Source organism: Pipistrellus hanaki, assembly GCF_964339955.1.
Source record: "Pipistrellus hanaki genome assembly, chromosome: 9".
Lineage (NCBI taxonomy): Eukaryota > Metazoa > Chordata > Mammalia > Chiroptera > Vespertilionidae > Pipistrellus > Pipistrellus hanaki.
The window spans coordinates 75,905,477-76,031,293 of record NC_140511.1 but is presented as its reverse complement, the minus strand read 5'-3'; the positions used below and the strand labels follow the sequence as shown (position 1 = coordinate 76,031,293).

At 59.4% G+C, this 125,817-nt stretch overlaps 3 protein-coding genes across 6 annotated transcripts; 2 read left to right on the top strand and 1 right to left on the bottom strand.

Annotated features, from left to right (window-relative positions):
- The first annotated feature begins 1,764 nt into the window (after positions 1-1,764).
- LOC311627876 (tumor necrosis factor receptor superfamily member 6-like) lies at positions 1,765-18,332 on the top strand. Of its 2 annotated transcripts, none has more exons than XM_084894587.1 (8): positions 1,765-1,907; positions 3,603-3,684; positions 5,862-5,987; positions 12,306-12,420; positions 14,114-14,178; positions 15,316-15,417; positions 17,364-17,404; positions 17,701-18,332. In XM_084894587.1, the coding sequence occupies exons 1-8, from the start codon at positions 1,827-1,829 to the stop codon at positions 17,956-17,958; spliced, it is 870 nt and encodes a 289-aa protein (XP_084750713.1). In that variant the 5' UTR covers positions 1,765-1,826; the 3' UTR covers positions 17,959-18,332. The 2 variants fall into 2 exon arrangements, with proteins under 2 accessions (XP_084750713.1, XP_084750714.1); XM_084894588.1 differs by lacking the exon at positions 1,765-1,907 and adding an exon at positions 1,926-2,807.
- Positions 18,333-26,270: 7,938 nt separating this feature from the next.
- On the bottom strand, positions 26,271-35,524 carry LOC311627834 (uncharacterized protein C11orf24 homolog). Its single transcript, XM_084894469.1, has 4 exons — positions 35,382-35,524; positions 30,746-30,925; positions 28,637-28,802; positions 26,271-27,691 (listed from the first exon to the last, which is right to left on the bottom strand). Exons 3-4 carry the CDS (start codon positions 28,710-28,712, stop codon positions 26,457-26,459), a joined length of 1,311 nt encoding a protein of 436 aa, XP_084750595.1. The 5' UTR covers positions 28,713-28,802; positions 30,746-30,925; positions 35,382-35,524; the 3' UTR covers positions 26,271-26,456.
- Positions 35,525-49,795: 14,271 nt separating this feature from the next.
- LRP5 (LDL receptor related protein 5) lies at positions 49,796-125,156 on the top strand. Of its 3 annotated transcripts, none has more exons than XM_084894527.1 (23): positions 49,796-50,004; positions 74,826-75,222; positions 80,609-80,806; positions 81,519-81,715; positions 82,305-82,436; positions 93,394-93,790; positions 95,146-95,317; positions 96,258-96,474; positions 98,281-98,570; positions 101,106-101,332; positions 102,795-102,979; positions 104,178-104,501; positions 105,793-105,992; positions 110,174-110,382; positions 110,981-111,171; positions 111,728-111,937; positions 114,281-114,406; positions 115,999-116,190; positions 118,285-118,395; positions 119,672-119,908; positions 121,623-121,762; positions 123,036-123,133; positions 124,786-125,156. In XM_084894527.1, the coding sequence occupies exons 1-23, from the start codon at positions 49,923-49,925 to the stop codon at positions 125,045-125,047; spliced, it is 4,794 nt and encodes a 1,597-aa protein (XP_084750653.1). In that variant the 5' UTR covers positions 49,796-49,922; the 3' UTR covers positions 125,048-125,156. The 3 variants fall into 3 exon arrangements, with proteins under 3 accessions (XP_084750653.1, XP_084750652.1, XP_084750654.1); XM_084894526.1 differs by having other exon boundaries at positions 115,999-116,235; XM_084894528.1 differs by lacking the exons at positions 49,796-50,004; positions 74,826-75,222 and adding an exon at positions 77,751-77,878 and having other exon boundaries at positions 115,999-116,235.
- The last annotated feature ends 661 nt before the right edge of the window (positions 125,157-125,817 follow it).

The window sequence follows — 125,817 nt, the reverse complement described above, 5'->3', positions numbered from 1 at the left end:
AGTTCATTATTCTCCAGTGTGACGGTTGTGTGTGTGTGTGTGTGTGTGTGCATGCCTGTATCTGCCACGTTCCAGTCTGACTGCACCAGCTCAGGCAGATCCCATGTGCATGCCCATCACAGGCCCGGGGTGCCCGGGGGCGGGGGCAGGTTCTGGGGCTGAGCGGGGGCCGAGGCGCCGGGACGACTTGGCCTGGGGGCCGAGGGGAGGCCCCGAGCAGGAATGGTGGCCCAGGACGCGATGGTGTCACTAGTGACGGAGCTTGGGGAGCTGGAGCGGAAGCGCAGGGCCAACCTTGACAAACACTTTCCCCCGCCCTGCCCCAGGGCTGCCGGCTCCCGGATCCTGGGTCCCCTCTGCCAGCCTCATGGGCTCCAGGACCAGCGGCTGCGGGCAGGCAGGTGGGGGGCTGCGCCATGCGCACCTTCCGAGTGTGGGTCCCGTCTTCCTTCCGATTTCCCTTTTCAGCCGCCGACAGGCTCCCTGGTGAAATTGGACCCGAGGCCGCAGGCCGGGACCAGAGCCTCATGATGGCAGACGGGCTGGAAGGAAATGGCTTCGGGACGCGAGACCACGCGTTCGGGCTGTCGGGTGGCACACCGCGGGAGCCATCCCAGACGTATTGGTGGGAGGAACGCTCTTACGCGGGCATGCGGGGCCACGCTGGGGAAGGTCCGGTCCTGCCGTGGCCTCGGCGGGTGTCTGGGGCCACAGCATCCACGTTTCTCCCGCGGCTCCATCCCTTTGGCGCCTCCGTGAATCCCAGACGGGCCGAGCGCCTCCTGCTCTGAGGAGAGTCTGGGCAAAGCTCCCCCGGGGGCGGGGTCCGGGCGGGCAGGAGGGTCACTGCCTGTGGGTCCCAGGGGCCCTGAGCTGGTGGGCGGGACCGGCTGAGAGTGCAGCAACCGGAAGGCTCAGAAGGCTGGAGGGTTGTCTTTCCGTCCCCAGCCCCTCCCCGGGCTCCTTGGTTCTCTGAGGCACTGGGATGCCAACGGGGTGACTAGTGAGCTGTCACTTCGCCAACTGGGAGGAGGCTTTTCATGTCCCGCACATCTCGCGTGGTTCAGGGTTCAGGTTCAGGGTTCGGGTGCTGGAGAAGGCCGCACACAAATGCAAGAGACTAGGAAAGTGTTCATTTGGGAACATTGGGGGCCAGGCGGGAGCCCACCTCTAGGGGGAGGACTACGGCCTTGCTTTCCCTTTCAGTCAGGTTTGGGATCCACCCGTTGCCCTTACGCAGGTAATTCCAGTAACAGTATTGTTTGGGTTTGTTTGGGTTTGTGATTGTTTGGGTTTACCTCAGCTACCATTGTTTTAGATGAGGAGTGCCTGGCTCTGACCTTGCAGAGCTTCTAGGTTGACCAGCCTTCCGGGTTCCTTGTCCACGCCGTTCTAATTAGTGAGACCATGATCGGTTTCCGGCCCAGGCCTTTCCTTTCCTTTTTCCTTTTTGTGGTTCATCTTCACCTGAGGATGGATTTTTGGCGAAAGCAAGAGGGAGGAAGGGAGGGAGGGAGGGAGGGAGGGAGAGAGGGAGAAAAGAACATGGCTGGGCTGCCACTTACATGTGCCCAAACTGGTTCTGGCTGTATATTCCACGCCGTCTCCTCACTCTGGGGGCAGCCTCGCCTGCAGCCTGGCGCTCCTGCCGGACACCAGCATGGTCCTGAGGGCGCCACTCCAGGGGCTCTCAGAGGGGGTGGGGGGTCTCTGGCTGGATGGTGTCCCTTCCCCTGAGGAGCTCTGACCCTGCAGCCACAGCAGCCAATAGGAGGCGGGAGGGGCGGGGCCGATGGGGCCCGAAGAGACGGAGAGCGCAGCCGGCGATGGAGGAGCGCAGGTCGCCCAGGTCTCCTGTTCCGTTTGCCTGGCTGCTGTGGCCGCTGCTGCTCCTCCTCGGGGCGCAGGTGGGTGCGCGGGGAAGGGAAGACCCCACAGCCGGCGGGGGGCCGGGGCCGGGGCCGGGCCGGGCGGGATGGAGTCTGGCCTTGGGCGTCGCGCCCAGCTCCCCAGCCCGGGCACTCGGGAGGGTCGCCGCCCCAGGCTGGGCGCGGGGGCGTGCCCTCTGTCCGCGGGGGCGCGCGGGGCTGTGGCACGTCCGGGGGCCGCCGGCCCGGGCTCTGCGGTGACCGGATGGGGACCCCGGGGGCCGGGAGGGCGGGGCCAGACCCGTCTTCCTCTCATCCCGCGGGGCTGTTGTAATTTCTTGTTAGCTGGAGGCCGAGATTGTGACACCTTTATGGGCGTGTAATTGGCATACACCTAACGCCCCAGGTGTGCAGTTCGGTGTTCTGACATGTGTTCTCCGGAATGAAACCATCCCCGCCCGAGAGTGGGTGCAGCCCTCACCCCCAAAAGTGCGCCCCTCGCCCTTACCCACCCCACTGGCCGGTCCTCAGGGAGCTGGCTCCCAGAGGCGCCTCACCAAAGCTTGAGAGCAGGGTCCCTAGTCTTTTAAAATGGATACAAACCACCAGATTCTCCCTGTTGGTCTGTGTCCGCTGCTGAGCACTCGAGTTTGGAACAGCTGCATGAACTCTGCGCCGTGTCTGATGGGGCTCCCGGCCTGTGGCTGTGGAGGGGCTCAGTCCTAAGGTTAGAACAGTTGTGTTTAGCTGTGTCTGCTTTGGAGGGAGCTGATTAAATATTTCATTTGAACATCAGCATCTGGCATCACACCACTTACAGGGAGATGACCACCCGCTGAAACGGTCATTTTTTAAAGCACTCGCAGGAGAATTCACGATGGCCGTTTGTTTAAACGTGGCTTCCATGTGCCTGTAAAGAGTAGATCACGCCTGGTCCCGGTAAGGTTTCAGAGGGAGCTGATCTGAACCTCTAATGCCATTATTTTATTATTATTAATCCTCACCTGGGGATATGTTCCCATTGATATTTAGGGAGAGTGGAAGAGAGAGGGAAAGACAGAAACATGGATATGAGAGAAACACATCGATGGGTTGCCTCCCTGGGAGTCCTTGACCAGAATGGAACCGCAGGCCTGTGCTCTATCCACTGAGCCACACCGTCCAGGGCTTTAATGCAATTTTAAAAGAGGAGACACAGTGCTGGAGGGTTTCTAAAAGCTGGGACGCTCCCAGCGCACCCCGGAGAGGAAACACAGTCATCCGAGAGGCACTGCTCTGCCTCAGGCCACGCAGAGGTGGCATCGTGGGACTGTCCAGGGCCCGTAGCCAGCTCCCGAGCAGGAAGGCAGTGGTTCTGAGCGGGACCAGAGCTCCGTGTGACTCAGGCAGGGGAGGCGTGTCTGTCCGGGAAGGAGGGCTTGTGATTCTGGTGGAAAATAGCAGGCCTCCTGGTGTGCAGAGGTGGGCATGAAAGGCCCACGCCAGGCGCTGGCATGCAGTGGCCTTCCTTTTTCTTCAAATAGTTTTTATTGATCTGAGAGAGGAAGGGAGGGGGAGAGAGAAACATCCATGAGGAGAGGGGATCGGAGAGAGGATCATCGGTCGGCTGCCTCCTGCACGCCACACTGGGGATGGAGCCCACAACACCAGCCTGTGGCCTGACGGGGAATCGAACCCTGATCTCCTGGTTCAGAGGCCGATGCTCAGCCACTGAGACATGTTGGCTGATTTCAGGCGGCCATGGCAGCCGGCGCGGAACCAGATGACCCCAACCAGCGTGCAGTGAGGAGCCTCTCCGGCCACCTCTGTGAGGCTGGTGAGTGAGCATCTGCGTCCACCGAGCCTTCGCCTTCCGCTGCCCTGCCCGGGGGGGGGGGGGGGGGGGGCTCAGCCCCTGGCCCGGAGCTGCAGCGCCCAGGCCCTGGGTGGGTGGGGGGAGCCTGGTGGGTGGGCCTCTCCCAGCACTTACCCCGGTAGCACCCGCTGCTTACCGCCCTCCCCTGGGGCTCTCCCCTGACAGAGGGACTCTCCCTGACAGAGGGACTCTCCCTGACAGAGGGACTCTCCCCTGACAGAGGGGCTCTGCTTACTCAGACGGAAGTGGGGGTGTGCCCAGGCTCCATGCTCCCAGAAACCCCTGTCAGGAGCCCGTCCCGTCGGGGCAGTGAAGTCAGGGCAGTGATGGGCACCCAGGCCTACCCAGGCTCATTCCGTCTCAGGAAGAGGCTCTGAACAAGCCCCCAGAGCAGCTGGGAGTCCCAGCTTCCAGGGCCTGCTCTGCCCGCCCTCCAGCCGCGCCCCCTCCTGGCCAGTCAAGGCGAGATCCCGGGCCCCGTGGAGCCTGGTCACACCCTGCGGCCCCCATGCCCGGACCCCACTGCACACAGACAGAGGACCACATGGTCAGTGAGCCTGCCTTCAGGGGTCTCCTCTTTGTAGGGGCCGACCACACCCCTGCTCCCCTAACCCTCCACCCCCACTCAACCCACCCCCAGCCCCCCCCTCCTCCTGTCAGCCAGGAGCTTCTTGGGGCTCCCCAGCTCAGGGACTGAACCCCCAGCCCCGGACCACTCACCTAACTCCCACGCACACACACGCCATGCACACTCTGCACCGCCCGCACACACATCTGAGCGGGCACACCCACAGGCGTGAGGGAGATAGCCGGACCCACACCAGCCGGAGGGTCTGTGTGCGAGGCATGGCTCTGGCTCCAGGACAGCCTGGCCGGGCGGTGCCCGGCTTCGGGCTCCTGTGGGCGTGGCCCGGGCTGCCCTGGGAGGTGGCCCCGAGGTGTCAGTGTGGGGTAGATGCGGGGTCTTGGCGGGCTCCACTGTGCACACCCACATCCCTCTTAGCCGAGCTGCGGAATATCGTAAAGGCCGAGGGGTGAGGCAGGTCCCGGTTCCTGGGACACATGTAGCCGAGGCTCAGTCCAGAACATTCCAAGGTGAGAAGTGAGGGTTGGTGCTGGGTGAGGGGTCTGGCCTCAGGGACCAGGAGGGGCCGGTGCCTTTCCCACCTCACCTCTGTGCCTCCCCCACCTCACCTCTGTGCTCCCCTGCCTCACCTCTGTGCTGTGCCTCCCCCGCCTCACCTCTGTGCCTCCCCCACCTCACCTCTGTGCTCCCCCACCTCACCTCTGTGCTGTGCCTCCCCCGCCTCACCTCTGTGCTCTCCCGCCTCACCTCTGTGCCTCCCCCGCCTCACCTCTGTGCTGTGCCTCCCCCGCCTCACCTCTGTGCTGTGCCTCCCCCACCTCACCTCTGTGCCTCCCCCACCTCACCTCTGTGCTGTGCCTCCCCCGCCTCACCTCTGTGCCTCCCCCACCTCACCTCTGTGCTGTGCCTCCCCCACCTCACCTCTGTGCCTCCCCCACCTCACCTCTGTGCCTCCCCCGCCTCACCTCTGTGCTGTGCCTCCCCCGCCTCACCTCTGTGCTGTGCCTCCCCCGCCTCACCTCTGTGCTGTGCCTCCCCCGCCTCACCTCTGTGCCTCCCCCGCCTCACCTCTGTGCTGTGCCTCCCCCGCCTCACCTCTGTGCTGTGCCTCCCCCGCCTCACCTCTGTGCTCCCCCGCCTCACCTCTGTGCTCCCCCACCTCACCTCTGTGCCTCCCCCGCCTCACCTCTGTGCTCCCCCGCCTCACCTCTGTGCTCCCCCGCCTCACCTCTGTGCTGCCCCGCCTCACCTCTGTGCTCCCCGCCTCACCTCTGTGCTCCCCCGCCTCACCTCTGTGCTGCCCCGCCTCACCTCTGTGCTCCCCCGCCTCACCTCTGTGCCTCCCCCACCTCACCTCTGTGCCTCCCCCACCTCACCTCTGTGCCTCCCCCACCTCACCTCTGTGCTCCCCGCCTCACCTCTGTGCTCCCCCGCCTCACCTCTGTGCTCCCCCGCCTCACCTCTGTGCTCCCCCGCCTCACCTCTGTGCTGTGCCTCCCCCGCCTCACCTCTGTGCCTCCCCCGCCTCACCTCTGTGCCTCCCCTGCCTCAGGCCACTACCTCACCGAGGACTGCTACATGGGCCAGGCCAGAGGGTGCTGTCCGTGCCCCCCTGGGTCCTTCCTGAGCCACCCCAACAGGGAAGAGTCCTGCTTGCTGTGTACCCGGTGCCGGGAAGGTAAGTGGGCGCTGTCAGGCGTGGGGGTCTGTGTCGGGTAGGGCACCCGCCCCCTGGACCTGGCGTGGGGGCGTCGGCCACAGGCGGAGATGAGGGTGCAGGGGCGCTGGGTGCCATCGGGGCAGTTGGCCGAGCGAGGGGAGCGAAGCCGCGATGGAGAGTGAGGACGCGGCCTGATGGGTGTGCGTACCAGGAGCCCTGAGGTCTAGGTTGCTGGTACATTCCCCAGTGGAGAGCGTGCAGGAAGCAGCCGGTCCATGTTTCTCTCTCTCTCCCTCTGCCGTCTCTCGGAAAATCAGCACGGACAGTCCTGGTTGGTCGGGCTCGGTGGGTGAGGGTCAGCCGAGGACGGAGGGTGCGGCTGCACACACCTCAGTGGTGGGCTCCATCCCTGGCCGCAGTTGGGTTGTGGGTGGGTGGCATCTCATCACTGTGTCTCTCTCACACATCACCATTTCTCTCTCTGTCTCTCCCCTCCCTTCCACTCTCTCTAAAAAAACAGCGGTGCCCGGCCAGCGTGGCTCAGTGGTTGAGCATCAACCATTGAACCAGGAGGTCATGGTTCCTCCTGGTCAGGGCAGATGCAGGTTTGAATCTCCAGTCAGGGGCGTGTAGGAGACAGCCGGTCAAAGATTCTCTGTCCTCATTGATGTTTCTCTCTCCCCTCTCTCTTCCTCTCTAAAATCAATAAGGTTATATAATACACACACACACACACACACACACACACACACACATACATACACTAGAGGCCCGATGCACAAAATTTGTGCATGGGGGGGCATGTCCCTCAGCCCAGCCTGCACCCTCTCCAATCTGGAACAGCCCTTTCACAATCCAAGACTGCTAGGTCCCAACTGCTCACCTGCCTGCCTTCCTGATTGCCCCTAACTGCTTCTGCCTGCCAGCCTGATCACCCCCTAACCACTCCCATGCCAACCTGATTGATGTCTAACTGCTCCCCTGCCAGCCTATTTGCCCCCAACTTCCCTCCTCTGCTAGCCTGGTCACCTCTAACTGCCCTCCCCTGCAGGGTTGATCATCTCCAACTTCCCTTCCTTACAGGCCTGATCTCTCTCAATTGCCCTGCCCTGCAGGCCTGATCACCCACAACTGCCCTCCCTTGCAGACCTGGTGCCTCCCAGTTGCCCTCGCTTGCTGGCCATCTTGTGGTCGCCACCAAGTGTCCACATAGGGGGAGGATCTTTGACCTCATGTGGGCAGCCATCTTGTGTGTTGGAGTGATGGTCAATCTGCATGTTACTCTTTTATTAGATAGATTAGAGGCCTGGTGCACGAGTGGGTTTGCCCTAAAGGGTGTCTGAGATCAGGGTGGGAGTTCCTTTGGGGCGTGGGGCAGCCTGAGTGAGGGGCTTATGGTGGTTTGCAGGCCGGTCACACCCCCTGGTGACCCAAGCAGAGGCCTTGGTATCTGGAATTTATTTACCTTCTACAATTGAAACTTTGTAGCCTTGAGTGGAGGCTTAGGCCGGGAAGGGCAGGTGGAAAGCTTGGCTTCTTCTGTTGTCAGGGAAACCCAAGCCTTCCTCCTGCTCTCTGTGGCTGTAGCCATCTTGGTTGGGTTTATTTGCATACTTGCTCTGATTGGCTGGTGGGCATGGCTTGTGGTTGTAGCACAGTGATGGTTAATTTACATATTACTCTTTTTTTTTAAATAAGTTTTTATTCTTCATATTATTACAAATGTTCCTTCCCCCCCCACCATTGCTCTCCTCCACCAGGTTCCCACCCCACCCTCTGCCCTTTCTCCACCCCCCATTGTCCTCATCCATAGGTGCACAGTTTATGTTCAGTCTCTTCCCACATCCCCCTCTCCCCTTTTCTCCAAGAATCGTCAGTTCACTCCCCTTCCATACCTTTGATTCTATTATATTCAACAGTTAATATTGTTCATCAGATTTTTTTAATTTCCTTGGTTTTTAGATTCACTTGTTGATAGTTACATATTTGTTGTTCATAATTTTTATCTTTATTTACTTTCTCTTCAGCAATTCATATAATTCTGGTTTGGTGTTGATGAACTTCTTTAGCTTTTTTTTATTAGTGAAGCTCTTTATCTGACCTTGGACTGAGTGATAGCTTTGCTGGATAGATTATCTTTGGCTGTAGGTTCTTACTATTCATCAATTTGAATATTTCTTGCCATTCCCGTCTGGCCTGCATGGTTTCTGTTGAGAAATCAGCTGACAATTGTATAGGTGCTCCTTTATAGGTAACTACCTTCTTTGCTCTTGCTGCTTTTAATATTCTCTCTTTGTCTTTTGCTCTTGGAATTTTAATTATGATGTGTCTTGGTGTGGTCCTCTTTGGATTCCTTTTGTTTGGAGTTCTGCGCGCTTCCTGGACTTGTAAGTCTAATTCTTTCACCAGGTAGGGGAAGTTTTCTGTCACTATTTCTTTCAGTATGTTTTCGATATCTTGCTCTCTCTCATCTTCTGGGACCCCCATAATTCTGATGTTGGTTTGCTTGAAGTTGTCCCAGAGGTTTCTTACATTATCTTCAATTTTCTGGATTCTCTTGCCTTCTAGCTTCTGTGGAGGAGTGTCTTCTGGCTCTTTATGTTCCAAATCTTTGACTTGATTCTTGCGATCTTCCATTCTGTTTTTAGGACTCTGTAAAATATTTTTTATTTCAGACAATGTATTCTTTATTTCTTGTTGATCCCTTATCATTTCTTGTTGACTCCTTATTAATTCTAGTTGATCTCTTTTCATATCCTCATAAGTCTTATCCATCTTTTCTAGGAAATTCTTGAAAAACTTTATAAGCGTAGATTTGAACTCTATATCCAGACGCTTTTTGTCCTCCATTTCTTTCGTTTGTGATCTATTTTTTTGTCGCATTTCGCAGTTACAGGTGGGACGGGGTTTCAGGGTGGAGCCTACAGCCTTGGTTTCCATCAGCCCCGCCCTATTCGGTCTCAGTAATCCCCAGGGTCCTTCAGTACCTGCAAGCGCCTCTGAGAGAAAGGTGCCCTCGATTTTCGCCTGCTGCCAAACAGTCTAGGCTTTCCCCCAATGAGCCCGGTATTGGGGTTCAGTTCAGTTGGAAGTGGAGTTGGAGGTGGTGTTCAGAGCAGACTGGAGCTCCAGTCTCCTTCCGGCCAGGGCAATCCCGTGGCACAGCCGACCGTCCCTTCTCTGCGTGCAATGTTAGCGCCGCCGGGACCTCCTCTTGCCGCTCCCCCGGGGTTCCACCTTACAGCCCAGCTCCCTATGGATGAGCCTGGGTCCCCGGGGTCTGGCCTAGAACTGGGGTTCAGAGCAGTTGGAACTGGGGCCCAGCACAGTCGGAGTTTTATCTCCTTCCCGCTAGGGAACGCCAGCCAGGCGCTCGGCCTCCCTCCTCTCCGGCTCTGTCCTCTCTGCGCTCCGCGTGTCTCTGTACCTTGGGCTTTTACAGCTCCTCCACGCTTCCTTCTGGTTTTCTCCTTGCTTCTCGTTGTAGAATTTCCAGTCAGTCGACTTTCCTGTAGTTCTGGGTAATGTTCATTTTATATTTTAGTTGTATTTTATTGAAATTGTTGTGTGCGGCTGCGACTAGGTGTTTACCTGGGTGCAGCCATCTTGGATCTCGATTTACATATTACTCTTTTATTAGGTAGGATTATTAGGTAGGGTATATGTTTTTAATTAAAAAAATATATTTTATTGATTTTTTTACAGAGAGAAAGGGAGGAGGATAGAAAGTTAAATATCAATCAGCTGCCTCCTGCACACCCTCTACTGGATATGTGCCTATAACCAAGGTACATGCCCTTGACTGGAATCGAACCTGGGACCCTTCATTCCACAGGCTGATGCTCTATCCACTGAGCTAAACTGGTTAGGGAATATATGTGTGTGTGTGTATTTTTTTTTTATTTCAAAAAGCATTTTCTAGAGTTCTAAATTTGAAGATTAAAAAAAGATATCAGCCGAAGCCGGTTTGGCTCAGTGGTAGAGCATCGGTCTGCAAACTGAAAGGTCCCAGGTTCGATTCTGGTCAAGGGCATGTACCTTGGTTGTGGGCACATTTTCGGTAGGAGGTGTGTAAGAGGCAGCTGGTCAATGTTTCTCTCTCATTGACATTTCCAGCTCTCTATCTCTCTCCCTTCCTCTCTGTAAAAAAATCAATAAAATATATTGGGTCGGCAACTAAGTAATTGCGGATTTAAAAAAAAATCAAAGACAATTTTTTCATGGAACTAAATAACTTTATTCTGTAATGTATTGCCCATTTTGATCAATGACCCTTTGCTATCTTTCAGGCAGCATCATAATCCCACGTTCAAAAAACTTCTGGTTTTTATTAGCAAAAAACTGAATCAGGTACGATTTGACATCATCATCATTATTGAAATTTTTACCATTCAAGGAGTTTTGTAAAGATCGAAACAAAAAGTAATCAGATGGTGCAAGATCAGGACTATATGGTGGATGTGGCAAAACATCCCAACCAAGCTCCATTAATTTTTGCCGAGTGACCAAAGATGTGTGTGGCCTTGCATTGTCATGATGGAATACAACACCTTTTCGATTTGTCAATTCGGGCCGCTTTTCTTCAACTGCATTGTTTAATTTCATTAGTTGTTCAATGTAGACATCAGAATTGATCGTTCGGTTGGGTGGTAAGAGTTCAAAGTAGACAATTCCTTTGTAATCCAACCAAACTGATAACAAAACCTTCTTTTGATGAATATCAGCTTTTGATGTTGTTTGAGTTGGTTCACCTGGCCTGCTCCACGATCTTTTCCGCTTGATATTGTTGTAAACAACCCATTTTTCATCGCCAGTTATCAGTCGTTTTAAAAATGGATCATTTTCATTACGTTTCTTTAGCAAATCTCAGCTGCTAATGCGTTGCGTTAACTGTGATTCTTTCAGTTCATGAGGAACCCATGTATCGAGTTTTTTAACATAGCCAAGTTGTTTTAAGTGATTTTCAATGCATGTATGTGATACATGAAGCTTCTCTGCAATCTCACGTGTTGTACTGTGACAGTCCGAATTGATTATTGCTTTGATTAGGGCGTCATCAACTTCAACTGGACGACCAGAGCGTTTTTCATCTTTGAGTGAAAAATCACCAGAACGAAATTTGGCAAACCAATTTTGACACTGCTGTTCTTTTAAGGCTTCGTCACCATAAACAGCACATAACTTTTTATGAGCTTGCGATGCGTTTTTCCCTTTGCGAAAATAAAAAAGCAAAATATGATGAAAATGTTCCTTTTGATTTTCCATTTTTCAACGAACGCCAAACGAAAACTACAAAACAGATCAAAAAACTTTTTTTACTGATTAACAGCTGAATAGCCAACTATCAAATAACAAAATGTGTTTTACATTTGTACTACGTCTGCAAACCTAAAAATTCAACTGAAGCCATATATGTGTGAAACCCGCAATAACTTAGCTGCCGACCCAATATTTTTGTAAAAAAAGATATCAATGGGGGAAAATATCCTTGGGTTAAATGAATAAATAAATAAATCCTATCTAATAAAAAAGTAATATGCAAATTGACCATCACTCCAACACACAAGATGGCTGCCCCCGTGTAGGCACAAGATGGCTGCCACAAGATGGCCAGCAGGGTAGGGCAGTTGGGGGTGACCAGGCCTGCAGGGCAGGGCAGTTGGGGGCGACCAGGCCTGCAGGGGAGGGCAGTTGGGGGAGACTAGGCCAGCAGGGAGAGCAGTTACAGGCAATCAGGCCATCAGAGGAGCAGTTAGGCGTTGATCAGGCTGGCAGGGGAGTGGTTAGGGGGTGATCAGTCTGGCAGGGAGGCAAGTGTTTGAGAGCCAGCAGTCCTGGATTGTGAGAGGGATGTCCCAAATTGGAGAGGGTATGAGCTGGGCTGAGGGACACCTCCCCATCCCCTGCAGGAATTTAGTGCACTGGGCCTTAGTAAAAATGTAATTAAGAGAGAAAAAGAAAGCGTCTCTGAGGAGTGGAGAGGTGGACGGTCTCACATCCACCAGAGCCAGTGCCGCAAGTGGGGGCAGGGTGGCGGGGACTCCTGCCCAATGGGAGACGTGGGATCAGGGCCGGCCCTCGGGAGAAACGTTGGGGTGTAGTGGGTGAGGTTCCCACGGGCCCACACCACTCCCCACCCGCCCTCCCACCTCTGTGTGTCAGAGCCGTCCGTGTGCACCCGTGTCCACTGGCAGGGAAGGCAGGTAAAGCGACACGTGACTTCGCACAGTGCCCCCAGGGAGACCAGCCCTGGTCCCTGACCCAGCGGCCGGAAGGGGCCGGTATGGGCGGACAGTCCCAGCCCCGGTGCCTGACCCGCCTTCCCCTCCCCCGCAGATCAGGAGATGGTGCGTGACTGCACCCCGACACGGGACCGGCAGTGCCAGTGCAAGCCCGGGGAGTACTACTGCGACTCGGAGCGCTGCCTGGAGGGCTGCCACCCCTGCACCAGGTACCGCCTCGGGCGCGGGCAGCCCTGCTGCCTGGGTCCCCGCCCACCCGGGGCCTGTCTGCCTCGGGCTGTGCAGCGGCCCCCTCGGTGCTCCCGCCTGGAGCCTGGCAGCACCTGCCGTGGAGGCGCCTGCAGATGAAGGCGAACCCCTGGCCTGGCTGTGTCCCCCGGGGCCGCCCTGGGCCAGGGCTCCGTCCACCCACAGGGCCACCGCCCGCTCACCCCTCCAAAGCCCCCGAGGAGTCGGGCACAGAAGCCAAAGCTCAGGGGCCCGACGGGGCCTCGAGGGGTGGAGGGCGGGGCTGTGGGAGAAGCAGAGGCCCGAGGAGGGAGGGAGGTGGGAGCCATGGACGGTTCGGAGGGGCAGCTCCGGGCAGGGGAAGGGCAGTGCGCACTGCCCCTGTCCCAGCTGAACGGCCGTCCCGCAGCAGGGCCCTGGTTCGGTCACAAGCGCCAGGCCTGGGGCGTTACAAACCTCGGGAATAATCTCTCCCAGCCCCGCAGCCCGGAAGCCCGGCACCCGGTGAGGCCGGACCGGGTCCTCACAGGCTCTGGGGGCCCTTCCTGCCTCTCGGCTCTGGAGGCAGCGGCCCCTGGCGCTCCTCCTAGACCTGCTGCTGCGACCTCTCCTGTCTGCCTCCATCTGCACTGCGCTGCCCCCTGCTCACGGCCCCTCAGGAGGGCGCTGCCCTCTGCTCACGGCCCCTCAGGAGGGCGCTGCTCACGGAGGCCGGCTCTCCAGGAGGCCGCACTGAACGCACAGGTTTCCAGAGCAGGTTCATCCTGAGCTTCCGGGTGGGCCTATATGGGGGGCCTTCTGGGGAGAAGTGACAGTGGGAAAACCACTAGCAGAATGGCTCCCTTTTAAAAATAAATGGGTTTTGCTGGGACCAGTTTGGCTCAGTGGATAGTGCATTGGCCTGCGGACTGAAGGGTCCCACGTTCAATTCTGGTCAAGGGCATGTACCTTGGTAGTGGGCACATCCCCAGTAGGAGTTGTGCAAGAGGCAGCTCATTGATGATTCTCTCTCATCGATGTTTCTGACTCTATCCCTCTCTCTTCCTCTCTGTGAAAAGCCAATAAAATATATTAAAAAAATAAAAAATAATAAAAATAAATGGATTTTAATTCATGTCAGAGAGGAAGGGAGAGGGAGAGAGAGAAACGTCAATGATGAGAGAACCGTGGGCCGGCTGCCTCCTGCACGCCCCTCCCCGCCTCCAGGGATGGAGCCTGTAACCCGGGCCTGTGCCCTGACGGAGAACCCTGACCTCCTGGGTCCTAGGCCGACGCTCAGCCCCTGAGCCCCACCGGCGGGCAGAGCAGCCCACTTTTGTGAGGCGCGTTGTAGGCCATTCAGTGCGACTCAGACCGCATAGAGCCATGGCCCTGGGACCTGGCAAGTCCAAAGCAGGGGCCGCCTGCAGGTCCGGTTCGATCAGGGCTCGGCTTCTCTCCACTCGTTTGCCTGTCTGGTTTCCATGGGCTTCCTCTTGGGGCTGCTCCCTCTCGGTGGGGCTGCTCCCTCTCGGTGGGGCTGCTCCCTCTCGGTGGAGCTGCGGCTCTCAGAGCCACACCCCGGGGGCCCCGAACTCCCCGCTGTGCTCTCAACGGTCCCCGAGCTGGTGGGCCCTCCGGGTGGGGCCGGCCTGGCCCGGAAGTGATGCTGGGTCCTTCGCTCCTTCCTCTCAGCTGTCCCGGAGCCACCCTGCAGGCCTGCACCGCCGCGAGGGACACCGTGTGTGCTGCACAGCCAGGTGAGCGACCCCTCTTCCACGGGGGCCCGGCCGGCTCTGGGCCTGGGGTCAGTGCTCAGCTCTGCCCCTGAGGAAAGAGGCTGCAGGTGGGAAGTGGTGGGTGTTCGGGGCTTTATTTATTTATTTACTTATTATTGTTTTTTTCTAATATATTTTTATTGATTACAGAGAGGAAGGGAGAGGGAGGGAGAGAGAGAAACATCAATGATGCTTCATGGACTCATGGAGAGAGAGTCATGGACCAGCTGCCTCCTGCACGCCCCCCACTGGGGATCGAGCCCACAAGCCGGGCATGTGCCTTCACCGGGAATGAAGCTCTGGTGCAGCGTCACGGACTCCTGGGCCGGAGGGCAGCCACCCTTCCTGGGTTATAGGTCAACGCTCAACCCCTGAGCCAGGCCAGCCAGGCTTAAAGCACCTTCAGTGCCCATCCCCCACAAAAAGAACACAGGAGCTAATCTTTGACTAAACAAAATTGGTCAGAGCGCTGGCTGGGTTGGCTCGGGGGTTATAGCCCCACCCCGTGGACCGAAGTGTCGTGGGTTCAATTCCTAGTCAAGGGCTGCAGGCTCAATCCCCAGCCCCAGTGGAGGGATGGGGGGTGCCTGCGGCAGCCCATTGGTGTGTCCCTCACACTTTCACATTGACGTTTCTCTGTCTCTCCCTCTCCTTCCTCCCCTCCACTCTCCAAAAAAAAAAAATCAATTGGAAAAATGAAAAATAAATACACTTCAAAAAAGCCCCCGTGGCAGCGTCACTGCTGTCCCTCCACCTCCTGGGCTGGCCCCGCGCCCCGGCCACAGCTCCGATGGGCCTGCCCGCGCCCGTGACCGTGTGGCCGGCTCCGCTTGGTGCTGTAACGTCACCAGGGGAGACCAGGCCCCTGAGCTGGCTCCTGGGCTGGCCCCGCCCTGTCCCTCGGGCCGCTGTGGCCAGGCCTTCCCACGGTCACCATGGGGTCCTCTCCTCGTCCCCACCTTCGGGGGTGGCTGCCCTCCGGCCCAGGAGTCCGTGACGCTGCACCAGAGCCCCACCTGGCCACCGGGCCTTCGCCCCTCTTCTGGGAGGGCGGCCCCTGCGGGGGGTGACCTTCCGAGAGGGACACCTTACCCGCCACAGCGCTCTCTGTGCCCCCAGGACCCGCAGCCGGTCCCCTTGCTGATAGAGCCTGGGTCATGTTTGCGGTGACCCTTTTCATCCTCGTCGTCGTCGTCCTCATTACCTGTTGGTGGAGCAGAGGTAAGCGGAGGAGAGCGCTCCAGGAAGAAGGAGCAGCAGCCCGGCTGGGAGCCCTGGGAGGTTCCTGACCGGCCTTTTCCACTTAGAATACCGCTGTGCTCACTTTCTTTATTTTTTAAATGTATTTTTACCAGAATTTTCGTGCACTCGGAGGCGGGGGCGGGGCCGGGGAGGTCCCTCAGCCCGGCCTGAGCCCTCTCGCAGTCCCAGACCCCTCAGGGGATGTCCACCTGCCAGCTTAGGCCGTTCCCCCAGGGAGCGGGTCCAGGCCGCAGTCAGACGTCCTTAGCTCCGGGGAGCAGGCAGGGGACGCTCCGCCGCCACCACTGCGCTTGCAGCCATCAGCCCAGCTTGTGGCTGAGCGGGGCCGCCCCCTCCCTCCTCCCCCGTGGGAGCACACTGACCACACTGAAGCCCCTGCCTTCAGCGTCTGCCCCCTCCACCCCCCATGGTCAGTGCACAACATAGTGGGTATTTCCCAGTCGTTCTGCCCTTGGGGTCAGTTTACGTATTACCCTTTTATCATGTGGGATTGATGTCAGAGAGGAAGGGAGAGGGGAGAGCAACAGACACATCCATGATGATAGGGAATCATGGACCAGCTGCCATCTGCCAGCCCCCCACTGGGGATGGAGCCTACATCCCGGGCCTGTGCACACCCTACTGGGGATCGAGCCCACAACCTGGGCATGTGCCCTTGATCAGAATTGAACCCGAGACCCTTCATTCCACAGGCCAACACTCTACCCTCTGAGCCAAACCAACCAGGGTCAGAAACCATTTTTAAGTGCCTTGCTAAGACGTTCTTTTAGCCGAAGGTTGTGTGACTTAATACACCTGATACCCGAAACTCAAATGAGAAATGTTAACGTAAAAAAACCACTGAAACCTGTGAAGAATCTGTGTGAGTTTATTTGAGCCAAACTTTCAACATATGCCGGGAAGCAGAACCTCAAGGAATTGAGATGATGCTCCGGAGAATGGCGGGTTACATTTCTTTTTATACATGGCAATCAAAGGAGGGACATAGGTGGGTTGCATGAACTCATTGGTGATGGATTAAGGAGGCGGGAGAAAGCAAAGCTGGGAACCCCCTGGATTGGATAAAAAGTGAAATGATGGACACATACTTAGGTGGGTGCAGGAACAATTAACATGATAATGAAGAAATCTGAGGCATTTGTTCTGGCGCCTACCACATTTGGTTGTGCCCCAAGGGCTCCAGAAAAAGGGAAGTTACAAGTTACCCAGATATCTCATAGATATGTTATCTTAGAGGCTTGAAGGTAAATGGGCTCAGTAAAGATCTAAGTCGATCTTTGTCAGGGAAAATATCGGCCTAGGACATGACTGCCCACCATAACCTGTTTGCAGTTAAATATTTAATTTTCAGACCACCTTTTGTGGTTATTTTAGGGCTTTGAGTTTGCAAGACGGCCACGCAGGCCTCCCCTGAGCATGTGGCTCCTTTCGTCCACACTTCCCCCTTTTGGTCAGAAGTCAGTCCAAAGGATGCATTGATGACCAACCTCTTGTTTGGATAACTGAGTCCCACAGGTGCTAGGAAGGCTCATTCCTAGGATGTCTCAGTGTCAGCATGTCTTGAACAGGTGGATCACTGGGGATGGGGCAAGATCAAATTATTATTCAAAAAGGGCAGGTAAGTGGGATTGGGGGTCCCTCCTATGCCATGGATGGGTACCAGTGCCATCTCCCAGGTGGCAGTCCTGGCCGAGATCAGGGTGTGCGCAGGTCTGAGGGGCAGAGCCAGGGGCAGCTGAGCTCCGGCGCTGGGCTCCTGGCAGGTCTGCAAGCAGAAAGCAGGGGTGAGGCGCAGTGGCCCTTCCTGTGGCTTCCCTGGGGAGAGGGGTGATCGCTTCTGGGTTGACCTCAGCTCAGAGGAACCTCCCGGCACCTCCGTGACCACCCGCCGTCTGTCTCCCCAGGATGTGTCTCCACCAGACGTCCTGACAGAACCGAGAGCCTGGTGAGTGGCGCCCAGGCCAGGCCGGCCCCGGAGGGGAGGTGGCGGGACCCACTCCAGCTCCATTGAGGCCCTCTCTGCCCGAGTGTCAGCCGAACGAGAGCCGAGGGCCTGAGCCGGATGTGCCTTAGACTCTGGAGGGCCCAATGCACATGGAGAAACTGAGGCACCGAGGCCCGCAGAGCCAGCCGTGAGGGCAGAGCTGAGACCAGAGGCGGCCGGGCCCCACTTAGCTGTGGGCCCCTATCCTCTTGTGGGGGCGCCCGGGCTGACCCCTGACCCTCGTCTTGCCTTTCCAGGTGCCTGAGAGCTCAGGGCCCTTCGTGTCATCGCCTGAGACCCGAGATGCAGACGCTCCGGTCCCCGCGATGGGGGCCCGCCTCCTGCCTGAAGACAGCCTGGACGTGGCGTCCGAGTCCCTGATCCTCCCCGGGACCCCGGAGAGCCCGGCGGGGGTGGACGGCCTGTGGCCGGAGGCGGAGGCCCGTGATGAGGCCGGGCCCCACGCTGGTCACCATGGCCTGACACTTCTTCACTTCCTCGCAGCCCTGGCCTAAGGGTAATGGTTAAGGTCCTGGTGGATCTTGTGGGCGCAGAGGGGCCACGGGCTGCAGCTGAGGAGCTCAGGAGGCCCTCAAGGCCCACCATCCCGCCTCAGAGACCAGGTGACCACACAGGACCACAGGACCACAGGATGGTCTGAAATCAAAACTTTCCCACCCTGGTCGAAACCAGTTTGGCTCAGTGGTAGAGCGTCGGTCTGCAAACTGAAACGTCCCAGGTTCGATTCCGACCAAGGGCAGGTACCTTGGTTGCGGGCACATCCCCAGTAGGGGGTGTGCAAGAGGCAATTGATCGATGATTCTCTCTCACTGATGTTTCTAACTATCTATCCCTCTCTCTTCCACTCTGTAAAAAATCAGTAATATATATATATATATATATATATATATATATATATATATATATATATATAAATTTTAAGAATGAAACTGCCATTTGACCCAGTAATCCCACTTCTAGGAATTTATCCTAAGAAACTAGAAACATGAATCAGGAAGGATATATGCACCCCTATGTTCATAGCAGCACAATTCACCATAGCTAAGATTTGGGATCAGCCTAAGTGCCCATCAGCAGATGAATGAATTCGGAAACTGTGGTACATGTATACAAGGAATACTGCGCTGTGGTAAAAAAGAAGGAATTCTTATAATTTACAACAGCATGGATGGAGCTGGAGAGCATTATGCTAAGCGAAATCAGCCAGTCAAAGATAAATATCACATGATCTCACTCATTTGTGGATTATAATGAAAAACATAAACTAATGAACAAAAACAGATCCAGAGAAGCATCAATCAGACCTTCAATCCTCAGAGAGAAGGTAGGGGAGGGTGGCAATAAGATCAACCAAAGGACTTGTATGCATGCATATAAGCCTAACCAATGGACACAGACACCAGGGGGGTGAGGGCATGAATGGGGGGTTAGGGGGGACATTGGGGGGACAAGGCCACATAGGTAATACCTTAACCAATGAAGAAATTAAAAAACAACAACAACAAAAAATCCTCAAATGACGGAGTTTGTGGCCTGGGCCCCAGGTTGGCCTCACAGCCCTGCCGTGAAGGTCTGGGCCCCGGATGTAGGTCTGAGGCCCGGATAGATGTCTAGGTTCTGGGTGGATGGCTCCGGGCTGGGAGGGAGGTCTGGGCCCCGGGGGACGGTCTGGTACTTCACCTGGACATCTGGTCTGGATTATGGATGGAGATCTTGTCCTCTGATAGAAGATAGGATTCTGTGTTTGAGGCCTGGGCCCAGGGATAAATTTCTCCGCTCTGCCATGATGGTCTGGGACCCCGATGTAGGTCTGGGTGCTGGGAGAGAAGTGTGGTCAATAGGGGGCGCTATGGGCCCAGGTGGGAGATTTGAGTCAAGGGCAGGGCCTCAGGATGCTGAAATGGTGGTCTGGACTAGCCTGGATATTTAGACTCCGATAAAGGATAGGCAGTGGGCCGAAGCCGGTTTGGCTCAGTGGTAGAGCGTCGGTCTGCGGACTGAAAGGTCCCAGGTTCGATTCCGGTCAAGGGCATGTACATTGGTTGCGGGCATATCCCCAGTAGGGGGTGTGCAAGAGGCAGCTGGTCGATGTTTCTCTCTCATCGAAGTTTCTAACTATCTCTCTCCCTTCCTCTCTGTAAAAAATCAATAAAATATATTTAAAAAAAAAAAAAAAAGGATAGGCAGTGGGTTGTAGTCTGGGTCCCAGGAAGGGCCTTCTGGTCCTCCCATAAAGGTCTGGAACCCGGATGTCGGTCTGAGATTCAGAAGGAGGTCTGGGTCCTGAGATGGCAGTTCAGGCCAGGGAGGGAGTTTCTGTGCCTTAGGGGCAGTCTGGTACCTCCCCTGGACATCTGGGTTATGAAATGGTGGTCTGGGTTACAGAGGCAAACTACACTCCTGACACAAGACTGGATTCAGTGTTGAGGCCTGGCCCTGGAATAATTTTCTTGGTCCCACTATGATGGTCTGGGACCCAGATGTAGGTCTGAGCCCCGGATGTAGGTCTGGTTGCTCAGGCATAGTGTGGTCACTAGGGAGCGCTACGGGCCCAGGTGGGATGTTTGGATCAAGGACAGAGCCCCAGAATGAAGAAATGATGATGGTCTGGACAAGCCCGAATATTTAGATTTTAGAAAAAAAATTGGGAATAGATTCTAGTCTGGGTCATCCCATAAACGTCTGGTGCACAGAAGTAGGTATGAGCCCCGGATGTAGGTCTGGGTGTTGGAGGGAGGTGTGGTCACTAGGGGGCACTAGGGGCCCAGTTGGGAGGTTTGGGTCAAGGGCAGGACCTTGGGATGATGAAATGGTGGTCTGGATTAGCTGGATATTTAGACTCCAATAAACAGATAGGCAATGGGTTCTAGTCTGGGTCCCCTGAATGACCATCTGGTCCAAGCCATAAAGGTCTGGGATTTGGACACAACCAGTTTGGCTCAGTGGATACAGTGTCTGTGTGCGGAATGAAGGGTCCCGGGTCGATTCTGGTCAGGGGCACACTTTGGATGCTGACACATCCTCAGTGGTAGGTGTGCAAGAGGCAGCTGATTAATGTTTCTCATTGATGTTTCTAACTCTCTATCCCACTCTCTTCCTCTCTGTGAAAAATCAAAACAAAACTAAAAAAAAAAAAAAAAAAAGGTCTGGGACCAGGAGCTAGGTCTGAGCCCTGGGTGGAGGTCTGGGTCCTGGGAGGGCCTTTGGGGACAGGGTCTGGGCCCTTGGGGCCGTCTGGCACCTCACCTGGATATCTGGGTTATGGAAATGGTGATCTTGGTTATAAACTGAGAAGTACACCCGGGATACAAGTCTGGATTCTGCGTGTGAGGCCTGGGCCCCGGGATAATCTTCTCGGCCCCATCATGATAGTCTGGGTCCCAGATGTAGATGTGAGCCCCAGGTGGAGGTCTGGGTCCTGTGAGGGCAGGTAAGGCCCGGAGGAAAGTCTGATACCTCACCTCCCCATATGGGGTATGGAATAGTTGTTTGGGTAAAGCATAGAGATCTAGTCCCCTGGTACAACTCTGTGTCCCAGGTTTGTGGCCTGGGCCCCCGTTGGGCCAACTAGGATCCTCCATGAAGGTCTGGGACCCTGATGGAGGTCTGGGTGCTCAGGCATGGTGCGGTCAATAGGGGGCGCTATGGGCCCAGGTGGGAGGTTTGGGGCAAGGGCAGGACCTCGGGATGATGAAATGGTGGTCAGGACTAGCCTGGTTATTTGGCCTCCAATTAAGTTATAGGCACTGGCTTCCACTATGGTTGCCTGAAAAGGCCTTCTGGTCTGCGACCAGGAGTAGGTCTGGGTTGCTGATGGAGGTCTGGGTCCGGGGAGAACCTTTCTGGCCGTGGAGGGACTTTTGGGTTCCTGGGGGCTGTCTGGTACCTCACCTGGACCTCTGGGTTGTGGAAATGGTGGTCTTGGTTACAACTGAGAAGTACACTCAGGATATAAGTCTGGACTCTGTGTTTGAGGCCTGGGCCCCGGGATAATCTTCTTGGTCCCTCCGTGATAGTCTGGGTCCCAGATGTAGGAGTGCCCCATGTTTAAAGTGCAGTCTCTGGGATCCAGGCGCAGGTGTGGGACCGGAAGGTTCTCACTCCTCCCTCCGGGCCCTGTCAGTTCTACCTGGAGGAGGAGGACAGCCTGCTCCTGCCTCTAACAGCCTGATGGAAGCTTCCACCACAGTCAGTGCCCCTGCTGCTGTCCTGCTGCAGCCGCCTGGCAGCCCCCACCCAGTTTTCCGCTGACCTCGGTCTTGGCCCAATCTGCATGCTTCCCTGGGGCGGTAGCTTTTTGCTCCCTCTCATCCCCCTGAACCTCCTGGTCATGCCTCACAGATGCCCTGGGCTGCTGGCTTGTCCCTTGGTAAATTGCCAGGGTGGTGCTTCCTGAGCCAAAAGTGGAGACAATTTCCTCTGGAGCATTCTGGCCTCGGCTGGCCGTGGCATTCTGGGTGGAGGCCCTGGTTTCAGGGGTGGGGCCCCGAGAGGCTCAACAAGAAGACCTTCCGGTTGAGGAGGGAGCTGGCTTCCCCAGGGGGGGCAGAAGGCATTCCAGACTTGCCCCTTAATCAGAGCAGAAGAGTGGACAAGCCCCAGCCAAAGGATAAGCTCCCAGGAGTTGGAATCTTTGTTCCTTGTCCCCACCATCCACAGGCACGAAATCCACTCCGCGGTCCCAGGCCTCCCCCACTGCGGAGGCCCGGCCTCGGTGGGGGCCCTCAGGAGACTGGACCTCCGCTCAGCGTGGGGCGGGGGGTTGTCAGCGAGAACTTGCTGGAGAGATGGAGGCCTCCGAGAACCAGGCCCGGTGGACATGTGGACGGATCCTGAGGGTGAAAGCGGGTAAAGGCATTCCCTGAGTGTGGAGCTGGGCGTGCAGGGCTCCCGGGCCAGGCACAGGCCCCTCCCACACTCCCAGTGCCACGGGCAGCGTGCACGCTGGTCGGAGCCCCCGGCATCTGTGTCTGAGCCTCGGAGGGCAGAACTGGTTGTACCGGATCTCATGCCAGCCTCACCCCAGGCACAGGCTCCCACAGGGTCTGTATCCCTCGTTCCCGGAGAACGCTGTCTCAGGAGAGCCCTGGCCTGGGAGCCCTGAGAGGTTCCGGAAGCTTGGGAACCTCGGGGGGAAGGGAGGGAGGCCTTCCGGTGCCAGGGGAGCTGGGCTGGAGGGAGTCCCCCAGGAACTGGCTCTGGCTCTGGCAGTACCCACGGTGAGAGGATGCTGGAAGGAGCCTCGGCCACCAGGTGGAGCCCTTGCACTTTGCTGGAGGGAGTGGGCTGCGGAGGGGCGCTGCTGGCCGTCCCAGGGGAAACGGCCCTGCCTGCTGGGCACCCAGTGTGGGTGTGGCCCCAGAAAAGGCATCTTCACGTCTGCAGGCTGTCTGTGCCACCGTGGAGACAGACTGACAGACAGACCTGGAGTGCATCCTGTCCTGCCAAGTGGAGGATGACCCTGGGCAGCGACTTGGCCTTCCCCTGCCTCAGTTTCCTCACTGTGAAGGGAAGAGCGCCCCCTTGGGGCCACGCCTGCCTCTCACTCCCACCGTGGCCTTTGTGTGGACTGGGATGCATCCAGTAGACCCCCACCTCCCGGGTGCCAGTCTCGCTCTGGGCACTGAAGCGGCATGGCAACAGGCCGGGAAGAGGGGCTCTGAGTCCGCTCTGCCCGGCGGCCCGCCTGAGCTCCCAGGAGGGCCTGGTGCCTCCTCTGTGCGCCCACCTCTTCTCCCCATCTTCCTGGTGCCCCACCCGTTACTCCGTGTGCTCCGGGGCAGGGTGGGCAGCTTCCTCTCCCAATCCCCTCTGGGGTAGCAAACAGTGGGCGCTCAATAAGTGCCCGATGAGCTAATGCTAAACAGGACTTTCCCGCAGGCCAGGAAGGGCTGCTTGGTCACCACAGTCTGGTGGCCTCCAAGGCAGGGGCCAGCCCCGGGCTTGGACCTGTGGCCCCCAGGTTTGGACAGCCTGGTGGAGGGGCTCTGTGGCTGTCAGAGCCCAGCGCCGGCCCTCCTGCTCCACTCACAGGGACCCCCTGGAAGGCAGCTGACCAATGATTGGGCAGCTAATCTGCCCTGGCCTGGCCTGTGGGCACAGCTTGACTCGTATCCCGGGAAGGGCTACTGGCCAGGAAAGTCGCAGGTTTGCGTGTGGAGGGGTCCCTGGCTGCCGGTGGAGGGCTCTGGGTCGGGCTGGCCCCAGCGGGCAGCAGCAGGTCCCAGCAGGAGGATGCCTTGCTCGTAGGAATGTTTAGGATGGTCCGTCGGACTCAGGGACGAAGCACAGGTTTCCACTCAGGTGAGCAATGATGCACCGGGAGTCCCTGTGGGGCTGAGGGACAGGCAGGCCTTGTGCCATCCCGTACCCCGATTCCTAGGACGTAGGGGTACCAGGCAGAGGCCCTGACCACAAGCTGAGCCAGTCTGGTGGGGCCCCTTGTCCTACCTGCCCGAAAGGAACAGGGCACCTGGTGTGTGAGAACACCCTCTGCGCCCCGCCCTGGCTCATGTGGGTTCAAGGCTCTGGTGGGTTCGGGGCTCTGGTGGGTACAGGGCTCACGTGGGTTCGGGGCTCACGTGGGTTCGGGGCTCATGTGGGTTCGGGGCTCACGTGGGGTCAGAGCTCACGTGGGTTCGGGGCTCACGTGGGTTCGGGGCTCACGTGGGTTCGGGGCTCATGTGGGGGTCAGAGCTCACGTGGGTTCAGGGCTCACGTGGGGGTCAGAGCTCACGTGGGTTCGGGGCTCACGTGGGTTCGGGGCTCACGTGGGTTCAGAGCTCACGTGGGTTCGGGGCTCACGTGGGTTCGGGGCTCACGTGGGTTCGGGGCTCACGTGGGTTCGGGGCTCACGTGGGGTCGGGGCTCACGTGGGTTCGGGGCTCACGTGGGGTCGGGGCTCACGTGGGTTCGGGGCTCACGTGGGGTCGGGGCTCACGTGGGGTCGGGGCTCACGTGGGGTCGGGGCTCACGTGGGTTTAGGGCTCACGTGGGGTCGGGGCTCACGTGGGGTCGGGGCTCACGTGGGTTCAGGCTCCAGCTCCAGGTGAAACTCAACAGCGAGGGGGGGAGCCAGCCCTTCACTGAGCAGCCTGTGGGGAGCGATGCCAGCGGGCCTGGACACAGGATGACCAGGGCGGCCGGGAACACCGCCTTCCCGGCCAGGCCAGTGCGAACGCAGCACCCGCCATCCCCGGTGCAGATGGCTCAGGTGCGCGGGGAAGGGAGAAGCAGGGGGCGCGGGCTGCTGGGCTCAGCCGCTGCTCACAGCTCGGCTCCGTCGGCGGAGGCCGGAGAGCGGGGAGGGCCCGGGCCTGTGGGCCAGCCAGTGGGGACAGGCGGGCCGAGGACGGGCGAGGGCGGCGTGGAAGTTCTGACCACTCCTCCCCACCTGTGTCCTCTCCATCCCGGGCTCTCACATCACCTCAATCCATATGGGAGTTCCTCTCCTGGTCTCCATCCTGGGCCTCCTGAAACCCCTTTGTGGAGGAGGGAGATCTTAAATGAGAGGAACTGTTACCAGGCCTGGCTCAGGGGGCCTCTGCGAGGGGACCCGGGGTCAGACGGAATCCGTCTCGTCCTCGGGCTTCTGGGTAGAGAGCAGGAGTGGCCGCCCCGCCCCCGCCCCCAGGGCCATGGCGGATGCTATTCCGTTTCCCGGTGTCAGTGAGGCAGCCGAGCTCCAGCACACGCCACGCTTGCTCTGGGCGGGGAGCAGCAGCTGCAGGCCCGGCCTGGGTGCCCGGCCTGCGTGCTGCCCGTCCGCTCTCGCCGCCTCGGGCAGAGAAAGGCCCGCTCACTGAGCGACGGCGACCGAGCTGTGCGGTCCGAGCGCACTCGCCCTGGGAGTCTGCTCGTGGAGGGCCTGGTGCCTTCACCCTCCCGGCGTTGTCCAAGGGTCAACTCCGGTTAGAGAGCCGGGCTTACCGGCTGCGGCCCCAGTGGTGGGTTGTCCCCTCTGTGCCGCAGTGGACATGTCTTTAAAATGGGAGGGAAGCCCTAGCCAGTTTGGCTCAAAGGATAGAGTGTTGGCCTGTGGACTGAGGGATTATGGGTTCAATTCCAGTCAAGGGCATACGCCCGGGTTTCAGGCTCAGTCCCCAGTAGGGGGTGTGTAAGAGGCAGCCCATCAATGATTCTCTCACCACTGATGTTTCTCTCTCTCTCTCTCTTCCTCTCTGAAATCAATAAAAATAATTTTTTAAAAAATAAAGCGGGGAGGGAAGCTGATCTCCCGGGCTCGGGGAGTGCAGTGCATTCCCTGCTCTAAGCAGGACGGCAGCCGGTGCACAAGGACACCGTGCGGCTCTGAGGGCCACTGGGGTTGGGAAGGAGGAGCCAGGAACCCGGGCAACTGTCCTGCCGAGGGGAGCGGGCCTGCACTCTCTGGGGCCCGGGGCTCCCAGGATCCAGGTGACCCGGGTTGAGGTGCTAATGACCACCTGAGGGGAGTGCGCACAGTGCAGGGCCACTGCGCCTGGGGGCTCAGCAGGTCCCCACTGACATGGCTACAGCGTGTGACGCAGGTGTGGTCCACACGGTGGTGCAATTTCATGCCCAAATCAAACTCCACACGGCTCGGCTCACCACCTGATGGTCCAGGGGGAGGGGGATTAAAAGGGCAGATTCCACATGGCACCAGAGACCCCTCCGCTGAGTGTGGGCAGGACTGGGCCCAATGGGGAGACACCATCTGAATGAGAAGCTGATTACCAGCACCACCCTCCCGCCCCACCCTGCCTCATGTCACCCACCCCAATCACTGCCTGTTCCATCGACACGATCGATCATTTACAAAAATAAATATGAAAAGAAAGCAGCAGCCTTTTAGTGACGTGACCGTAAGTGAATGTGTTTGAACGTCTGGCGGATCTCCTGAATTGCACCAAAGGGTTTGGAAGCACTTGGTTTGGTCTCAGAGGGAACAGGGAAGGAGGGGAGGGCCCAGCCCCCGAGGGTCCCGCTGGAGCCGAAGGCCGGCCTCGGCCGCTCACATTTCGGAGTCCGCGTACATCCCGTTGATCAGGTAGTCCACCTGCGTGTAGTCCTTCTTCTTGTAGTTCTCATAGGCCTGCAGCGCAAACTGGACCATGACCGCGAAGAGCAGGGCCACCCCCAGCAGGAGCATGGCCAGCAGGGCCCCTCTGTTCACCGGGGACAGGGGCAGGACCCTGGTGGTGACCGCCACGTACTGGCCCTGGGTGCTGAGCTGGCATGAGTCCGTGGTTGGCACCTTAGGGTCCCCTGAGCTCCCGGGGGCGGGCCCGGTGGAAGCAGTGCCCCCTGTGGCCTCAGGCCGCACCTGCTCTGGTGTGGAGGGTGTGGCGGCCCCTGTGGCCCCCCACGTGGATGAAACAGTGCTTGGCAGTGTAGTGGGGGATGTGGCCTCCACCCCAGGTGTGGGGCTGGCATGTGGCACAGGAGCTGGCACCGTGCTGGCAGCTGGCCCCTCAGTGGTCACCGCGGTGGTGGACACGGAAGCCATGGAGGGGGTGGGCTCTGGGGTTGTGTTCTCCAGGGGCGGGGTGGGGCTACTTGCTGTGTCTGCCACGGGTTGGGCAGTCGATGGCTGGGTGGTGGGACTTTGTGTGGATGTGTTAAGTGAGTGGGGACTGGTGGGGAGTGTGGGGCTGGCGGTGGGGAGCGTGGGGCCGGCAGTGGGGAGCGCAGGGCTGGTGGTGGGGAGCGCAGGGCTGGTGGTGGGGAGCGCAGGGCTGGTTGTGGGGAGCACGGAGCTGGCTGTGGGGAGCATGGGGCCGGCGGTGGGGCTGGCTGTGGAGTGGCGGGAGGTGTGCTCAGTGGGTCTCTGTGAGCCCCGGGCGCCGCCTGCACTTGCTGTGGTGGTGGCAGCAGTCTGCGTGCTGGTGGCCAGCGTGGTCCGAGGTGCTGCGGTTGGCAACGTACCGTTGCTGGGTGCCTGGGTGTGGGGCGTGCTGGGAGCGGCCGTGGACGCCGGGGGTGGCCGTGTGGAGGTCGGCGTGGGCACCCTGGAGTCCGTGAGGTTGGCGGGACCCGCGGCAGCTGCTGAGGTGCCGTCGGTCCCGGGGGTCCTCCCTGCTGTGGCTGCAGGGGAGCTGTGGTTGGCTCCCGAAGTCTCTCTGGCCACCGTGACAGGAGAGGGCGTCGCCATGGCCTCTGAGGTTTTGTTCAAGATGCTGCCAGTCGTTTCCCTGGATGTGTTTTTTGTGACCAAGTCAGCCTGCGTCTGGTTGAAGACCACGGACACTTCAGGTGAGAAAGGAGAGAGAAAGGCACGGTCAGGGGCGGCTGGCGGCCTCGCTGGCCTGTGTCCTGGGCCCAGAGAGACCGGGGAGGGGTGTGCACAGCGCCCCCAGCGCCTCGCTGCCACACCTGGCCCGCGGCCCACCCCAGGGGCGGCTGGCACGTTGGTCTTAAAGCTGCTCTGCAGTCCTAACCGGTTTGGCTCAGTGGATAGAGCATCAGCCTGCAGACTGAAGGGTCCCAGGTTCGATTCCAGTCAAGGGCATGTACCTTGGTTGCGGGTACATCCCTGGTAGGGGGTGTGCAGGAGGCAGCTGATTGATGTTTCTCTCTCATCGATGTTTCTAACTCTATCCCTCTCCCTTCCTCTCTGTAAAAATCAATAAAATATTTTTAAAAACCCAACAACAACAAAAAAAACTGCTCTGCCCTCTCTGAACTCCAAGCCCATCGAAGGCTTAAGAGCTGCACTCTTGGATCCAATCCCCAAAACAGCAGACAGGGAGCGTCTCACAGCACAGGGGTGACTCCTCATTAAACTCAAACACACCGCGTGGCTTACAGAGCAGATAACCCGCCGCCCGGTGTTCCCACCAGGGACCTCTCGGCTTCCTGAAGGCTCTGCAGCGGGATGCCGGGGGGCAGGGGGAGGGCTGTCAGAGCGGCAGCCACCAAGTGTCTGAGGTCTGAGTGGACAAACTCCCAGCAAAGGCAGGCTTCTGAAGTAAGGAGGTTTGGCAGGGTCAAGCCAGAGACCCGCTCAGGGCCCCGAGGCCCAGCCCCCCGGGGGCTCCTTCCCTCGCGGGGCCTGGAGAAGCTCCGTCCAACAGCCCCGCCCAGCCTGGCCCCCTGGAGCTGGGGGTCCCCGCTCTCCGCCGGGCGTGCAGACACCCCTCGGGCTCAGGGTGCGCTGGGCCTGGGCAGCAATCTCCCAGCGTCCTCACCCACCTGGACCCCGGGGTGCCACCCGGCTCTCGGAGAAGGACAGGGAGGAAATGCAGGCGAGCACCAGGGCTGTCCACATCTTGTGGGCGAGCCGGGAGCAGGGCTGGCGTCTCGAGGCTCCCCGCCGGCTCTCAGGCTGCTAGCGATGCTGACGACGTGGCCGAGGGATCTGCGATCGAGAGAAAGGCGTCTGGTCGGTAACGCGCAGCCTGGCCTGGGTACAGCGCTGCGCCGTGTGCAGGGCTCTGCCCCGGTCTGGTGTGCCAACCGAGCCACGTGCCTCGACCAGACTGGCACCCAGGAAGAGCACGCCGTGTCTCCACCACGGTGGTTAGTGATCTGACCAGGGCCCCTGTGTGATGGCTTAAAGCACTTCCTGTCCCCGTTCCCTAGGCCTTCGGTCTCCCCCCGGGGCCCTCACCGTGCGGGTCCTGAGTTCCACGGAGCCGAGTCCCAGGAGGGAGCCGAGGGCACGGAATGAGCATCCCGACGGCCCTGCAGCCAGGCCGCTCAGTGACGGCAAGGCTGTGTCCCCCCATCGGCACGAAGCGTCACAAATGAATCCCAGCTGCCCTGGTCCACTTGCCCCGCCCCCACCCCACAGCTGCCCCAAAGATCCTGGTAACCCACAAAGTGGACCCTGCCTCCATGGCTCAAACCCCTCCCTCCCCAGACGACCCCTAAGCTCCTTAACACGGCCCAGGCGGCCTCCAAAGTCTGGCCCCACTGGCCTCTCCGCTACCCTCGCCCCTGCCCCGGGCACAGGACTACCTGCTGTGCCCAGTGCAGAGCCTGGCTCGGCCGGCAGCCCACAGGCAGCCCGAGCAGCAAAGAGGGATGTTTGTGGGGCCGCCACGTGGTGGCTTTCTGCCCGCTGTGATCAGTGGGGACTGTTGTAGGCTGAGCCCAGGACCGCAAACCCCATCTGAGCACAAACTCTCGTGGAAGCCGCACATCCCCTGGTGCTCCTGACCCCTCCCCAGGAGTGGCAGACTTCCTCTCACTCGTCCTACACTCGCCCTCCAGAACCGTCTGCGAGGGCTCCTGGCTCACAGGTTCGAAGGTTCCTCGGCCCTCCGACCCGCAGGTCCGCATCTGTCTTCTGGAGAGCAAGGGCATGCTTTGTTTGGACAGCCCAGTGGGGGCGGGGAGAGGAGAGAAGAGACAGACGCTGCCATGAGAGGGAAGAATCGGAGTGAAGGTCCCGGGCAGGAAGAACTCGCTCATCCACCCCCATCCGCCGAGGCCGTGCAGCTGGGCTCTCGGTAAATGAGTGCATTTAGACGGCTCTCCCCGGCCAGTCCCATCTGGGCATGCGTGGCCCTGCGCCTGAGCCCGGGGCTGGGTCCCCTGGGGTGCGATGAGGTGCCAGGGCTTCCTGGATGCACCCCAGGCCTCAGGCTCGATGTGCCCTCGCTACAAACCTGTAGAGCAGAGCTGGCAAACAGCTCCTGTGACGAGCTGGACAGCAAATGTTTGAGGCTCTGTGGGCCGCGCGGGCGCGGAGGCTCTGTGCCCGATGGGCGCGGCCGGGCCCCACTAAAACGTTGTTTGCAGAGCCAGATGGCAGGCAGCCCGCTCGCGCAGTGAACGTCAGGTTCTTAGGTGCAGGGAGAGGCTGATCGATGTGCCGAACGGATTTCCTCCTCCCTGCCTCGCCCTGGGCCAGGCGGGGACCGTCTCCCTCCCGTCCTGGGACGGGTGTCCTCCCAGAGCCGCTCCTGTCAGGAGGCACCGCCCCCCCTCACCGCGGCGTCAGCCAGGCGCTGTGCACGGGAGCTCCCACACCGTTACGGCACGGCGACACAGCCGAGAGCCCTTTGTGGAGACTGGCGTTCGTGTCCCAGAAACAGACAAAGGCCGCGGACGACCACACGGCGCCCACCTGTCCCCGCCTCTGGACCACCCTCCTGGAGGACCTCAGAAGGCAGAACCTCACAGGGCAGAACCTCTGACGTGAGGAGCCACAGTCCGGGCCCCTCCTGGATCCCGGGAGGCTCGGGCCTCTGGGCCTGCCTGTCTTTCCTTCCCCTGGAGGCTCCCTGAGCTTGCACAGTCCCCTCCCAGCTCCCTGTGCGTCCCCAGCAGGGGACCCGGCCCTCGGACACTCACCAGGGGCGGGCGCTCAGGGCCATCGTCCCGCTCGGAGGGCTGCGGGCTGGCGCGGCGTGCTGGCCAGGCGCGGTCCGGCTCTGCAGGCGAGCGCAGCTGCGGGGGGCGCTCCCGGGCCGCGGCATGCTTTGCGGAACGGGCGGGACACGGGCCGAGGCTCCGGCCTGGTAACTGTCGCATCTAGGGTTTGGAGAAGAGAAAACACTTCTTAGGAAACGCAGGAGAACAGTCGGTGAGGAGGGAGGCACCCAATGGGCAGCATTCGGCAAGTCAGCTGGGAAAAGGAGACTGTGTATCAAAAACTTTTTCTGGCTCGGCTTGGGGGCAGCACTGTCTCCTGCCCGAACTCCTTCTCAGGAAGCGATCGGACAGGTGTACAACGTGGAGATCGTGAAGATGTTCATCACGGCGCTATTTATAATGGTAAAAAATCAGGATGGTTACGTAAAACACGGCCCCATCCACATATAAAATGCTATGGCAGCCATTAACACACACACAAATGTCTGCTTATTGCCATGGGAAGGTGCCCAGCGTGGAACGTGAAGTGAAACAAGCAGGTCACACACAGAACACACCACGATCCTGTTTTTGTCTAAGCAGGAAAAATCCAGTGGTCTGGGAAGATTTATACCAGAAAGTTCATAACGGTTATCCCTAGGGACCAGATTTACAGGTGATTTTCATTTTATACTCAGGTTTTATTTATTTATTTATTTTTTAACAAGCTTGTATCACTTCTGGGAAACACTCTGAAAGGCTCCAGTGAAAGAAAGCTATGTCTGGCCCTAGCTGGTTTGGCTCAATAGACAGAGCGTCCGCCTGCCGACTGAAGGGTACATGCCTGGGGGCGTGCAGGAGGCAGCCAATCAATGATTCTTTTATCATTGACGTTTCTGTCTCTCCCTCTCCCTTCCTCTCTAAAATCAATTATATATATATGTATGTATGTATATATATGTATATATATGTATATGTGTGTGTGTGTGTGTGTATATATATATATATACGGCCTACAGATTGCTATATATATGTAATGTCTGATTTTCTTCAAGTACTTTGAGCTTCCAGGCCCATCTGATATAGTTTCCACGGGGACACAGCCTTGGACCACAGGACAATGTCTATCTACACAAAACCACACGCCCGTGTCCGTTGGGTTCTGTTGTCAAAGTTCAGCCAGATGGCATGTCAAGATAGGTGTCCTCGGTCTGCCCTGTGTCTGCTCTCACAGCCCCTACTCCTTGGTCTGTATAGTTTTCCCAGCTTGGAATAGGGACTGGAGTCCCTCGGATTTTATAATTTAGAGAAACTTTATCATTTACATGACAGGAGATGAATATTTTTTTTTAAGAGCCAACCAAAACGTTAGAGGAACCCAGGGATATGACAGCAGTGCAAAGATACTGATCAGCACAAATGACCCTCCCATCGCCGAGTAGTTCATGCAAGCTCAGGACATGAATTCATCACCTCCTACCGTGGCTGCCATTAGCAGGTAGGGATGCCTGAGGACCATCATGGGCCCACTCACTCACACAAATGCCCACCTATGCACACACACATACATGCATAGGCACACACATGTGAGCACGCAGTCACTCATGCGTGCACATAGCTGCTTGCATATCCATTCACACACAGCTACACAAAAGCACACACTGCTACAGGCATACATAGGCAGTCATACCCATGCATGTGTACAATCACTCACGCAATTACACACACAAGGCCAATGCACACACGGAGCATGTCTATCAGGCAATTCCACAAGATTCTCCGTAACTTCTGCCGGGCACCATCGCTGCCCCTCCCTCCCAGCCGGTGGGACTTCGGGTCCCTCCCACGGAACCGGGAACTGGCCGAGGCGCAGAGTCCAGAACAGGCCCTTGTGCCGTGACTTCATCCCTCTGGTATGGTCCTGCCTCCGCTTTCCAGCGGCCTACTCGCAGTGTCAGGATTAATTTGTGGGGTCCTGCGCTAATCTGACTCAGAGTAGACAAGCCATTCATAAGATTGAAAACAGCAGTTTCCCCTGCAAAGGCTTCCGTGAACCTTAAAAGAGGGTCAGGCCGGTTATTCTCCTTTACTAGAGACTCGACAGATCAAGCTCTCAGACTCCGTAAAGAGACCCCTGGGCCAGAGGGAAATAAGCAAGAAGGAATGAAGTTAGGACTGAGTGGGAGGGAGACCAGGGCAGACGGAAAGACAGGTGAGGCTGGTGCTGGGAGTTCCCCCCTTTCAGGGGTCAGCTCCCACAAGTTCCGCAGAGAAGAGGCAGTACCCCCACGAGCCAGGCGTCACTCCATCGAAAAGGCAGCCCATGCCTGGCCGGCCTGGCTCAGTGGTTGAACATTGACCTAGGAACCAGGAGGTCACAGACTCCCAGTCAGGGCACATGCCTGAGTTGCGGACTTGATTCCTAGTAGGGGCATGTAGGAGGCAGCCCACCAGTGATTTTTCTCTTTCTCCCTTCCTCTTGAAAATCAATAAACACAGTTTTATTTTGTTCTTAAAAACGGAGCCCCAGACGGCTCTTGATGTCAACTTCCTGATCCTGCTCTGGCCCTTGACCTTGTGACGCCTCTTGACACCTCCTGTCTCTGATGACCTGTGCTCCCAACCTCGGCTTGGTTTTAAACTCTTTTACGAACCTATTTGTTAGATGCAGGGTGCTGCGTGCAAGTCACGTGAAATCGGACCGCAACACGCTTGATTCCTTTTTCTGGCTTACACAGGCTCCTAAGACCCAACACAGCAATCCTCAGGCTTGGCAAGGGTCTACACCTGTTACCCCACATTCCATGGCTCTGGCAATACTGACCTAGCAGCAGTGACATGACCCCAGTCCCTACTCCAAGCTGGGAAAACTATACAGACCAAGGAGTAGGGGCTGTGAGAGCAAACACAGGGCAGCCCTATCTTTTTATTTTTATTTATTTTATTGATTTTTTACAGAGAGGAAGAGAGAGTTAGAAACATCGATGAGAGAGAATCATCGATCAGCTGCTTCCCGCACACCCCCTACTGGGGATTTGCCCACAACCAAGGCACATGCCCTTGACCGGAATCGAACCCGGGACCCTTCAGTCCACAGACCTCTATCCACTGAGCCACAGGGCAGCCCTATCTTGACACGCCACCTGGCTGGACTTTGATAACAGAACCCAGCGGACACAGGCGTGTGGTGTTGTGTGTGCAGACATTGTCCTGTGGTCCAGAGGCTGTGTCCCCGTGGCACTCGGGGACCCGGAGCAGTGGATATTGTCTTAATCACCTCGATTGCTTCCGGGTTTCTGAAAGTTTTGATATCACAATGAAATGCTGATCGGCAGCCTAGTTTTTGTTCCCAAGGTGCCTGCTTGGCAAGTTTGGCACATAAGCAGAAGAATCGGTATTTTAAGTACTTTCCTTGCCGATTTATTGAAATTTTAGAGATGTTTCCTTTGGGGAGAAAACAGATTATAGGCAGAACTGTAAGTGCCACATCTATGTTTGATGGCAAACGTGGTGGATGCTGACTCCTCACTTCAGCCTAACAGTTAAACGCACACACTTTAAGCAGCCACCAGCCCCACACGGAGGAGGGAGGTAAGTAGATGGAAAAGAACAACCCCTCCCAGGTAGGACCTTTCCGTGCCCCGCCTACACGGGAGTGTCCCAACGTTCCCGTCTGCTGCTCCCCAACGGAACAGCCTGGGCCTCTTCTCTGGTTTGGGATCCCCTGCCTCCTGCCTCTCTGGGGGGCCCCCATCCATGCTCCTTCTGGGGTCTTAGCTCCCAACCGATTCCTTCTGTTCCTTCCTCTCCCCCATTCCTTGTCAGTGTGGCGGAAAAGGGGACCCCCCCCCCCATACTGAAACTGACAAGCTCAGGGGAGGCCAGCACCTGCAGGCCCCACAAACCCAGAAACTGAAAGTAACCACACAGGATGGTCTGAACGTATTGTAAAAATCCCCAACCAGAAGTGGGTTATGGCGGCGGCATGTGCTAGGCCTGTAGTTTCCTTGACCAGTTGCTTTAAGTGAGCCGGTCTGCTCTTTTTACATCCAAGCTACACACCTACGGAGTGTCAGAGCCATTTCCTTTCCCAGACAGCTCAGGGCACACCCGCCCGCCAGAACACAGAACCCTCCTTGTGATCTTGCTGCCCGAACACGGTCTGTGTGAATGGGAACTGGCTAGCCTGCGCCCACCGGTGTACAAGTACGTCTGTGTCTGTCCCGAGTACTTTTCCTTCGGTCCCAGACGTTCCCCCCGCTTTGCTTTCTCCTGCCCCCTTCACCTACCCCCGATGAATTCCATGTGACCCTCCTCGAGTCTCCTCCTTTCAGCTGCAAACTGCCCTCCTCCAGAGCATGTTCTCAACTCCGGGGGATTTTGCTTCCCAGCAATTGTCATCAGTTTGGCTCGCGTAAAACTCAGAAAATCCCTTATAGGTTTGGACGTTTCTTAGTGGACACCTCCCATCCTCATCCCCTGGTACCCTGTGCCCCCATTCACGTTTTCTCTTCCTGCCCTGCTCTGCCTCTCGTGCCCCATTCATTCTCCAGCCCCTCACCTCCCTCCCTCCGCCCCAAGCCCCCGTCCCGGCGGCCGCGGCCACAGCATCCCGACGGCAGCGCAGGCCTCTTACCCGGGCGCGGCGGGCCTGCGGCGGCCGGGCGACCCTCGGACGGCGTGCGGCGCCCGCGGTCCCGGTCCGGCGTGGGGACGTGGCGGGCAGCGGAGCAGAACCACCCGGAGCCCGAGCGCTCCCGACAGCCGCCCGGGCCCGCCCCGCCCGCCAGGAAGTGACGTCACCAAGAGGCGTGCCCTGGTGGGCGTGGCCGCCTGGGCAGGCACTGGGATCCGCTAGGTGGTGCCTGGCGCCGCGAAGTGCGAGTCAAGAAAGGGGCGTGGTTTCCACAAGCCCCGCCCGCCACGTCTCCCGCGGACCGGAAGTCGCTGCTCCAGACTGGTCTTTGGCGGAAGTGGTTGGTGCGGGTCGCTTCCCGCTTGGATGTGAGTACTACGCTGCAGCGTTCGGCGTGCAGGTCCCGGGGCAGGGGCAGATCAGATGCACCCCAGTGGTTTGCAGAGAACCGAGGGGGTGACCCTGCCATGTCCTGCCCTCCTCTCGCAAACTTGATCCAAACCCGGGGTGCCTGCGTTGGGGAGGGAAGGTTCTTGCCAAGCCTTGTGCTTGGTTCACTGACTTCCCTGCAGGTTCGGCGGTTTAATCGCTGCTGTGGCACTGTGAGCTGCTTCGCTCCATTTTACAGGCACTGAAGCTGGGGTGACAATGGGGAAGTGGAGTGTGGGGTTATGCTTATGTCAAAAGTATGTTAGCCTCGATGCACAGGAACAATGGACAGCCTGCTTAAGCCAAAGATAAGCCGTTTGCTAAAGAAGTTGTATGCCTGGGGTGTGACTGTGGACCTGCCCAGTTCGAAATTCATGATCAGGTCTCACCCAGTGAAGTTACTTTCCATAGAAGCTCGTCTTCCTGCACTCATGGGAGTACTCCAAAGGCTTTATTTTCAGACAGTTTTATAACCTGTCTGGTGTTCCTGCACTAGGACACTAAACCTGACAGAAAATTAAGGTGTACAAAGACAGGATGAGCCCTAACCTGTTTGGCTCAGTGTCGGCCTGCAGACTGAAGGGTCCCAGGTTCAATTCCGGTCAAGGGCATGCACCTTGGTTGCGGGCATATCCCCAGTGGGGGGTGTGCAGAAGGCAGTTGATCGATGTTTCTAACTCTCTATCCCTCTCTCTTCCTCTCTGTAAAAAAATCAATAAAATAAAATAAACAAATAAAAAAGACAGGATGAACTCACCAGCTCTGAGCTCTGGGAACACCTGAAAAGCACTTCAGAGCCATCACCACCCTGTTCAACCTCAGAGTTTTAAATTGTGTAGAACTTACCCTGTATAGGAATTTGCTGAGACCCAGGCCAGGTGGTAGGGTTTGTGAAGACAATATTTTTTGCTTTCTGTTAGCTTTCATTTTCCCAAGTAGCTCAGATCTAACGTGAGAAGTGCCTTATCTGCATTCACTTCACCCGAGAAAATACACCAAAACATCCAGTTATAGTTCTACTCCTGCCTTCTTCCAAAATCGATGTCTCTGTGACTGTGTTTCCATTTCCTTCTTTTTTTAAAAAAAAAAAATATATTTTATTGATTTTGTACAGAGAGGAAGGGAGAGAGATAGAGAGTTAGAAACATCGATGAGAGAGAGTCATCGATCAGCTGCCTCTTGCACACCCCCTACTGGGGATATGCCCGCAACCAAGGTACATGCCCTTGACTGGAATCAAACCTGGGACCTTTCAGTCCCCAAGCCGATGCTCTATCCATTGAGCCAAACCGGTTTTGGCTCCATTTCCTTCTTGGCAAAGTCGAGGCTATTGTACTCCTAGTCTGAGCCTTCCTTCTCAAGGAGCTCACAGTCTAGAGTGGGGGTCTGCTAGCCATTTGCTTCTGTAAATAAAGTTATATTGGGAACGCAGTTATGCCACCTGGTTTTTATTATCTGGCTGCTTTTGCACAAGGGCCGAGTTGAGTAGCTGAGTAGTTAGATTATGGCTCACAAAGTCTAAAATATTTACTGCCTGGTCCTTTTCAGAAAAATGTTTGCCAACCTCAGTCCAGGATGTTACTAGAAAGATGAGAGAGAATCATTGATCGGCTGCCTCCCACACACCCCACACTGGGGATCGAGCCCACAATCTGGGCATTGAACTGGGTTCACAGGTGCATGCTCAACCACTGAGCCATGCTGGCCAGGCTGGTTCCTTCACTTTTTATCTGAGTGACAGCAGGCACGAGTCTTAGAATAAACCCTCTGTGCCTCCGTTTCACCATACAGTCAATTCTCATTGTGGTAGTTTTGTTTAGTAATAAAGTCTGGGTGAGCACTGATCTATAGAATACTGAACCGATACTCCTGTGTGGGATAAACAAAGCCAGCACTTCCCTGCACCCTCTACCCTTTACTGATATTATTAACTGAAGGTCCATTTTATGCTCTGAACACAAAACGAAGGGCATTTAGTTGGAATGGGGATTGACAAACACTTTCTATAAAGGACCAGACAGTAAATATTTTAGGGTTTGTAAGCCACACGGTGTGTCTCAGTTGTTGAACGTTGACCTACGAACCAGGAGATCATGGTTTGATTTCCCAGTCAGGGTGTTCAGGAGGCAGCCGATGGATGATGTTTCTTTCTTATTGATGTTTCTACCTCTCTATCCCTCTCCCTCTGTCTCTAAAAAGTCAATAAAAACATTTTAAAACAAAATTTCTTGGTTTTAATTTCTGAAATGGCACATATCAATAGATCAAACCCTTGGAGATCCTCAAGTCAATTTTATGCTCAAAAGCCAAGCATTAGCACCAGGGTGTGTGTGTGTGTGTGTGTGTGTGTGTGTGTATGTCTGTGTGTGTGTCTGTGTGTGCATGTCTCTGTGTGTGCATGTCTCTCTGTGTGTATGGCATGTCTCTCTGTGTGTATGTCTGTGTGTGAGCGTGTCTGTGAGTGTGTCTGTGTGCATGTCTGTGTGTATGTCTGTGTGTGTCTGACATGTCTCTCTGTGTGTATGTCTGTGTCTCTGTGTGTGCATGTGTGCGTGTCCACCTGTGCTGGGATTAGCTTGGACACTTCCCTCACTACAGCCCTCAGGTCATGGTTCCCCTGGGGCATGAGCCCCGGGGCCAGAGCGCCATGTGGGAAGGAGAGTTATGGCTGCGTTACTTTGGGAGGGGGCGGGGGGAGAGGAACATGAGGCTCACCTGTTCTTCACGGAGTTCAGAAAACAGTTTTGTGACATTTGATGGGATGGGGAAATGCTCTTGAAGTTATTATCATTATGATTATCATTATTACAAAGCAGGCAGGCACATTCTGGGCCCGTGAGCTTTGCATTGGCTGCTCTTCTGTCTGCAGGTTCTCCCTCCAGACCCCACCTCCCTTCCTGCTCTCCTGGTTTTGTTTGAAGAGCGTTCCTGACGCTCGTTTTTCCGGGTTGAACGCCAGGTGGAGGGCATTTTCTGCACTTTGACCATCTGTCTCACCGTCGGCATTCTGTCATGTCCCTCTGGCTGGCTGGAAGCGCTTTCTTGTTGGTGTGCTGTTATTCACTTCCGTGTCCGCGGCTGAGGGTCCCGAGCCACTGGGGACGGGGTGGGGCAGGCTGGCAATGGAAACCCACCTAGAGCTCTTCCTCCCGGGATCCAGCTAACCTGGGGGTGGGTGGGGGCGGGGAGCACAACTGTCACAGCCTCCTCAGCAGCCCCCACCTTGGTTGAGGGGTTAGGGAGGGGTTGCTATCCCTGGCTGCGCACAGGCGCCCGGGCAGCAGTGTGTGGGGGTTTGTGCAGGACGTAGAAGGCAGAACCTTTGGTGCAAACCCCGGGCCCCGGTTCTGAGGTGGGCGTAGGCTGTGGCCCGTGGCCCAGGGCACCAGCTCAGCCTCTCCGCGCCCGTTTCCTTCTCATAAAATGGAGGTGACAACAGTCTCCCTGTGGATGCTCAGTGGCCCGCGGGGACCTGCGGCTGTGCAAGGCCCGCATGTGAGAGTCAAGGGCAGACCCTACCCTTCCTCCGGGTCTCAGCGGGTGACTCAGCCTGGGGCCCTCTGCACCCTGGGGCGATAGTTTATACTAATCACCTGGTTATTGTAATTCCCAGCACTACCAAGCTGAGCAACTATTTTCCCCATTGGCACAGGCTAGACTCTAGCCGCTAGAGAATAGGTCTCCAGCTCGACCGTGTGGCTCAGTGGTTAAGCATCGACCCATGAACCAGGAGGTCACAGTTCGATTCTCAGTCAGGGCACATGCCCAGGTTGCAGGCTTGATCCCTTGTTGGGGTGGGGTGGGGGGGAGGTACAGGAGGCAGCCGATCAATGATTCTTTCATCATTGATGTTTCTATCTCTCTCTCTCTCTCCCTCTTTCTTCCTTTCTCTGAAATCACTAAAAAACGTTATTTCATAAAAAAGAAAGAAAACCAGTCTCCCGAGGTTCCACAACTTGGCCAAAGGCATGCAGTGGGCATTTGGCATCCCCCGGAGCCCACGTCCTTCCCTTTTCTCTGACGTGGACAGCATCAGGCGTGTGCGGGTCCTGGCGAGGTCCATCTTCAGGGATGCCCACCCCCTCCCTATTTCCACAGCTGCTGCTTCTCCGAAAGCAGCGCTGCGGGCAGAGCCTGGCGGGACTAGATGCTGCTGCCCCCTCGTGGCCGCACGGCTCACTGCAGGACCCGGCCGGGAGCCACTCCGCCCTCCCCCCTCCACAAAGACACGGCGCGTTCGTCGTAGGAAATACAATAACGGGGTCTGCAGCTCCCCGCTCTGCTCGCTGAGGGGTCTTGGTCAAGCCCGAGATCCAGCCTGCCCGGGGCCTCAGTTTCCCCCTCTGTGGAATGGGCGTTCCCGGGGAACCTAGGACACAGACTTTGGAGGGACACGCCCGGCGGCCTCTGGCCCAGATGGCGCGGCGGGAGGCAGGGCTTCGCCCCTTCCCGGCCCGGAGGACACGAGGTCTGGGTCCAGAGCTGCAGGAGCTGCGGGCTGGGAGGCCGGGCGGCCTTCAAAGGCGCCGCGGGCTCGGCCCCTGCCCGCCTCGATCTTGATCTTTGGCCGGAGATTTATCGACTCCCAGGGAGGAGGCGCCGTGACCGGCTGGCCCGGAGGGAGGGGCGCGGGCAGGAGGCGCCCCGGCCCCGGCTCCCAGCCCCGCTGCGCCCCGGATGGGGCTGAGGGCCGAGGCCACGGGAGGTGCCAGTGACCCTGAGGGCCCAGCCTGGGCTCTGGGAGGGTTCGCCCTCTCCCTGCAGACCCCACCCCGGGGCAGAGGCGCTGCAGATCCTGGGCTGGGTCTCCCCGCGCCCCGCGCTCCCACAGGGACTCAGAGGCGCCCCCAGAGCTCCAGGAGGCACAGCGACCCACAGTCTGTGGGCCGGTTTAGAACCTTTTATTTTTTTTACCCTGACCACCCATCCTTTTATTAGCTGGCTTTATCATTTGTTAAGGCTTGGCCACACTTGCCAAACATATAAATATTGAAAGTACCACGCAGACTGTTATGACGGGGCCCCATCCGATGGCTCAGAAGAGACCTCCAGAGAGCACACGCTTGCGTAAACAGGGCGGCCTCGTCCCGTCTTTAAAACAACATCCACCGTGCTCCCTATCAGCAGAGCTATTTTTAAAACATTTTTTTTAAAAAAAAGATCAGTCAGGATATCTCCTGTCTGTTTTTATCTAGAAAAATCCCTCCTCTTTTTTTTTTTTTTTTTTTTTTGTTAATGGCATTGATGTGTGGCAGAGCGGTTTTTCCTTGTAAGTGCAGGCACAGAGTGGTGTCCCGGCTGCTCTTCTGTGCCCACATCCTCGAGTGGGCACGGCCCAGCAGGGAGATTGTTTGCCAGGGACGTTCCCAGTTTTCGCCCTGGCAGTCCCATGTCCTGGGAGCCCCTGAGTCCAGGCCGGCCTGGACGGTGGTCACCCCTGTGAGCCCTCTGCCCACCTTGAGGGTACAAAAGGGAGTGGGTGGAGTGAGAGAGAGGGGGGCCCTGAGGTGGGTCCCCTCCATCTCAGCACTGAGAAGAGGGGCTTCAGGAAACCGGGGGGCCCTCTGTCCCCTGGAGCTCTGGTCTGGGTGGGGGGAGGGGCGGGAGGGGAGGGACGGTGCGTGTGGCTGGTGCTTGCTCCATGCCTCAGAAGCTAAAGGCCAAGGCTGTTGCTGCCCACCCCTTGGCCAGCCTCTGCCCCAGACAGGTGGCTGTGTTTCCAGGGCGACTGCTCAAAGGTGTGTGTGTCCCGGGATCAGAGGCCATGTCCACACGGAGCCCGCGGGAGGGAGAATCAACACTGTCAATCCCCCAAAGCTGCAGGGCCCAGGCCGGGCCCCAGGGGCTGCCTCCCACCCCACACTTCCTGTCCTTAGGTCGCCCCCGCTCTGGTCCAGCCGCCGGGGGAAGAGCAGAGGCGGCAGCAGCGCTGGGACCGCACAGCCATGAGTTTTGATCCTTAAACGGGAACGGGAACTGCAGCCCCTGAGCTGAGGCTGTTCTGGGATCAGATCCTGCCCCATTTCCAGGTGGAGAGCAGAGTGGCCAGGGCCTGGGGTTTAGGGGAGAGGCCTGGGCTGGGCGTAGAATGTGGGTCCTCAGTTTTGGAGGCCTTGACCCGGGAGGAGCAGCTTCGAAGAACGAGGCTGCACAATGGGGCTCTCTGGGCGCCCGGGTGAGCAGGGCCAGGAGAGAGTGGGTTCCAGGAGCCAGGAAGGAGGGGCCCCCCCCCGAAGTGTGAGCTGCTCCAGGCCGGCGGGACGGGCTGGAGCCTCATGTACTGGCCCTCGCAGGCGGCCGCTGGCCGTGAGCAGTGTCCCAGGCACCGGGCGTTTCCGTGGACCAGGCGTGAGGTGCACACGGAGTGGACACGCAGGGCTCCGCGGGGACCAGGCAGACAGCGCCTTCCCCACACGCGACTGGGGCCCGGGCCGCCACCAGACCTCTCCGATCGGACTCAGGAGCAGTGAAGTTCCCAGGTCCCCGGGCTAGACAAGGTGAAGGTGGACTCCGCCCCCGCCCCGGTCTCTCTTCCTCTCACACCGGCTCTCCGGTCTCCGTCTCAGTGAGTTCAGCCCGGCCTGACTCCTGTCAAACACTTGGACATCATCCTGGACACCGTCTCTTCTCAGCCTCGACGTTCCTCTCCACGTCCTCTCTGCCCTCAGGGAGGCCCAGAACCCAACCTCTTCTCGCCATCGCTGCTGCGGCTGCCGTCTCGGTCACTGCCATCTTGAACCTGGACCGCTGCCATAGCCACTTCAGCCTGTTCCTTCACAGGAGCAGAGACGTTCTGTGCAATGGAAGCCCACACTCACGCCTCCTCTGCTCCGGGCCCCAGGTGGTCCTCCCATCTCCCTCCGAGGAGTGTCCTCCATGGCCCCGGGGAGCCAGCCCGCTACTCTCTGACCACGTCTCTCTCTGCTCGGACCCTACAGCCCTCCCCGAGCCCCAGGGCCTTTGCACTGGCCTCTCCCGCTGGCTGCAAAGCTCCCTCCCCCCTTCCTCCGGGTCCCAGCACTAATGCCGCTTCCCTAGCGCGTCCTTTCTCACCCCCCGACCTTCTTACTTGCTTTTTTTTCTCTAGAACAGGCCTCGCCACCGGACGTGGCCCCCGAGGACGGGGTGGGCAAACATCTCAGGGAAGGGCCAGATTATAATAATAATAATAATTATTATTTTTTTAAAACTATATTTTATTCATATTTTACAGAGAGGAAGAGAGAGGGATAGAGAGTTAGAAACATCGATGAGAGAGAATCATCCATCAGCTGCCTCCTGCACACCCCCCACTGGGGATGTGCCTGCAACCAAGCTGCATGCCCTTGACTGGAATTGAACCTGGGACCTTTCAGTCCGCAGGCCGATGCTCTACCCACTGAGCCAAACCGGTTTCGGCCAGAGAATAATTATTTCAGGCTTCAGGGCCCACACCGGCTCTGCTGCAACCACTCACTTCTGCCAGCTGGAGGCGACGTCCTGGACTAGGCCTTCCCTCTCTGACCTCACTTCCCTTCCCTGTGCTGGAATGGGGAGTGGGGGTGGCCGGTGGGGGGGGGGGGGAGCGGGGAAGGTGGTCTGTGACGACTGGGGACTGCAACAGTGGCCTGGGGCTGCTAGAACAGATCACCCCGGCTGGCCTGCGTACCACCGCAGAACACTGCTCTCTCACGGTTCTGGGGGCCAGGGTTTGAGATGAGGCTGTCTGTGGGGCCGGGCTCCCTCTCAGGGCTCCCAGGAAGGGTCCCTCCTGCCTCTTCCAGCCTCCGGGGGTGCCAGGCCACCCTGGGCTTGTGGCCGCATCAGTCCAATCTCTGCCTCTGTCTTCTGTCTCCTCCTCCTCCTCCTCCTCCTCCTCCTCCTCCTCCTCCTCCTCCTCTATCTCCAATCTCCCTGCCTTTCTGTCTGAAGGATCATTGTCACTGGATTTAGGGTCCACTGGGATAATCCAGGATGATCTCTTCATTTTCAGATCCTTCACTGAATTACCCTTGCAAAGACCCTTTGTCCAAACAGGTTAACATGCACAGGTTCCCGGGATTAGGACGTGGACGTCACTGCTCCGGGGCCACTGTTCCGCCCGCGGCAGGTGTCTTTACGGCGTGTGAGAAGGGAAACCCTCCAACTGCATGGAAAACAGCACTGCCCGGTGGGTTCTCCCCCAGGGTGAGCCACGGGGCAGGCCGTGTGACCAGGAGCGGGCAGCTCAGGGCCACAAACTCAGGGCTGATGGCAGCTCTGGGAAGGAGAGGAGCTTGTGGGGAGGGGTGCCTACGCCGAGGGCGTGCTGGCACACCCACCCTCGGGCCAGTCATTTTCTCAGATCTTCTCTTGTCTGAGGTTCCCATCAGCACCCAGAGAGATACCATCACACCCATGTTACACACGAGGAGCCTGCGGCTCAGAGGGGAAGTCCCGCCTGTGTCCCTCACACCCCTGCCATCTCCATGGAAACCAACGAAGCTCCCAGAGTAAGGTGACCAGATTCACATTGGTAAAGTGGGACCGGCGGGGGCGGGGGGGGGGGGGGAGTGTTCTTGATTAATAATTTGGTCTATATGGAGCCATTCCCTAGCTTGTCGTGCATTCTTTCCAAAAACCGGGACTTTTTTAAAGCGCCGCGGAACGCGGGACAAATTGTTAAAAGTCGGGACTATCCCGCCAAAAGCGGGACGTCTGGTCGCCTTATCCCGGAGAGATCCCACATCCAGCCCACGCCGCATGGCGGCCGCCCTCCCCTGCCTGCTCCGGGCACAGGCTGCTTGGAGGTGGTGCTGCTGCAGGGGCCAGGCCCATGGGGCCCAGGGATGGACAGGCTGGTCTGCGGACACCCCTCTGCCCTCCCTCCGAGCTGCCCTGTGGAGGGTGCTCGCAGCTCAGAGCGTTGGGATGCCAGGAGCCCAAGGCACACTCTGCCCACAGGCCGGGCCGGGCCGGGCGGGAGGGCCCTCGCGCTCAGAATAACTGTCCGGAGTCAGCATGTTCCGGCCCGGGAGGCAAACCAAAGAGGCGCTTTCCCCCGTGTCCGGGCTGAGGTGGCACCTCTGACGGGCCCTGCACGGACCCTCCGGGAGCCCTTGTCCCCGGGAATGATTCCTTCCGACAGCGGCTGAGCCCGGCACCTCGCTGAGGAGGGACCTGAGAGGGAGCATTTCCAAGGGGACCGGAGAGAGGTCCTGGGCCTGAGGCGCCGTGGCCAGCAGCCTTCGGGGAAGTGGGAGCTTAGCAGGTTCTCCGGTTGCTTCTGACATCAGGGAAGAGTCTAAAAATCCCTGCCCTTGTGGTGTCAGGACGAAACGGCGACTACTGCTCATCTGGGCTCTGCAAACGGCTTTGTCAAAGTCCTGCATGGAGTCGTCAGGCCAGCTGGGACCATGTTCTGTGCCTGGGGACCTGGGGCACAGTCCCTCCCTCTGGGGGGGGGGTCTCCGGGGGTCCCTCCACAGTGGACATCACAAGGGCTGGCACAGGAAACCCCAGGAGCTGCCGCCGGCCTCTGTCAGCCCTGACTCACACGGCCTCTTCTCGATCTACTGAATTCTCCCGTTCTGAGCTTCCAGATCGCCGTCTCCCTCTCTGGAAAGAGAGTCCCAGTATCTGTTTTGTCCGTTCTTGGTTCATTTTGCTTTTAACCATCTGCGTACCTGGGTGGAGGGCCTTCAGCGTCTCAGGTTTAGAGCCTTGGCCGGCTTGAACTCTGGCCCAGCTGTGTAAGGTGCCCACTAGCAGAGCTCCCATGAGCCCCTGGGGCCCCTTCCCCTCATCCCCACCATCAGTGCCCTTCCCCAGCCCCATCTGCTCTTCCTAAAGCCGCGGTTGGCAAAGTGCGGCTCGCGAGCCACATGCGGCTCTTTGGCCCCTGGAGTGTGGCTCTTCCACAAAATACCACGGCCTGGGCGAGTCTATTTTGAAGAAGTGGCATTAGAAGAAGTTTGAGTTTGAAAAATTTGGCTCTCCAAAGAAATTTCAATCATTGTCCTGTTGATATCTGGCTCTGTTGACTAATGAGTTTGCCGACCACTGTCCTAAAGCATCCTGATCCCAGCCTCCTCTGTTCATTCCTGAGCCACCCCAACTCCCATGCCTCCAGTCCAGTACGCCATCTCCCCTGGCTGTTACCATGGTATCCACCCACTAACCAGTCACCTGCATCCCTCTTTCCTCCTGGGAGCGTTGTCCCCGCCCCCGCCCCCACCCCCCATAGCCAGAGTGCTCTTTTGATACATGTAAGTTAGATCATTTCACTTCATTCATTCACTCAACAGACATTTATTGAGCACCTACTATGTGCTGGGCCTTGGTCTAGGCTCAGGGGACACACAGGGAACAAAACAAATGAACGTCTCCGTTCCCCTGGAGCTTCCATTCCAGTGGAGGGAAGAAAGTTAGGGGAACAGTTTGTCAGATGTCAGTCGGTGCAAAGGGAGAAAGTGAAGCAGAGAAATGGAGCAGGCAGTGCTGGGAACGGTGGGTGTAGGAAGGGGCCTGGTTTGCAGTTTTCAAAGGGGCTTAGGGCAGACCTGGCTGAGGAAATGAGATGTAAAGAAGTGCACCCTGTGGATAATTAGGGGTAAGAGAGCTCCAGGAGAGAGGCCAGCAAGTGCAAAGGCCCCGAGGCAGGAATGTGAACAGCCAGGAGGCCACAGAGTCTGGAACAGGGTGAGGGGGCTGGAGAGATAACGGGAGAGGTATGGCCAGATCAGGCATGGCTTTTGACGTCTGTTCTGACTGATACGGCAGCTTTAGAAAGTTCTTGAGCAGAGGAGGGATGCGATCTGACTTGTTTTAACCTGCTCACTCTGGCTGCTGTGAGATTAGACTGAAGGGGTCAAGGTGGAAAGCAGGAGACCCAGGGGGGTGAGACGGGACCCAAACCGGGGTGGTGTTGTGAGAAGAGCAGGGAGTCTGCATCTGTTTTGAAAATAGAGCCGACAGGAAGTGCTACTGAGGTTGGGCACTCAGAGAGAAATCAGTAAGGATTTTATTGCTTAAACTAGAGGCCCGATGCATGAAATTCGTGCAAGAGTAGGCCTTCACAGCCCCGCTGCCTTGGCCCCCACAGCTGAGGCTTTGTCCGGAAGGTCGACCGGATGGTCATTACACTGTTCCGCCGTTCGGTCGACTTGCATATTATGCTTTTATTATCATAGATGCCTACTATTTGCTCCCACTGCTCTTTGGATACATCTCGATTCCTTGTCTGATCCATACCAGCCCAGCTGGCTGTCCTTCCTGCACCGTTTGCCAGTGCTCACACCTCTGTCCATGTCCCCACCTCCCAAGTCACAATTCCCCAGACACTGCAGCCCAATAACCTTCACTTTTCACGGCCTTCCTCCCGTCTGTTAACGGTGCTTTGGGACTTTTTGTTTGTTTGTTGTAATTGATCTGTCTTCTTATTGTTTTTTTTAAAAAAACATATTTTATTGATTTTTTACAGAGGAAGGGAGAGAGATAGAGAGCTAGAAACATCGATGAGAGAGTAACACCGACCAGCTGCCTCTTGGCACAACCCCCACCGGGGATGTGCCCGCAACCAAGGCACATGCCCTTGACCGGAATCGAACCCGGGACCTTTCAGTCGGCAGACCAACGCTCTATTACTGAGCCAAACCGGTTTCGGCTGTCTTCTTGTTTTTTGCTTGTCTCCCTCTCTCCCTAGAATATAAACTCCGTAGGACAGAGACATTCTGCCTCGCTTGTGCAGTTGTCACAAACACATGAAGAATGCTGGCATTGTGAGCGGGCTGTTGGTGGCATTGTGAGCAGGCTGTTAGTTCACGCTTACCTGCAGGGCACGCTGGCCCTGTTCTGTAAGGAAGGGAAGTGGCGGGGAAGGTTATATTTAAACCTGCCCGAGGGCACACAGCTGGTTCTGGAGCCAGAGTCTGAACTGGGGCCTGCGGGTTCCAGAGCCTGTGCCGTGGCCCTCCCAGCCCCTCCTGTCCCCTCAGGGTCCAGGCGGAGCTCCATGGTCAGGAGGGGACAGAGCCAGGGAGATGGGGAGGTCAGTGCCTGCTTGTTGAATGCGGTGAAGGCGGGCTCTGCCACCCTAGGGCCTTTCCTGCTCTGCCCGCCTGGGAGCGTGATGGGAAGACCTGGATAAGGAGTCATAACGCAGTCTCTGTATCATAACGCGAGGAGAGGTCATTTAGTTAAACAATAAAACCTTGAGCTGAAACCGGTTTGGCTCAGCGGATAGAGTGTTGGCCTGCGGACTGAAGGGTCCCAGGTTCGATTCCCGTCAAAGGCATGTACATTGGTTGCGGGCACATCCCCAGTAGGGGGTGTGCAGGAGGCAGCTGGTCGATGTTTCCCTCTCATCAATGTTTCTAGCTCTCTATCCCTCTCTCTTCCTCTCTGTAAAAAAAATCAATAAAATATATATATTAAAAAAAATAAAATAAAACCTCAGGCCCTAGCAGGTGTGGCTCAGTGGATGTGGACGGAAGGGTCCCAGGTTCGATTCCGGTCAAAGGCACACGCTTGGATCGCGGGATCGGTCCAACGTGCAGAAGGCAGCCAATCAATGATTCCCTCTCATCATTGATGTTTCTACCGCTCTATTCCTCTCCCTTTCTCTCTGAGATCAAAATATATATATTTATATATATATATATATATATATATATATATATATAATAAAAATAAAAATAAAACGTCAAGCCCACTCCAATCGCAGCCACTGCAGCTCCTGCCTCTCTCTGCCAGCTCCTCCTGTTCCTCTGCCCTCCCGGGCGCCCGCCCCAGTGCCAACAGGTGGGAAAGCACACAGACCACGTTCCAGGAGCCCCTGGCTCACAGCCCCTGTTCCAACTCACCCTCCGGTGGGAACTTCTGCACAGGTGCCTGGGGTCCCTCAGCCAGAGACCTGGACTTACACGGGTTGCCCACAGTACTTAACTAAAATTGACCGAGCATAAACTAAACACAGACACAAGAGTTAAAATGCATGAATCCCAAGGTTTATTTACCAGAGTCTGGTGGTTTCCAGAAGCCTAGGCAGGTCACCTGGAGATCCGCGCCGACAGACACACACACTGGACAGGAGCATGCTGCTGTCAGGAACGAGGCCTCAGAGGTTTGGCTCACAGGCAGAGTGACAGCTTCACTCCGGCAGAGTCTCACGCAGAATTTCGAACAGGGAGAAGAGAGTGGGAGAGCACGTTGGGTGTAGGAGCCCTTCCTGGTCTCTGCCCAGTGCCTCTAGGTCCCTTCTTTTATGGCCATTTCTAGGTGTTTCTTAATTCCTTCTGGGTGCAACCAATAGATCTTCAGTGTGCTTAACTGGGCGCTCTCAAGGTACCTTTTGCCTCAGTTTCCAACTTTTCAGATAAACACTCCTTAGGGCGTTCACACAGTTAGGGGCTCAAAGTCAGTTTTAAAACTCAAGTTTTTACAAAATGGATTCAAGTCACATTATATGGAGTTACTTATACTAAGCCTAAAACACATTTCAAATAATTTCTTTTACTTAAAATCAGAATAAGATAAAAAATACAATTCACACTTAAACTATAAATCACTCATAAAAGTAAATGCTTTCGTTCCTATTTTAAATCACACAAATAATTATTCTTACACCGTTTTAAATCCTTAAATCATCACACTAATGTAACAGCCCCCAAACTGCCTCACCGCGTGCCTCGGACAACGCCCCTCCCCGCGCCCCGCCCCCATGCCTCGGTTTACCCATCCGCAAAGGCCCGGTCTTTGCCACCCTACAGGTGACACACCTGTTTCCGGGGCTTGGTGGGCCCCCGGCCCCCACGGGGTGGAAGCCCGGAGTCCAACCCACAGCCCCCGAGGAGCCCGCGCAGCCCCAGGGGCGGCGGGGGGCGCGGGGCGGCCCCGGGGACGGCGCGCAGCGGCTGCAGCCTCGCGGGGGCCGGCTCCGGGGGCGCCCGCGGGGGGGCGCGGCGCGCGGGGGGCGGGGACGCGCCGCGGCTTCCGCTCCCGCTCCTCCCCCTCCGCCCTCCGCCCTCCTCCCCCGCCGTCCTGGCCCGCGGCGCCCGAGGGGGAGGCGGCAGGCGCCGGGAGCCGCGCGAGGAGCCGCCGCGCCGCGCCATGGAGCCCGAGTGAGCGCGGCGCGGGCCGCCGGCCCCGGACGACATGGAGGCGGCGCCGCCCCGGCCGCCGCCGCCGCCGCCGCTGCTGCTGCTCGCGCTGTGCTGCAGCCTGGCCCCCGCCGCGGGTAGGTGGGCGCGGGCGGGGCCGGGGACAATGGCCCGGGAGCCGGGGAGCCCGGGCGGCCCGCGGCCAAGTGCGCGGCGCGGCGGCGGCGACTTTGCAAGTTGGGGACGGAGTTGGGGCGCGCGCGCCGCGGTCCCCCCCGCCGCCCGGGAGCCGCGCGCGCGGCCCTTTGTCTCCGCCGCCCGGGCCGCTCCGGGGGCGCGGGGCCCGGTGCCGGGCGTCCCGGGGCGGCCAGCGGGGCGCGGGCGGCGCCGGCCCGGCCTGCCAGGTGCGGGCGGGCGGGCCCTCACCTGCCCGGGCCCCGGCGCGCTGGGCAGGGCGCCCGCGCGGAGCCGGCGGGCGAGGCCGCGCGGGGACCCGGGGACCCCGGCCCCGCGGATGGGACCCGGGAGGACGCGGCCGGAGCCAGTCCAGGCCGCCGCGCCGGGAGCTCGGGCGAGCCTGTGTCCGATGGCCGCGCGGCCCGCGAGCTCCGAGCTCCGGGGACGGACTGAAGTTGCAGAGAAAGTTCCGAGCCCCGCGCGGGCGGCCTGGCCTGTCGCGCCGGCCTTGCCTCTCGGTGTTGCTGTCGGTTTTCCAACCGACTGACACCTGCCAGGGGCCGCCAGGACCTGCCTGGCCTCCGGGGGGCCCCGATCGGGGGCATCCGAGGGGCCGGCTGCGCGGGGCCGCCGCGGGGGACGGGACTCCGGGGCGTGGGGTGGCGGGGCCGCGAGCTCCAGCCTCAGTTGTGGACTGAGCGCACCCGTGGGGAGACCGGGGGCTGGGATCCCCCTCGACGACGCTCGGTGTGTCCCAGGGGTGGAGCTGAGGTCGGGAGGGCTCAGGAAACCCAAGCGCCTGCAAAGCGCTACACATGTTCTTTTAATTTGGAGATTGCCATGTGGTTTTTTGAAGCAAGTCTCTCGCTACCTAAATCATCCTCCTCAGACGTGAGAGTTGTTTTTCTGGAGTGCGGCAGGGCCCGTGGGCATGGCCAGCGAGGCCCGTGTTGCTGGTGGCAGCTTGTTTTATTTTATTTTATTATTATTTATTATTATTATTTTTTTTTGGGGGGGGGACCTTGGGTTCCTTTGTCTGGGCCTCTTGAAGGCAAACAGCTGTCTCCCTGAGTGTTTCCAGGGTGGACATGGCAGGGAGGTGTCCCGGCCTGGCTCTCTGGGGTCACATTCCCAGAGCTGCGGCCCCTCCATGGAGGTTTGGGGGGACCGAGAAGGGATGGTTTCCTCAAGTCCTCCTGCCCCCTCCAGTCCAAGCCTACGGACAGTCTGCGGTTTCACCCCCAGTTGGTCTCTCTCAGGAGGGCTTTTACGTTTCTCGGCCGTGTCTGAGCCTAGCAAAACAAGGTGACGACCAAACACGACAGTATCTGGAGTTCAGGCCAGCACTGCTCCCTTTCTTTCCGGAAATGCCTGGATCGCGGAGGCAAAAGGATTTTTTTTTTTTTTTGGGGGGGGTGTTTGTTTTAAAGGTGGGGTTTCTCAGCCCGGCTCTGCTGCGTTGCACTTGGCTGCAGTTTTGGATTTCCTGTAGCTTTTGGGGTGACGTTGCTGGAATGCCTGCCCACCGTTGTCCGCCGTTGTCCTGTTCCAGCCCCCGAGGAGAGGAATCACATCTGTGGCGCCCGGTTGTATGGGAGGCAGACACAGAGCTGATTATTTTGCCACTAGGGAGTCCACAAGCATGGGGTTTCCAGTGCGTGGCCGGGGGGTGACCCGGGCCCAACATGGAAGGGCCGGGAGGCATCGGCAGAGCCTCGGGGACGGCCTTCCACGGGGTATGCCCCCGATTCCTGGGCTCGATGCGCGCCTCCGCCCGGAGGGAAGCCTGTGAGTTGGTGGCTTATTATTTTTCCTGATTGCTTCCTGTTGCCATTGGAAGCTCTGAGCCCACTGAAGTGCCTTTGTTCTCCTGGTTCCCTTGCTGGGAATGGCCCAAGGCAGCTCCCCTCTGGCCCCATAGCGCTCACTCCAGGCCAGGGCCTGTCTCCAGCCCCCTCCAGGGAGGTTCCTGCAGACGCCCCGGCCTGGCCACCGGGAGGGACAGGCTGGTGGGTGTTCACTAAACGGTGCGTGGAGTCGACAGAGAGAAGCTTCCTGGCACACGTCCTTCCCAGGTCAGGGCCCGCGCGCCTGCCGCCCTCTCTCCTGTTTGGATCCAAGAATGCACCCAGCTCGTCCGTCCATATGGCCCAGCACTTGCCGCGGAGATCCTGTCCTATTTGGAAGCCGTCTAATTTCAGCCGCGCTGTCTCACTGCTCAGGCATGTAGCGCAGTGTGCACACTGGCCGGGGCAGGGGGCGCAGTTAGGTGAGGACTCGGCCCGCAGGACTCCTGCTGGCAGGGGCGGCTCGCCAGGGCTGAGCGGGGGCCTGGGGTCAGACCCACCCGGTGTGTGTGCTCAGCGGCTGGTTGACTTTGGACGACTCGCTTAGCTTCTGTGTGTTCGGTGTCCTCATCTGGTCCGTCCTGTCCCGTCCCTCACCCCCCCCCCCCCCCCCCGATTCTGCGCATTTGGGAGCATTCAGTGCCATATGTGACACTGCTGGCATCATCCCTGTCCCACACGAGGGACGGGTGGAGGCAGAGCCGCAGGCAGTTCCTGCTGTATAGCGGGGGCCTCGATCTGCCTGGGAGGTTGAGAGGTTGTTGTTAATATGCACTCTGGATTTTTCTTCGGCGTGTGACCTCGGGTGTCTTGTCTGCTGTCTGACGTGTTTATCGCTGACACCATGTGGGATGTCTCGGAGCGGTTCATAGCAAGGACGTGCACCCTGAGTGGTCCAGGGGCTTGCTCCTTGCTTTTGGGGGGTGGGGGTGAGGGAAAGCTTCGTGTGACTCAGTTTCCTTTTCTGTAAAATAGGGCATAATAATAACTTCCTACCACGGACTCAGTGGAGCAGCAGCCTGGCATTGGGCCAGCTTCTCCTGCGGAGGGTGTTCCTCTGGGGCCTTGGTGTGCCGGGTTGGGACAGAATAGGACAGAAGGGTGGTGAGGCCCGGTCTTTGCTGCCAGCTGTTCCTGACTGTGGAGCTAGGAGAGACCTGGGCCGGGGCCTCCCCCTCACGGACCAGGGGTTCTTCGTTGAGAGAGGCCGGATCACACTGCAGAGTCTGGATGGGTGCCAGAAGGCGATGGAAGCTTCTGGAAGGCTTTGGTGGTGAGAGGGTGGGAGGAGGGGAGGGAGGAGACAGGAAACGCTGGCTGGAGTCAGATCTGTCCTAGGTGAAAGGTGTTGAATGGACCTTTTTTTTTTTTTTTTTTTTAAGTTGAGATGAAGTACACGTAACAGTAATTATTTTAAATTTGGAGGCATTTAGCCGAAACCGGTTTGGCTCACGTCGGTCTGCGGACTGAAAGGTCCCAGGTTTGATTCCGGTCAAGGGCATGTACATTGGTTGCGGGCACATCCCCAGTGGGGGGTGTGCAAGAGGCAGCTGGTCAATGTTTCTCTCTCATCGACGTTTCTAGCTCTCTATCCCTCTCTCCTCCTCTCTGTAAAAAAATCAATAAAATATATTTAAAAAAATAAAAAATAAATTTGGAGGCATTTAGTGTAATCACAGTGTGGTATGAGTAACCACCATTCCTATCAAGTCACAAGGCATTTCAGCGCCCCGAAATAAGGCTGGTACCATCAGACAGCACCTCCCGTTCCCTCGGCGGCCAGTCCGCGCCCTGTCTCCATGGAGTGGCCTGGCCTGGCCTTTCCACGTCCACGGAACCATACGTTGTGGTCTTTCCTGCCGGCTTTTCCTCTTTAGTGTCTGGGTTTCGAGGTCCAGCCACGTGGTAGCCTGTGTCAGCGCCTCATTCCTTGTCATGGCCGAGCGACCTCCCGTTGTGTGGGACGGGCACGTCTTGCTGTCTGTCCCTCGCCCACCGACGGGGTGCGGGTTGGGGGCCGTGGGGTCCGCATGGGGCGGGGATGGTGAAAGCTGCTGTAAGCGGCCGATTCCTCCTGGGATCCTCCTGCCGTGATGCAGAGACGTGACAGCTGCTGGTGAAGGGGACCGAGGGGACAAGCCGAGGCCGGTGCTGGCCTCCGGGCGGGGGTGGGGTGGGGGAGGGCGGGTCCTCTGGTCGGTGTGACAGGAGCCCTGAGAGAAACAGGGCCTGGAGGCCTCTCCTGCCGCCACGAATGCTCCCAAGTGGGAGGCTGTGCTGGGAGCGAGGGGCTGTGTCCAGCCTCACCTGCAGGCCCGCGGACAGGCCGGCTGGGTGCGTGGTGCTGTGTCGGCTGCAGACGGGTCCCGGGGGGAGGGGGTCCTGGGGCGACGCGGCCCGGTGCTGACACGCCGAGGCAGCTGCTTCGCAGGGATCGCCCGGGGTCCCGCCTCCGGGCCTGGCTGCTCACAGCGGCTTTCACTTCAGCTTTGGAAAGCCGTTTGCTGGCTCTCAGCTTCCGTTTCCTCATTTGCAAAACGGGGACCCTGGCTCTGCCTTGCAGGGCGCTGGTAGGGTCCAGGGAGCCAGTGCCAGTGGGAAGCTGTTCCCTCATGACGGCCTCCGTGGGGAAGATCGGAGAGCCCTGCCCTCGGTCTCCACATTCCCTTCCAGAAGTGCCCCAGGTCCTGACACCCCTGCCCAGGTGGGGGCCGGGAGGTAGTGGAAAGCGATGGGGGTCAGTTTCTGGGGCCGGTTTGCCCCTGCGGGGCAGCTGGGAGCTCCAATCCAGGCCAAGCGCAGCTGGGAGCAGGCCTGGCTGTTGGTCCTTCCCCCGGTTAAGTGGGGGACCCTGTGCCCCAAAGCTGTGTGGAGCGTGAGCCAATCAGGGCACATCCTTGCCCACTTCGGTTCTGCCTGGACTTGAGCCTGAAGCAGCCCCATGATCTGTGCAGCCCCCCCGGCTGGCCTCCGGTTTCCGGTTTGTCCCTGATTGACGGCTGTTGCTCGGTGGGGGACTTCGCTGTCTGCTGGCACCTTGGGCTCGCCCTGCCCAGGGGGCGTGGGCCTGGAGCTCACCAAGTGCCGGCAGCCGGCAGCCAAGAGGCTCTGGAACCTCAGGGTGTGGTCAGACTGTGCCCAGATCAGGAGTCCTCTGTCCCTCTGTCCTCTCGCGCCTGGACCCCCTGGGAGGTTGCTATGGTGACATCCCTTTCCTGTGTCTTTGAAGGAGCCTGTTGTAGGTACCACACCTTCGTGGAGTCACACGCTGTCTGTCCCTTGTGTCCGGCTTGTTTCCGTGAGCGATGCTGTCGAGGTTCACCCGAGTGGCAGCCGGGGCGGGATGAACACTCCATCGTGTGGGGAGGGCGTGCGTGGTGTGGCCGTTTGTAGGCGGACATTTGCGTCGATCCCGTCTTTGGCTATTGTGACGAACGCTGCTGTGAACGTGGGTGTGCCAGGGTCTGCGGAGTCCCTGCTCGCACGGTCGCATTTGCTGGACCCTCTGGCTGTGGTCGGCAAACCGCGGCTCACGAGCCCCATGCGGCTCTTTGGCCCCTTGAGTGCGGCTCTTTCACAGAATACCACGTGCGGGCGTCCACGTACAGTGCGGTGGAAACCTCGTGGCCCATGCGCAGACATCGGTTTTCGGCCTGGGAGGTCTATTCTGAAGAAGCGGTTCTAACACCGAGCCACACTCCCGGGGCCAAAGAGCCGCATGTGGCTCGCGAGCCGCGGTTTGCCGACCGCTGTCCTATGGTGATTCTGTGTCTGCTATCTTGAGGAATGACCAGGCTGCCGTCCACAGCAGCCGCACCGGTTTACTTCCCGCCAGCAAGGCCCCGGAGCTCCGGCTCCTCCGTGTCCCGGCCGCACTTCCTGCCCCTGTGCTAGCTTCAGGCCCTCGCAGCAGGGTGGGATGGCGCCTCACGGTGGTTTCATGTTGCATGCTCCTGGTGAGCAGTCACGCTGAACATCTTTCCATGTGCTTGTTGGCCATTGTCTTTTATAAAAACATACGTCTGTTTAATGCGAGACCAGCTGGTGTGGCTCAGTTGGTTGAACATCGACCCATGAGGTCACTGGTCCCGTTCCCAGTCAGGGCACATGCCCAGGTTGCAGGCTCCATCCCCTGTACGGGGTGTACAGGAGACTGGTGATCCATGCTTCTTTCACATTGACGTTTCTATGTCCCTCTCCCTTTCTCTTTTTCAAATCAATAAAAATATATTTAAAAAAATGAATGCAAGGCATACATGAGTACATATAAACAGCTTAAACGTTTACCATGGCACTTCTTTCTGCAAAGGTGAATGTCCTTTTTTTAAAAAAAAAATATTTTTTCATTGACTTCAGAGAGGAAAGGAGAATGAGAGAGAGAGAAATATTAATGATAACAGAGAATCATTGATTGGCTGCCTCCTGCACGCCCCACACTGCAGATCGAGCCCACAACCTGGGCATGTGCCCTTGACTGGAATTGAGCCAGGACCCTTCAGTCCACAGGCCGACACTCTATCCATTGAGCCAAACTGGCCAGGGCTGAGTGTCCTTTTTTATTGCCTGTTTTAATTCTCTTCTCAGAGATGACCAGACCTTTAACACATGTTAACATGTTACATTGCTTTGGACTCATGTTTTTTACCTACATCCAGTCACTCTCTACCTGTCATTTCATAGCCTGTCTTTTTTACTTACATATTGTAAACATTTTCTGTATCTTATAGATCTTCATTCTTGTTTTTTGTTTTTTTAGAGAGAGAGAGAGAGTGGAAGGGAGGGAGATGGAGAGAGAAAGAGAGAGAGAGAAACATTGATTGGTTGCCTCCTGCATGTGCCCCTGACTGGGGCTGCAACTGAGGAGCCCTTTACCTAGAATTGAACCCATGATCCTACAGTCTGTGGGCCAATGCTCTAACCACTGAGCAACCACCAGAGTTTGTTTTTTAAAATCACTTTGGTTAGAAATTATAAACACATTTTGATTTTCACTTCCTTTATGACTGACTATTCAGCCATTTGTATTTGTTTTTCTTCATACTGCCTACTCTTATTTGTTAGCCCATTTTTCTGTTGAGTTGTTTATCTTTTTTTATTGATTTGTAGGAGCTATTTAGTCTGGATATTAATTCTTTATTTTATATGTATATATAAATATACATACATATATTTTCATTGACTTTGGAGAGAGAGTGAGAGGTAGAAACATCGATGATGAGAGAGAATCATTGATTGGCTGTCTCCTGTACATCCCACACTGGGGATTGAGCCTGGATATGGGCCCTGACTGAGAATTGAGCCCTGACCTCCTGTTTATAGGTCCACACTCAACCACTGTGCCATGCTGGCTGGGATATATATGTATGTATGTATGTATGTATGTTTTTGTTTTGTTTTTTCAGTTTTTCCTTCCAGTCTGTAGCGAGTCCATCCGTGTTTTGGGTGGTTTATTATCATAAAGACGTGAAAAAATGTTATAAAAACTCCCATTCTTGCCCGGCTGGTGTGGCTCAGTGATTGAGCACCAACCTATGAACTAGGAGGTCACGGTTTGATTCCCCATCAGGGCACATGCCCTGGTTTCGGGCTTGACCCCCAGTTGGCGGCGTGCAGGAGGCAACTGATCAGTGATTCTCTTTCATTTTTGATGCTTCTCTCTCTCCCTCTTCCTTCCTCTCTGAAATCAATAAAAATATAAAAAGATAACAACACAAATTCCCATTCTTTTTCCTTATGGCTTCTGGGATTTGTGCCTGGCTTCTCTACCCCCAGGTTATAAATACATCTTCCTTTTTCCTCTCCAAGGACTGTTACTGTTTTGTACTTTATAGTCAGACATTCTCTCTGGTTTTTGAGGGGATGAGTGGTGTGAGGCAGGGATCTGAACTGTCCCTGTTACCTGTACGTGGGTATGGAGTGGTCCCGGCACCTCGACAGAATGGCCGTCTTATCCCCACTCGTTTAAAATGTCACCCTTTCGCTTCGACAGGATCATGCTAAGTGAAATAAAGACAAGTATCACATGATCTCACTCATATGTGGAATCTAAGTAACAAAATAAACTGACAAACAGAGTGGATTCAGAGACACTGAAGCATGGAACAGAGTGCGGATCTCAGGGAGGGCAGCGGAGGGTGGGTGGGTGGGTGGGAGGTAATCAACCAAAGACCTTATATGCACCCTATCTAATAAAGAGGGAATATGCTAATTGACCCTCACACTGTCACAAAAATGTTGGTGCCCACAGCCAATAAGGAGGGACCATGCTAATTGACTGCCATGCCCTCAAAGAAGGCGGCACCCACAGCTACAAGATGGCAGCTCCCAGCCCCCTCAGCCCTGCCAGGATGGCAGGCACATGGCAAGGCTCTACATGCTTGCCTCTGAAGTTCTCCAGTCCCCTCAGCCCCCCATCCGCCCAGGGCCTCCGAGGCTCAGGTAACCAGGGCCGGCCGAGGCTTGCGCTGCCGGCAGTGGCAGCAGCAGAGGCGTGATGGGGCGTTGCCTTCCCCTGATGGCCGGGTCACCTCCCATCCCTGAGGGCTTCTGGACTGGGAGAGGGAGCAGGCCTGGCTTAGGGACACCCCCCCCCCCCCCGCCCTCCAGTGCATGAATTTTCATGCACCGGGCCTCTAGTATGCATATATGCATAATTCCGGACACAGACAATAGGGTGGTGAAGGCCTGGAGTAGGGGGCAGTGGTGAGCTGGAAGGGTTCCATAGGGGGAAAATGGGACATAAGCAATACTTTCAACAAAAAGATTTTAAAAAAGAGAAGAAGAAAAAAAGTAATAAAATTACCCTTTCATGTGCCGCGTCCGTAAGTGCTCGGCTGTTGATTCTGGAACCTTCTCCTTGATTCCGGATCTGTGGCAGCAGCAGGCTGTTCTAATCTACGTAGCATCGCAGTGTATTTTGAGACGGGTTGTGCAATTCCCCCGTATTGTTCTTCCCAGAGAAGATTTGTGTTGACTCTTAGGGTACGGTTACCCTTTCGTGATAAACTTCAGAGCCGCCGGCCTATCGCGTTCCACCCTTTGATCTTTGGATCGGGGGACGGTCCGTGGGGACACGGAGCAGGTGTCCGAGGCCGGGCATTAGCTGTGCTCTCGGACCCGCGCGCTGGTCTCTGGCTGCGGACAGACACCCCGCGGCCCCGACGGGCGGGTCTTCACGTGCCCGGGGCTGCGGGACCCGGAGGAATCGAGGTGACGGTGGTGCTCGGAGCCACGTCTACTCAGGAAGCAAGCGCGAATGCAGCAAATGCCGGCGCTCCCCGGAGGCAGATGTAATTACTGTGTGAATGACCGCCCCCCATCCCCTCGTTCATCCCACCCCTTCCCCAGCCTGCGCCCCTCCGTGAGCCCAGTCGGGAGGCGGTACCCACCTTGCAAAACTCTCAGGAAGTTGCTCAATGGGGCGTTCAGAGCCGCCTGAGCTCGTGGCCAGGCCAGAGCTGGAGCCGGAGCCGGGCCTGGAGCCTTCCGGACTCCATGGCTCTCCTGGTACCAGGCGAGCTGGTGATGGGAGCCGGGAGTCCTCACTGCACGGTGGCTTGGGAGTAGGACCTGACACCCGGAGCGTGGGGGACAGCCAGCTCTCCAAATCCCCCCTCCCGTGTGAACTTGAACTTGGTTCTCCAAAGGAGGCTGGGGGGGAGGGGTCCAGGTGTGGGGGCGCTGTGCTGGCCTCCCACGGTCCTCCTGACCGAGCTGACTCTTCCCCCGGGCGCAGGCCCCGTGTCTGGTCTGTCCCTGTTGGGGAGCCTGCCACGCTGACCCCTCCCCACCAGCCCGGCTCAGAGGCGCCCCCCCCCCATACTTGCCGTGGAAGACAAGCTCGGAGTGGAGGACACAAGCTTCTGTGTGGTCTCCTTCTTTCTAGAACCTTCCCCTTGTCCGTTTATGTGACTTTCCGGCCAGATTCATGTTTCCACGAATACGGTTTTTCACCATATTCTTCCCTCTCCCGGAAAACGGCGCTCGTTGGAGCTTTCCCGCCCGCCGCCCCCCGCCGCCCCTGGGCTGGCCTGAGCCCCCCTCCCCGCTCCCCAACGTGAGCGTTGCTCCAGCCAGATTCATCTCGGAGCCCGGAACCTTCCATGGCCCACCCAGCCTGCGAGGGCCTCGGGGGCCGAGGCTCCATCCCGGTCCTTCCGCCTCTGGCACGGTGTCCGCGGCGGGCGGACGCGCAGTAGCTGTCCTGAGGGTTCTGGAGGCCTTGTCTGTCTCCTCCTCCCTTCCTCTGGCCCCAAATCCGCTGTGTCGTGAGCTCCCGCCCCCTCCTCCCAGCCCCAAACCCAGCCCAGCTGTGTCCCAGATTGAGGAACATCTGTCCTGTGTGGGGCCGAGCGGGGGACCCGCCCCCGGGGGAGCCGTGTTTCCGGGGCCCGGACTCTGCGGGGGCCGCTCCCAATGGAGCTGGTCTTCGTTTCGCTTCGAGGAACCGGGGCATCCCAGACTCACTGGACCCCGAGGTCCTGTGTCCCCTTCATCCCGACCCACCTTCCCTCCTCTGGGCTCCCATTCCTAGTTTTTATTTTTTATTTTTTAAAATATAATTTATTGATTTTTTACAGAGAGGAAGGGAGAGGGATAGAGAGCTAGAAACATCGATGAGAGAGAATCATCAACCAGCTGCCTCCTGCACTCCCCCCACTGGGGATGTGCCTGCAACCAAGGTACATGCCCTTGACCGGAATCGAACCTGGGACCTTTCAGTCCGAAGATCGACACTCTATCCACTGAGCCAAACCAGTTTCGGCCCATTTCAGGTTTTTTTTAAAAAAAGTCCCTTCTGTTTGGAAGATTTTATTCTTTTCCAGGGAAGCGTATGAAGTAGTAACCTTTCCTGCCGTGGACCCCAGACACACGCAGTGGCCCGCGGAGCCGGTGGGAGTGCTGCCTCGGGGTTCCCGGCAGCCCCTCCCCGCGTTCCCATCGACCTCTCAGGGCCTGGAGGAGCCGGTCGTAACTGGGTGGAGGGTGAGGCCGGTCTGCTCCGGGGGGTGGTGTGTGTGTGTGTGTGTGTGTGTGTGTGTGCGTGTGCGCAGGGTGTTGGGAGGCCCTGCTCTGCTCCCTCTGTGGGGGGCAGGGGGGCCGCTCAGAGCTCTCCCCAGGCCGGCCTCCCCACCGGCCCCAGCGCCCCCGCGTGGCCCAGGTCCCGGGCCCCCGGGCGGACCTTCCTGACTCTTCCTCTCTGTGTGCCCAGGCCTCCTGGTGCCACCGGCCAGGACAGGATGTGGCTGAAGGCGGGACCCCTGTGCCTACAGGATCATATGAGGGGACCCCTCCCCTGCCTGTGGGCCTGGGAGGGTCCAGTGTTCCGGGTCCTGGGCCGGAGTCTAACTGGAGATAGGAATGTAAGGTCTCTCCCGCCGGCTGGGATCTCTGGGAGCTGTGTTTCCGCCGGGGACACGGGGAGGCTCAGGGTTTCTCCCAGCTTCGCCGGGGGAGTCAGCAGAGCCGGGTGCTGATGTGGGCGGGCGCTTGTCCTGATCTGTGACCCCTGAGGTCCTCGGGTGAAGGCAATTTCGGGCAAAGTGCCCCCTCCTGCTGCCTGTAGTACAAGGCCAGCGTGGTCCCAGGGGACCCTCGGAGGCTGCCCCGCCGGGGCGCCCGTGGCCCGTGCGTGCTTCCCTCGGCGGCCACCCCCGGCACCGGCCTCAGAGCAGAGCGGCTGTCTCGGGGACCCTCGGCGTGAGGCCACCCTCGGCCCCGCGTCTCCTTCCCTCCTGCACCCGCTCTCCCCCCGCCCCCCGCAGGTTTGTGTGAACAGCTGAGGGGGCTGCAGAGGAATCCCAGCAGCCAGCCTGGGCCCCCCCCAGCCTCCGGCCTGGAATCCCGGGGCCCCGCCACCTGTTGTGGCCTGGCTCGCATTCCTGGCTCCGCTCAGCTCTGCAGCGGCCAGGCCAGCTACCCCTCCGGACCTCCATCTCCTCACCTGTTGGGTGTAATCACAGCCCGCACCTCCACGGAGACACGCAGGAGAGGCGGTAAAGGGCTCAGCGCAGGGCAGCCGCCCGCCCGGTGAGCACGTGGTGGTGATGAACCGTTAGGATCCTTACGCAGTCAGTCGTGATTGTTATTCTCCGGGGAGAGCCGTGGGGGCGCTGGCATCAGGTTTAGCCCAGCTGACAGTGGTCTGGTGGGCCCCTCTCCAATGAGGAGAAGCAGTGAGACGCGTTAATTGCCTGGTTTCTGTGACGAGCCTGACGGCTCCTGGAGCGAATTTTTAAAAATACATATTTTATTGATTTTTTTACCGAGAGGAAGGGAGAGGGAGAGAGCGTTAGAAACATCGATGAGAGAGAAACATCAATCAGCTGCCTCCTGCACACCCCCCACTGGGGATGTGCCCGCAACCGAGGTACATGCCCTTGACTGGAATCGAACCTGGGACCCCTCAGTCCGCAGGCCAACACTGAACCAAACCGGTTAGGCCCGAGTGAACCTTCACCCTTGTGCAGTAAAGCGGTGTTTGTGCTGTAGCTGGAGGCCAGGGGGCGGCTGGGGGAGCAGGTGCAGGTGTCTGAGGGCATTTCTCGTCAGGCCTCCGCCGGCAGAGGTGTGGGCAGCGGGCGTTTCTGTTTTGCGCCTTCATCCGGAGTGTACCCCTGCCCCTCCTCTCAGAGGCCTTCGTCAGGGATCCTGCTTCCTCCTCTCCCTGTTGTCTTTCTCCTAACAGCCTGACTGACTCACAGGGCCTCCTCTCAGGAGAGCTGACCAGCAGCCCCCTCCAGTCCCCTTGCCTCCGGCAGCCTGCCTCTCCCTTGCCACCCGGTCAGCCTCTCCCCTGCAGGCAGAGGAGGGTGCTGGGCATCCCCAGGACTGCCGGCGGGGCTCTGCACCCAGTAGGTGCTCAGGGAGGGCCGCTGCCCTCCAGGCCGGGTGCCAGGCCTCGCTGTAGCGTGGAGGACGCAGCCCTGAGCTCCCGGCCTTCCTGCCACACCTGCCCTCTGGCCATGAGTCCAGGTGGGGCCTGCCTCTGCTCGGGGGCAGGATTTCCTGTGTTGCCTCCAGTCTGGGAGTAATTTAAGCCTGGAGCAGGTTTGTGCTGACTCCGCTAGTGGAACCAGCTCTGAACTAGGCCCCTGGGAACAGGCAGGCACAGGCCTGTCCGGGGCAGCACGCACTGACCCTCGGCCGGCGGTGCGCGCCGAAGGTGAGGGTGCGATGGGGGCGCCCTGCCTGCTGCTGGCCCCTGCGCCTCTGCCCCCTGGACCCTCCTGCTGCTGCCTGCCTGTCACTCTCCCACTGTTTAACCTTCCCATCAGCCCCGGAGGCAGGGAGGCCGGCGGCGTCTCTATGGCCACCGAGGTGCCGGCACTCCTGGGTTCGAGCCCCCGTGCGGGTTTGGGGGCTGCTGTGAGGGTCAGCACCCAGGACCAGCTCCGGTTTTCCCGGGAGCCGTGCTCAGCGTGGGGGCCGGAGCCGCTCCCGCACTGGATCCCAGGCCGCATCCCCAGGGGCTTGTGGGGGTTTCTCTGTGGAGGATTCTGTTCCGTCGTCTTCTCAGGCCTGCCTGCAGCCAACGCTGGTCCCTGACCGAGGGGAGGTCCCGGCCCTGGAGAAGCTCCCCTCGGGCCCTGCAGACCCCAGTTATGGTGTCTCCTCACTCTTATAGTCCTCCAGACCTGACATGGGGCTTGGCTCCCGGGGTAGTGGGAGCGGCAGCCCTAACCCCGCACGGGGTCGCGGAACCGAGACGTGCCGGTGCCTCCAGGAGCGCCAGCCCCTGCGAGGCCTCCGCAGGCACACGAGGCAGGAGGTTACGAGCAGACCGCAGAGAGGACATTGGAATTCTGTCTGATGGTTTCCATCTGTCCCCACGCCGGGCAGACACGCCCTGCGGCCCAGGCCTGGTGCTGGGCTCGGCGGCGGCCTGGGGGCCTCGGCACCCAGGTAGCTGCCTTTTTCCAGGAACAGGGATCGTTTGAAAGCAGCGCCTCCCTGTTTTCCCATAAAAAGGAGGTTTTGCAGCAGGATGGTGGGTTTGGCACGTCTTCATTATTATGGTTTTTGTGCAGCACTTAAAGAAAATAAAAGCTGGTACAAAGGTATGTTTGTTTCTGAAATGTGTTTCCTTTCCCAGATGTCCTTTCTGCCCGTTCCAAACGCTCTGAGCTCAGCTCTCCGGTTTCCTCCGCGGCAGAACAATGAGGGCTCTGTGCGCCTGGGGGGCTCCCTCGCCGGTGGAAACCGCCCGCCGCTGCCAGGCGGACGGGGAGCCGCTGGCCGGCGGGGCCCGGCGGCCTGCGGGCCGCGGGGGTGACTTGCGGGGTGGTGGCTCCGAGGCCCCGCAGCCTGCACCTCGGTTCAATCCTTGGGTTTGCTGCGTGGCCTCGGGGCACACGCTTGCATCTGCGTGGCGTGTGTGGACCCCGGGACTTGGTCCTGGACCTGCGACCTGCCTCTGGTCGGGCCCCTTCCTTCTGGTTGTTGTCTTTCTGGCAGCAGACACTGGTCCCTGCCCAGGGGGAGGCCTCCGGGACGCGGTGTGGGTGCGGAGTGGGCCGGAGAGCCGGGTAGAACCCAGTGGGCGTTCCCAGAGTTGGCGTCCCTCGGGCCTCCTTGGCTGCATGGTCTGACTCTGCTTTCTGGACACCAAGTGTGTGTGTGTGTGCGCGCTACGTGGGAGAGCTGTGAGCCACACACATGCACACTGGCGGGCTCACACGATCACACACGAAGGCATGTGCACGCACACACGTGAAGGCATGCGCGCACACGTACACACACATAGGCATGGGTATACACAGGAAGGCATGTGCACGTACACACAAAGGCATGTACTCTCACACACACACAAAGCCATGTGCACACACACGCAAAGGCATGTGCACACACACATACAGGCATGTGTATGCACACACAGGAAGGCATGTGCACGTACACACAAAGGCATGTGCTCACACACACACACACACACACAGGGCCCTCAGGAGTGCCTCCCTGGTTGACTTCCAAGGACAGCTAGTGGACCCTACAAGCCTCCCCTCGGCGGTTTTGATTCCGGTCACATTGAGCACAGTCTCTAAGGAGTGACTTTGTTTGGGGCGCACCTTTAGCGAAGCCCTTACTTTTTCCGAAGTGCCTCCTGCCTCAGCCTCTGAGATTCGAGCGTCTAGCCCTAATCGGTAAAAGTAGCTAGTGCGCGTTGACATTGGCAGTGGACTCAGCAGCTTCTGAGAGGCATGTGTCGACTGTCTCCTGTCTCCTTCCAGCCGCCCTGGGGGCAGGTGCCTCCGCTCCCCCACTTCCCAGGTGAGGAAACTGAGGCAGGCAGAGCCCGTGGAACTCGCTCATGGTCACGGGGCACTGATGGCAGCAGACGGAAGCTCCAGTGCCCGTCTCTGAATGTCTATTGGAATTATAAAGTGTATTCTTTCCTCTTTTTAAAAAATATATTTTTATTGATATTTTACAGAGAGGAAGGGAGAGAGAGAGAGAGCTAGAAAGGTCAATGAGAGAGAAACATCGACCAGCTGCCTCTTGCACACCCCCTACCGGGGATATGCCCGCAACCAATGTACATGCCCTGGCCGGAATCGAACCTGGGACCTTTCAGTCCGCAGACTGACGCTCTACCGCTGAGCCAAACCAGTTTCGGCTCTTTCCTCTTTAAAGGAAATTGGCCAAGGAGTCCCCAGTGCATTTAGATAAGTGAGCTGCGGGGCCCAGGCCCCCGTCGCCTCATTGAACAGACGTGGAAACTGAGGCCTGGAGCGGGGGTGCCGCCTCCTGTAGGAACCGAATGCCTGCTCCCGTGGGGCCTCAGGGTTTGGGGTGAAAGCGACTGGCTTGCCTTCCGCCAGGATGGACGGCCAGCGCCTTCTCCCCCTCCGAGGGCCCCCGGCGCTGGGTCCCAGGCCGGCTTCTCTCGGTCTTTGCCGTGGTCTCCGGCCACTTCCGGGAGCCTGGCAGGCGGGGAGCCATTGAGCCGAAATGCTATGTAATCAGAATGCTATATTTTGTCGAAAATAAGAATGTTAGGAACAGGCCTGGTTTCTGGCAAGTCCAGCTGGGACTCTGAAATACATATTTTCCCCCTGCTCTGCCCTAAACCTTCTAATTAGAGGAAACGCACACTTGCGGGTATAAATCAAACGTCACATTCCCTGCAAACTGGTCCTAGGCACCACCGAGTCGTAACATTCCATAGCTGCTAAATGAGGGCTTGCAGCGCGCGTGCGCGCGTGCGCGCGCGCGCGCGCGCGCGAGAGAGAGAGAGAGAGAGAGAGAGAGAGAGAGAGAGAGAGAGAGAGAGAGAGAGACAGACAGAGACAGAGACAGACAGGTGCCCTTTGGTGAGCTCTGGCCGCCCGTTTCCTTCCCTCTCAGGCCCCCGGGCTCCCGTTTCCCTGCTCCCCTCCCCTCTGTCAGCACCTGCCCGGCCCGTTGAAATACACATTTGCTCAATTAAAAGGTACTTAGCGGGAAATGGCTGGGGGGGGGTCTCCCTCACAGGAAAGGCTCTGCAGAGCGGTGGCCAGACTCCCATGTCCGCCCCCGGGAGTGGTCTGGGTTTGGGAGCGGTGATTTGGCTCTGGTCGCGGCCTCGTGTGGGCTGCCCTCCCGCGCTGGAGTCCGGGCAGGCTGCACCGGCTCGGGGGCTCCGGGCCTGGGGCCTGGTCAGCGGGGGTCCCCCTGGCTCTGCGCTGTGTTGGGGGACGGGACCCGTGTCCTGGAGACTCAGGGTCATTATGGGCTGGCTTGTTGCACTCGGTTTCCCTGGTAACCAGATGAGAAGCCTGGCCGTGGCCGGAAGGTGGCCCGTGGTGTGGGGGGAGGGGGACACATGGGGCGGAGCCCCTGGCGGCCCCCAGCCTCCAAGGACGTCTGTCATGTTTGTGAAAAGGCGTGGAGGTGCTGGGGGCGCAGGTGGCCGTCGCCGGCGTGCCGGCTTCCCGGTGCCCGCGCCCGGGCTCTGCGGACGCACCCTATTCCGTGTTACTTTCGTGTTTTCCGTTCACGCCGCCTCCGGGCCCGTGTGCTTTGAGATGTGTCACCTGGGTCAGCACGACACGGTGTTTTTCGCAGACTCACGTGGGAAATCCTGGGGTTTGGGAAGTGAACCGGCTTCCTCGCTGCGTGCAGGCCTTCTCAGAGCCTTTACCGTGGTCAGGACACGCCAGACGTGGTTCTCTGTGTCTAGGCTCAGGGTCCAGAGTGGAAAGGGCAGTAGGTGGCATTGTGAGGGGTTGAGGAGGAGAAGCCCAGCTTAGGGTGGGGGGCCCACGGCCGGCCCTGCCCGTCCGCCGCCGGCGTGGCCTCCGTGAGCAGCGTCCCCTGTCAGAGCTGGACCTCCACCTGCTGGACATGAGATCAGACCGCTGCTCCCGGGGGGCTGCCGGGGTCCACTGGGGCAGCCGGAGGCTGGCTTCTCCCTCTGTCCACCCCAGGGTGTGCTGTCCCGTGTGGGTGCGGGGCTGGGGGCCAGGAGCTGGTGGCTGGGACGTGCAAGGTGGGCAGACTCAGTGACCCTCTGATGGTCATCCCCTGGGCTAGAGGTGACCCTCTGCTGGGTGGGGATGAGGGCCACACGGTCACTCCTGGAAGGGGCCCAGGTCACTGGGGCCAGGGTCAGACCTCAGAGTGACCTCCGGGAGCATTGGGCTGCCTCGCCGGACAGCAGGGGTCCCTCTGGCTGGCACAGAGTGGGCCTGTCCCCCAGGACTTCCCAGAGCCGCTGACCAGGCTCCTCCTGGAGCAGAGGCCGGGCCTGTCGGCCTGTCGTCCTGTCGTCCACGCGGTCAGAGTCCCTCCCACCTGCCCCGGGCCCAGCCCCCTCTGCGGGCAGCACACCTCCCTGTAATGGAGGCCCGGAGGCCCATGTCCTGCCCTTTGTGCTCGAAGGTTTTCTTTTAGCTTTTGCAACTGATTTCTTCTTTCCTGCCCCAACCCCCAGACTGACCTTGGCTGCTTCCTGCTCGCCTGCTTCCCTGACCTTTGCAATGTGGTCCCTGCTCGGGAAGCCTGCCTGGGCCTCGGGGTTAATTGCTGCCTTCCTATGGAGCCGCGTGTGCCGTGTGTGTGTGTGTGTGTGTGTGTGTGTGTGTTAGAGAGACTGAGATGGGGGACGGGGGGTGGGGGCAGCAGGAATGGGGTGACTGAGCCGGGAGCGGGAGAAGGAGCCGGGGTGGCTGAGGGGCCTGGGGCAGGTGTGTGGATGGAGGAGAGGAGGGTGGGGAGCAGGAAGGAGGCACGGGGAGCAGGTAAGAGGCAGGTGTGAGGGAGGGAAGGTGCCAGGTGAATGGGGAGCAGGGAGCCACCCCTGTGCTGGGCCGGGCATCCTGGGGAGCTGGGGAGAGAGTTGGTGGCCTTTGTTCTGCAGCCCTTGACGTTCACAGACGGCGGGAGAGCAGCGCCCCCAGCGCACTGCCTTAGCCCAGATTGAGAGAAGAACTTCCGGTGTTTCAGAAGGTTCCCCCAACTGCTTCTCAGCCCTCCCCTGCCCGCCCCACCCAGGAGGGGCTGGTCCAGGCGTCTGCTCTGAACTCCCATCCGGTGATACCAGCTCTTTCTGCCTGAGCAGCCTTGGTTTGGGAAGCGGGGGGCCGTCCCTGGGGCCGGGGAGCTGTCCTGTGCCCCCTCCAAACACCCCCCTCCCGTGGCTGCCCCCGCCCTGATCTGACGCAGACTGTGGTCTGTAGTCAGTGTGTTTACACAGCAGCTTACCGATCGATCAGTATCGCCATGACCCCTGGGATGGGCGGGAGGTCTCACTCGAGGACCCCTGGGATGGGTTGGGGGGAGAGATGGGGAGGAGAGGGGCGGAAGCAGGGCCCTCCCCCAGAAGCCCCTTGGCAGTCGGGCCTCTCTGCATGGGCCCGGGGGCGGCTCAGCCATCCCTGCCCGGAGCTGCGGGCTGCGGGTCCTGTCTGGGGAAGTTCGGACGGCGCATTCTGGGAGGTGTGCGAGCTGGTGGGCTCATGGTGGCCCCGGCTGTCCCCTGGGCCCGGGGTGGCCCCCGTGGAGGGTTTGTGGGGGTGGGAGCAGCAAACAGCATGGAGATGGGAAGGTTGGGGTCTGCTGGGGTCTTGGTGGGATCCATGTAGGGGAGCCCGGGGGGCCGAGGCCACGTTGGGGAGCCAGAAGCATTTGGGGGTGTTCCCTGGCTTCGTGGGCCCTTAGGTGTGTGGCCAGATGGGGGGCCGTGACAGCTCAGCTGAAGGGGCGAGGGGAGCTGTCCGGCGTCGGAGATGTGGTCGGGGTCCCGCCCGGCGCGGCCCCTCGGGCCTGCAGGTTGGAGTGTGCTGAGCTTTCCATAAAAGGCAGGACATCTGTTCGGTTCAAGGAAACCTAAGGTTTTATTGTCGTCGTAAATGTCAAGTCTGCTGTAGCACATGCGGACAAGTGCGGGGCCGTGTCCCGGGCGCCGGCTGAGCCGGGGAGAAGCGAGATAAACGCGGGTTCTGTTGCTGGAATGGGGGCCGTCCTGGCTGCCCGGGGCTCACGTGGCCGCTGCTGAGCAGGTGCGGGGGCAGAATGTGTGTGTGTGTGTGTGTGTGGGGGGGGGGGGGGCCGGCCTCAGGGACTGGCCAGGTAAAAAGTGAGTGTGGTGTATGCTGCTCCCGCCTTCCTTACCATGAGGAGTTTAGGCCTGATTTTCCGAGAAGGTTGGCCGCAGTTCCCAGCCGTTGTGAGGCCCCTGAGCCAAACTCGTGGCTCTCGCGTTGCACGTGGGGCCGAGGGCCGAGCCGAGGGCTGAGGGGGCGCTGGCCCTCCCAGCGAGCCGGGCGGCCGCCCCGCACACACCCGCGGGGCCCCACAGATGTCTCCGCGTGAGCCAGAGCTGTGCTGTCCACGCGTTTCCTCTTCGGCGGGAAATGGGACCTTCCTGCCGGGCCCGGAGCCTTGGACGCGCCCCGCCCCGCCCAGGCTCTTTGCAGGGTCCACGTTTTACCCTAAGATTCGTGAGAATGTTTCCGTCTCCTGGATAGTCATGCTAGTCTTTATAAAACGACGATGAGCTTGATTTAGAGCACCCAGAAGTATGTCTGCGTCATGGTGTAAGGTGACCAGGCGTCCCACTTTTGGCGGGACAGTCCCGGTTTTTAGCCATTTGTCCCGCGTCGCTTTAAAAAAGCGTTTGGAAAAAAAATCGGGACTTTTTTTAAAACGCCGAGGGACGCGGGACAAATTGTTAAAAATCGGGACGTCTGGTCACCTTATCGTAGTGGCCAAGAGGATCAGCCAAAAATAACACACCAATACGGAGAGACACGGAGGAAGACCTGCATCAGTGATCGTGGGCGGGAGGACCGTGTCCCAGAGCTGCCACTTCCCAAGGGATCTATGGATTCCCCAGGATTCCCCACAGCGCCCTCCCCCGCGCCCTGCCCCTCCCTGTAGACATGCTAGGCACATGTGTCAAACACAAGGCCCGCGGGCCAAATCCAGCCCGCCAGGCCTTGCAATGTGGCCCGCACCGCGCTGTCATCACTGCACTCCGCTGTCAGTTTATGACATTGTCAGTTTATGACTGTTCAGTAAACCATTCGGCCCGCGATTTAAGCTGGATTTTAGATTTTGGCCCCTTCTCTGATTGAGTTCGACACCCCTATGCTAGTGCCTGGCGTTGGATGAGGTGGGTGGCGAGGGGTGCGTGTAGAGGGGCCAGTGGGGACGTGGCCGGGGGTGTCTGCGTCTGGGAAGTGAGGTGGGATGGGTGAGAGGCGGCAAGCCCGCAGAGGCTGCAGGAGTGGCTGGGCGTTGGTTATATTGAGCAGAAGTAAATATATAGACAGTCACAGAAGCCAGGCATCTGCCTGGAAGGTACTGACAAGCGCAGAAAGCAGGAAGGTTAGAAGGTACCCGGAGGACATGTTTAAAATCAGCAGGACAGCCTCAAACACAGGGATGTTACCACATGCCATCATGCACACACACACGGAGGAATAGTATAGGTCAGTGGTCGGCAAACCATGGCTCGCGAGCCACATGCGGCTCTTTGGCCCCTTGAGTGTGGCTTTTCCACAAAATACCACCTGTGGGCGCGCACGTACAGTGCGATTGAAACTTTGTGGCCCATGCTCAGAAGTCGATTTTCGGCTCTCAAAAGAAATGTCAATCCTTGTACTGTTGATGTGCCTGCAACCAAAGTACATGCCTTAACCAGAATCCAACCCGGGACCTTTCAGTCCGCAGGCGGACGCTCTATCCACTGAGCCACACCGGCTAGGGCCAGTTCAGGAGTTTTAAGTAATTTGCATTGTTGGGCTCCCACCATAATTTAATTACCGATGGAAGCCGCTTTCACACAATAAAGCAACAGTGTATATCTCTCTGCTCCCTGCCCCCAGCTAAGCTGTGACATTGTTGCTTTTTTACACCGTAAGCATAATGGGAAATGCCATAAAAAATGGCAGCAGGGGCTTTGTAGGATTTGGGAAGCTGGCTGTAAAATGGAAGGGGGTGTAGTGGGCTCAGGGCAGCCTCGCGGAGTGGTCAGGAGGGACCGGCTGGGAGACGGCAGAGCCCTGGTACCTGGGCTCCTGGCTTTGGCGCAGGGCTGGGCCGGCAGACGGAAGGACAGCGGGGGGACAGTGGGAGCACCCTGGCATTCCTGGAGGGTGGCCCCGGGCAGAGGTGGTGAGCAGGAACTCCTGCCCCTCGGGATGGGGGCTCGAGGGGGTGCGGAGGGCGGGTAGCGGGCTGGCGGGAATAACCAGTTGGAGAAAGTCAAGCTAGGAGGCACTTGAAGCTGTTCGGCGTCAAGGAAATTGTTTACGAGCCTCTGCGAGTGGAATTAATTAGCCCGAGTGCGTAGCTGCGTCTTGGTGTCAGGCCAGGGCATGCTCAGCATTTGCTGAGGCTTGTTCATCTTTGAAGGCTCCAGTCTCCCCTCCTCCAGGAAGCCTGCCAGGGCCACCCATAGCTCGCTCTGCCTCCTCCCTCTGATGGCGCCCCCCCCTCCCCTCGGCTCCAAGCACCGCCTGTCCGTGTCACTCATCTGCCTGTTCTTCTTGCTTGGGTGGTTAACTGCATGTGTGCGTATGTGTGTGCATGCGTGCGTGCGTGTGTGTGTGTGTGTGTGTGTGTGTGTGCGCGTGCGCGCGAGTGATGTCCTGGCACTGGGCAGATTACAAAGCCCCTGTAGGCCCTTGAATGTGGCCCCACGCTGTCTCCCATCCCTTGGCCTCCCCCACGGGGCTGGCACGGGACCAAGGGCCGTTCCTGACGGGTGAGCCCATGGTGTGCGTCCAGGCCCCGGCCTGCTCCAGCGCGCAATGTAACGCTCGGTGAATGTCAATAAGGCGTGTTCCTCAGACGTGGCTGGTTCCGGGGCAGTAGCGGGGGATTGGGTTACCTCGCGTGGGGCTGTGTGGAGGGTAACCATGTGAACGGTGTAAAACAGGTCGTGGGGAGGGGAGCCCGCACATCTGTTACGCATTCTGTATATAAGGGCCGGGTCGGCTTACACGGGGTAAAGCGGGGCTGCTGGCACCGGACGCACGTTCAGACTCCCGGCCCCGCCTGGCTGGGCCTGGCAGTCAGTCAGTCAGTCAGTCACGGGTCCTGGCACCTGAGGCGGGGGTGGGGGTGGGGTGTGGTGGGGAGGCAAGCCTTTTCCCTGGTACCGACTGGCCGAGGGTCTTGGGCAGTCAGACCCACCTTCCTCTGCCCCTGCCGCCCTGCCAGGGAGGCACAGGGAACCCCGGGCCTGGAGGGGGTGTCTGAGGGTCGGGCCGAGCCGGGGTTGTGTACATCCGGCGTCACGGAAACGGATCTGTGGCTCGGGAAACAGCCTGGGAGGCCAGGAGGGGGGGAGAGGGGGTCCCGGGGAAATCAGTGGGCTCAGGGCAGCCATGCCTTTAAAAAACTATTTATCGAGGTGAGGTTCACGGGCCCGAAAACCATTTTTACAGTGAACGCGTGGGCGGCCCGTGGCACAGGCACCCACCGTGTGGCGTGGCTACCGCCTCTGCCTGATTCCAGGACATTCCAGTCACCCCCAGAAAACGCCCGCCACCCTCACTCCCCCTCCCCCTGCCCCCGGCGGCCACGGACCCGCCACCTGTCTGCACGGATTGGCCGGTCTGACCCGGGATCGCGTCATTCTTGGCGTCTCTGTTGGAGGGTGTCCGTGCTGCGTTCCTGAGTGTGATGTTCCATAAAGCACGCCTGTGTCCCCGTCCCTCTGTCACGGGCACCCGGCGATGGGGAATCGTGCCGCTGTGAACCGGGGCGTTGGTGTGTCCGAGCCCCTGCCCTCAGGGACCTCTTGGGGGCAGACCGTGGCTCGGGCCGGCCGGGTGACCTCCCTGCTTTGTACGTGAGGAAACGGGCTCCGAGCGGAGAGGCGGGGTCTTGCTCCGGACCTCACCGCTGGGGCCCAGGCTGGGATTCGAACCCGGGTCTGAAGGGATGGAACATCGTGTTAATCACAGCTGCCTCCCCCCAGCCCGGCTGGCGTTCCCCCGGCGCTTACCGTGTGCTGTGGCCGGACGGAGCGTCCGTGTGAATCGTCCTGTCTGAGCCCCGTGGTTCCCGGTGTGGGGGTGCGGTGATGGCCCCCGTTTCACAGGCCGGACTCGAGGTCCGAGGGCCCAGGGCTGAGCCGGTCCTGCCCTGAGCCGGCTCCCAGCTCACACCGGGAGGGAGGCTGGCCCCGTCCGTTCCCCTCTTGATATATGGCCCTGGGGAAGAAGAAAGTGTGCAGATCACGTCATAGAGACACAGAGGGGATGATACGGGCTCAGACATTCAGAGTATATCTGCCCGGAGGCTGCAAGGCCATCTTCCCCGCCCGTCTCCTTGTCGGACCGTCCACACCTCTGCGTTCTCGTAATGACGCCCGCGTGCGTCCCGGGGAGAACCGCGGGTGCTGTGCGCTCCCGGTGCCCGGCTCCTCCCTCTGTCTATCCTCCCTTTGTCCGTCCCCCTCTGTCCGCCCTCCTTCTGTCCGCCCTCCCTCTTAACCGTCCCCCTCTGTCCGCCCTCCCTCTGTCCGTCCCGTCCTCTCCTTTCTCTGCTGGTGGGAGAGGAGGACCCGTCTCCCGGCGAGCTGGGGCACCGGGCCCCCCGTTGGCACGGGGCCACGCTAGCTGGGGTGGCCCAGGCCCCGAGGAGGGGGCTGCGGGAAGGTGCGGTGGTGCCAGCTGGGGAGGGCGGGCAGCCACCCAGGCAGAGGCCCCTCCGGTGAGTTCCCAGGTGACGGGCGTGCGGGCGCTCCGAACCCCGAGGAAGTGTGTTCTAACCGTCTCCGCCCGCCGAGTCTCCCTCCGCCGGGAAAGCACAGGAAAGGAAAGCACCGGCCGGGCCTTTGAAGGCCGCACCTGCACGGCCCAGGGTGCCCCTGCGGGGAAAGGCGGTCTTTCCGGTTCAGGGAGGCAGCCCTGAGCGGAGCGAGGATCTCGGAGGCTTCGGGCAGCTTCTGAGAGCTCCTTCCCCTCCTGCCAGCAGCCTGCCAGCAGCCCGCCCGCCTGGCAGGGCCCCGCTCCGTCACCCTGTCCCCAGCCTGGGCCTGGCGACCCGCCCCCTGGGCACTGCCCTCCGCCGCTTCCTTTCCGGCTGGCAAGCAGCCGGCGGCGGCGACTCCTGGTCTGTTGTCCACCCCCTGGTGATGTCACAGCTGGGGCACCTCTGGCGTCAGGAGCCGCTCCCTCCTGGGACGAGAGGTGCTGGTTTAGAGTAGGAGGCGTTGACGACCCTCTCCCTGTGTGCCAGGGGGTTCCCGGTCGGGGGACGTTCCTGGGCCTGCGACCGCACCCTGTGGGCACCGGCATCGGGAGGGCCTCTGAGTGGCCAGGCCAGGGCCTTCGCCCCTTCCCAGCAGCGCCTTAGGGAGCACGGGGAGGATGGAGGGCCCTGGGCTCGGGCGGGTGGGTGCCGGGGGGAGGAGGGGGGCGGTCCGGGCCCTAGCGCCCGCCCCAGGCTGTGCCCCCGGCCCGGCCAGGGGTCCTCACGGGCTGCTTCTGTCCCCACAGCCTCGCCGCTGCTGCTGTTTGCCAACCGCCGGGACGTGCGGCTGGTGGACGCGGGCGGAGTCAAGCTGGAGTCCACCGTGGTGGTGAGCGGCCTGGAGGACGCGGCCGCCGTGGACTTCCAGTTCTCCCAGGGCACCGTGTACTGGACGGACGTGAGCGAGGAGGCCATCAAGCAGACCTGCCTGAACCAGACGGGCGCCGCCGTGCAGAACGTGGTCATCTCCGGCCTGGTGTCGCCCGACGGCCTGGCCTGCGACTGGGTCGGCAAGAAGCTCTACTGGACTGACTCGGAGACCAACCGCATCGAGGTGGCCAACCTCAACGGCACGTCCCGCAAGGTCCTCTTCTGGCAGGACCTGGACCAGCCGCGGGCCATCGCCCTGGACCCCGCCCACGGGTAAACCCCGCGCCTCCCCGGAGGGGGCGGTGAGGTCATGATTTCCCTTAGAGTTTACTGGAGCCCAAGTTGCTTTTTCTTTTTCCTTTTCTTTTCTTTTCTTTTCTTTTCTTTTCTTTTCTTTTCTTTTCTTTTCTTTTCTTTTCTTTTCTTTTCTTTTCTTTTCTTTTCTTTCTTTCTTCTTCTTCTTCTTCTTCTTCTTCTTCTTCTTCTTCTTTTTTTTTTTAAATATTAGCAGTTGTCTTTTCTTTTTTAAAATATGTTTTATTAATTTTTTTACAGAGAGGAAGGGAGAGGGAGAGCTAGAAACATCAATGAGAGACATCAACCAGCTGCCTCCTGCACACCCCCTGCTGGGGATGTCCCGGCAACCAAGGTACATGCCCTTGACCGGAATCTAACCTGGGACCCTTCAGTCCTCGGGCCAAATGCCTATCCACTGAGCCAAACCGGTTTCGGCTCTTTTTTTAAAAAAATATATATTTTCTATTGATTTCAGAGAAGAAGGGAAAAGGAGAGAGAGGGAGAGACACCAGTAGTGAGAGAATCCTCAACCAGCTGCCTCCTGCACGCCCCCTTCCGGCAGGACCGGCGGGATTGGCTGGCACTTTGCCTGAGGGCTGGAGGGAGAGACAGGAAGCAGGGGTGAGAGGGCGCTGCTCCGTGCCTCCGGGTCCCGTCTGTGCAGGCGAGTGACTCGGTCACACGTCACGCAGAAAACACGGGGAACGCTGAGTGGTTCCATCAGTGTTCGCTGCTGTGACACGGAACACGCTCCCCGCCCGACACCCAGTCCCGCGTCCCCGGGGGGGGCTCCCTCCTCCTCCTGGCGGCCCTGGGCGCTGCTGGGAGGCGCTTGGCCCTGGTTAGAGGCACGTGGTGCCGGGCTGGGAGCGGTCTCCACGCTCCCGGCCAGGCAGGCTGTGCCTGTTCCACCGCTGGGAGCCGGCCAGCCTCTACTCTGGCTTTTCTCATTAAACATTCGAAACCCTTCCTGATCCCGCCTCAGAATTCTCCCCCAGCTCTCCCCCAGGTCCCATCCCGGCCCCGAGGGGCAGGGTGACCGCGTGGGGGTCCTGGGCCGGGCTGTGAGGCCCCGCCCCCCCGCCCCCCTACGCCTGCCCTGCCCCAGGGGTGGTCTGATGCACAGTTGGTCTCCCCCACTCGCCAGGAAGTGCAGGGGAGAGGCTGGGCCTCGGGCCCGCACCCCTCTGTGCGGTGCTGGAGGTTGAGTGGCTGCTCTGTCCCCCTAGGCACCGCGTCGCCCCAGAGGGAGGAGGCCAGGCCAGGCCCTGGGAGCCGTGGCCAGCTCTGCTGCCCTCGCTGGTCCTGGCCTCTGAGCCCTGGGCGGGACGCTGCCTGCGGGTGGGGACGGCGGGTTTGTCCTCCGTCCTGGCCTCAGGCACAAGGAGGCAGGAGCAGCGCTGCCTCCTCCCAGTCCTGTTGGAGCTCCTGCCATCTCCCCATGCCCTCCCGTCCCCCACGAGGGTCCTCCCTCCGATAGGGGGGCACCCCTGGCTGCCATCAGGAAGGAAGGTCCCCAGGTCCAGTGTGCCCCTTGGTGTGTGTGTAACCAAGAGCCCACTGCGGGGGGGCCCGGGACCCCACAAGCAGGACCTGGTGCGGTGCCTGGGAGGAGCCTCTGGCCCTGAGTCCCCGGAGGACAGCAGCCCAGGCCAGGGGAGGCCCGGCCAGTGCCACTGCGAGGGGCTGCCGTGGCTCCGGGTCCCGGTTAGAGCCGGCCTGACGCCCAGCCCCCTCCTTACAGTGCAGAGCGGCCCTTCCCTAAAATAACAGCCACAACAGCAGCTGCTGCGTGGCGCCCAGGCCGCGCTGCTTTCCATCGGAAGTCCGTTTTCCTCCGTGGAATTGGGCTGGGACACTGTGAGAGCACGTCCACGCCAGCCCGGCTCCGGCCATCGGGCGGCTCGCAGATTCCCCATTTAAGGAAACCGGCGCCTCTGTTATGAAACCGGGGAAGGAATGTGAGTTATGCTCCTCCCGGAGGTCCGAGCCTTCCCGTTTTCTGGCCTGTCCCGCCGGCCGCCGCAGAGCGCAGGGAGGCCCAGTGGGGAGCGCCCGGAGGTTCATCCCCTGCTCCCTCCTCGGAGGGCGGGTGGCGGGAGAGCTGGCTCCTGAGCTGGGCCGGCGGGAGCCTCTGGCGAGCTGGCTGCCAGCACCTGAGGGCCCTGGGCCGCCAGGAACAGTGCACCCGCCCCCGGGCCGCTGGCAGGGGCTGAGTCACATGATGGCCAGATCTGGCCTTCACCGGAGCACCGCCCTGCCCCCGGAGCCGCCGCGGGCACATGACCCAGGGCGGGCGGCCGTGCAGAGCCTGGGCTTTCTCATTGGCCCCCTGGGGACGGGATTCCCGCTCCCGTGTCCTTGGTTCTCACCAGATGCAAAGGAGACAGAGAAGAGGTGCCCTCCCCGTCCATGCCCACCGGGCTGGGGAGCGCGGGGCCTGCCGCTGGGTGCCCGCCGCTGGGTGCCCTTGGCCACCGGGCAGGGAGGAGGGGGTGCATTCTGTACGAAGCACCTGCTCATTTGCAAGCTCCTCACAGGAAGGCGGTGATGGTCCCGGCTCGGAGATGGCCCATCGGAAGGGGGCGCTCAGGCCACCGCAGGGCTCCCCTGGGGGGTACGTGGCAGCTGAGTGGGCACCATTTCCCTCTCCCCAATGACCACGCTGGGCGTGAGGGATGGCCGCTCGGGTGTTGCTGAAATGGGATGCGGTTTGACCTCTGAGGAAGTGGAGGCCGGCAGCGGCGGGGGTGCTGAGTCGGCACGGAGGGAAGCCCCTCACCCGGAAGAGAGCCGTGGGCCCACGAGTGACTCCGTCCTCAGACTCACACGGTGTCTGTCGAGGGCACCGCCGCCTCCGCCTGGGCAGGCCCTCGTGGGCGACGGCACAGGTGGCTCCGGGCAGCCCCTGCCTTCCCAGCTGGGGCTCCCACTCACCCCCTGGCCTGTGTGAATGAGCTGCTGTCTCTGTAGCCGTCACTGAGGCCTGGGGTTGTGGAAACCCCTTGCACGTCCCGAGTGGTTCAGGGTTCGGGTTCTGGAGAAGGCCGCACACAAATGAAAAGAGACTAGGAAAGCATTAATTTGGGAAATGGGGGCCAGGTGGAAGCCCAAGAGAGGACTCCTCCTCACTCCGGCCTTGCCATTCAGTTTATTAAGATTAAAATTATGGGGTACACTCATATTCCCCAGGCAGGAAACTCCAAAAATAGCCAATCAGCGAATTGACTTAAGTCTAACAGGTGGAGGCTGCTTCAGTTACCAGTGTCTAGTGATTAGCTCTGACCCTTCAGAGCAAATGATGTTGATCAGCCTCCAGACTCCCTGTCCACACCTCTCCGTTAATAAAACAACGAACTGCTCCCGGCATGGCGTGGTGGGATTGCTGACGGCCAGGATCCGGGCCCACCCCAGGGGAGGGGCTGGGGAGACCATGCCACCTGGGGACCGAGCCTCAGGAGAGCCTCAGGCATGAGTGGGTGAGGGCTCCGCACATCCAGCTCCGTCCCCCCTTTTCTGCATGGAGACTCGGGTGCACGAGATGGGTGGGGGTGGGGGTGGGGGTGGGGGTGGGCCCTCCCCCTCCCCCCGCCCCTGCGGCGTCTGGAAACCTGGGATGGTCTCTAGGCGCCGGTGGGTTGGAAACCGTCACCTTGGCTGCCTGGGGTCACACGTAGGATCTCGGTTCACTGGCTGGGACATCGGACGAGGAAGCCTGTGAGGAGGTGGAGGTTTTGTGTGGGTGGGTGCCCCTCGCTGGAAATGTGAGAGCGTGCATGAACAAAACCATGTACCTCCCCTACCCCAAGCCCACCCAGGAGTCTTAATAGACTTCGATTTTTATTTCATTTATTTAATTGTTTGTTTATTTTTTTTTTAAAATATATATCTATCTTGGCCGAAACTGGTTTGGCTCAGTGGGTAGAGCATCGGCCTGTGGACTGAAAGGTCCCAGGTTCAATTCCAGTCAAGGGCATGTACCTTAGTTGCGGGCACAATTCCAGTAGGGGGTGTGCAAAAGGCAACTGATCAATGATTCTCTCTCATGGATGTTTCTCTCTATCCCTCTCTCTTCCTCTCTGTAAAAAAAATCAATAAAATATATTAAAAAATATATAGGTATATATATCTTTATTGATTTCAGAGAGGAAGGGAGAGGGAAAGAGAGACAGATACATCAATGATGAGAGAGAATCATCGATTGGCTGCCTCCTGCATGTCCCCTAATGGGGATCAAGCCCGCAACCCAGGCACGTGCCCCTGACCGGAATCAAACCCAGGACCCTTCAGTCCGCAGGCTGACGCTCTACCCACTGAGCCAAACCAGCCAGGGAAAGACTTTACTTTTTAAAGTAGTTTTCAGTTCACGGAAAAATTGAGGGGAAAGTGGAGGGTTCCTGTACTCCCATGTGGATGCTGTGAGCTTGACAGGTTTAATCGAGGCGTCAGGCAGAGGAGTGTCCCTGCCCTGCAAGTCCTCTGTGTTCCACCTGGTTTACCCCCCCCCCCCCCAGCACCCTCTCCCCTCATCCCGGTGCCCTGATCTTTGCACTGTCTCCGTCCTTCTGCCTCTTCCCTAATGTCATGTGGTCGGGAAGCCATTTGGTCATGGGGGATAGCCATTTCCGATTGGCTTCTTTCGCTTCATGTGCTTGTGAGGTTCTTCCGGGGTGTTTTGTTTTAGTGCTAAATCACATTCCATCTCACACGTCTTTGTCGTCGTTCAGAGGTTCGTTTACAGCGATGTCATAGTTGCAAAATATCGGCCACAATTCAAACACCCTTTGCGAAGTTATTTAAATAACTTTAGTTGCCATTAAAAGAATAAGGAGGATTTCTGTAAGTAAAACGATTTGGGTGCCCGGAATACATTGCTAATGAGAGTGATAGGAAATAGTATGTTTTGATTATCCAACTTGGTTAAAAATTAGTATATGACTCATTGCTTAGAACACCAGTCGGAAGTAATAATAGGCCAGGCCCTAAGCTGTGGTTGTCCCTGCCGGCTGAGTCTTTGGGGCACACTCATGCTCCGTCTCCCGTTTGCATTTGTGGAGGCAGGAAACAAAAACGAAGAGCAGCCGGGACCGGTTTGGCTCAATGGATAGAGCGTCGGCTTGGGGACTGAAGGGTCCCGGGTTCGATTCCGGTCAAGGGCATGTACCTTGGTTGCGGGCATATCCCCGGTGGGGGGTGTGCAAGAGGCAGCTGATCGATGACTCTCTCTCATCGATGTTTCTAACTCTCTCTCTCTCTCCCTTCCTCTCTGTATAAAAATCAATAAAAATATAAAAAAACAAAAAACAAAAACAAAACGAAGAGCAGGTCTCTCACCTCTGTCCCCTCCCCTCCCCCCCCGTAGGTACATGTACTGGACAGACTGGGGAGAGACACCCCGCATCGAGCGGGCGGGCATGGACGGCAGCACCCGGAAGGTCATCGTGGACTCGGACATCTACTGGCCCAACGGGCTCACCATCGACCTGGAGGAGCAGAAGCTGTACTGGGCTGACGCCAAGCTCAGCTTCATCCACCGCGCCAACCTGGACGGCTCCTTCCGGTGAGAGGCTGCCGGCTGGGAGCCCCCTGCCCCCCGCTGCCCCCAGGGCCTCGCTCGGCCAGGCCATGCTGGAGGTTGGCAGGCGTCCTTAGCTCAGGCCCGTGGTCTTGTGTCTGAATCCTGAGGGCTTGAGGGCGTCAGAACTCTTACTCAGAACCGCGATGGAGCGCACACAGCTCCTCGCACATCACCCCCCGAGCCGGGTGTGGGGTGGCATCTGCCTTCGACCATGTGAATGTTTTTATTTTTATTTAAAAAATATATTTTATTGATTTTTTACAGAGAGGAAGGGAGAGAGAGAGAGAGAGAGAGCGCTAGAAACTTCGATGAGAGAGAAACATCAATGAGCCGCCTCCTGCACATCCCCCCACTGGGGATGTGCCCGCAACCAAGGCACATGCCCTTGACCGGAATTGAACCTGGGACCCTTGAGTCCGCAGGCCGATGCTCCATCCACTGAGTCAAACCGGTTTTGGCGACCAAGTGAATGTTTTTTTATATTATAGAAAGATGTAAAGCGCTCGTTCTAAGTGAAATCGAAAAGACCACAAACAGCCCACGTCCACGCACAGGGTTGGCCATTAAGTGGGGAGAAAGCGCTTTCCGTTTCCAGACTCTTGTATTCGCAGATGAGGGACTGTGGGCCTGACGCCCCAGGGCCTGGCCGGGCTTTGAACCGGTCCCCGCACCCCGTCTTCCTCCGCACCCGCAGGCAGAAGGTGGTGGAGGGCAGCCTGACGCACCCCTTCGCCCTGACGCTCGCGGGGGACACGCTGTACTGGACCGACTGGCAGACCCGCTCCATCCACGCCTGCAACAAGAGGACCGGGGAGAAGCGGAAGGAGATCCTCCGCGCGCTCTACTCGCCCATGGACATCCAAGTGCTCAGCCCCGAGCGGCAGCCCTACAGTGAGTGGGCGGCGGGCAGGGCAGGGGCCGGGGGCCCCACCCCACAGGGGCCCGAGGTCTGGGGGAGACCTGTCATCAGGCTGGTGGGAGGGAAAGGGGGTGCTCGCTAGAGCAGAGGGAGGTGTGTAGCGTGCAGGGGCGGGCTGGGGAGCAGTCTGGCCGGGGGGTCTCCCCTGCAGAGCTAGTGTGAGGGCTGTCCCAGGGGGTCCCATCATGACCGTATGGGCGGGTTCTGAGTTCCTGCCAGGGAAGGCTGAGGGTGGCCTTCCTGGAGGAGGTGTCCTTTGTGGGGCCCTGAAGGAGATGAGGGCCTCTTGTAGAAGATTGGGGGCCGGGGCGGGAAGGTGCCCACACCTGGGCCATGAGGGAGGCTGGGAGGAATGGGAGGGGTTGGTGGGGCTGATGGCCGGGCGTGGTGGGAGTCAGCGGGGAGGTGGGATGGGGTGCCATGGTGATCCCCCGAGGCCTCAGGAGGATGGCGATTGGGCAGAGGGGCACACAGGGGCTCCCAGGGCATGGGAGGTTGGGGGGGGGGCGGTGGGGGGTGCCCGTTCTGGAACTTTCTCTCACCCTGCCCTGTGTTCCCCAGTCCACACGCAGTGTGAGGAGGACAACGGGGGCTGCTCCCACCTGTGCCTGCTGTCCCCGAGGGAGCCTTACTACGCGTGCGCCTGCCCCACGGGCGTGCAGCTGCAGGCCAACGGCAAGACGTGCAAGGCAGGTGAGACGCGGGGCGCTGGCTGCTCGCCATGGCAGGAGGGGTCTCCCCCCGTCCGTCCCTGGGGGTCGTCCTGTACTAACCCCCAGGGGACGGAGGTGGAGAGCAGGCTCCTGAGGGGACCTTTGCACGCCCCAGTTCAGATGGTTTCTCCCACACGCCACGTCTTCCCTTGGCTGGAGGTGTTTCCCCACCTTTTTGTCCTCCCCTTTAATTTTCAGGCACTTGGTGCTTCGAGGGCTCAGACTCTGACTGCTTTTAAGGAAGGGTCCCCTTCTCTGTGCCGGCGTCTGACCTGCAGGTGGCAGGTCCCGGCACGCTCTTTGGGAAATGGGCGTCCCCATCGGAACCTGCTTCCCCGCTGGGTGTTTCTGTTCGGTCTGCTTTTGCTGGTGCTGGGTTGTGCTGCCGGGAGAGGGCCGGCTGGGGCTTGGCCCTGAACTGAGCGGGGTCCGCATCTGGTGTTGATTGGTGATGCCTGGCCGAGCCCTGTGTTGGGATCAGCTTGTGATGTCTGCTCTGGGAGAGGGAGGGGTGGCTGGCTGCAGGCTTGGTCGCCATCTCCGCCCACGTGGGGGTGTCTGGGGCCAGGCTGCAAGTGGGCATTTAGGAAAGGAGGGGGGATGAACACGACTGCCTCCTGAAGGTGGGCTGTGCAGAAGCGCCCGGTGGGTAGTTTTTGGTAAGGGGCCTGTGAGGCTCCCTCGTGCGTCTGAATTCCGGGAATGTCTCAGGACTCGAAGCTGGGGCCTTGGGCATGACTTAGATGCCTGGGGCTCTGGCTTCGGGTGTCTGCATCGTGGTGTCGAAATGAAAATTTGTGGCAATTCTATTTTTTCCTGATCTTGAGTGAATGAAAGCCAGCCTTCTATAGGGGGTCGGTGCCTTCCCCAAGGAAAGGGCTGAGGTGGTGGTGATGCTTGGGCCCCAGTAAATGGGTATGGCCTCCCAGCGGTGTGCAAGCCTCCCCCTAATAGGAGAGGATGGAATCGGGGTGGGCCCTCTGGCTGCCGAGCACAGAGGTGGGGGCCGAAGGGGGGGAGTGGGGCTGGTCTTGTCAGCCCTCGGCTGCAGTTCCCTCGCCTGTGAAATGGGTGCGCAGAGGACTCCCCTCCGCACAGGGTAGGGGGGTGTGGGGGGGGTGGGCGTCAGAGGAGAGGCTGCCGCCCAGGGCGCCTGTGTGGATGGGATGTGGGGTCCACGTGGACCGGGTGGGAGCCTCGGGACTCTCTTCCTTTGGGCTCGGGGTGCACTGTCTCAGGTCCCCGGCCCCTCCTGGTGAGGGGCCCTGGGGAGGGTCCTGAGGCTTGAGACTAGGAAGGAAGTCACACCAAGCGGTCCCAGCATCGCCAGAGGCTTAGGGGGCCTCGGGGGGTCCCCAGGGACTCTTGTCCCTGGAAACCAGCACACGGGAGTCCAGGGCCCGCCGCCCTCGCGCTCGGCGGGCCTCCCCGCCCCCTCGGCTGCAGCCGCTCCCCCCCACCCGCCGAGGCGCCCAGCTGGCTTTGGTTTTCCCCATGTTTTTCCAATTATGTGGAGTGGGCTAAAAACAGCAGTAGCGGGGCCTTATTTGGGAGTTACCACGCCGTCCAAGGAGGCCTCTCGGCGGCCGGCTCTCCGTGGGACGTGCCCTGTTGTTTGACTCTTGTCCCCACGCATTCCTCGTCGCTGGGGTCTCCGGGCAGCGCGCCCCCTGCCCCGGGAGCCCCCGGACACCCCGGGTAGGTGGCTCCCGGGAGCGCCCGGGCCCGTGGCTTCACTGCCCCGGGGCGGCCGGGCTGTGCCCTGCGGCTCTCCGTCCCCCACCCGCCCAGACCGGGGCGCGGGCAGGCGGGAGGCCCCGACGCTGTGATTTACGGTCCGCCCGCCCCGCCTCGCCGGGAAGCAGTTTTAACAGATGTTCGCGGGACGGGAAACACAAAGACGGCGGCGGGGACCGGCGGCCGGGGCAGGGGGAACAGAGGCGGCACTGTTGGTCTGAGGGGCCGACTGACAACTGGCCGCATCCATCTGTCTGTCTGTCCGGGCGGGTCAGGCCGAGGCGCGGGGCTGAGGAATAAGGGGCGTGTTTGTTCCCGGCCTGGCTGTCCTGTCGCTAATCGGGGAAGTGGGTCAGAGGGAAGAGAGAGGGGCCCCTGTGGCCCCCCCACCGCCACCCGCACGCCCATGGCCGGCGTGGATGCTGCAGACAGCAGGCAGCTGCTGTTCCCGGCCGAGGACCCGCCATGTCTAAGGGGACTTTTAATGGCAGGAAAGGGAGAGGGCACAGTCCCAGGAAGTCCAGGGTGACACGTCTGAGCGTCGACTTGTGTCCTGTTGGAAATCGAGGCGTAACCTGCAGACGGCAGAGGGTGCGGGTTCTAAGCGCGTGTTGGATTTGCATGGACAGTTGTGTCAACCTGTGCCGCCTCTGCCCAACCCGATACAGAGCCTCCCCGCCACCCAGAACCCCTCCCCTCCCCACAACCCGATACAGAACCTTCCCGCCACCCAGAACCCCTCCCCTCCCCACAACCCGATACAGAACCTCCCCGCCACCCAGAACCCCTCCCTGCCCCGCAGCACGGTCCGGGTTCTGGCACGAGATCAGCGTGGTCTGTTCCAGAACCTCCTAGAAATGGAACCGCACAGCACGTGCTCTCCGTGTCTGAGCCGGAAGACCGACGTTTACGTCGGATGAAAGCGGGGAGGAGAGCAGGCCGTGTTTCTGGAAAGAGAAGACGGCCCTCCTGGCTGTGGGATGAGACCCAGTGGCCCTTTCCTTTCTGGTCTGGCTGGCTCACTGCGGCACCCCAGCACGGCCCTGCCCCCCAGCCTGCCCGGGGCCCCCCTAGCCTGCCCGGGGCCCCCTTGGCCCCAGCAGCCCCTGCCCAGCTGCAGCCGGGCCCCTGGCGGCCCCGAGCCCGGTGTCTCCCCTTGCTCCAGAGTCAGGTTCTGGGCTTCTCAGGTCCAAGTCCAGGCAGAGCCCGGGCTGCCCAGAGGACGTCACCCACTGAGCCGCGCCCACAGGGCAGGGCCACCATCTGGAACGTGCCCAGCAAACCACCTTTGCTCGAGTCTCTCTGTCTCTGTTGAGCCCATCTCTGCCCGGGGCGTGAGCCTTCAGGGTGTGGCTCTCCCCTCGTTCACAGAGAGCGTGGGGGGCCAGGTTACGGCAGAGGCAGGGGCTGCATGGTGGGGCTGTGGCCTTGGGCTGCCAGGGACCCCTCCCCGCCTTGCAGGGGGGCCTTACCCGTACCTGGGCTGTACCTGTGAGGGAGCAGGAGTCAGGGTGCTTGCTCCAGGTCGCTCCGGGAGGGAGTGGGGGTGGGGCTGGAGTCCGGTGCCACGGTGTGGTGAGTGGCCCGGGGACGGGGGAAGGCCGGGGGGCGGAGGACCACGCGAGGGGCCGACCCTGGAGGCGGGAGGGAGGGAGGGAGGGAGGGCAGCTGCAGGGGCGTCACCAGGCCGGCACGGGCCTTGCTGCTCTCTGGTTGCCCCCGGCCCCTGGGCAGAGGAGCCACCCGTGTGAGAGCTGAGCCAGCGGTGCCCCTGCCCCTGAGGCAGCTGCAGCCTGGTCTCCGGGAGCCCGGGGTGGGCCCGGCGGAGGACAGCTGCTCCGGCCTCCGGTTTCCCGTGGGGCCAGCGCCCGGCCCGGCCACTTCCTCTGCCTTGTGACCCTGCGGTCGCTCGGCACGGTTTCCTGGGCCGGGAGGCTGGGCTGCGGTTTTAGCTTTTGTCCAACCGCTTACCCCAGGGGGGCAGTGGAGGAGCTCCGTCAATTGCTGAAAAACAAAAATAAGCCGGCCGCCTGCCTGCTGCGAAGCTGTTTACGGCCTCGGCTCTGCAGCGCGGCCGGCAGCCTGGGCCCGGACCGGCTGTGCCCGCCGGCTGCAGGCCCGGGAGGGGCCGGGGCAGCGGGAGGGAGGCGGGCGGGGAGCAGCGGCCGTGGCGGCCGGGAGGTGAGGGGGCTGTTCTCTGCCTCCATCCCAGCCTGGGGGCTGCCGGCCTCCAGTGGGCCCGTCCTTGGGCCGTGACCTCGGAGCTGCCGTGGTCCACCGGGGCCTGCGGTGACGTCCGTGCTGCCTGCTGGGGGATGGGGTGGGGGCCCCTCCCCTTGCGTCTGGGCTGAGGGGGTCCGTCCTCGTTCTGCTCATCACAAGAGCCCCCTTTCCCACATGGGGAGGGAGATGCACCGAGAGGACCTGTCAGGTCCCCCCGCTCGGGGTGACTGCCAACTGGTTCGCCTCCTAGGCTGTGGGGGCCGCCGGGTTTCCCCCGCCCCGTTCCTTCCTCCTCCTGTCGCTCTTTTCTCCCACACCGAACCCGGGCTCAGACCCCGGAGGCCGCATAGGCATTGTCCAACAGTGGCAGTTCAATGCCAGGCCTGGGTCATTCATTCCCCCGTCGCCCAGGGGGACCCGCCTGGGCCCAACCCGCCTCTCCGCGCCCCCCCCCCCCCCCCGCCTCCCAGCCCCCTCCCCTCCCCGTGCTCCCCCCCACCCGCACCCCCCCTTCGCCTCCCCGCCGGACCTCCCGGTCCTCGAAGGATGACCGTGTGCGCCCACCTGTGTCTTAAAAGCCTTGGCGTTTCCGTGTTACGAAGTCACGCTTGTTTTCCCTGCGGAAAGGAAAACACCGTAAAAAAGAACGGAGAGGATAAAATCCGCCAGTAACGTGGCCTCCAGCACGAGCTGCCCGGCGAGTCCTGCCGCTTCCTGCTCGTCTCTGTCTGCGGGGTGTGTCCAGGTCTGGTCCCGTGGGGCGTGTTCACGTCGCCAGCGTGGCCTCGTGGCCGGCTTCCCCGCCGTTTACCGTTTCCCCGCGGCTTCCTGCGCGGGCCTGGTCCAGAGCGGCGCCCTCGGCCCGGGCCTGCCGTCCTCGCACGCTGTGTGTGGGGACAGTTAGGCTGTCCACAGGCATGGGCTTTGCTGTGTTCTTTTTTCTTTTTCTTTTTTTAAAAAAATATATTTTATTGATTTTTCACAGAGCGGAAGAGAGAGGGATAGAGAGTTAGAAACATCGATGAGAGAGAATCATTGATCAGCTGCCTCTTGCACACCCCCTACTGGGGATGTGCCCGCAACCAAGGTACATGCCCTTGCCCGGAATCGAACCCGGGACCTTTCAGTCTGCAGGCCGACGCTCTATCCACTGAGCCACACCGGTGTCTTTGCTGTTTTCATGCAGAGATGACAGCGACGCTCACTGACCAGGAAGCGGTGACCAGGGATCCACATTTGCCTTGGGCTGGGTTCTGTGGGGGGGGGATTTGCTGGGGGAGAGGGTCCCTGAGCCTTGTTGCCGTCCCGGGAGTGTGTGCCCTGTCGGTGCCCTGGGAGGCAGGGCCAGGCGGCACCCACACGGAGAGACCACAAGTCTCTCCCACCCCAAGGTGGCATTGCGGGCCTCTCCCGTGTGCATGTTACCGAGAGGTCCCTTGTTTGTCATGTTTACCTGCTGTGCTGTCTCTCGTGTTTGTGTGTACGGTCTTCGCCTGGGCATTGCTGGGGTCTGGGTGGTTTTCTGATGGACGTATCTGCCTTTAATAAAAAATAAAGAATAGACTCTAATTTTGGAGCAGGTCGAGGTTGACGGGAAAATAGAGGGAAGCGTATGGGCGATTTCCCTGAGTCCGCTCTCCCTCTCCCACAGTGTCCCGTCCCTAGAACTTACTCTTCACGTTGTGAAAAGCCGGGGACTTTCCACGTGAGGGTCAGCAAGCTGCCCATGGACAGATGCCTCGCTGCCTGTGCGTGTGCAGCCTGGGAGTTAAGGATGGTTTTGACATTTTTACGTGTGTGCTGTGCAAAAAAAAGAAAAGAAAAAATCCCAAGGAGAGCGTTTTGTGACGGGAAAGGATGGAACTTGCACATTCCGTGTCCACAGAGGACGCTTGCCCGCTTCTGCTTACGCCTCCCCGTGGCGGCTCCGGGGCTGCAGGGAGCGTGGTGGGTGCTGGGCGAAGCCGGGCCGTTCTCTCCCGGCCTCTGCAGAGCGCGTGCGGTGTCTGCTCAGACGGGGGCCTGGGCCGCCCGGAGACCACGCTGCGGACACTGCGGGGTGTGCTGCCAGCGTGCGTGTCAGGGCTGCGTGTCGCCCTGTGCTGGGCTCCTGCGTGTGCCCGGTGTGCTGTGTGCACCGGCGGGCATCCTCGGAGACAGGGCTGCGCCCAGAGCTGTCCGTCCGGGAAGGGCTGTGGCCTGTGTGACACCTCAGACCTCGGTGGGCCCCGGCCACTGTGCTCCGATTGGCCGGATGGGGGGCGTTGATAGGTCAGTGCCCATCCTGCCCCCCCCCACAGCTGCAGGTGGGCTGCTGCCTGGCCTCACTGCTGCTGCCTGGCTGGTGCTTTTGCCTGGCGGCCCCTCCCTTGGAGCTTCCACTAAACCTTTCCTTTCACACTCCGCTCCCCGCCGGGTGTGGTTGGAACCTGTGAGGGTGACCTGGCTTGGAAAGAGGGTCTTCTCCGATGCCCCAGTTAAGATAGTCACCCTGGGGGAGGGCGGCCCTCAGCCCGATGGCTGGGGACCCTGTCAGGGGGAACGTAGACACAGACACTCGGGGAGGAGGCCGCGTGTAGGTAGCGGCAGAGAGGAGTGAGGCAGCCGCAAGCCGAGCGGAGCCCCTGACCGGAGCCACAGGATGGCCGGACCGGAGCGGCGGGTTGGCAGGACCGGAGCGGCAGGGTGGCCGGACTGGAGCGGCGGGTTGGCAGGACCGGAGAGGCAGGATGGCAGGACCAGAGCAGCAGGGTGGCAGGGACCACCCGAAGCTGGAAGAGGGGGAGGGACCCTCCCCTGGAGCCAGCGGAGAGCACGGCCTGCCAGACCTTGAGGGTTGACTTCCGGCTTCCAGGCTGTGGGGAGTCAGTTTCCGCTGGTGTGAGCCCCCCAGAGTGTGGCCGTGCGTTCCAGCCGCCCCCTCTGTGTCTGCCTGGTCTGTGTGACCCCACGCGTGGCCCAGGGATGGCGCCTGGGGCGGAGGGCGCCTGGCCTGGGTGGGTGTTGGCAGGGAGTGGGGGCGGGGGTGACATCAGGACACCCCTCAGGCCCGAACACCCTCTGCCAGGAAGGCCACGTCGGACCTGGCCTGTGCCGGGCGGCCGTGCTGGGCCCCGGGGCCGAGGTGCCCCTGCTTGCCGGGGTGTGTGCCTGCAGGGAGGAAGGGGCGGGTCAGGGGCCCCCAGGAGGAGGCTCCGGGCACTGCTGCCGGCCGGGGAGGGGCAGGTTTCACTTTCCTTGGCAGCCTGCGAGGCCGGCTGTTTGTTTAGACAACCCCGAGGAAAACCATTTGGCCAAACTGTTGGTTTCTAAACAGTTTACTTCCCTGGTGTTTAAACAAACTCCCCCCCAGCTTCGGGCTTCGTGTCTGGTCCCGGGGCGGGGGGCGGCCTCGGCCTCAGGGCCGGCCCAGTGCCCTGCACCCACCCTGGCGGCCCAGTGCCCTGCACCCACCCCGGCGGCCCAGTGCCCTGCACCCACCCCGGCGGCCCAGTGCCCTGCACCCACCCCGGCGGCCCAGTGCCCTGCACCCACCCCGGCGGCCCAGTGCCCTGCACCCACCCCGGCGGCCCAGTGCCCTGCATCCACCCCGGCGGCCCAGTGCCCTTCACCCACCCGGCGGCCCAGTGCCCTTCACCCACCCGGCGGCCCAGTGCCCTGCACCCACCCGGCGGCCCAGTGCCCTTCACCCACCCCGGCGGCCCAGTGCCCTTCACCCACCCGGCGGCCCAGTGCCCTGCACCCACCCCGGCGGCCCAGTGCCCTGCACCCACCCCGGCGGCCCAGGCTGCTGCTCTGACCTCGTACGGACACTGTGGGGTCACCTGTGGGCAGCAGCCGTGGGGCGTGGCCTCAGGCCCAGGCCCATGGCTCTCCCTGCGCCTGCACGGTCCCTCCCTGGACGGGGCACCTGCCACCTCCTTGCTGGGCACCGTCTCGGCCGCCTCAGACCTCTGGGCACACGGGCTGAGCGGTGGCTCCCTCCCTGACTCCCTCCTGGTATCGTGTGTGTGTGTGTGTGTGTGTGTGTGTGTGTGTGTCTGCATTTCTCTCATTTTCTAGGCGAAGCTCAAATAAGAACCTGAAAGGCTCTGCCGCCGAAGGGTGTGGGAGACCCCCCTTTGGAGTCAATTAACACCCACTGATTTATCCCAGCATTTAATCACCATCTCTGCGAGGCTTCTTTCCAAGGGACACTGATAATGGGGCTCTTTGATTTGGTGGTGGTGGTGGTGGTGGGAGTGCTCCAGGCTTTGTGTTGACCCGGAACTAGAGGGCTGGGGCTGGGCACCCGTAGCCCCTGGTGGCTCTGTGCCCGTTGGGCACACTCTGCCTGGACCTGCCGAAGGTCACAGCCACACAGATCCCAGAGCTCTTTGAACTGGAGGCCAAACCCTTAGCCTCCGCCGACCCCGTACCCCAGCTTTCCTTCCTGGCACTGATTTACGGGGGGATCTCTGCCCTGTGACCCCTGGACACCAGGGGGCCAATCCATTTTTCCACCCACGTGGCCAGCACCTGGTCCAGGGCCTGCTGAAAGCAGCCGCCCTCAGCAGTAGCGGTGGCGTGACCGAGCCGGCGGGGCGGCTGGCGGGTGCCAGCTTCAGGGATCAGGGTGCTGGTGGGACCTTTTTTCTCACTTGCTGCTGTGCGCCTGGCGGGGAGCCTAACCTCCCGGTGCATCGGCTCTTCGTCGGTAAAACGGGGCACAGCGGGCTGGTGTGAGGTCTGTGCTATTTCAGGGGACTGGGTCTGGAGGATCATGGGAACAGGGGTAGGCAAAACAGGCTCCAAGTGTGTTTCGGGGCCAAGTGTCGGTTTCCCACGGGACCAGCCTTTTCTGTGGGGTTGTGGCTGCAGTGCTACTTGAGGTCAAGCGAGGCTGCCCGACCTCCCCTCTCTGGAAAGTTCTGAGATGCCCCCTGGGACCGGGCTCTTCTTGGTCGTGCCCTGGGGGGCTCCGTCCTCCCTTCCCCCCATGGCAGAGGAACCCAGAACCTTCTGTGCAGGAAGGTCTCCTTGGTGTCAGGGCTAGACAGGGTCAGCTGATTCTTCACTATAAATGAGGAAACCAGTGTGGCTCAGTGGCTAAAGCATTGGCCTGCGGACTGAAAGGTCCCAGGTTCGATTCCGGTCAAGGGCATGTACCTTGGTTGCGGGCACATCCCTAGTAGGGGGAGTGCAAGAGGCAGCAGATCGGTGATTCTCTCTCATCGATGTTTCTAATTCTCTATCCCTCTCTCTTCCTCTCTGTAAAAAATCAAATATATATATATATATATATATATATATATATATATATATTGTGTGTGTGTATATATATATATATATATATATATATATATATATATATTTTTTTTTTTAATGAGGAAACTGAGGCCCAGAGAGGGTTAGGGACCTGCCCACAGTCACACAGCAGAGGCCGTGCTGGAGGTTCCTGCCCGGAAGTCTCCCTGCTTGTCCTAGGATGGTGCACTTGCTCTGAGCCTGGCCTTGTGCTGGGGCTTCGGAGCGCGAGGGGGCAGAATCCCCAGGGGTGGTGCCCAGGCAGAGGGGCCGACCGTGCGTGTGTGTGCTCGGCCGGTGCACGGGGGAAGGGAGGCAGGAACGGCTTTTCGGGGAGGAGGAGGCCTGTGACCTGGGCCTGTAAGAACAGGTCGGATGTCAACAAAACACTTTGGAAGTGGAATCCAGAGGAAGACGGTCTGTTGCAATTCGGAATGCTTCTCCTCTTCCTCCAACACACACCAAATCTGAACTTGCACGAACGCCTCTAACGAAACCTGAACTTGGGCCTCCGAAGGGTCCCGTGTGGTCGAGCCCTTAGGGCACCTTCTGAGCCTTCCCGGCTGCCTCCCTTTTCCCAAGGCCTGCTCCGTTTTCCTGGTCCTGGGTTCATGAAGCCATGGCTGGCACGTGTGCGCCCTCTAGTGGAGGCATCCGATGATGAACTCTGGGCCTTGCAGCAGGACAAATGCAGGGCACCTGTTGGAGGGCTTGGCCCTGGAGGCCAGAAGCTGGCATTGAGGTACAGGAGGTCCGGCCACCCATGGCTTGACCAGGCGCCGAGGTGGGCTTGGAGGGTCTGGGGGCCTGGGTATGAGGGAGGTGCCGGCTGTCTGTCCCTGTCTGCATCCTGTCGTGCTGTGTGACTTCAGGGTGGGCCCTCCCCATTCTGGGCCTTGCGTCAAACCAGGTAAGTGACCCCAAAGTGCCAGAAGTGGTCTCTGGGCCGAATCTTGGTTGTGTGGCTCCTTGAGACCGGAAAGGGCCAGAATGAATGGGTGAATGATGGCCCGACTGTGGGTGAGGGCCACGTGCGGACCCAGCAGTCTCCCGAGGAGTTCAGGTCAGGGTGGGGAACACCCCAGGGTCCCCGAGTCCACATGCGGCTCCAGGTGCCCCTCCTGCTGGGAGTCCTGGTAAACCCAGCGGGGGGGACCCAGGACAGCACCGGATGCTCATTCTGCTGGGTGACCAAGAGGCTCCCCTGGTCACCGGGAAGGAACCAGACTGAGCAGTGATAGGCGGCTGTGGGACATGAGGCTGCCTGTGGGGCAGGCAGAGCAGGGAGGCTTCAGGGAAGACGTGGCATTTAAGCTGAGCCACAGAGGGTGAGCGTGTAGAGAAGGTGGGACCCCATGGGACCGCCAATGGGGTCTGGAGCCCAGTGCCCGGGCAGGACTTGCAGCTTAGGCTGTGCAGCGGTTGATACCAGGTGGCTGTGTGGCTTTCAGCTGGTTGCTTACCCTCTCTGTGCCTCTGTTTTCTTATCTGTCCTATGGTGATGCCAACAGCGCCAGCCTGGTTGATCTCCTTTGAGGGGGAACTGGCGACGGTGGAGGCAGATCTAGTGAACGTTACCTAACCTTACCCCGGGGACGGGCCGAGCCCCTGCCCCCGCCGTGCCCGCCCCGGGCTCAGGCTCCCGTCCTCCCGTCCGGCGGGGCCTCACCCCGCTGCTCGTGTCCCCGCAGGGGCCGAGGAGGTGCTGCTGCTGGCGCGGCGGACGGACCTGCGGCGGATCTCGCTGGACACGCCGGACTTCACCGACATCGTCCTGCAGGTGGAGGACATCCGGCACGCCATCGCCATCGACTACGACCCGCTGGAGGGCCACGTCTACTGGACGGACGACGAGGTGCGGGCCATCCGCAGGGCCCGCCTGGACGGGTCGGGCGCGCAGACGCTGGTCAACACCGAGATCAACGACCCCGACGGCATCGCGGTCGACTGGGTAGCCCGGAACCTCTACTGGACCGACACGGGCACCGACCGCATCGAGGTGACGCGCCTCAACGGCACCTCCCGCAAGATCCTGGTGTCCGAGGACCTGGACGAGCCCCGCGCCATCGCGCTGCACCCGATGATGGGGTGAGGCCGGGGGCGGGGAGGCTGGCTGGAGCTGGCAGGCGGGCCCCACGGGAGTCCTGGGACCTCCTCCTGCGTCAGAATCCCCCGCCGAGGGCTCCTTGAGACGCACTTGGCTGGTCCTGGTGCCCGGGCTCTGCCTCGGGAGGACTGGGTGGGACCCCAGCACTTGCATTTCTTTCCTTTTCTCTTTTTTTAAATATATATTTTATCGATTTTGTACAGAGAGAAGTGGAGAGGGATAGAGTTAGAAACATCGATGAGAGAGAAATATCGATCCGCTGCCTCCTGCACACCCCCCACTGGGGATGTGCCTGCAACCAAGGTAAAAGCCCTTGACTGGAATCCTGGGACCTTTCAGTCCCCAGGCTGATGTTCTATCCACTGAGCAGCACTTGGATTTCTAATAAGCTCTCGAGGGCTGCTGCTGCATTTCCTCCACAGGGTTTCACTCTGTGTCTGCAAAACGCACTGGGCCCAGGGTGAGCTCTGGGCTCATAATGGCAGCCGCAGGGGTGGGCGCTGCAGCCCTCACCGCGCGGGGACTGGCCTCTTCTAGCACATTCTGTGCTTCTGTGGTTAAAGCGTCTCCTTCCCCCCCTCTCCAGTGGGGGAAGCTGGAGCCCAGAGAGGTTAAGGGACTTGCTCAAGGTGAGGCCGGTGGGCGGATGCGGCTCCGAGTCAGGCCCAAGGGCAGGGCTGCCCCCCAAGGAGGTGGGCAGGGTGAGAGCCGTCCCCGGTGTGAGGGGCAGGAGGCAGAGGCGCTCACTGCCGGCCCCCGGGGAGGGACTGTGGCTCGGGGTTGCTCTCCGCTGGGGGTGGGGGAGCAGACTCCAACCCCCACCCCCTCCCCCCCAGCTCTGGGTGGGAGGCCCCGGGAAATGGGGCCGGGAGGCGGGTGGGTGAGGTCTGAGGGTCGGGCACAGCTCAGGCAGGTTGTCTCAGTGCTCAGCCCTCTTTCTGGAGCGGCCGCCGCCGCGGGTCTAGTGTTGCTTCTCGGGGCCACAGAGCACGTGTCCCCCGCTTGGCACATGGGAGCCCCTCGGCTCTTCCCAGAAGGTTCCACTGGCCTCTTCCTCGCTCTCGGCGCTCGGCCTCCCCAACCCCCAGGTCCCTCGTCAGGGCGTCTGCTCTCCGCTGGTCCTTCCAGTCCAGGGCCCCGAGCATGAGGCCCACCCTGGGGCACCCTGTCCCCGTGGAGCCCCCGGTCCTCAGACGGGCTCGGCGCCCATCCGTCCCGCTGGCCGGCATCTCCCGAGCTCCTCCCGAGCTCCTCTCGTGCGACGTTCTCAGCCCTGGGGGTGCAGCAGGGACAGACAGACGGACACTGTCACGGACACCTGCTTCTCCTCCTCCAGCCTCATGTACTGGACGGACTGGGGGGAGAACCCCAAAATCGAGTGCGCCAACCTCGACGGGCAGGAGCGGCGCGTGCTGGTGAACACGTCCCTCGGCTGGCCCAACGGCCTGGCCCTGGACCTGCAGGAGGGCAAGCTCTACTGGGGAGACGCCAAGACCGACAAAATCGAGGTGAGCCGCCCCCATGGGGGAGCGTGGGGCCAGGAAGCGGATCATTACTTTTTTTAAAAAAATATATATTTCATTGATTTTTTACAGAGAGGAAGGGAGAGAGATAGAGAGTTAGAAACATCGATGAGAGAGAGTCATCCATCAGCTGCCTCTTGCATACCCCCCACTGGGGATATGCCTGCAACCAAGGTACATGCCCTTGACCGGAATCGAACCTGGGACCCTTCAGTCTGCAGGCCGACGCTCTATCCATTGAGCCAAACCGGTTTGGGCCAGATCAGTATTAATGTTGGCCCACCCGACCGTGGGCCCTGAGCTTGGGGCAGAGGCCCCGCCTGCCCCCGCCCCCCACGCCCTGCCCCCCCCCGACCCCTGTGTGTGCCAGGACCTACCTGGGCTCTGTGAGTTGGCCAAATAGAATCCTAAAAATAATAATTACAATACATTTCTTTTTTTAAAAAAATATATGTATTTTTATTGATTTCAGAGGAAGGGAGAGAAACATCAGTGATGAGAGAGAATCGTCGATCGGCTGCCTCCTGCACCCCCTCCCACTGAGGCTCGAGCCCTGACCTGGCATTGAAGCGTGACCTCCTGGTTTGTAGGTCGACACTCAGTCACAGAGCCACGCTGCCAGGGCCCCCCTCGTGTGTTTTCATCGCCTTTTTGTACCTTCCTGTTGTGGGGCCAAAACGGGAACCCGCACCCAGACCAATCCAGACAGTGAACCCATCCCTTACCATCCACAGCTGGCCCTTCCACTGTGGTTTGATTGGCTGGGTCCGCTTACACGCGGGCTGTGTCCAGTAATTTGTGGAGGCCGGGCGGGGGCGGGTGGGCGGGCGAGGTGCGGGTGGCGCGGGGGCTGCTGGAGGCCGGCCCGGCCTGCTGGAGACGGCTCCGGCCGAGGCCGGTTCAGACGGGCGTCTCTGTCCGCCAGGTGATCAACGTGGACGGGACGAAGCGGCGGATGCTCCTGGAGGACAAGCTGCCGCACATTTTCGGGTTCACGCTGCTGGGGGACTTCATCTACTGGACCGACTGGCAGCGCCGGAGCATCGAGCGTGTGCACAAGGTCAAGGCCAGCCGGGACGTCATCATCGACCAGCTGCCCGACCTGATGGGGCTCAAGGCCGTGAACGTGGCCAAGGTCGTCGGTGAGTCTGGTCAGCCTCCAGCCGCGGGTCAGCGGGGCCAGCTGGTGTGCGGGAGAAGCGACGGGGCTGTGGCGGCCCTTTGGTCCCGGGGCGGCCCGTTTGGGGGGGCAGGAGCATCCAGCAGGGGAGCCTCACTGCGAACTGAGCAGGGCAGGCGACGGTGAGCGTGTGTGTGGTTAGGGATGGGTGGGCATGGGGCGGTGTCCTGACCGGGGATGGTGCCGAGGCAGTGGGTGTGGACTGGCGCTGCTGGCCGTCACTGTGACAAGAATGGCCAGCACTTATTGAGCGCCTGCTGTGTGCCTTGGTGCCCAGAGCCACCCTAGATGCTAATGACGACATTGCCCGTTCACACGGGGGCGGCGGAGCTAGAGCCACGCAGCTCGCGATGGCCGAGCGGGACTCAGCCTGGTCTGCCTCCACCTCATCGAGGCCAAGATTTGCAGAAAGCTCCCTTCCTGCAATTTTGTCTCTTTAGCAAAAAGATTCCAAGAGCAGGTCCACCAGCTACACCGGACGGAGTAGCGTCTGGGTGGGCTGGGCCAGGATGGGGGCTGCGGGCTCCAGGGGGCAGGGCTCTGCTCCCCGCTGAGGCCCGGGGCTGGCATAGCGCCTGCACGTGGCGCTCAGCAGACCTTCGCCCTCCGGTACTTGCAGTCGGGCGGGTGAGACTCCCCCCAGGCTCCCAGGCGGCGGCTTTGGCTGGGGTGTTAGAGGAGTGCCTGGGTTTAAAATGCAGGGGGGGGGCGATTGGAGCTTGGAATTTCAGGAGCAGGTGGGGAGTAGGGTTTGCGGGAAGAAGGGACGGCCGAGCAAAGGCCTGGAGGGGGGGCCGAGGGGCCTGACCTGGGAGCCGCCACTGTTTCTGCATCTCGGGGCCTTGAGTCCCAGCCGCCCTCCTGAGACAGGAGCGGCGGATCGCACGCCCCCTTTCACAGCCGCCTCGTGAGACACACTCATCCCCCACGGTGGGCGGTGCGGCCCCTGCGAGCGACCGCTTAAAACAACAAAACCCGGGGATGATTAAAAAAGAAAAAAGATATATCCATGGGATGTGATTGAAAGCTGAGAAATTAGGCTCTTTCTCTTTCTCCCTCTTTCTCTCTCTGTCTCATCTCGGGATTTTCTGAGGGAGAGACGGGGAGAAGCGTTCTTTTTTTAGCTGAAATACTTGCCATTACATCAGAGCCAATCTTAATAGCACCCCAGGAATCGGTGCGGCTCCCAGGCTGCCCAGAAACGAGGGAACGTGCTGAGGACCATCTGCGTGAGGAAAGGAGTGTGTCTGGCCGGCCTGGGCACGCCTGAGTTCTTGAGGTCGCCGAGAGGGTCGGTGAATGGGAGGAAGCCTCTGAGTGGGGCCTCGGGCTCCGGTCCGGGCAGCAGGCCAGAGTCCGGCCCGGGGAGGGACGACGGTCTTGTCATGGCCTCGTGTCGTCATTGCATCCACCCTGGGTCGGAGCTCAGGCCAGGAGGCTAGACCTCCTGGTTCTTATTCTCACTGAGCTGCTTTCTAACTGTCACCTTTACTAACCTCCCCACACCCTGTTTCCTCGACAAAAAACAGGGATGGGACTAGCGTCTACCTCCCCGATCGCTGTGTGGTCAGAACCAGTCGGCACCCGGGAACCCGCTGGGGCCCTCGTCACTGCCTCTCCTGTGCCAGGGGCGGCCTGGGCCCCTGATCTCTCCACCCTGGCAGGTCCCCACGTGTGTCTGCTGGAAGCAAAGCCACACGTGACCGTGGATGGAGGGCACGCCCTCTGCCGGGCTGCTGACGTGTAGGGCCTGCGTGTTGCCTTCCAGGGACCAACCCGTGTGCGGACCAGAACGGGGGCTGCAGCCACCTGTGCTTCTTCACCCCCCGGGCCACCAAGTGCGGCTGCCCCATCGGCCTCGAGCTGCTGAGCGACATGAAGACCTGCATCGTCCCCGAGGCCTTCCTGGTCTTCACCAGCCGCGCCACCATCCACAGGATCTCCCTGGAGACCAACAACAACGACGTGGCCATCCCGCTCACCGGCGTCAAGGAGGCCTCCGCGCTGGACTTCGACGTGTCCAACAACCACATCTACTGGACGGACGTCAGCCTGAAGGTACGGCCTGCCAGTGTCTGCACAGCCTTGCCTGCAGGGGGCTGCCTCGGAGGCTTTAAATTAAAAAAAAAAAAAAAAAAAAATTGACTTTAGAGAGAGGAAGGAAGAAGGAGAGAGAGAGAGAGAGAGAGAAACATCAAGGATGAGAGAGGATCATTGATCGGCTGCCTCCTGCACGCCCCCTACTGGAAATGGAGCCCGCGTCCCAGGCATGTGCCTTGAACAGTGACCTCCTGGTTGATGCTCAACCACTGACCCACGCCAGTCGGGCAATTTTTAAAATTATTTGTAACTCGACTCAAGCCAATGAAACATTGGTGAGCCTGCTTTAATAAACTAACGTGAACGATTGCAGCGAGCGGATGCAGGACGCCCACAGATGAGCTTTTCCAGAGCGATTGGGTCGCCGAGAGACGTCCGGGACACCGTCCCCAGCCTCCCCGCCCGCTCCTTCCCAGCATGCACTTGCTTAGCAGGCTCTGCATTCACGGAGCAGGTGTGAACACCCTGGAGAAGTACAGGGAAAGCAGGCGTGGCGGACTGGTCCGAGGGCCGGCCGCCTCTTTTGTAAATAAAGTTTTACGTGAACGTGGCGACGCCCATTTGTTTACGGAATGCCCACGCCTGCCTTTGTGCCCCTGGGTTGACCTGTGACAGATCCGTGTGTCCCCCCGCCAAAGCCTAGAACATTTAGTGCCCCTTTACAGAACCAGTTTGCTGACCACTGTTCTGAAGTGTGGCGTTTGCAGCGAGAGCTGTTTAGCCCTCTGTCTTTTATTCTGCCATGTATGTGATGCTTCTGGAAGATTTTTCTGATTTTAAAAGTCACCAGGGATCATTGTAGAAAGAGGGAAATACACAGAAATGTATAAAGAAGAAAATAAAAACCACCCATCACCCAACTTAACTTCTGTGTATTTCCTTTGAGGGTTTTTTTTTTTTTTTTTCCCCTATAATAGTATTTTTCTTTTTTTTATTAAATATATTTTTTATTGATTTTTTACAGAGAGGAAGAGAGAGGGATAGAGAGTTAGGAACATTGGTGAAAGTGAAACTTAGATCAGCTGCCTCTTGCACACCCCCTACCGTGAATGTGCCCGCAACCAAGGTACATGCCTTTGACCGGAATCGAACCTGGGACCTTTCAGTCCGCAGGCCAACGCTCTATCCACTGAGCCAAACCGGTTTCGGCAATAGTATTTTTCTTCATCACAATCATATGCTGCATAGAATTCTGTTTCCTGGTCTTTCCCACTTAGCATTTCAGCAGGCATTTGTTTTGTTAGCCTTTATGAACTCTTTAGCAGTGTAAAAGAGTCCACTGCACAGCCGTTCCCTACTGTACGTGACCATTCCTTTATTTTACGGGTTTCCTGGTCACTTCCGCTTCTCCCAGCTCTCAGCACCCACAGCGGCGAAAAGCCCCTTCGGTATTTCCAGTAGCTCCCCATCTTTTGTATTTTTCTTCATTCCTTTGGGTACAGTTTCAGGAAGATTACTGAGTGGAAGGACACAGCTGTTGTATTTATTTATTTTATTTTTTCCAAATATATTTTATTGATTTTTTTACAGAGAGGAAGGGAGAGGGATAGAAAGTCAGAAACATCAATGAGAGAGAAACATCGATCAGCCACCTCCTGCACATCACCCGTTGGGGATGTGCCCGCAACCAAGGTACATTCCCTTGACCGGAATCAAACCTGGGACCCTTCAGTCCGCAAGCTGATACTCTATCTACTGAGCCAAACCGGTTTTGGCAGGACATAGCTGTTTTTAAGGTTCATGATACATATATACATAGAGATATATATACTATGTAATTTACTTAAAACTCATTTTGTTTTATAAGCATATAAAATAGATAGTTTATAAAACATATTTATATACATAAAAGCCAAGCGACCAGAACAGTGGAACGACCGGAATGACTGGTCTCTATGATGCACACTGTGGTGGCCAACTGGCCCGATAGGGGCCCCAATCGGTCCCACCCAACCGCCTGTGGTCCCTCCCTGTCCCTGACCAGCCTGGCCCTGATTGGCTCAATGGGGGCAGACTGACTGGACCCCGCCCATGCATGAATTCGTGCACCAGGTCTCTAATATTCCATATAAGAATAGCTAACTAGCCGAAACCGGTTTGGCTCAGTGGTAGAGCGTCGGTCTGCGGACTGAAAGGTCCCGGGTTCGATTCCGGTCAAGGGCATGTACCTTGGTTGCGGGCACATCCCCGGTAGGGGGTGTGCAAGACGCAACTGGTCGATGTTTCTCTCTCATCGACGTTTCTAGCTCTCTATCTCTCTCCCTTCCTCTCTGTAAAAAAATCAATAAAATATATTTTAAAAAAAAAGAATAGCTAACTATTTTTTCTAAAGTGTCTGTAGTGACCAGTTTATTTTGAAACTCTCGCATGTTGGCGATCTGGTCACCGATGTGGCGGGCAGTGCTCCAGGGGGCGGAGCAGCTCGTAGTTAAATGTCTGCCGGGACGCTGGTTCCTGACCGTGGCCTCTGTCTCCCCTCCCCTTCCCCCCCAGACCATCAGCCGCGCCTTCCTGAACGGGAGCTCGGTGGAGCACGTGATCGAGTTCGGCCTCGACTACCCGGAAGGCATGGCCGTCGACTGGATGGGCAAGAACCTGTACTGGGCGGACACCGGGACCAACAGGATCGAGGTGGCGCGGCTGGACGGGCAGTTCCGGCAGGTGCTCGTGTGGAGGGACCTGGACAACCCGCGCTCGCTGGCCCTGGACCCCACCAAGGGGTGAGGACTGTTTGTGTCGGCACGTGTGTCCCTGTCCCCCTCCCACCTCTGTCAGCCGGCACGGGGACGAGCAGAGGCCGAGGCGTGGCTGCCTGGCGGGCTCTGTGACAGGAGCGGCGCTGGCCGCCGCCTGCGTGGAGGTGGCCGGGGCTGGCTGCACCTTCGAAGGTCACGTGGTTTGTTTCACGGGGAAACTGAGGCCCAGAGCCGAGGGAGGAGCGGCAGCCACTGTCCCAGGCACTGCACAGGGCGTTTTCTTCCTTCCTTCTTTCCTTCCTTCCTTCCTTCCTTCCTTCCTTCCTTTCTTTCTTTTTTTAATATATTTTATTGAGTTTTCACAGAGAGGTAGAAAGAGGGATAGAAAGCTAGAAACATCGATGAGAGAGAAAGAAACATAGATCAGCTGCCTCCTGCACACCCCCCACCGGGGACGTGCCCGCAACCAAGGTACATGCCCTTGACCGGAATCGAACCTAGGACCCTTCAGTCCGCAGGCCGACGCTCTGTTCACTGAGCCAGACTGGTTTCGGCTGCACGGGGTGTTTTCCTGTGGGTTGTGTCACTGCGGCGACTAGGGAGGCCTTGGGGGGAGCAGGTTTGTAACTGAGGCTCAGAGAAGCTGAGTGCCTTTTCAAGGCCACACAGCCAGTCACAGCGGGGCCGGACCAGGATGTGCTGTTCTTCCCCTCGCCCCGTGTCACCAGCCTCCGCCTCTGGGAGCTGGCTTTGAGCCCTCGGATTCCCCTTAGACAGGGGTTAACACCGTGCTCTGTGTGGGAGGCCTGGGCATCGGGGCTGGGGTGTGGTGGAGGGGGCGTCTTCCTCTCACCGAGATCCCTGTTCTGAGCAGCTGGCACAGTGCTGGTCCCCTAAGGCACCAGCCGTGCGTAGGGAGCACCCCGAATCCGGCCTGCCGCATGCCCCTTAGGGACGGCGGAACAGGGAGGCCCAGGTTTTAGCCGAAGGGCAAGCCCCACGTGTGTGGTTCTGGGAGGAGGATGGGGGCTTCTCTTCGGGGAGCTGCGGGGAGGCGGCAGAGCCGTGTGCTTCCTGGCCCTGCCGCGCCTGCATCCTGGCCCTGCGCCCTGCCCTCACATCCTGCTCGGCCCGCGTCCGTCCTGGCTCCCCCGCCACCCAGCATCCCGTCCGGGTCAGTTAGCATCTGTCCTTGACCAAGGCGCTCCCGCCTGATGGTCCCGTTACAAGGCCCCCTCGTGTGTGCCCGTTTGTGCCTGTAAACGGGGTGAGCTGCTGCGGGCACTCAGGCGGCAGGAGGTGGCACGGTGCCGGCCCCGCAGGACGGCAGGTGGCGGGGGCTCAGGGGTCTGGCCTCCTCCCTGCTTCCCGGAGGGATGCTGTGGAAGTGGCTCCCTCTGGGCCGGGCAGGACCGAGCTCAGGAGATGGTGGCGGCCGAGCGTGTGGGCGCCTCTGAGACCGACCTGCCTTTCCCCGTGCCTCTAGCTACATCTACTGGACCGAGTGGGGCGGCAAGCCCAGGATCGTGCGGGCCTTCATGGACGGGACCAACTGCATGACGCTGGTGGACAAGGTGGGCCGGGCCAACGACCTCACCATCGACTACGCGGACCAGCGTCTCTACTGGACCGACCTAGACACCAACATGATCGAGTCCTCCAACATGCTGGGTGAGGGCCGGGGTCCCGGGGGGTGTCCTTGGCCGGAGCATCCGTCACCTCGCAGCTCCCCCTGCACCGTGCCCTTTGGCCTTCGAGTTCCCGGGCCCCCCAGGAGGCGTGGGCACACCCCAAGTGCTCATCCAGTGTCCCCCCTCTTTTTATTTTTTTAAATATGTATTTTTATTGATTTTTTTTTTTTTTTTTTTTTACAGAGAGGAAGGGAGAGGTATAGAGAGTTAGAAACATCGATGAGAGAGAAACATTGATCAGCTGCCTCCTGCACACCCCCCACTGGAGATGTGCCTGCAACCAAGGAACATGCCCTTGACTGGAATCGAACCTGGGACCCTTGAGTCCGAAGGCCGACGCTCTATCCACTGAGCCAAACCGGTTAGGGCAGCGTCCCCTCTCTTGAGGGTGTCCCTTTCCGCACTGTGCCGTGGGCCTGTCGACAGAGGCCCGTGACCACGGTTCCTGGCTCCGGCTGAGCCCTGGGCCAGCACCCTGATTTGACACAGCACCACCAGGCCTAGGCTTTCACTGATGGGGAAACAGGCCCAGGGAGGACAGAGGGCTTGGCTCGGGTCACAGAGGGCCGCTCTGATGCCAGGGCCACGCACTCAGTCTTCACCCTGAGCACCTACTACATGCTAAGTCTTGTTCTGGGACCACTCACAAGCCACCCCCAGCACCTGGGGATTAGGTAAAAAAAAAAAAAAAAAAGCATCATTCCCAATTACCCAGCAGTAGGGGCAGGGTCTGCACCCAGAACACGTGACTCTGGGCCCTGTCCCGTTGGAGGGGCGTGGTCCTGCCAGCTCCGTGGGGTCATAGGGCTACGGAAAGACTCTGGCTTCCTCCCTCCTCTCTGCTGTTGTCGCTGGGGTGGGTGTGGCCGCGCCCCTGTTACCCATGAGGGAACTTTCCTCCATCCTGCTGTTGGTGAGCGTGTGGCTGGTCTCCAGCCCGTGGCTGCCACCCACGCGCCTGTCCACGTGGTGCAGGCGCATGCCGTGTGCGTGCGTGTCTCCCGGGAGCGGGAGAGGAGCTGCCGGGTCCCCGGTCTGGCACCTCCGACGTCAGTCCGTCCTGTCCGTTTTCCAAAGAGGTCGGGCTCTCCGGCCGCGGGGCGGGGTGCCGGGCTGCAGGGCGCAGGGTGCCGGGCGGGCTGCGCCGCCGCTGACGCCCGCCCGTGCGTCCCACGCAGGTCAGGAGCGGACCGTGATCGCCGACGACCTCCCGCACCCCTTCGGCCTGACCCAGTACAGCGACTACATCTACTGGACGGACTGGAACCTGCACAGCATCGAGCGGGCCGACAAGACCAGCGGCCGGAACCGCACCCTCATCCAGGGCCACCTGGACTTCGTCATGGACATCCTGGTGTTCCACTCCTCCCGCCAGGACGGCCTCAACGACTGCGCGCACGGCAACGGCCAGTGCGGGCAGCTGTGCCTGGCCGTGCCCGGCGGCCACCGCTGCAGCTGCGCCTCCCACTACACCCTGGACCCCAGCAGCCGCAACTGCAGCCGTGAGTGCCGGCCCCCCCACCCCCCGCGGAGCGCCCCGTGGCCGGCCAGGCTGGCTCTGGGGCCGGGAGGGAAAGGGGGTCTTAGTGCACGCGCTGCACAGTGTTACCGGGCGGCCTGGGCTGGGGGAGGAGGCAGTCGCTGGGCCGAGCCCCGAGCTGGCACATCCCACAGGGAATCGAGGTCCCTGGGAGAGAGCACGCACTCAGGGAGGCAGGCCCTGCTCTGGGTCCTTCCTGTGGCTCTTGTTTAATGCTCAGGCCTGCAGGGGGGGCCGGGTCACCGTCCTCTCTCACTCACAGGCAAGGAGCCTGGCGCAGAGATGCGTGGTAACCTGTGCAGGGCACACAGCGGGCGCGGTCTGAGCCCGGTTTGAATGCGGGCAGGTCCCTGCTCTTGACCCCTGGCCACGTGGCCTCACGTCCACACGTGTGATCCTCACACGGACGCTCTGAATCATGCAGGCCTTTTAAAAAGTTCTCGTTGTCAGTGATAAGGAAGTGAGCTTCAGGGAGCCTGAGGGCGACTTTCCCCTGTAGCATCTGAGCCGTCATGCCTCGGCCTGTGTGCAGCACGGGGCAGCGTGCAGAGCGCTGTTGCCGGGGCCTGGCCCGAGACCACACAGCCCTCGGCACCAGGAGGCCTGGCTTTCCTCACCCCCTCGTGTAGATGAGGGCCCTGAGCTGGGACCCCCCCTCCTGGGCTCCCGTTGGGCCGGTGGTCCCTGTCCCCTGAGGGCCATAACCTTGAAGCAGAGGTGCCAGTAACCCAGCATGCAGAGGGGGCGCCTGTGGCCGGCAGACCTGGGCAGAGGACGGTCCTGTCTGACGGCGGCTGTGACCGGTGGCCTCCTGCACGTTCCGAGCAATGCAGCTCCTGCAGCTGGGCAGCTTTGCTCACCAGCACCCCGGGCAGCGTGCCCTCCTGCTGTCACTGTTCACTCCGTGTGCCCCTCAGCCGTTCCCTGGGCACGTGGAGGCACGTCGCCCGAGCCTGACGGACACTTGCCCTTGTTCCTCGCTGCCTTCCTGCCGCCTTGAGTCTTGGTCACTTAAAGATGAATTGGTATCTATTTTTACAATGATGTGCGTGCATGAAAAAGGAAACCGAGACATGTAACCTGGAGGGTAAATTCCCTGTGGTCCACCCCAGGAAGGGGGTTTCTGTCCTTCTGGCCTGGCCCCATGTCCCCTGGGGGCTCCACACGCAGGTCCGCCCTCCCTGCGGCTCCCCGCGGCTCCCTGCGGCTCCCGGATGCTGACCTGCAGCCCCCCTCTCTCTGCCTCCCCCCAGCGCCCAGCACCTTCTTGCTGTTCAGCCAGAAGAACGCCATCAGCCGCATGATCCCGGACGACCAGCACAGCCCGGACCTCATCCTGCCGCTGCACGGGCTGAGGAACGTCAAGGCCATCGACTACGACCCTCTGGACAAGCTCATCTACTGGGTGGACGGACGCCAGAACATCAAGCGAGCCCGGGACGATGGCACCCAGGCAGGTGTCCCTGTGGGAGGCAGGAGGGCGCGTCCGGGAAGACCTCACCCTGGGAATCGCTGGGCTCCGCCCACTCCTCTCAGCCGTGGGGGTGCCCCTCAAGCACAGCGTTGGGTAAACAGTTATGCTTATGCGAGCTCCGACTCTGCCATGATTGGGTATGAAACTCTGAGACGGATTATGGGTAGGAACTGGATCTTATAGTTTTTTTGTGGCTTCTTTTTTAAATGTATTTTATTGATTTTTTTTTACAGAGAAGAAGAGAGAGGGATAGAGTTAGAAACATCCACGAGAGAGAATCATTGATCAGCTGCCTCTTGCACACCCCCTACTGGGGATGTGCCCGCAACCAAGGTACATGCCCTTGACCAGAATCGAACCTGGGACCCTTCGGTCCACAGGCCGACGCTCTATCCACTGAGCCAAACTGGTTTCGGCATGGATCTTATAGTTTTTGGAATCCCTGGGGGAGGGGGAGTGTCCAACCCCCATGGGACTTTTCTTCTTGCCACAGTGGTTTTGGACAGGGTGGTTGGTATTGCCTATCCTGGCATTGTTTTTATTTCATAGGAATCGTGTAGTCAGTTCTGCCATAACGCAGCCTGTGTGTTCTGAAAATCACCACGCTTGCCAAAGATCACCTAGCACACACCTCAGGGCCGTGGGGAAAGGCGGCTGGCTCACATTACTCAAAACTCCGTCACCTACAAAAGACTGGGGCTCCACACAGGAGTGTCCTGCAGGCTTAAATGGCTCAGGACAGAGTGCCTCACAGAGGCCTGACGTTGGCTGAGGATTTGGGCGTCGGAAGGTCGCGGCCCGGGGCTTTTTGTGAGTCGGTGGAGTGAGCGTGGATGTGGGGCTCCCAGGGAGACAGGGGGCGTGCTGTCCTACTCGGCCCGTGCTGGGTGCATCCGCCGGGTGCTTCTCACAGGCGAGAGTGCCCGAGAGCAAATGTGAAATCCACCTTCTGCTCAGAGGGCCCCCAGGGCATCCCTGTGGGGGAACACATTCGCGTTTCCAATGCGCATCTTAGTAGGACTGATGGTGTGAGGTAGGTGACCCAGTCCAGAAAGCACACGCTCACTGCAGCCTCGGGCCTCACCGGGTGTGTCCGTGGGGCAGGGAACTGGGACCACACGGCCGTGTTCGGCTCGTCCTGCCGGTTTCCGAAGACCCTCTTACAAAAGCCGCAGAACTGAGCGGCCCCTTCTCAGTCCCGTGGTCTGTGTGGGGGCCTGTGTCACTGAGGGGAGCTCTTGAGACTGGTAACGGTTGTGGCGGGCCTACTGTCCGAGGAGACTTTCAGATGATTTTCATGTCTGTGAAGTAGGTTTTGCTGTTCCCTCTCCTGAACTGGATGCTGTTGCTGTCAGGGTGGGCTGGGCCTAACTTCCAACCAAATACTTCCTCCAGCAAGCAGGCGGAGTTAGCAGGGTGCCTTTGAGGTTTGTGCCGTGTCTGTGGGCTGAGCCTGGTGGGAATGGGTTTCTTTCATCCTTCTCTGGGTTTTTCGGATGGGGAGGTGTTAATGGATGGGCTGTGGTTCCCGCTGTTACAAGGTGCAAATTGCCTGAGGGTCTCACCCAGACATTCCTTTAGAAATCTGGGCAAAAGCACGAAAGATTGTGAAGAGCAAGCCCTTGTAGGAGCAGCTTCTGGGTTTTCACTGAATTTGGAAACATGGTTCCTTCTCTGTCTCCTGCTGAGCCTCCCCCCTCTGGTGGCTCTGGCTTTGAGTCTTTTTTTGTTTGTGTCTGTCTGTCCGTTAATCTTCACCTGAAGATATTCTTTCCATGGACTTTTACTTTTTTATTTTTTAAATATGTTCTATTGACATTTTACAGAGAGGAAGGGAGAGGGATAGAGAGCTAGAAACATTGATGAGAGAGAAACATCGACCAGCTGCCTCCTGCACACCCCCCACCGGGGATGTGCCTGCAACCAAGGTACGTGCCCTTGACCGGAATCGAACCCGGGACCTTTCAGTCCACAGGCCGATGCTCTATCCACTGAGCCAAACCGGTTTTGGCTTTATTGGCTTTTAGAAGGAGTGAAAGGGGAGGTGGGTGGAGGTAAGAGAGAGAGAAAGAGAGAGAGAGAGAGAGAGAGAGAGAGAGAGAGAGAGAGAGAGAGAAAGATTGATGTGAGAGAGACACATTAATTGGTTGCCTCCTTCCACATGCACCCCAACTGGGGTCGGGGATTGAACCTACAACCCAGGTACATGCCCTTGACTGTGAATCGAACCTTATGATCCTTTGGTGTGCAGGCGGATGCTCACCACTGAGCCACCAACCACGGCTGGCTTTGATTCTTTCTTAGGGCACATCCCACACACGGCCCACAGATGATGTTTAAATTATTATCTACTTGGCTAAGTTTTCTTACCGATTCGTTTAAACATTTTTTACTATAGTAAATCATAACAGAACCATTTCAATGGTTTTTAAGTGTAAGATTCAGTGACACTTTAAGTACATTCCCATGGCTATTTGTGTTCTCCACCTGAAATGCTGCCCCCGTGACACCCTGAATTCCCCGTGCCCTCCCGCCAGCCCCTGGCACCCACCGTCCTACTTTCTGTCTGTGAATTTGTTCTAAGTATGTCATGTAAGTAGCATCATACATTAGGAAAGCGTGTGTCTTTTTGTGTCTGGCTTACTTCCCTGAGCAGAACGTGCGCAGGGTTTATCTGCGCTGTCGCGTGTGTTAGAATGTCCCTCCTCTTTAAGGCTGAGTAATATTCCATTGTGGGAGGGACCAGGGTTTGTTTCTCCACCATCCGTCAGTGGACCCTGCTCACTCTCACCTTTGGTGAACAGCAGGGTCTGGAAATGATGAGGTGGTGTGTGTACTGGTGAGGAGGGGGTGTTACTGTGGTGTTGAATAAGACTCTACTTAGACATGTTGCATTAGCCAAAGTACTGTTACTTATGTTAAAACTAGAGGCCCGGTGCATGGACTTGTGCACATTGAGAGGAAATTAATTAGAAGGAATATTTTAGAGGCAGGGAGATTGGCCAGCCAGGGAGGGACTGCCAGAGGTTGGCTCCAGGGCATGACTGGCCCATCTGGCCCAGTTCTGATCCATCGGTGGACCCCAGCAGCAAGCTAACCTACCGGTTGGAGCATCTGCCCCCTGGTGGTCAGTGAATATCATAGCAACTGGTTGAAAAATCGAAGGGTCGGACACTTGGCATATTAGGCTTTTGTTATATAGGATTGAGGTTCAGGTTTTGTAAAACTGGTCAGCCATTAAAATTTGTCTCCTGGGAAGGGATGCGGGCAGCTAATTGTTTCACACTGTGTGGTTCTTAGCTGGCTTTTCTGATGACTGGTCCAGAGCTCCCACCGGGCCCTGCACCCTCACTGGGCCTTGAACCCCTGGCCTCTCCCTTAGAGGAGAGGGTTGTGCAAGGTTCACCTCTGTTCTCTACACTTCATTCTGGCACCCTCAGCTTAAAAAACAGCAGGAGGTGATGGGTTTTTTTGTTTGTTTGTTTTTAAAATATATTTCTTTATTGACTTTTTACAGAGAGGAAGAAAGAGGGATAGAGAGTTAGAAACATCAATGAGAGAAAATCATTGATCAGCTGTCTCTTGCACACCCCCCACTGGGGATGTGCCCGCAACCACGGTACATGCCCTTGACCGGAATCAAACCTGGGACCTTTCAGTCCTCAGGCTGACGTTCTATTCACCGAGCCAAACCGGTTTCGGCAGGAGATGATGGTCTTAACCCAAAAGCCGGAGTCTAAGAAAACAAGAGAGCAGAGCGATGTCATGGAAGGGGCCTGTGATCCTGGATTCAGCCGCCGGGTGGCCCTTCGGTGGGTGGGCCTGAGATCTGGGTGAACGGGCGAGAGATCTTCCTGAGGCTGCTGTAGGCGTCGGTTTCACTCTTTGGTGCCCGTGGGGGTAAGAGCTGATTGGAGAGGGTCGGAGCCAATTGGAGAGGGTCAGAGCCGATTGGAGAGGTTAAGAGGCGATTGGTGAGGGTAAGAGCTGATTGGAGAGGGTAAGAACCGATTGGTGAGGGTAAGAGCTGATTGGAGAGGGTAAGAACCGATTGGTGAGGGTAAAAGCCGATTGGAGAGGGTCGGAGCCTGAACTCAGACACCGAGGCCTCGGCCCCCCGGCCCTGCCTTTAGCCGGCGCTCCTCTCTCACCGTTCACAGCCCTTCATCCTGACCTCCCCGAGCCCAAACCAGAGCCCGGACAGGCAGCCCCACGACCTCAGCATCGACGTGTACAGCCGGACGCTGTTCTGGACGTGCGAGGCCACCAACACCATCAACGCCCACCGGCTGAGCGGGGAGGCCATGGGCGTGGTGCTCCGAGGGGACCGGGACAAGCCGAGGGCCATCGCCGTCAACGCCGAGCGAGGGTGCGAGGCCACAGGGGCCGGCGGACGCCGTGATGTGGGGGGCTGCGCCCCGCTGGGGCCGCGAGGGGTTTTCCATCCCCGACATCCCGGTGGGCCAGGACCCCAGAGCAGGATGAGGTCCGCAGAAACGCAGACCCCGGGGTGGCCTTCCCAGGGGGCAGGTGTGGGGAGGTGCAGGGTTTGCCGAGAGACACAGGAAGGAAGGATGTGAGCTCTCGCTCAGAGGCTTTGTGCCCTCCCCCTCAAGCTCGAATCCCCGTGCGAAAATCCCCCCCACAGCGTCGCAGGTGGTGGCTGGCTGCTCCCTCGCATGTGTCCTGCCACAGGGAGCTCACTACCTCACAAGCCGGCTGTTCCCGGCCCAGCTGCACCTGAGAGCTGTTTCCCTCCACGAGGGCCCCTGATTGCCACACACACACCCCCCCCCCATGGGCCCACGGGCTCTCTGACGGGGGGAGGCACCTGGGACGTGTGGCTAGACTTTGAGGTCCCAGCGGGAGACGCCAGGGTGGGAGGGGGACCTACCCCGTACGACAGGAAGCTGCATCCTGACTGAGGCGATGGCACCTGTCTGCCCCCCCGCCCTCTCCCCCTCCAGGTACCTGTACTTCACCAACATGCAGGACCGCACGGCCAAGATCGAGCGCGCGGCCCTGGACGGCACCGAGCGGGAGGTCCTCTTCACCACGGGCCTCATCCGCCCCGTGGCCCTCGTGGTGGACAACGCGCTGGGCAAGCTCTTCTGGGTGGACGGCGACCTGAAGCGCATCGAGAGCTGTGACCTGTCAGGTGCGCGCCCCGGGCGGGCGGCCTCGGAACCGGGTCCCCCGCAGCCACAGGTCCGACCGTCCCCGGAGCGCCCGCCGCCCGTGTCAGCGGTGACCGTGGCGGCGTGGCGGTCAGGCCCAGTGCGAGCCGGCCCAGTGCTGGGGCTTCACGTTCACGTTCGTCTCGTGGCGTCCCATCGAGAGTCTCACGATCCCTGCAGGGCAGAGGCCGGGGATGAGGCTCAGAGAGGGCGAGCAGGCTGCCCCAGTGCCCACGTCCCAGGGGGGCCGCCTCAGACCGGGAGGCCCGTGGGCTGGAGCGGAGTGGGAGTCGATCGGTGGAGGGTTTTTTCTTCCGTAAGATGAGGTGGGATCGAGGACGGGGCCTGTGCCCCCGATTCCAAGGCGGTCGCAGGCGGGAGCAGGGGCCGTCCAGGGCCGGGCTCAGATCTGCCCAGCTCCCGCCCCAGCGTGCAATCCTGCAGGCACCCCGGCGGCCTGCCCTCACCCTCCCGGGCCAGGTGTGGGCCACCCTGTCACGGTCGGCCGCCGCTCAGGGGCGCTTGTCCCGCGTGCAGGGGCCAACCGGCTGACCCTGGAGGACGCCAACATCGTGCAGCCCGTGGGCCTGACCGTGCTGGGCAGGCACCTCTACTGGGTGGACCGCCAGCAGCAGATGATCGAGCGCGTGGAGAAGACCACGGGCGACAAGAGGACGCGCGTCCAGGGCCGCGTGGCCCACCTGACCGGCATCCACGCCGTGGAGGACCTCAGCCTGGAGGAGTTCTGTACGCGGGGGCGGGCGGCGGCGTGGGCGTGGCCGGGAAGGGTGGGCCGGGGCTCACAGCACAGGGACCCCGGAGAGGAGGCTGGGCCGCTGTGCGGGGTGCTGGTGCTGAGGCCCTGTTCTCCTGCTTGGCTCCGGGAGGCTCCCTCTGGCCCTCAGGCTGGCTCCCTGCCCCAAGGACAGGTCTGAATCTCTCACTTCCTCCAGCGGGAGAGTCCGCTCTGCTTTTCAAGGGCCTGTGGTTAGATTTTATTATTTATTTATTTTTAAAAATATATTTTATTGCCGAAACCGGTTTGGCTCAATGGATAGAGCGTCGGCTTGGGGACTGAAGGGCCCCGGGTTCGATTCCGGTCAGGGGCATGTACCTTGGTTGCGGGCATATCCCCAGTAGGGGGTGTGTAAGAGGCAGCTGATCGATGACTCTCTCTCATTGATGTTTCTAACTCTCTATCTCTCTCCTTTCCTCTCTGTACAAAATCAATAAAATATATTATAAAAAAAGAAAAAAAAAGAAAAGAAAAACAGCATGGAGTTTAACAAAAAAATGGATGAAAAAAAATATATATATACTTTATTGATTTTTTTTTACAGAGAGGAAGAGAGAGGGATAGAGAGCTAGAAACATCGATGAGAGAGAATCATCGATCAGCTGCCTCTTGCATACCCCCCACTGGGGATGTGCCGGCAACCAGGGTACATGCCCCCGACCGGAATCGAACCGGGACCCTTCGGTCCACAGGCTGACGCTCTATCCACTGAGCCAAACCAGTTTCGGCTCGGCCCAGCTTTAAGTCTCCCTTGCGATTGGCTCCCGCTTTCTCTGTCCCGTGATGCCCATGGTTTGGCCGCCTTCAAGGTGCTCGCCTTCAAGGCCCTGGGGGATGCCCGGCTCACAGCCTTCCCCCAGCCCTCATCCTCCCGCTGGCCAAGGGCCTGCTCTCTGGAGCCCCTCTGTCTGCTCCCCTTTCCTTCTCCATCTGAACAGCTCCCACTAATTCTTCACTCAGCTCAGGTGTCCCTCTAGAGCTTCTGCCCTCGGACCCCTCCCTGCCACGTGGTGTCTGTCCTGTATCCCAGGCCCTGTGCTCGCTGCGTCATTGCCTCACCTGCATTTCACAGTAGCTAGTACTTCTGTGCCTCTAAGGAAAGCGGGGCTCAGAAAGGGTGTCATCGCCCCCTGGTCAGTTGGCTAATGAGCACGATGGGGCCTGGATTTGAGGCCAGAGCTCCTGATTTAGCTCCTGGGCTTGTCTGTCGCTCACCTCCAAGTTGGCCACCACGTCCATTAGGGTTAAGTGTGAAGTACAAAGCCGGGTCCGAGTGAGGTCTTGACTCCCTGCTGGGAGCCTCAGAGCCTCGGAGCTGGAGCCGGAGCTGGAGCCAGGATGTGACCTCTGACACAGGGAATCTGTCTCTTGTGTGTTGACTGCGGGGGCTGTCATTTCTTCTCACCCGAGGGAGGTCAACCACACCCCCCGCCCCAGGCTTCTCCCTCTGGGTTGGGTGTGGATGCATTTTTAGTTGAATTGAAATATGCTCGCTCCCCAGAGGGTCAGCACCTGCTACCTTAGCTCCCCTGTCCTGCAGACCCTGTAATAAATCACCACAAACCGGTGACTTAACGCAACAGACAGGCGGCCTCCCGTAGTTCTGGAGGCCAGAAATTTGGGATCAGGGTGTCTGTGGGGTCAGCTCCCTCTCCAGGCCCTGAGATGGTTCTCTGCCCCTCTGGTTCCTGGTGGCTGCAGGCTTTCCTTGTGGCCACACCGTTCCAGTCTCTGCCTCTGCCATTGCACGGCCTTCTCCCGGTGTCTGTCCCTTCACCCCTCTGTCGTCTCTCATAAGGAAACTTATCGCTAGACTCAGGTCTACCGAGATAATTCAGAATAACCTCAACTCCAGATTCTTAACTTGATTCTATTTGCAAAGATCGTTTTCCCAAATAAGGCCCTACTCACAGGTTCCGGGTATTAGGTGGACATGCCCTTTTTGGGGGGCCACCACTCAGCCCACTACACCATGGGAGACAGACAGGTGGGCGGAGTAGCGTGACCATTGTAGGCACAGTGCGAGCTGGGGAAGATGTGCTGGGCTGTGGTGTTGGGTAAGTTTGGTAACTGCTTTTGGCCTGCATTTCCTCATCTGCCAAGCGCAGTGTCACTAGACACAACTCCGGAAGCAACCTAACCTACTGGGAGTTACGTGAGAGGACCTGTAGGAGCTGGCCAGCGAGAGTACCAGTTCTTCTGAGTTCTCACCTGGCCCGCATCCCCTCCACCCTCCGGGCTGCAGTCCTGAGGTGGGAGGCAGAACTTGACCTCCTCCCTTTTTGTCTCTGCAGCGGCCCACCCGTGTGCCCGGGACAACGGCGGCTGCTCCCACATCTGCATTGCCAAGGGTGATGGGACACCACGGTGCTCATGCCCAGTCCACCTCGTGCTCCTGCAGAACCTGCTGACCTGTGGTGGTAGATATGACCTCAGTACTTTCTGTTGGGACCCACTTCTCTAACCATTGGTTGCTGCCCTGCATTCTTTTATTAAAATCATTAGAGGCCCGTTGCACCAAGATTCGTGCAATAGGCCTTTCTTCCCCTGGTTGCAGGCATCTGTTCTCCTCTGGCACCCAGGACCCAGGTCTTGGCTCCGGCTGGAGCCTTCTGTCTTCTCCGCTCTGGCCGGAGTGCTGCTCCTATAGCTCCCTCTGCCCCTCCAGCCCTTCCCCTCATAGCAGCCATCCCACCCTGCCCAGCTGCTCCATGCCTGTATATGTAAATTAACCCACCATATTTGTTGGGTTAATTTGCATACTCACTCCTGATTCGCTGGTGGGTGTCACAGAAGCATGGGCAATTTGCATATTTTTCTTTTACTAGTATAGATAGTCTCTGTGGCATTCAGTCTCCAAAGCAGACTGTCTCTTTGTCGTCCTCTCTTTTCTAACATATGCATTCAGGGCTATGAGTTTCCCTCTAAGCATTGCTTTTGCTGCAGCCACAAATTTTCATAATTTTCATTTTCAGTTCAAATATTTTTAAATTTCTTCTATGGCTTCTTCTCTGATCCATGTGGTTTTTAGAAGTGTGGGTAATTTCCTAATAATTGGGGATTTTCCAGCTCTCTTTCTGCTATGAATTTCCAGTTTAATCCCACTGTCATCTGAGAGCAGACATTGTAGGATTTCTGTCCTTTTAGTTTAGTTCAGGTGTGCTTCATGGTTCAGCCTGTGTCTTGACAAATGTTGCACGTGAGCTTGAGAAGAACGTGCCATCTGCTGCTGTCGGGTCCCTTGGATCCCACCTCCTGTGTGTGGTCTTTGTTGGTGGCTCAGCATGCAGACATCCGCCACTGGCTCCTTTGCACCCTGACTCCTGTGGCATGTTCCGTGTTCTGTGTGGGTGGGCCTAGGGGGGACAGCCAGGCTTCTTTTTGAGTTTGTTCAGGTCCCCTTCCCTGCCTCAGGTCCTGTTCAGCTCTGTGAGAACCTTACGTGGGAGGCACACGGGCACCAAATGACAAAAGGCTCACATGCGTTGTTTCTGGGCGAAATGAATACTTTCCCCTGAGGTGTCAAGGGCATTGAGGACTCTAGTTAAACATTAAGATGAAATTCTGGCCAACGTCCAGTTAGTTTTCTGCAATTTTTCCTTACAAAGGAGAGGAGGGATGGGGATGGGAGCCCTGGAAAATGGGGTGCCCTGGGCTGAGAAGCTCCCAGTGCCCCCTCCTCTCTGCCTGCCTGCAGCCCAGCCCTGTTTCCCTCTGGAATAAGAAAAAAACACCAAGAAAGTTCATGTCTGTTGGCTCACATTTATCACCGTCTTCTACATGGGGTCTGGGACAGCACCCAGGACACACCCACAATGGAGACCAATTGCACTGGGTGGGGCTGCGTGTGATGGCGAGACTGGGGAGACAGAAGAAAATAAAATAAAATAAAATATGCAAATTTACCATGCCTTCATGACACCTACCAGCCAATCAGGAGTTGGTATGCAAATTAACCCAACAAATATGGTGGGCTAATTTGCATATTTTTTCTGTCTCCTCACCCCTCCAGAGCCTCCCACGTGCTCCCCGGACCAGTTCACCTGTGCAACAGGGGACATCGACTGCATCCCTGCGGCCTGGCGCTGCGACGGCTTCCCGGAGTGCGACGACCAGAGCGACGAGGAGGGCTGCCCGGTGTGCTCGGCCGCCCAGTTCCCCTGCGCGCGGGGCCAGTGCGTGGACCTGAGACTGCGCTGTGACGGTGAGGCTGACTGTCAGGACCGCTCAGATGAGGCAGACTGTGATGGTGAGGCCCCGCCCCGGCGGTCCCTACCCAATCCCCATCCACCAAGGCCCTGCTCCTTGGCCCCCCTCCCACCCCAATCTGGCCTCTCCCCAGTTTGGCCCTACCCAGACTCTGCTCTATCCCCCTCCTTCTGGAGCCGTGGAATTCCCCCGAAGCCATTTGTCCCACCCTCTCCTAGGTCTCCGACTGGCCACAAGGGTGGCGAGGAGAGAAATCTTTGCCAGGAGAGAAATCACCAGGCCCTCCTCGGCTTGGGAGGGAAAGAAGTTACTTTCTAGGCCACATGTGGACACCCTTGCCATCTGCCCCCATCCTGTCCTGTCAAGCAGTCTGACTCGAAGGCGGAGCGGAAGCATCAATCCCGCCTTCCTTCCTTCCGTCAACAGTTTTACAGAAGCCACGACACGTCCAGTAGCTGGACATTGGTGGTTCACACCTGGGGAAACCCCACCCACAGGACGGGGCTGGCCGCCTCTGACTGCGTGTGGGGTGACACTCACCCCTGAGTAGTTTCTAGCAGCCCATCGAAGTGGGAGTGACAAAGAGACGGGCTTCGTCAGTCCAGATCCACTGTGACCAGCAGGCTCTTCCTTTAGACCTTGACAGGGAAACACCTGTTTCCCCTGGGAGTTTTCCTTTTAACAAGGACCTTCGTGGAGGTGCCTGTCACATGTCATTCACACCTCGGCCCCAGGACTGTCCCTGAGCTCTTAAAGGGCCGCTCTTACTGCCGCCCCCGTAGCCGAGGGTCCAGTCGGTGATAACGCGGGTGCCATCTGGTCACACAGCCTGCCGCCCCTGTGCGTGATGAGCATCATTTCCCTAGAGCCGTGGTCTGCAAACTCAGTAGTCCACAGAGCCAAACGTCAACAGGACAACGATGGACATATCTTTGGAGAGCCACATTTTTTAAACTTAAACTTCTTCTAACGCCCCTTCTTCAACAGACTCGCCCAGGTCATGGTATTTTGTGGAAGAGCCACACTCCAGGGGCCAAAGAGCCGCACGTGGCTCGCGAGCCGAGGCTTGCCGACCATGGGCCTAGATGTTTCTGTCGGGTCGCCTGAAGTCTGTCCAGCTTTGGGACTGTGGTGGAGGCTGTAGGCCAGGGACGGGCACCCTGGCCTGGGGGCTAACTCCAGACCACACCTGGCTCATTGGGACCCAGCAGGCTCATTGGTTTCGGTCTGGTGCTAGGACAGCGACATCGAGCAGCTGAATAGAGACCGGTGGCCCCAGTGACTAAGTACTGAGCCAGCTGCACCCTCCCACCCAGCACTGTGTTCGGCCTCGATCACGGGGACGGCGGGCCCCGTGAGGAGCCATCCCCGCCCCTTCCCATTGTAAACGTGTCTTCCGGTGCACATGCTACCTCACAGCCAGCCCCGGTGCCAGCTCCGGGCGCCCCCTCTGTTCCCAAGCCTCCCTCCCAAGTGGTTCTCGGGCTCCTGGGCAGGGCAGGTAGGAGTTCGGATAGCATGTGTGCCGACGGCTGAGCCCCTGGGCAGCTGCCCTCCTGGGGGGCTCCAGCTCCTTCCCTGGCAGCATTCGGGTGCAGGAGGGGGCGGCAGCAGCAGTTGGTACCCAGCCTCTCTCTTCCTCCCCCCGAGAGGCTGTGAGCCATGTTGGTCAATGTGCGGATGCCTTTGCCTTCACAGTTGAGCTCTGCTGAGACATCACCTGTCCCTCCATCCCCCCCCCCCGCTACACCTGCTCCAGGGAGCCAAAGCTGCTCGTGGGCGATCCTCTAGCTGGCTCACCTCCTGTGCCCTGGGAGAGCCTTGGGGTGGGGACTGGGTAGTCCCTGTGCTGTTGGGGCCGTGGAAGGAGCCTGATCAGTACCGTCTCTTCCCTGCCGGTCCTGAGCCCAGCCTTGCAGGAGCTTTGGGACAAGGGTCGTCGAGGGGAGGGTGAGGGCCGGGTCTGCCATCTCCCTACCCGTGTGTCCCTCTACACTTGGAGCCCAGCTCTCCGTGGGGTCCCGGGCGGCGGGGCAGGGAGCCACGCCGCGCCCTCTGCCCTCTCTGAGTGCGAGCTTCCCTCCCGCAGCCCTCTGCCTGCCCAACCAGTTCCGCTGCGCCAGCGGCCAGTGCATCCTCATCAAGCAGCAGTGCGACTCCTTCCCCGACTGCATCGACGGCTCCGACGAGCTCATGTGTGGTGAGCGGGTCCCCCCCGGTGCTGAGGCTCCGCCTCGGCGTTGGGGTCCAGAAGGGAGAAGCGGACTGGGGGCAGCGAGGTCGCGAGTCCTGGGCCTTGCCAGCAGGCAGGGGCGCCTTCCTGGAGCGGAGGAGGTGGGGCAGCTGAGCAGAGGGGAGAGGGAGACCGTGAGCTGGGGGTGTTCCTGCCGGGAGAGGCGCAGGGGCAGGCCCCCTCGGGAGAAGGCATGTGCAGGTGCCGGGTTCGGCCTGAGTGCAAACTGTCCCGCTCCTGCCCGGGCACCTCTGCCTGTGGCATCAGTGAGGCAGCAGCAGGCTTCCCCTCGCCAGAGCTGTGCCCATGTTGAGTCTAGAGCCCAGACTCCAGCTCCTGTTCTGTCTGAATCAAAGACAGCGAGCGTCCCAGGCCCCCAGGGCTCAGAAGCCCAAGGAGCACCTCCCCCCAGCTCACACGCTCCGAGGACCCCTGCGCGCACCTCGGCAGCCCGAGCCGGCTCCTGGCATGGCGGGCTGGGCTGCGGCCCCTGTGTCCGGGCCCTGCCACGGGATTTCCCTGGGCCCCTGGCACACCTGTGAGCCCACCCCCTCTGCACAGGCGAAGTCCACTGCTAGATGGGCCGGGACAGTGGTCGGCAAACTCATTAGTCCACAGAGCCAGATATCAACAGGACAACGATTGACATTTCTTTTGAGAGCCCAGTTGTTTACACTTACACGTGGTGTTTTGTGGAAGAGCCACACTCCAGAGGCCAAAGAGCCGCATGTGGCTTGTGAGCCGCAGTTTGCCGACCACAGGGCTAGGAGACACTGGGTTCCTTCTGCTTGTCCCATGCCCGCTGCCTGGCGGTCAGTCCTGGAACCAGCCCCACGGGCCTCCTGGCCCAGCTCATGACTCATGGGAGCGACTGTGTACTTCCAGCCGTCACCGAGAACCTCGGACAAAGCGGGGTGGGCATGAGGCTGCTGTGGGGAGTCACTGTTAAGGGGCTCTTGGGGTATACATAGAGCTTAGTCAAGTGGAGGAAGAGGAGGAGGAGGAGAGAGAAGAGGGGGAGGAGGTTGCTCCAGGCAGGCCGAGGGGGCAGGGGGTGGGTGGTACTGAGGTTAGCATGGCTCCCCGGCCCCAGCACCCCAGCATCCCCTCCTTCCGGCCCTCCGGCCGTGAGCGCTGGCCGCAGGCAGGACCAGTTCCTCCAGGGCCCACGGTGTCCACCCCCAGGGGAGCCCGCTCCTTTGCAGTCAGCGCTGACCCCCTCTTCCTGCCTGTCCCCTGGCAGAGATCAACAAGCCGCCCCTGGACGACGGCCCGGCCCACAGCAGCGCCATCGGGCCCGTCATCGGCATCATCCTCTCGCTCTTCGTCATGGGCGGCGTCTACTTCGTCTGCCAGCGGGTGGTGTGCCAGCGCTACACAGGGGCCAGCGGGCCCTTCCCGCACGAGTACGTCAGCGGGACCCCCCACGTGCCCCTCAACTTCATAGCCCCGGGCGCCTCCCAGCACGGGCCCTTCCCAGGTGAGGAGCTGAGGCGGGCAGGGCCCTGGGCAGAGGGGGGCATGGTCTGGGCAGGATGTGGGCGAGTGGGTCAGGAAGGCTGCCGCCATGCCCCACGGCAGGAGTGTGGCAGACATCGCTAGTCGATCACAGCTCTCGGGCTCCCCTGCTGAGCTGCTTGGCATCAGAGCCCTCAGTGCAGAGGCTGCCCAGCTACGGCCCGTCCTTTGGCCTTGGAGGGGTGGGCACGCTCTTTGGATGTGACCTTCCATAGTCCTTTTTAAAAAAATAACTTTTACTGCCCAAACTGGTTTGGCTCAGTGGTAGAGCGTCGGTCTGCGGACTGAAAGGCCCCAGGTTCGATTCCGGTCAAGGGCATGTACATTGGTTGCGAGCACATCCCCGGTAGGGGGTGTGCAGGAGGCAGCTGGTCGATGTTTCTCATCGACGTTTCTAGCTCTCTATCTCTCTTCCTCTCTGTAAAAAAATCAATAAAATATATTTTTAAAAAAATAAATAATTTTTACTGATCTTTTTTCATTTTTGAGAGGAACTGGGAGAGAAGCATCAGTTTGTTGTTCCATGTATTTATGCATCCATTCGTTGATTCTTGTATGTGCCCTGACCTGGGATTGAACTGGCCATCTTGGCGCATCCGGACCACGCTCTGACCACTGAGATACCCAGCCCAGGCTGTTAGTGCTCTTGTGGAGCATGTCTTCTTCTTCTTTTTCTTTTTTTAAATATATTTTATTGATTTTTTTATAGAGAGGAAGGGAAAGGGATAGAGAGTTAGAAACGTCGATGAGAGAGAATTATTAACCAGCTGCTTCCTGCACCCCCCCCCCACCAATGTACATGCCCTTGACTGGAATCGAACCCGGGACCCTTCAGTCCGCAGACCGACACTCTGTCCACTGAGCCAAACCGGTTTCAGCTGGAGCATGTCTTGAGTGTTTGGGGACAGCGGGGCGGCGAGGTGTGTGTGTGTGTGTGTGTGTGTGTGTGTGTGTGTGTGTGCTTTGCTTCTCTCTAGAATCGAAGGGCTCACTGGGTATATAGCAAGCAGCAGTTTTGTCCTGAGCGCAGTTAGGGCTGTGGCTGCAGTTAAAAGCACAGTGAGGTGTAGCCCACCAGCCGCAGGGAGCTGAGAGGCCACAGGTGTGGGTTCCCAGGGGGCACTGCCAGGCTGGGGCACACGGTTCACATCCCGGTGTGGCCAGGAAGGTGGGATCCGTCGGTGCTCAGCCCCGAGAGGGTCACTGAGGTCATCTCCAGGGCCACCTGGGGCTTCCTCAGTGCCTGCCCGGCCGTGGGGCCCTCCTTCCTGTCCTGTCCCCCTGCCCAGACGTCTGTGTGCAGCTGAGGCCCAGTTCTGCTTGGGGGTGGGGGTGGGGGTGGGGGTGGTCAGGGGTTTCTCCAGAGCTCTGGGAGGCCCAAGGGAGCGGCTTGGTCACCCTAGCAGCAGTCCCCGGAGATCGGGGCTCTCTCTGTGCCAGGGACCCTCTCCTGAGGCCCTCGGAGTCCACTCCCCAGGCCCACAGTTGCCCCTGGGGGGGGGGATGTCTGTGGGTCCCCCCGTTTTACAGATGAGGCTCGCACTGGCGGTGGGCAGCGGGCCTGGGCGGGGCGGGCGCGCTCTCCTGGACCTGGGTCTGGTGGCGGCCGGAGCTGGGGAGGGCCGCTGTGTCTGTGGGTGCCCTGGCCTGCCCTGCCCTGTCCCCTCCCGCCGCAGGCATCTCCTGCGGCAAGTCCATGATGAGCTCCGTGAGCCTGATGGGGGGCCGGGGCGGGGTGCCCCTCTACGACCGGAACCACGTCACCGGGGCCTCGTCCAGCAGCTCCTCCAGCACCAAGGCCACGCTGTACCCGCCGGTGAGTGGGCGGGGAGGCCGGGCTGGCTGGGACCTCGGGATTCCCGGACCAATGAGCTGGTCCACCACAGGGAGTTCTCCCTCCTCCCCTCTTCAGTAACACTGCCTTGCGTCTAGAAAAGGGCACGCCTCCTTTATTGGGGGTAATCTGGGAACCACACACAAATCACCCCACCTCCTAGGCTGCTGGTAGGCATTTCACTGTCCGGGCGCAGTCTCTCTTCTGCACTCTGTCTGTCCACCCTGTTTCCCCGAAAATAAGACAGTGTCTTATATTAATTTTTGCTCCCAAAAATGCGCTAGGTCTTATTTTCAGGGGATGTCTTATTTTTCCCATGAAGAAGAATACGGTACACATTTATTGTTAAATGAAAATAAAGGAAATTTATGACCTGTATACGGTAGGGTAGTATGGTAGTTGTCAACACACAAACCAGACAAACTGCGAATCCTACAGTATCAAGAATTTACTCATTTATTCAATGGCAATCATGTCATCATCTTCTGGAACGTCATCATAACAACCCAATTCCTGAATTTCCTGGTGAATTTCTTGTGACTCCATTTCTTTCAGAATCAGTGGACCAAATCTCTCATGTTTAGCCTAGCTCTCACGTTTCTAGTTCTCTATCCCTCTCTCCTCCTCTCTGTAAAAAATCAATAAAATATATTTAAAAAAAGAAAAAGGAAAAAAAAAGAAAAGTCAATGAGAGAGAAACATTGATCAGCTGCCTCCTGCACACTCCCTACTGGGGATGTGCCCGCAACCAAGGTACATGCTCTTAACTGGAATCGAACCTGGGACCCTTGAGTCTGCAGGCTGGCGCTCTATCCACTGAGCCAAACCGGTTTTGGCAGAGAGAAACATTGTTGATCGGCTGCCTCCTGCATGCCCCCTAGGGAACCAAGCATATGCCCTGACCGGGAATCGAACTGGCAACCTCTTGCTTCCTAGGTCGATGCTCAATCATTGAGCCAGGAGCTGGGCTTTGGGTTCTGAGGGCAGGGGAAGGGCCTGGTCCTTCTTGTGGTGACCACCAGGTGTCAGGGCAGATCCTGGCTGGGGAAGAGGTCTTCGGAGCCCCATTTCAGAGGCCAGGAAACCTTGGCCCAGGCAGGGGACGTTCCTCACCGGACCAGGGGGCCCGGGAGGTGGGGGCCGCTGCGCCGGTCCGGGCAGTGGGGACCCGCACCTCCTGCTCCAGGAAACCCGGCGGCGGGTGGAGGGTCACCAGCTGCACCGGCCCCTGTGACCCCCGCTTGGCTCTCCGCAGATCCTGAACCCCCCGCCGTCCCCCGCCACGGACCCCTCCCTGTACAACGTGGACGTGTTCTACTCTTCAAACATTCCCGCCCCCGCCAGGCCCTACAGGTACGCGGTCCGGCACAGCCCCTGCGGGCGTCTCCTCGGAGGAAGAACCTGGGAGAGGTCCGGGGTGGTCAGGAGCACACGAGGCACCCAGTCCTGCCTCCCACTCTCCTCCTCACCGGGCCGCCCTCCACAGCAGAGGACCGGGCCTGCGGGGTGAGGCCAGAAACCCGCTGGGCCCCACGTTCCGAGCGGCTCTGAAGCCGGGACAGGCAGATGGGGCCCGGGAGAATGCTCCCACTCAGTCCGACCTTGGCATGGCTGGTCCCACCGCCCGAGCTTCCGGCTCCGTGGTCTGACTGACGGGGTCTGGCTGTGGGACCCTGGGAGGGACGTCGGGGATCACATGTATGAGTGCGGGGGTGGCTCCACTTTGCCCCCCACTATCATCCTCCACGGAGTCTACACTGGGGTCACAGACCCCATCTCCCTTGGTGGGAAAAGGGGCACTTGAGGATGTTGAGAAGTGGGATCCGGTGTGCTGGTCTGTGTCCAGGGGCCAGTCACGGCCTGGGGTGGGGTGATGGTCTCGGCCAGCTGGGCTCCAGGTGCACTGGGCCCCTCACCCCAAGTGAGCTTCCTGATGGGGTGGGTGGGGTGGGCTCTGGCACATCCCCAGGCCGCCCAGGTGCAGGCAGAAGCTCTGCTGTGTTGGAGGCCCCTCCTCCACTGAGTCACAGGCACAGTGGAGACTGACCCAGGCGTCCTCTGCCACCTAGTGGCCGTTTCGGGAACTCCGGGCCGAGCAGGGGCGATACCAGTCTCTGGAGAGAGACACCTCTTTGCTGGTCACTGTCTTGTTCCAGGACCCGCAGTGGCTCCCCAGCGCCTCAGTCAGGGTCTGTCCCCTGCAGCCTCCTAGGCCACTGCCCCTCAGTCTCTGGAATCCCCCCCATGCCGTGTTCTGCCCGCATTTGGGTGTCACCTCTGACACCTCTTCCCTTCCCACTGTTTGTCGGGGTCCCTTTCTGCCCTCGGGGTCCCGTGAGGCGAATCCTCCTGCTACACTTTCCTCGGCACCAGGCACCCTTCGCTGGCCCTTGGGTGCTGGCTCCTCCTTCCTGCCCCTGGGAGCCCCTTGGGAGCCCCCTGTGGCCTGGAACTGGGGCTCAGACACACACCAGGGTCCCAGCCCCACACTCGGGCCACGGGGCAGCCCGACCCAGGGCTCAGCGTGCAGGCCGCGCCTGGGTGGCCATGCCCTCCAGGAGGACAGCTGGGTGGCACCTCTGGGGGCAGGTTTCTTTACCTCAAGATGGGACCGGTCCAAGCCAGAGCGACCGCATAGGAGGGGGAATGGTTGTCGAGCATTTTCTATGCAGAATCTCATTTCACCTTCTCACGTCGCGTTTGAGATGGGTGCTGCTTTGCTCTCTCCGTTTGATCCGCGAGGAGCGGAAGCTGAGAGAGGTTCAGTCAGTTACCCGAGGTCAGCCTGGTAGGCTCTGCCGGCCTCGTTCTCCGTGAAGGTGGCTGTGGCCTGGGCTGCAGTGCTGCCGGGGGGCCGGGCCCGGGAGCCCCGCTGGGGAGGGAGGCGGAGGCACACCTACTCAGAGCGGGGGATGTGGAGGTGCAGGGGCCACATGGCCGGGGGTCCCCCCGTGCCCATCGGGTCCTCAGATCACGTCCCACTCGCCTTCCTTTGTCCCGCCCAGGCCCTACATCATCCGCGGCATAGCGCCCCCGACGACGCCCTGCAGCACCGACGTGTGCGACAGCGACTACAGCGCCAGCCGCTGGAAGGCCAGCAAGTACTACCTGGACCTGAACTCGGACTCTGACCCCTACCCGCCCCCGCCCACGCCCCACAGCCAGTACCTGTCGGCGGAGGACAGCTGCCCGCCCTCGCCTGCCACGGAGAGGAGCTACTTCCACCTCTTCCCGCCCCCGCCGTCCCCCTGCACGGACTCCTCCTGACCTCGGCCGGCCGCCCGGCCTCCGCGCCCCTGTACATAGTTTTAAATATGAACAAAGAAAAAAATATATTTTATGATTTAAAAAATAAAATATAGTTGGGATTTTTAAACAGCGTGAGAGATGTGGACAGGGAGTGGGTGGGCAGGGCCAGGGAGACTCTGTACGGTGGAGGACATGTTTATAAACCCTTTTTTTTTTTTTTTAAGATCACCGCCATTCTTGGGTGCCAGGTGTGCATTAGCGGGGAGTGTCCCCACGGAGTGAACTCTGACCTTCGCTTGGCCCTGCCCTGGGCAGCCTCTGCCCTCCTGGGCGCTGGCGTCTCGCTTCACCAGGCTCCCGCGGGGGAGGGCAAAGGCCAGCGGGCAGGGCCGGCGTCACGGCCGCAGCCATGAGGGGCCCCAGGCTTGGCTTCGTCTCGGCTGCTGCCATCCTGAAACTACAAACAACTTTTGAGAAGGAGGCCCCATGTTTTAATGTTACACAAATAGGTTTTGCAGGTTCAATAGCTGGGCTTTGGGGCTGTGCCTGGCCAGTCTCTGCCACCCTCCGACCTGTGTGTGCCAACCCGGGCGGCTGTGCCCATCAAGACCGTGCTGGGGACTAGGAGCCCCTCCGAGTCCTGCCATCCACGTGGGCACAGCGGACGGGATGGGGCTGCCAGGCCACACTCCCCCCAGGGAAGGAAGCCCCAAGCCTGCCCGGGCCCCTGCTTCCCGGCCCTCAGTGAACGCTGGGGGGGGTTGCGATGTGCCCGTCTGGGTAGTACG

Excerpts from the sequence above, each read along its gene's own strand:
- LOC311627876 (XM_084894587.1), top strand. The coding sequence starts at position 1,827 with ATGGAGGAGCGCAGGTCGCCCAGGTCTCCTGTTCCGTTTGCCTGGCTG. Across the intron at positions 3,685-5,861 it reads CGGCCACCTCTGTGAGGCTG|GCCACTACCTCACCGAGGAC; the intron begins GTGAGTGAGCAT and ends CCCCTGCCTCAG. Across the intron at positions 15,418-17,363 it reads TACCTGTTGGTGGAGCAGAG|GATGTGTCTCCACCAGACGT; the intron begins GTAAGCGGAGGA and ends CTGTCTCCCCAG.
- LOC311627834 (XM_084894469.1), bottom strand. The coding sequence starts at position 28,712 with ATGTGGACAGCCCTGGTGCTCGCCTGCATTTCCTCCCTGTCCTTCTCC. Across the intron at positions 27,692-28,636 it reads GGTGGCACCCCGGGGTCCAG|TGTCCGTGGTCTTCAACCAG; the intron begins GTGGGTGAGGAC and ends TCTCACCTGAAG.
- LRP5 (XM_084894526.1), top strand. The coding sequence starts at position 49,923 with ATGGAGGCGGCGCCGCCCCGGCCGCCGCCGCCGCCGCCGCTGCTGCTG. Across the intron at positions 93,791-95,145 it reads GCGCTGCACCCGATGATGGG|CCTCATGTACTGGACGGACT; the intron begins GTGAGGCCGGGG and ends CTCCTCCTCCAG. Across the intron at positions 114,407-115,998 it reads GAACCTGCTGACCTGTGGTG|AGCCTCCCACGTGCTCCCCG; the intron begins GTAGATATGACC and ends TCACCCCTCCAG.